We start from the raw sequence: 141,306 nt of genomic DNA on the forward strand, positions 1-141,306 counted from the left end.
TGATCCAAAATTGAATTAATTGAAATGTGATCATTTCTATTCTTTAGACTTAAGTTTGGCAGTTTTACTGTAAATAGGATTCAGCCTGGCATATTAATATTATACGAATCATCAGTCAATACAATTGAGAGCATTTCTTTCCAATATTATTGTTCTATGATATATTGCCTTTTTGGCAGTAAGAATACAAAAGAGAGAAGGAGGGTAAGGGTCAAATTATTACATAAAGTGGTGTGTCTATTCTGTGAACATATCCAATGGATATGTGACAAGAATTAGTGGAGGTTTTCAACTTTTTTTGGGTTGTTCGTTTCCTTTTATTTTCCAATCTAAGATGAAGTTGTATACATGACTCCAATACATATGAACTCCACAAAAGGGACCCATTTCCTTCAAATCAAACATAATCCAAAAGAGACAGCCTCAAAAGTAAAAGAACTTTCATTACTGATGAGAAGAAAAAAGTTAATAGTTTTAAAAGATTAGCTTCTTAAGCAAAGCATTGAAACTCATAGGCTAATTCAGATTTAAACTTTAGACTTTGATGCAACCACCCCTTTTTGTTGAGAAAGAGAGTAAAAAAAGGTAAGAAAGGAAAAAAGATGCCATTTCCCAAATCCAAACGCATCTCCTGAGTGGGTCTCTTGATTTTGATTTTTGTTACCAAGCCAAGACAAAAGTACAACTAAAAGTATATGATCGATTTTATTAAATAACAAATCAATGGCTGCAAGTCAACACCAACCCAAGCATTAAACATTAGAGTAACACAGAATACGAGTCATACTAAAAGTTACGCATTAATGATGTTTCTCCATCGTCACTGCATAAAAATACTTTCAAACAAGACCCGTAATTTGATCTTTGATCTTTTTTTTCTTTTCTTTTCTTTCTAGTTTAAAAAGTCCTTTAGAGTTGGATTCAAGATCAAAGAGGGGGTGGATATTGAGCTTGTAGGGATTAAGATTAATTTCTCATTAGCTACTTCCATGAATGACTGGTGGGAGAAACATCACAATGGTGGTACTGTTGAAGGTTAGACAAGAATTAAATGCAACCCAACTGAAAACAGATGGAAGTGGACCCACTGACGTTGCAGTACTTATGGTTCCTGCTCCAGCCTGCTTCAGAGGCTAGCACTGGACATGGATGATTCCACCATTCAACGGTGTCTGTTTCTGCTTTCAATTTCTTTGATTTCTCCCCCTCCATATGTCTCTCTTCCAGTACTGTACTCAAAACTGGAAAAGTCAGGTCAAATTATGACATGCCATTATACTTGGAAAGGTGGACCCTCAATAGCCCAAGCCAACCCTTTCGTCCATGACTTAGGATCACAAAACTCGGCAGAAGCCCTTGTGACTGACTATAGTAAAATACAAATTAGGGCCATGACCTTCTTTCACTACTTAATTCTATAAAAAGCTACACAAGAAGTAAGCTACAACGGTCTGCAAATGTTGATGCTGCATCAGTTTGGCATGGTTTGTGAGAAGCTGCAGCTCCTTCTTTATACGAAGTTCTCCATGGATTTTTTGAGAGACAAGTTGTATAATACTTCGTTCTTGGAACCCATTATATGAAAGTGATCTGCAAGCTTTTTTTATTTTTGATCTCTTCATACTCCAAAATAATAAAATATTCTTGAGTGGAATAGCAAACAATTACATGATGCACCCTTCTTACCTACTCCCTTGATAACCTTTGGGACTCGGAATTGCAAAGGATGAACCCTAACGAAGGTGGAGCTGATCTACATGGTATCAACTATATGCTAATGTTCCTTTTTTTATGGGCTCTTAACTCCAATTTGAAGAATGGCAAGGCATAGGAAAAGAACCATATTCAAGGGTCTAAGAAAGCAGCAAAACTAACCCTTAAGGGTCACTAGTTTTCCTATGGTAGAGTAATTCAATATGAAGAAATTGCACTATGGAGATTCTAATTGTATATGCTAGAGAAGACATTATCGAATGTGGCCAAAACAGTGGTTTAAAAGGGGTCAGAGCTGTCCTCTAACAAGGATACCATGTACCCCAAGAAAAGAGATAGACATGGATCCCATTTTACCAACAGAAGGGCCTTCTTTTGAACTCTTCTCTTTCTTCCTTTCTGTTCTTCAAACAGTCAATTCTCTAGTCCCAGTTCTCTCATTGATTCAATACAACAGATCATGCCTATGGATTTTGATGTGTTTATATGCATGCATATATCTGCATAGAGAACACTAAGCGAAGAAAACACAAATATGGAGAACTTTAACAGATATCATCTGTGGATTAGAGTGTATCAAAACATAGAATAGAGAAAAATAAATGCTGGAAAGAGATGAGAAAAGAGACAAGATGAGGACATGAACTGCATACCGTGGATTTTTTAAGGCGAGAGATAGGGAGAAAGAGAGGTGCAAAAGGAGATATTGACGCGGCTCAATCAAATCACATGGCTAATATCTCTTCATCTAACCATGTCTTTAAATTGAGGCACGCCAATACCTCCCCCCATATTTGAACACTCTCTCGGTCACTGCAACCTCCTTCTGCTTATCTTCCCACAAAGCTCTGAAATGAATGTGTATGTGTGAGAGAGCGCTTCCCTCATATTTGAACAGTCTCTACAGAGAGAGAGAGAAAGAGAGAGAAGGGGGAGTTGTGGAAGAAGGGGGCGGGGGTTGGGGGGTGGGTGAGCCACCATGCTTCCATAACTAGGAAAGATAGGTCATTTAGTTTGAGAGATGAGCAGATTTCCCTCTCTCAGAGGTTGCTATACAGAAGGCCTTTCAATGAGGTGACCTGCCTTTCCTCCAGGGCCTTTCATGGGGCTTTTACCCTTCACTTCTTTTGCTGCCTTTAGGGAAGCACCGCTAATAAAAATACAACAAATTGCCCTTCATTTTTTTCCTCCTATCTTTCTGTTTGTGCATGTATGTAAACAAGAGAGCCTGTCTGATATTTTAATATGGAAGATACCGTGGTTCTAAATTGGGCAATTATCCCAAAAAGAAAGAAATAAAGAAAGAAAGAAAAGGGTAGGGGCTGGTGGGCTGGGTTCCTATTCTTTGGGAGTTCTTTTTTTTATTTTTAATCTTTTTACATTTCCTTCAGAAAAATTTTGGCGTCATATTATAGGAGAAATGACAAACAGAAAGTGGTTGGTTTTGAAAACAGTTCTTAAAAATAAAATTAAAAAGGACTTGTTTTGTAAACTAAAAATCATGCTACCAAACCCCCTTTTCCCAACAAGTTTCACCAATCACTCCCTTGTCAAGGGTTGCCAGGTCCCCATGAGATTTTAATTCTACTTTAGTAGTTGTGATTAGCAATGAAAAAATATTGATGCACAATGCCAAGGTCCAAGGCTAGCTCATAGCCCAATTGATGGAATCCTAGGCTGAAAATAGGCCACTTGGAGGATCTGCAATCACTGAATCTGAATTGAGAATGATTGATAAACATGAAAGGGATTTTATTGACACAGTGGAAACCTACAAAACTTTAGTATGACTTGGCGCTAAACGAGGCCTAAAGCTATAGGCAAACATATACACATATACACATGAGGTAAATTTCTTTGAGTTAGGTGATAGTAGGTGCAACCCCAAGCTCAAGGTGCACGAAAGATTGCCTTATGAAATATGCTTCTCCACCTGTTGGCTCAATGTGAAACGATGGCGATGGCGATCGATCAGAATCAGGTCAGCACACGTGTTTCACACGTATATGGCTACTGTCAAGCCCACCCATGAATTGTCCAGCATATTCTCTTTGGTGGTCACAGTGGAGAAGTCAAAGTGGATGCAATCATGGGATCTAGCTGATTCTAATGCTTTTTGTCGACTCAAGAACCCTTAAAAGCTTAAAGCCTAAAATAAGTGAAAATTGATTGTTGTCTTAAACAGATGCCTCAAGTGGAACATACTGGTAGAAATGTTATTCATTGTTATCTTATTGGTTTCACAACTCTACACCTGCTTGCCAAGAAATTGACAAAAATGAATTTGGGGCCATGCATTTCAATCTGGTATACAAAAGATGATCCAGAGGCTAAGCTCCATATGTCAGTTCTGATCAACTGATGAAGTTCCTTTTTTGAATTATGCCCTCAGTCCAAAGCTAAACCTGATGAAATTCAGGACAAGTATTCAGAGTGCAGCCTTTATTACCCTGAAAGATCAGAAAAGTGCAATAATCCAGGGAAACTGATGTTTCCTTTGTCTTTTACATGGCATTTGAAGATATATAGAAAATCATTTTCAAGAATTGGAATATTAAAGAAATTGGGTGATTGCATTACTGAAGCTAGTTGCATATGCCATGACGTCCTTCTAGTTTTGTACGCCTGTAAGAAAGGATCGATGGCAGCTGTTTCTGGTAATGGCTCCGTCCACCATGGTGGACTGGTACAGAACCACAGCTTGAATGATTTGATTTTCAAGGGAAACAATTGAACATGCCCTTTAGCATCAAAGTGGTGAGAAAATAAGATTAAACAAACATACAATTAACTATCATTCCGGACCTACAAACCATGACCATTTCTTAGCAATATACAGCACTAAAAACCTTCTACTGTCCACTTCTCAACCAAGCTGGTTTGCCTCTTATGCACCTTTATACTAATAAATTGTATTGTGAAGAAGAACCATATGGGGCAATGATTCAAGAAACCAGGGCCAGCTACGTGCTCAGAGGCAAATTCCATGGAAGTACTTGAACTAATTAATGACTTAATTGAAATTCAAAAACCTTGCTAGCTTGAACTGCCTCTACATATACAAAGTAATGAAGGACATGTTAAGGTTCCAAGATTTTAGGATTTAATGACAGAAAATGGGAATATAAATTTATGACAAAAAAGGTAAAACAAAATACAAGGGGAAAAAAAAAAGAGGAAAAACTTTGTAATCTTACTAAAACTTTTTAAGAATCTCACTTAAAAGAAAATCAATGAGTCTCGTTATTGATATTACAAATTAAATATGTAAAAAAAAAATAAACCTTAATATAATTGACCATCAACACTTCATCTTGTTTTACATCAATCAAGTGTTATTTATAGACTTCAGAAAAATATTATAATTGAATAAAACTATGAAAAAAAAAACCTAACATATGTATTACCTAGTTTGGACTCTTATTCATTTTCTAAAACTATTAATTTAAAAAAAAAAATTAAAGGAAATTAGAAGCTTCCTTTTTAGAATTATAAACTTATTTCATAGAAACTTTTTATTGTAAATTTTTAATAAATAATGTTTTTAGATTATAAGGACTCAAAAATATAAATTTTAGAATAAAAAATTTATTTTATAATACAAAGTTTAGAAATTTTTTCTTTTTTAAGTAGAATTATAAAACTTTCCTTTTTGTGTTTTCGATCCTTTTTCTTAAATACACTTTGAATGGTGACTTATCTCTTTATCAACTCCGACCCCCCTACACTCCCCAACCCATTTGAAAGAAATTGACTTTGATGAGTTGGATGATTCATAAAGTTCGTGAGGGTCAAGATCAAGCTTCTAAAGCTCAGTGGCCATAATCCAAGTATTCTTGAAATGTGGTTTGTCATGTCATCAAAAATTGCTAGTCTCTACCTTCTTGACAACTCAATACAATTTGATCTTAGGATATACTTTCCTAAGTCTATATTTATATATAAAATATTTCCTTACAGTTTGGTTTTATTGGAAAACTAGACTTTGGATAGTATCAAAATCCTTTAGCCAATATTGTGTCTGATGTGTCTATGGCACATTGAAGCCTCTCATCCGACACTTCAAAACTGCATGTGGCAGTAACCAAATGGTATTCCCCAATAACATGCACTTTCAGATCTCGAATATGGAATTTTCATGATATTCATGATGTCATCTTGCAAAAAATATGACTTGGAAACTAAAAACCTTTGCAGACCCGGCTTCAAGAGGATGTTTATTAGAATAAATAAACATCTACTGCTGGCCTGGATGATATGCTCTAAATTAATCATGGCCATTTCTTGGCAATGTGTAGCAGTAACACGTCCTGCTGTTCACCACCTCTCAGACCAGCCTGCCTGCCTCTTTACCTAGGCTTATGCCACACAATAGTTGAAGAAGATAAGTATTTGAAGGGAATGGCTCAATAAACCAGGACTGGGCAATATGTTGGGACGGCAATCTCATAAAAATGATTAAACTAGTAGCTTCATTATCTGAAAAAGAAAAATTTTGCATGGACTGCCTCTATATATATAGGCTCTCAATCTTCCTGTTTTCATATCTCAAAGTCACCTTCCCATATTCCTCTCCTTATTTCAAAGCTCAAAGTAGTCGATCCTTCCCTTATTCTCCTGTTCTTATTCCACTACATTAGTATTCAGATAGTTGGAAATGGAAAAATCACTTTCTACGATCTTGCATGTGCATTTGAACCTAAACCCCTGCAAGATTTCTGCATTGCAGATGTTAACAGCTAGGTACTGCATATTCATTGACATTTTTCTGTTTTCTGCCTGCTGTCCTGGTATTGCAACTGTCAGCAAAACGATAGCTTTCTTAACTTTTATATGTTTATTGGCAGCAAGAGTGAATGGCCTAGTCTACAAGAATCCCATGCTAGCTCAAGCTAATGATTTCTCCTTCAGTGGGCTCCATGTAGCAGGCAGCACATCCAATCCTTCTGGGTCCAGGGTCACCCCTGTCACTGTGGCTCAGCTACCAGGGCTCAACACTCTTGGCATCTCAACGGCCCGCATTGACTACGCACCATGGGGCATCAACCCTCCCCACACACACCCCCGAGCGTCTGAGATCCTGACTGTTCTAGAAGTCTCTCTCATGGTTGGATTCGTTTCTTCAAACCCTGAGAACCGCCTTATCAATAAGGTCCTCCAGAAGGGTGATGTCTTTGTCTTCCCAGTGGGACTCATCCACTTCCAGCGCAATGTGGGATATGGCAATGCTGTTGCACTTGCAGCTTTGAGCAGCCAAAACCCTGGTGCCATTACTATTACTAATGCTGCTTTTGGGTCGAATGCACCTATTGCTAGTAAAGTTCTTGCTAAGGATGTGATGTCCCACGTGAGATAAATGGGAGTTTTTGACTCTATATAAGTATGAACTTCTCTTAATCCTATAAACGCATTTTAAAGCCAGAAGATCCATTTAAGTCTAAAATTAACAATATCTACACGATTGGGAACGAATCGTTACAAATGGTATCATAGTCAATCTCCAACCTCTGTGTGGAGCTTTGTTTGGTCCCATAGGGATGTTCGATTGTTTGACTCCGTAATTCCGTGGGATACAACAAAAATATTGTAAATATGAATTTTTTTTAATCCTGACGTGTTTTAAAGTCGTAAGGGCTCATTTGGATTCAAAGATGACAATATCTATACAATTAAAAACGAATTGTTACAAAAACATTCCAAATTGATAAGGACATAGTCAATCAACTGCAATTAAAGTTATAGAGCAGCAAAAAGTAGCCGATGAAAAAATTGGGAAAGTCAGATAATGATGGTGTGATAATTATCACTGTTCTGTTTTTTATTTTCTTTATCTGATCAATTTAGCTGAAAGGTTCCAATTGTTTGCTTCAAAAAGAATAATCCCATGAGGAAATCATTGTTGGGTTTACTGTCAATTTCATTAAGAAAAATTCATACGTTGGATTCTCCCATAAACAGTGTTAGTATCAAAATGCTTTTTTCTATGTTTCCCTGTTCAACATTTGGCCTTCTGCAGCAGTTTTTCTTTCTTTTTCCTTTTAAGTTTATTAAAAGCTGGCAGATTTAACATTTAATAATCAACTCAAGTACATCACTTGGACTTGGGTTTGTCTCCTCCATATAAACTAAAATGTTCCACCATAATATGCTTAACAAAAATGCAGGACCACTCTACTAGGTTGCCTACAAGAAGGCAACATTTTGCCGTGATGCACGGCCTATATTCAAACAAAGATATGGACTCTGCTATTTACTGAACTTGTATGATGACTTTGGTGAGATTGGAGGGTGTGCATGCAGAGCGGTGGTGAATAAGAGATTTGAACAATCAAGAGTGAGTAGGGAGTGACAAATGACAGTTTATACATTTGTGAATCAAGTGTGAAGTTACCCTCTTATTGTAGGAAAGGCCATATGAGAAATGACTTCTGGGTTTATTTAATAGTGAAATGAGCTTTTTATATTCTTTGTGTAGGGTCCATATCCCATTATATTTATATCCAAAGGACATACTAATATGAACAGATTCGAACAGACCACATTAAATTATAGCTCCATTCTTGGCATGGCCTTCCTAACCCTGCAGCACGGCTTTCTTTTTTTTGGCTCCTCAAGACAATATCTGTCCAGCACATGGCATAAAGAAATGTAGATTAACGACTGAATGATAGTGTCTGCTATTTCTTCCAAATGGCCTCATACATGGGGACTCATTCAGCAAATTGTCATACAAATAGAGGAATTCCTTTTTAATGAAACAGCACAACCAGGGAACTTCATACCTTGCAGATTTAGCATCAAATATTGAATAACAAATATGGAATAACTCGACATGCTACTACTGCTGGCCATGCTTGTTATATATTAAGTAACCAAGACCATTTCTCAGCAACGTATAAATTATAATAACATACTGCCCAGACCCACTTCTTCAGGCAAGCCGGCTTGCCTCTTCTAAATTACAAATAGATAGTATTATGAAGAAGAAGAGGAATGATTCAAAAATCCAGGACCAGCCAACGCGTTTGGACTGCCATCTCATGGAATTTTGCAGACACTGCCTCCGTATATATAGAGCTCTGGAGCAGCTTATTTCATACCTCAGAGTACGCCTTCTCATCTTCCGCTTCTTATTTCATAGCTTGAAGCAATCTTTGCCTTCTTCCTTAATCCCTGTTCTGGTTCCCCTACATTAGTATTCAGTAATTTGAAATGGCAAAACACTTCACCTTATTGAGCTTGTTGGCTCTCACTTGCTGCAATATTGCATTTGCTTTTGAGACTAAACCCCTGCAGGATTTCTGTGTTGCAGATCCTAACAGTTCAGGTAATATTAATATTGCAAATTCATTACCATTTTTTTTTCCGTTTGCTATATATCCTATTACTTCATTGTTTTATCAACACATCATAGGTTAGTTGATCAATTTTTATATGTTTATTGGCAGCAAGAGTGAATGGCTTAGTCTGCAAGAATCCCATGCTAGCTCAGGCCAACGATTTTTCATTCAGTGGTCTCCATGTAGCAGGCAACACATCCAACCCTTTTGGGTCCAGGGTCACCCCTGTCACTGTGGCTCAGCTACCAGGGCTCAACACTCTAGGCATTTCAATGGCACGCATTGACTATGCACCATGGGGTATCAACCCACCACACACACACCCCCGAGCGTCTGAGATTCTGACAGTCCTAGAAGGTCCACTCTTAGTTGGATTTGTTACCTCAAACCCAGAGAACCGCCTTATCACAAAGGTCCTCCAGAAGGGTGATGTGTTTGTGTTCCCAGTAGGACTCATTCACTTCCAGCGTAATGTGGGATATGGAAATGCGGTGGCAATTGCAGCATTGAGCAGCCAAACCCCAGGAGTCATCACCATTGCCAATGCTGTTTTCGGGTCAAATGCACCCATTGCCAGTGAGGTTCTTGCCAAGGCATTCCAGGTTGACAAAAACATTGTGGACCAGCTCCAGTCAAAGTTCTAGAGCAGTAAAACCTTGATGGAAAGAAATTTCAGTGTGTGAGGGATAAAGCACTGCTGTTTTGCTTATGTTTTCATTATGTGATTGGTTTAGTGAATTGTTAGCGTATTCCAATTGTTTGGTACAATAATAACAGTAATTTCGTAAGCAAATCCTTACTGTGTTCTAATAGCAATTTCATTTTGAAATTATTGCAGCAAATCTTCCCTCTCTCTGTGAGGCGGTCTCCTACACAATTCCCCAAATAATGATACTAAATTGATGGATCAAATACTAACGATGTCACGAACCAAATTCCGGAAAACTCAAAATTTGGCTTATGACCCAGGTCAAGGGTTTGATCCTAAGAATTATTCCTATCTACGTTGACAATCAATCAAAACACATTGAAATTTTTTATTTTATTTTTCAATAAAACGTCTAATTCTAATAAATTTATTAAGTTAAGATTTACTGTAACATATTATTTTACTTTTCCAAAACCATCTGTCACACTATCTCCCTATCACAATTATAATAAGACCACCAATAATCTTCTTGTCCAAAAGCTCAAATATTTACTATAATCTTTAAGTCAAAAAGAATATTTCTAAAAATATTTTATAAATTAACAAAATATAATTTAATTTACAAAAATTCATTATACATATCAAAAGGGTAATATACATTTAAAAACAACCATTATTATGGTTCTTTTGCTTTCTGGAATACTTCCTGATCTTCATGTAGTCCATCTGAAACTACACCTACATCTAAAAATTTTAGAAAATAAATGGGTGAGCATTTCCACGTTGCTCAGTAGGGTGTGTTACACCTAAATGGGTTAAAAATTCTAGGTCAATAAAACACAACTATATATCAAAATATAATATTACATTTACTTAATACACACTAAAAGAAACTTCAACCATACAAATTTAAACCAATCAAAATTATCATTTTCTTTATTCAACCATATGTCTAGCATATCAACAATTCTAAATTTACAAAATAAACAAGTCATTTTAGTCTTGAATAATATATTCAAACACACATTAGATAAATAATACAAATATTTCTTCCCAATGCAATCATGATACAAATGCTTACACGCAATCTCACAATGCACTGTCGTTCTCAAGTTTTCACCGAATGATACGCATCTGTACCCAAATACACTCCTCCTTCGGAGTCTTCCCGAGGTAAACTTTTGGGTCTTTCACTCTATGGATCTCTCTCCATTCTTAATTCGCCTCACACGGACCTTTACTTTCCATCACTATTCATTTTTCTCTTTCTTTTGCCATTTCATGCAATTTTTATCATTTCTTCATACAACCATGATACAAATGAATGTCACGAGGTTAATTACCTTCATTTACAAGTATCACATAAATTTCCAACTAGTCCAAATATCATTGGAATTACAATCATACCACAAATTCCAAAATTCCCCAACAATTCCAATAATTCCAATATTCAAATATAATTATTTTCTCCATACTAAAATTACCAAAAGCAACTAATAAATTTTCAATAATTCACATCTCAATTAAACATAATCTATACCAACATTCCATAATTTTCCACAACTCCAATAATTTTCAATAATCAAATATAATTATTATTTTTTCAATAAAATTACCAAAAACAACCAATAAATTTTCAATAAATCACATCTCAATTAAACATAATCTATACCAACATTCCATGATTCTCCACAACTCCAATAATTTCCAATAATCGAATATAATTATTTTTTTCACAATAAAATTACCAAAAGCAACCAATAAATTTTCAATAATTCACATCTCAATTAAACATAATCTATACCAAAATTCCATAATTTTCTAATAACTACAATAATTTCCAATAATAAAATATAATTATTTTTCCACAATAAAATTACCAAAAATATTCCAATAATTCTAAAAAAAAACCCACATATCAATAAATTATAAATTATATCAGAATTTCAAAATTTTCCAACAATTCTAATAATTTTAACATTTTCTAAGCAAAACCAAATCATTTTACACGTTTAGGGTTTCCAAAAATAACATAAATGAAAACTATATGACGATCTACTACAACCCAACAACTCACCCATTCCCATGAAATTTTTTTAAAGTAAATAAAAGCAAAACGAAAACCCAATCACCGTTTGAAGTTTCGTCACGATCGGAGGTCGTTTCACCGTCGGATCGATAGAGACACACCACAGAGAATCACCACTACATCTCTCTCCTACGCATCCCCAGCTTCCTTTCTCTTTTCTTTTTTTTTTTTTCTTTTTTTTTTTTTGGCCTCCCGACACCCCACAATCCCCTTTTATATATATATATATATATAATAAAAAAATTTGAAAATGCCACACACGTCATTTCTTTTAATTAAATTAAAACCATTATTCCTTAATTAACCTTCCGTAATTATGAATTATACTCAACTTATGATTTTCCACCTCACGAAAAATACTACTGTATTCGTAATTTAATTTACTACAAGTCTACTCTTCAAAAATTATAATTTGACTTAATTACCCAAAGCATTTTTACTTTGAAATTCACTTAAAACATAATATAATTAACTATTAATAAAATTCAATTTCATAAAAATATTAAATACATAAAATAATTTTTTGGCAACAAAGAATTTGAAATTTGTAATAACCCTTAACCCATTAATTTTACTAATATTTATCTACTAACAAAAATTTAAGTAATTTTCTAAAACTCAATTTCATAAATTAATTAGTTATTCAATTTATAAAAATCAATTTCTCAACTATAACTTTAATTTAATTTGCATCATTTGTCAAATTATTCAATTGCATCAAAATTTCAAAAGTTAAATTCATAAAATTCACATTTAATTAATTTACCCCTTTTATATATATATATATATATATATATATTCTAAATTCACATGTCATAATTTACTCTTAATTTAATTTCAATTCAACTCCGTTTAATGTTTTGTAATTCTATAAAGTTAACTTCCACTTATAAAACCCAAATTGATTTGTTATAAAATTAAATTCAATTTATTTTTAATTATCCATTATAACAATTTGATATAATATAAATTTTTACCAAGTTTTTCTTACTACGGTTTTTTTTATAATTATCCGATAATAATTAAATTAATTCCCATAACGTACTTAATATTCAAATTTTCAAAACCTAATCTCAATTATTTGATGGCTAATTTTTTCTCAAAATCTAAATTTAATTTCTAAAATTCTCACTCCTTACATCTAACGTGGCAAAATTTTCAAACTATTGACTTTTGACCAACTTTTCCAAAATCTCTCCCAATTAGATACTAACACATGGATCTCCACCACTCTTTTTGACCATTTGACCCATAATTTTATGAAATACTTTATGCTCCTAGAATCTGACGTGTTCGTACGTCATTTGTTGATAAATTCCCAAGCTTGAATGGCCTTGGCGTCTCCATGGCACAAGCAAACATAGCCCCTAGTGGTGTGGTTCCAACGCACACTCACCCTGGCTCTTTAGAGATAATTCTTATAGCCAAGGGCTCTGTCACTGTTGGTTTAATTTCTTCGAACAATACCGTCTACTTGAAAACACTCAAAGATGAAGTTATCATGGTTTTCCCTCGAGGGTTGCTGCATTTCCATGTGAATACTGATCGGACACAGACACTTTTTTGGGTTATCTTCTGTAGCTCGAACCTTGACCTCCAAATCCTCAACAATGCGTTGTTTGGCAACAACTTGCCTTCTGAATTGATAGAGAATACCACTTTTCTTGATGATGATGAAGTGAAGAGACTCAAGGCTCTTCTTGGTGGTTCTGGGTGATTCAGCTTGGCAAGAACTTGTTAATTTCTTGTCACCCTCCCATTAAGTATGTAATCACTTTAATTAGTCTTTCAAGCTATTGATTCTTTGGATCAATGGCATGTGTGGAGTTCTATATTTGGTTTTCCAGTGTGAGATTAATTACCTTGTAGCTTTGCAACATCAAATGTAGACCATAAGTGTTACCTATTTTTCTTCTTTTATATATGCTAGTGGGGTGTCACCGTGTGTAGCACAATGTTAATGTTAATCTTTAAGTCTAAGTATTTGATCATATACTAAGAAAGCTTGAAACACCAAGTGAAAAGATTACTTTTATAAAACTTAGGAAAAGCTACATATAGAATATGTAAGTCAATAACGTTTCATTATATTAATATATAAATTGATTTTTTTATGATAATTTTAGATATATGAAATACCAATATTTTAATGTTTAAAAATTAATTTTAATTATTAGGTAGTGTTTTGTTTGAAAAGCATTTTTTAGTTTTCATTTTTTTTTTTTTCCTTCTAGTGTTTGGTTTGAAAAGTATAATAGACTTTTAGTTATATCTTTTTAATTTTTAATTTTTCTAATTTAATTTAATTTAATTTTTATATTTTATAATTGGATAACTTAAATTTTAAGTAAAAACAAATATTTTCTATAATTTAAATTTATTTTTATAGTTTATAATTGAATAACTTAAATTTTAAGTAAAAAAAATATTTTCTATAATTTAAATTTATTTTTATTTTATTATTAATAATATAACATTTTAGTAACTTGTTGAAAGTAACTGATAAAACTTTCCTTAAAATTTAATATTAATAATACCATTTTTAAAATGTAATTTTCATATATTTGAAAAAGAGCAATAATTGTTTATATATATATAAACTAGAATAGTAATTAAAAAAATCTTATTAAAATATAACAATTTAAAAATTATTTTTAAATCTACAATATTTTCCAAAACTTAATTTCAATTGAATTTTGAATTGTCAAAAGATGATTTTCACATTGATATTATAAAAATTATTGTAGAAAATAGTTTTAATGTGTGATATTTTCAAAAATATTTTTAAATTACTATATATATTTTTTTTTCAAAAAAGCCCATACTATTATACAAGCCTTGCTAATATCATATGATTAATTGAGTTGCAAGGTGATTTTCACTTGCTTGAACCCTGTTCGACAATTAACATGAGTTCCACTCCAAGTCCATTTTTAGGCACATCATGATTTGGTAGAGAAGGTTTAAATCCATGACCTTTGATGGTATTATTCAAAAATCAATTGATGTGTATTTGACATAATATCCACCTCAAAACAATTCTTAAATCATCATTGAAATAAAATTGCATCATCTTTGCACCAAGCATCCATAAGCTTCCTGTATTTACTTTAAAAATAAATAAATAAAAGTTATTCTCTTCCTACTAATTTTTTGTTTAATACAAATTTGAAAATGAAAAAAAAAAAAAGATAAAACAAAATGTATAGACCCCACAATAATTTGAAAAACTCACTTCTATGAATGGCAACTGGGCAAGTTTGGGACGGGTCACCCCTATCCCATTCTCATCCCAAAATATATGGTTATTTCTCATCTCATCCCATCCCAAACTCGGGGCGGGGAGGGGTATGCACTTCCATCCCCATTTTGAAGTTATAATTAAAATCATCCCCAACCCGCCCCGACCTGGGTATGTGTATGCACCTTGTGTTGCCCAAAAAGAAGGGAAAACAATGAGTTACAACCTTACAAACACTCGAACTGAGCACCTTGTGTATGCATGTATTTCTTAACTATTGGGGTTTGGGACTTGACAGCTAGTAAGTTCCACATGAGCAACATGTTGTAATGAGAAAAAGAAATTAGCAAAAAGACCCACCTTGTTGCCACCAAATTACAGATCTGTTGTACGTTTGGACTCTCCAAATTTTCTTATTAAGTTGTAATTACAATAATCCCAATAAAAAGGACAATCCCAAATATCACCAACAAATCTCTCATCTTTTGCCTAGAAATTGATAAAGAAACACCTCAAATCAAACAAAGCAACATTCGAAAAAAATACCTAAAACGATTCCTATAAAGAAAATGGAAACTGATGAGACTTCTAGTAGTTGTGAATATGTGATAAACAAGGATGAATCAAGAGGAGATGGAGAAAATGAGATCAATTATTGAATGGATTTTTGGATGGATTTCTGCATTGAGTGAGAGAAACAACAAGCCTAGCGATAGAGAGAAATGAGAACCCTAAAATGAGAGAGGAAAACCGAAAATGATCAAAGGAAGCAAATATTTATAGGTGGGGGATAAACTTGTAATTTCATATTCGAGTCGAGGCGGGGCATATTATTACTAAACTCGATCCCGCCTCAAACCCGATTCGGGTTTTAAAAAAAAACCCTGAACTTGTCTCATCCCCGATTTCTATGCTCTCATACCCATTCTAATTGGGACAGGTGACCTAAAAAAACCCGCAAAATTGTCATTTCTACTCACTTCTCTCACCCAAAAGCATTAAACTTTTGTATTATTATAACTATTATTTTCTAACATTTTGGGGTGAAATTCACAATGTGGTTATTAATTAGTTGTGCCCCAAGTAATTTTTATTAAAAATAAATAAATAAATAATAAATTAAATATCTTTAATTTTACAGAAATTATATGTTAAAAAATAATAGGAAATTTTTTTTTAACCCATAAGCTATTTAACAAATATATATAAAAAAAATGCAACAAATTAAGAAAATAATGTGTTATTCCTTAACACAATGATTTAACATTTTTTTTCTCTATAATCATAAATTTGAAAATAAAATGGAGATGTGAGTAGCATGTGGGTAACATGCAACATGCGAGTATGCATATGTAAGATACTACATGGGTAGCTTGACACAACAAAAATTCAATGGTAAGGCAATTATGTCAAAAGCCAGGGTTAATTATCCTATCAATATCTTGACATGCATGACTAAATACCAAGACCTCATGTGGTGATACCTTTTACCCATGACTACCTATGGCACGCAACACGGCATGCCATTAGTAAGATAGGTGATGATTGAGGTTGAAGGATCATGTCAAAACTTTATGGTGGCTTGAAGGTGCAACATTTAATAAATAGGGTTGCATGCGAGCATGCACACGCAAGACACCACGTGGGTGGCTTGACACAATAAAGATTTAAAGTTAATGAATTTGAGTTTGAATTTGAAAGCATTTGAATTTGACTAAAATGGTGTTTGTTTTTTTACTGAATTGAAAAAGTTAAAATATTTGGTTTTTTCTATTCAGTTAAAAGTAATTTGTTGACATCATCCAACATAACTAAAATGAACTTGTTATCAATGGGTTCAGTTTAATTATGTTGGATGATGTCTACATGTTACTTTTAGTTTAATAGAAAAAGTCGAATATTTTGACTTTTTCTATTCAGTCAAAAAACAAACACCACCTAAATCTAAACAAATAGGAGTTAGTTTGCTGATAGACACCTTTAAATAGTATGTCTATCAAGTCACTTTCGGCATGAACTCAACATATGTCGTTAGTTTGCTAATGGACGCCTATATTCTTAGTTCTTAGCCTTACCAGAAAGCAGCCAGCCACCAAATTCTTCTAGGAAGGTCTTAGCCTCTCAGCTAGTGGTACTAGCAAACAATCCCTTGTTTTTTTTTTTTTTTTTGATAACCGTGGATGTCCGGGCCAGCTTACGCGCACCTCGACTAATCCCACCGGGTCCTGAAGTTAACGACCGGGTAAACCTCCAGTGGCCCTGAGGGGACTCGAACTGGTGACCATTGGGGAGCAAACCCAAGGCGCAAACAATCCCTTGTGAAGGCTACTTTCATTGACCCCTAACCAACAACAAAAACTCAAAACCCTTATGCCCTTTTCTGGATATGATTTGATCTAACACTACTCCTGGGGAATGATGTGTCGGGGTTTCACGATCACAAGATCTCATCCTTATTCCTACCTTACATTAATCTCAAATAATAATAATAATAATAACAACCGAAAAACATTTGTTTCTTAGTGCTAAAATAGTTCATTTCTTACCTTTATGTGGGGCATTGTTTCGTATTGCGTGATGTTCTTTCTCATCTGTTTTGTTTCATAATTGTTATAATAGTTGAAATATGAGCAAAAATGAACTTTTTCTTTGCCTTTTGGTTGTTGTTAGATATGTTTAGAAGCATTTGAATCAGATTGTTGTCTGTATTTTCATTTTTGGGCATTGGAGAAACTTGTAGTGTTTAACTTTAGGTGAACAATGAATCTGATCAGAGAGCTGCATCATAAGCTCTGAGAATCTAGATCTTGAAAGATATGGTATCTACATTAGAAATTTATTCATTTTCACACATTCTCATAGGACTAATTAAAAACAAAAAAACTCTCAAACCTACTTAGGTATATTCTCTTTAGGAGCAGACAAGAATTACATTGCATCCAAGCAAGATTCAGCCACTGTAAATCAAATCAAAAAATTAGGAATGAGGATGAACGTTTTTCTCTTAAGTTCTCTTACATTTGCCTCCTTAGAAAACTACATCCATTTGTCTTTTCTCTTGCACATTACCTTGCGCTGATGGTTAAACACTGAATTTTCTGTTCTTTTGGTTTTTTTTTCCAGTGGATGAATGCTTCCAAAATCCGTGAATAGAGAAGGGGTTTGGTGAGGCGGGAGCTGCATCTGCCTATAACATGGTAGGACCAACATTAAATCCCTACCTTAGTTGTTAATAAATAAGTTGCTGTCAATTCATTGCACCGTCTTCAATGAAATGACAAAATCACCCTCTTCAGTCTCGATTGATTTGTCTTTCTTGAAAAAAATAGCATCTTTTTAAATATTCATTAAAACAAAATCCCTTTCTTATCCTTTATGGTGTCATTGTACGACAGCTTCAGTATCATAAATATCTTAAATCTATGTTGACACCTTGATTAATGACGTTAACTCTTATCGTCAACATAAGCCAATATTGATGGTAAAATACTATCAACAAAGTCCTTCCTTGTAGAATCAAATTCTATCAACATAATCCAATCTTGTAATAATTTTATAGAGTAATATATAAGTTAGGGTGTTATCTTACATACTCATTTGTTGCTATGTATTATTTTCTTGTTGTAGTTGAAAATTTGTTACACAATGTTATATTATATACATGAGGGGACTTCCTGGTTGTGACACCAACTATATATTGATGGACCAAAGACCAACCAAAGCAATCATACATAGGTTATTATTGCCCAATCCATACTACCATGCATTTGTAGAGACATCTTGAGTTATTCTTAGTGGCACTATAATCTAATATTGTCAAGAGGCAGTTAGAATTAATACCTCAATCAGATGACACATTTGAATCCAACATAGTCATCTTAGGATCATACATGCTGCTTATCATTAGTGTATTCTATGCCAATGTCGATGCATAGGTTGAGTCAAACTAGGAGTTTGAACTTATAGTGTACTCAAAAAGTCGATCTTGGTGCACAAATTAAGCCAGTGTGGAGTCTAGTGTAATAAGAAATTTTGGAGATTATACATATCCACTAATCCCTAATTGATTCTTCATAAAAATGTTTGTTTATAATTATCATCGATTAAAGTGTTTCAAATTAAAAACGTTTAGTGAAATCATCCCGGATTAACCAAGAGAATATGGTAAAACGGATCAATGTGCCCAAACTTGAAGAAAATCATATAGAGAAAAAATCTAACAAAGCACAAAGAAGAAATTCTATCCGTGCTCTACCTAATGATCTCAAAGTTACGATGTTAAAACCATAAAAAATTAAGAATTTTGATGATAATATTCTCAATGAAACTAACCACAACAATACAAGGTGAAACTAGAGAAGTAGAAAGAATATGATGTCATTTGAACCAATGGAGAAATGAAAAATAGAAAGAATTAAAAAAAATATTAAACTTATATTTTAAATTATTATTATTATTATTATTATTTTAAAGAAGATAATTATTTTAATGAAGAATCTTCTAACAAGTAGTGGATGCTCTAAAGGACGGGAACTTAAAAATGGTGATCTTTCCAAGGAGGAAACCGCATGCTCTCTTTTATCCCTGTCTTCATTAGGCTTGTCATCTACTCAATTACTCTTTAATCTCTACAAATAATGTATTATTTTATCCTAAATTACTAACACCACTTGATTCTCAATATACCACTTTGCTATGGGCTCAGCTTAAATTCTACATCTTCAAAGTTCCCCCCTAACCAAGGAATATTAGTCATGACAAGAATCAAACCCACCATTTAGAGTGTTGGATAGGTTTATACTCATGATTTCTTAATTATTATACATATTTATATATTAGACAGATTTTATGGAAGGCAAAGATCCATTTCCATACTTAGATATATTGTGATAATTGAAGGAGTCCAAATAAGATAAATTTTAATTGTTAAAAATAATATTTTTTTAATAAAATATGAATATTTATGATCCAATAAAATCATAAATTATATTTTTCTATAAATATTAAAAATATATTTAGATATTAACATTCATTAATTTATTTTGTTAAAAATAAATAATAATAATTGGAAATTAATAATTTCTAATAATATTTATATAATTTTATAAATTTTATAAAAATATTGATATTAACATCTTATAAAAAAAATTTATTAATTTATTTTTTTTTAAATAAAAAAATAATTATTCAAAATTAATAATTATCAATACTCTTCTATTTTAAATAAATATAAAAGCAAACAAAGTTTAATTTTTTTAAGGTATTAATATGCCAATTTTTTTTATTATATGCATACATTTATTACTTAATTACGAAAATGATATTTTGAATTATTTTATTTAATTTACAATTAATTAATCAATTTTTTAATTTTAAATTATTATTAAAAATTACAAGATTTATTAAAGAATCTAAAACATTAATTACGTCTACTATTTTTTATGGTTATTATATACATTTTTGAGTTTTAAACTATTTATTAAAATCATTAAAATTATTAATAAATTCAATACAAAATCTTACTTTTAAATTTATTTTCTCTAATTAAAAAAAAACAATCATAACAATTCTCTATTTTACTTTATTTTTTAAAAATTATTTCTAAAGATTGAATTTAGGTATAAATTTTTAAAAACAATTTTTTTTTTAAATAATAAGTCAAAATACGCTTTTATTATTTAGTAAAAGAAACTTTTAAGGAATTTTTTTAGACGAAAATAAAAAATTATTTCAAATGATGTATAATACGACACTTTTTTCAAATAAAAATTTTAAAAAATATTTTAAATTATGTATACAGATATCATTGACAATTTATTTATTTATTTTTTATTTCTAATTTTTACTTAACATTGAAATAAAAATAAATTTTCATTCTCAATCTTACATTCCTTTATATATATATAAACGCATTAATTGGAATTACTAAATTAATTAAAATTATTTTTTTAATTTTATGAGAGAGAATAACAATAGAAATTAAAAAAAAAAAAAATAGGGTTAATGGTAGGTTTTAGTGATATGATATAAGGTTTTTGCTTACGTGGCACATTTTTCATCGGTCAGCTATCACAGAATTTTTTGTCCTAGAGCAAATCATTACACCGTTGGCAGAGTGGGCCCTAGAAACTGTGACCCAGATCAATCCAACCACGGTGAGGCTTCGAAGGGAAAACAATTCAGCTTAACGTCTCCATCCGTTACAACTTCCAAATCGCAGAGCTTGTCAAAGAAGTGGAAGAAGTCTTTACAGATACCCCAAAACGTGTTCACCTAACCTGGTATCAGGTGTTTGATCAAAGTACTGAACCAAAACTTCCACTCCTAACACCATTTTTTATTCTGTATTTTTCCACACACGCATTCCCCTTCTTGCTTTGCAAGTTGACACCAACAGTTGTACTGACTGAATTTGGCTTTTGAGAACAGGTCGAAGCACAGCATTTTGTTTTTCATGTTTTTATGGCTTTGAAGTTTAGTTCTGTGTTGGGTGGTGCTGTTTCCCAGTTGGGTTGGGAAGATTTGGGCTCCAAGCCTTCTGGGGTGGTCTGCAATTGGGGTAAGGGCACTGCGGAGACTCCCAGTGTGGTTTTTTCGGGCTTGTCGACTCACCGGGGGATAAAGTCGTTGGATGATGGGAACCCGTCAAATCCGGGAACTGAATTGCAGGGGATTGTTGATAAGGTGGATAACAATGACTCCGGGAGAATACACAGGGATCTGGCATCATTTCCAAGTGGGTTGTCTCATTCCAATTTGGTTAATGTGTTTATTGTTCTTAGTTTTAAATGTTTTGGTTTTTGTCTTGATGAATTACCTTGGACTTGCAATTTAAAACATATAGGGTGAATGGATATGAATTGGTTGATTAGTTGGTAAGTAATTGATGTAATTTAGATGAGAGTTTGTAACTTAGATTTTCCCGGACTTCTGTTTGTAAATATGTTATTCGAGGGTTGAAGGTCTTGATGTACTGCTCCCAATTTTGATAGAATTAGCTCAATTCTTATGGCAAAGGATGAGTCAGACTATTGTATGTGTTATGTTGCAACTGTTCTATAATTATGTACGAATGTTTTTTATTTTTTGTAGTTATGTTTAGCCGTTTAGGGGATCCTTGATATCATTTCTATATGCAAGAAGGGAGGGTTGATTTTTAAGATGGTCCTAGTAGTCTGAAAAGGATCTTGCTTCTACTGGCAATGAATGTAAATAGATTGGGTTGATTTTTCTGTTGGTTAAATGTAATGGAAGTTTTATTTTATTTTAAACCTTCAAAGGAGTCGTCTTCCTCCTTTTACCTTTTTGGACTCATGCAAGAGTTGGATTTTAAACTTATCTTTGCACCTTCCACATTCCCGCATGTTTTGCTTTAGTCAATTCTGCAAAACTTTCAACATGGTACAGTGTCAAATGTCATTTTCAAATTATTCAACATATAAATTTATGCCATTTAATTTTTACAATATTTTCACCAATTGCAGAACCATTATCTGTCACTGATATTTCTGCTGCTCCCAAGGATGGTACAAAGGTGCGCATTTCATATAAGGTATGATGTTTATTTTACGATTGCTAGCTGCAATTTGCAATCCCTAGATGCACACAAAAGTAAGAAATTTACCATGTCTTTAGTTATTTATATTATGGTTAAACCAATGATGCAGGGTGTGCCAGGCGCATATAGTGAGGACGCTGCCCTCAAAGCTTACCCTCATTGTGAAACTGTTCCTTGTGATGAGTTTGAAGATGCATTCAAGGTATCCAGTATGATATCAGTTTAACATTCTGTGGGAGGAAATTTTGTACACTAGGTTTAACATAAATTTTGTGTCTATCTATTTTGTTTTCCATAAGATCTCTCCATTTATTCACCACCATATGTATGTTTGTTTGTGTGTGTGTGTGTGTGTGTGTGTGTGTGTGTGTTCAATAAAATAAATATATAAACAGAATGGAATGATTTCATTCAAATTCGGTGTCCAAATGCCTCATTGAATTAATGACCTGATCCTTTTTACATTTGTTCTGTTGTTTCTGTTTTGCAGGCTGTTGAATTGTGGTTGGCTGAAAAAGCAGTTCTTCCCATTGAGAATTCTTTAGGTGGAAGCATCCATCGTAACTATGATTTACTCCTTCGTCATAGGCTGCACATTGTGGGTGAGGTGCAGTTGGCTGTTAACCTCTGCCTCCTAGCTATACCAGGGGTGGGAATTGATCAGCTAAGACGTGTTCTAAGCCATCCTCAGGTCAGGTTTTTGTTTCCTCCTAGATTTTTGTTTCTAACTTGAGTTTCATTGATTGCATAAAGTAGATAAGAGTCCCTAAGGTCAGTCCTTGAAGCTGTCTTACCAAGGGTGGACAATTTAATATTGTTCACAACAGAAATTCAAAGCAAAAGTAAGAATTATTGAGATTGAAGAGAAAGTAAGGCAAATTCATGTTGCTAAATAGAACACAACATAATGAATATTGATCTCAATTATTAAGAAGATTAATGAAAAATGACTACCAGTTCAAATTACCAAATCATATTTGTGCTTTAGATGTTCCCAATGTCAAGCACTGGATTCTATATAAGGCGATGCTTACAGCTCCAACAACTTGAGTGTAAGCTCCTTTCAACCTGGGGGACCAGAGTAGCGTATTAAAGAGTTTTTGTAGCATTAGTTATCATTGTCCAATCTGGATTAGTTTCCTCTCGCTAGATAATTTCCTATATTTTGCAATAAGAAACTAATCCAAATTTGACAAGGATGTATAATGCCACAAGAACTCTTCACTAGGCTACATCACCTACTTTATGTCACAGAATTCATTAACCATTCTTGGGAGTCAAAAAAATTGGTCTTTTTCCTTGAGGGGGCTATATTTGGGAATCATTCTAATTATATTTATGACCAAATTTAATAGTTCAAAAAATATTGTTTTTAATTTTAAATTAGTATAGAAGCAAAATTGATTCATGAAGTCCAGGAAGTGAATGAGAGAAACAGAGAGAGAGAGAGTGCTTCAGCTTAAAACCTTGGTACACAGGATGGCCTCTCTCTACCTCTTACCTCACATTTTCATGTTCGTAAAGTATGATTACATGTTCTCTAATTTGGCACATAATCAAATATATAGCAGAATGTATTCCATATAAATATCTAGTTCCAAATCCCAATGTTAAATTTTTATGAGTTGAAAAGTCTTCATTTGCAGGCACTCGCCCAGAGTGATATCATCCTGAGTAAGTTAGGTGTTTCCAGAGAAAATGTTGATGATTCAGCTGGTGCTGCTCAGGTGATCTGTGGATGTCTTATTAGCACCTTAATTTTATTTTCTTGTACTATTTGAGGGAATGTTCCTTCTTGACCATGATGACTTGTTGATCAGTATGTAGCCTCACATGGCCTGAGGGATGCTGGTGTTGTTGCAAGTGCTCGAGCAGCAGAAATCTATGGGCTTAACATACTTGCAGAAAGAATCCAGGTAACTCATTGCTTAGCCCTTTTTTAGGTAACTACATTCTTTTTTCTATTTCCCATCCTTAAAAATTTCAACTTAACTCTACACAACGCAGCATTGCACAGGAAGTGTGTTGTTATTGATATTTCCGGGGGTGATTGTGCAAAAGCAGCAGCTGCCTGAGTTGGTGCAAGAGGTGGCTGCTGCAGGGTCATTGGTGGTGGCTAATTACTAGTTCATGTCCTGGTCACAAACCATAGAGTGCTGCTTAGTTATGTATAATTCCTATGCTTTATAGTTGAACACTACTTAATTTGCTTGAACTCATGGTCTGTACAGGATGACTTTGATAACATTACTCGTTTTCTGGTCCTTGCAAGGGATCCTATAATTCCAAGAACCAATAAGCTCTTTAAGGTAGGTTTTGTTCATCCATTTATGCCTCTTTATATGTTGGCTTAAATTCTCTGAAGCTGAAAATTGTTGTCCTACATTTCAGACAAGCATTGTGTTTACTTTGGAAGAAGGCCCTGGAGTATTATTTAAAGCCTTGGCAGTCTTTGCTTTGAGAGACATAAATTTGACAAAGGTTAAGTGAGAGTTTGTTTTCATTAGTTCACTCATTTTGTACAGAAGCCTCCACCATAAAGTTCTAGCTCTGTATGCATGTTCAGATTGAAAGCCGGCCACAGAGGAAGAAACCATTAAGGGTAGTTGATGACTCCAACACTGGAAGTGCCAAGTGAGTATTTTTCTCATTTTCATTGGAATACGTCAAATGACCATAATGAAATACAGACTAGGTACCTTGTATTTCAAATGGATTGTTAAGAGAAAAAAAAAAGGGAATCATAATAAGAATAATCTCATTGCCATTATACTTTGTGAACCCTGTTTTTGATTATCCACTTCTTGGATACCATAGTGGATCTTTCTGTATGAGGTGAAATTACTCATGATGTTTGATTGACTAATTTATGGAGGCAGGTATTTTGACTACCTCTTTTATATTGATTTTGAGGCTTCTATGGCTGAGCCCCGTGCACAGACAGCTTTGGCACATCTTCAGGTTTGTTCTAATTATGCCTCCTAATTTTGCTTTTGACTCATCCCACCAAATTCTTTATAAGCATTTGTCAAAGTTCCAAAAGCTTTGTTTGAAGCTATTGTAATGTTTCCTTCAGGTTTACAAATGAAATGGTGAGTAAATTTAAATCAGACTTAATACAATAAGAATCCAGAAGTACAAAATTATTTTTATTCCTTTGTTCAAGTTCCTCACATATTGTACTCTAAGATCCAGGGTAGGACTTAGGTTGGTTGAACTTATTAATTTGTTTCCATCGGGTAAGAAACAAGTGCATTCTTGCCGATTCTCTATTTAAGGTGAAAACCATGTTTGAAGGTTTTTAACCCTAAACACATTGATCAACACAATTTGTTTGCTACTTTGCATTTTGTATGGGGTGAGATTGAATGGATCTTCTGTGGATAGAATTATACATTTGGATTTATGTTAGCTTGGAACAAGCAAATGTTTTTTTCTTCAAAAGAATTCACTTCTTCAACCTACCTTCTTACAAGGTATTGCATTCAAATTTTTTGCAGGAGTTTGCCACATTTCTCCGTGTACTTGGTTGCTATCCTATGGATTCCTTTCCTTAGCAATCATGATCTTGATGCCAGTCCTCCCATAATAAAACTTATCCTGCTCAACCCCAGTAGGGAATGGAGTTCATCCAGAATTTTGGGATGGCCTGCTGTCCAAAGCTTGTATACATACTATTTTATTTGATGATGCTGGATCTTGGATCCTGCAGGTCACTGTATTTGGTTGTCAAAGACACTTCAAACATGGATTTTGGGACCCATTGGGTTGTACGTTATAAGATAAAAAGATTCTAGCTTGCTTGATACAGTATTGGGCAATTGTTCTAGTACAGACAGGCACAACTGCCCGCACATTAGACTGGATTGCTGTTATTGAGAACTCAAATTCCTCATCAGGGTTATCTACAGATTCCCCATTCATGTGTGGATTGCAGGTCTCAGCCTCTTCTGTTTCCATAAATATAAATTACCCTTCTGTGGCTTTTGAAGCTGATGATGCCTTCTTCAAAGGGTCACATGCCTCTTCAGTGGTCTTTGCCCTATCTCAGGGGGTGTTATGCCATACAAAAATATGATGATTCCTTTGCATTTGTATGTATTCATCTTGTTTCCTAGCTCAAATGTAACTTATGCCATTTCTTTGGGTCCCAGTTTCAGCATCAAATTAGTACCTAAAAGTGGAATCAATCGTATTGTTAATATAATAGTCTCATGTACTTGTACACTCATTCAATAGCTTAAATTTCATCGTACATTTTCAATAATTGATATTACAAGTTCAGTGGGCTCGAATCGAAACCTTAGAATTTTCCAATTTTTTTTTTTATTATTATTATTATCGCCTAGTGAAGTCTAGGTGACCTACTCCAAACATGTGACACAAAGAAACGTTCATGCATTTGATATAGTGGTTGATGACACTAAAGAAAAACTACTCAATTTCTGAAGTACAAAACAACTAGAAAACATAAACTTGATCAAATTCAATGGACATATTTTTCTGTTGAGTGGATGAATCTATTGAGAGAGACCAAAGGATCTGAAATTGAATCTGGTGGACCACATTCTGCATATTATTATTGCTGGCCTTTCACATCTTTGAGGCCCACCAAGTCACTGTCCCAAGCCCCCATCTTGTAATTACTTTTCCTTTTCTTTTTCCTCATAATTTTCCAGTTCTCCCATCTTTTTTTCTTGCAATGCTCCAGTCAGGAATTTTTCTTACCTGTACAAAATCACATGTGTCCATCTCAATGGTATTAGCATTGATATAATTAGGTTATATCCAATCCAATATAGCATGAAATAGAATAAAATAGAGAATATTATATCATATCTCATATTTGATTGATGATGGAATACGATAAATTATCTTATTATTTATCATATTATAGTTCAATCAAATATGGGATATAATAAGAGTGTGATATATTATCCATCATCTTTTTTATAACCCCTTCTACATGAGATGCATTAATCTTATCTTATACTGAGATATGGGATATTAACTTATTTTTTTATCAATATTTTTTATATACTTATTTTACAAAATAAATTTTTTTTATTATAAATTAAATTTCTTCTTAAAAAAAGAAAATTTTTAAAAACATTTCTAAAATAATATTAATATATGATATATAAATTATTTTTATATATTGAATAATATAATATAAAAAAATTTATTTATGAAGTTTAAATATCTTAATCATACATATTATTAAATATAAAATATTTTAATTTTTTAAAATATGCTGGAAAATCAAATTCATGAAATATATATTTTATAGGAAATTATATCCTATTGAAAATTATATCCCATTGAAAATTATATTCATACGATATCTTAATATATGCATTTTATGTTAATCAAATATAACATATTTTTAAATTTTTCTTCCTTAATTGGAGTTCTCTTCGAACAATGTCCACATACGCTATGTATCACACATATGATATATAAAATTATAAGTTAAGGTGTAAGTCTACGACGTATTATAACACAAACATTCCGAATATTTTGTTTTTATTGGGTTATATTTTTTATGTCTTAATAATTTTTTAAATTACAATCATTGTCTTAATATTCTTGGTTATATTTTTTTTATCCCACTCATATTTTTTTACCTTACACGTGCCTAAAATGAGATTGGATATTAAATTGAGTGAATCCAATTAATTGTGACTCTATTTGTTATTCAATGTTGAAAGGCACTAAGATGTGATTGACTACCAAACAAGCCTTATTGGGGGAAACTTTTTGGAGTACACATGAGATGCCATTGGCATAAAAAATAAAAAAAATAAAAAAACAAAAAATGAAAATTCTTCATGAGCATCCAGCCTTTAAAGAGGATAGACAAAGTCGAACAAGGCAACTGATGGCATGATCATGACCCTCCATTTGTCATACTTTTTCTCACTTGACCACAGTGATGATCACGGGCTAGCCCATGAATTTCTCAACGTGGAAGTGTCCGGGTTCAATGAACCTAGAACGGCCACCTTTTTGCAGGTGATGATTTAACGCTGTCCAAGGCTGAGCCAACAGCAAGGAAAATAATGAGAGAGTTTTAGAGAGAGAAAGCTTCAGAATTCTCTCATGGCGTTGGCTGCTTCTTCTTCTTCTTCTGCCATTCTTGGGTCTGTCGGTTCCCATGATCTCAATGGTATTTTTTTTCTTCCTTTTTCTTCTCCTTTCATTACGGTAGTTTTTATGAGCTGGGTTTTTCAGTTATCTGTTGAATCTATTCCTAAGCTATGATGTTTGGTAATCGTGAAAATGTAAAGAGAAAATGTTTTGTTTTTCATTTTTGAAAAAAAAAAAAGAAAAAACCCTATCATGTTACCATTTGCGAACTTCTTTATGTTATTTGAATGTGCGAAACTGCACTATCACTGAAAAAAGTTACGCAGATTAAGACTGTTTGTTTTAAAAAATGTCGTTGATGACATGTTTTTGAAACTGTTGTGGGATCAAAACCCTCAAATATTATTTTTTGTGTTTAAACAAACATGTTAATTGTTTTTACTTTCAAAAACTAAATTTTCTTTTCTTTTCTTTTCTTTTCTTTTTCAGATTTTGTAGAGGATATCCATCAGTGTCGATGGGTTCTAGGAATTTTTCCAAACAGATTTTTTTTTTTTTAAAAAAAAAAAGAAAATTGTAAAAGAATATTCATCAAAGTCCTACGAATCTTTCTATTCATTTCCTTGCTAACCTGTTTTTTCTTCATTCATTTCTTGCACTTTGCTTGTCTTTTTTTTTTCCCCCTTTACAGCTGCAAAAATTAGCTCTTTCCAAAGGTTGAATCAACCTGTGATTCTATCAGCTTCCTCCAATGTCATCCATGGACAATCCTGGATGAAGCCAATTTCCGCAGATCCGAAGAGGAGCCACGCTATGATCCCTTTTGCAGCGACAGTAGCTGCTCCTGGTAATTCTTCAGTGTTATTTTCAATCGATTTTAGGGATTATTATGGGCTTTATATTGGGTGGTTGTTGTTAAATGATAATGTTGTATATGCAGAGGTATTGGGGAAGGGTGAAAGTGAGGTAGTTGAGGATTATGATAAGTTGGCAAAGGACCTAGAAAGTGCCTCCCCTCTTGAAATTATGGACAAGGCCCTTCAAAATTTTGGGAATGATATTGCTATTGCTTTCAGGTATTTTCTTGTGTTTCATTCCATTTTTTGAGTAATTTGTTCACTGCCTTGTAGCCTACATGAATCCCTTCGGGAAATTAGAACTAAGATTAGGTTTGGAGAATTTTGCAGCTGTGATTTTTGATGATCTGAGTGTGGTCTGTGCAGTGGAGCTGAGGATGTGGTTTTGATTGAATATGCGCGGTTAACTGGTCGGCCTTTCAGGGTGTTTAGCCTGGATACTGGAAGGTTGAACCCGGAGACATATGCGTTTTTTGACACCGTGGAGAAGCACTATGGAATTCATATCGAGTATGTGTTTCCAGATTCTGTTGAGGTGCAGGCACTGGTGAGGAACAAGGGATTGTTCTCTTTCTATGAAGATGGTCACCAAGAATGCTGCAGAATACGTAAGGTGAGGCCTCTTAGGAAGGCTCTTAAGGGTCTTCGAGCCTGGATCACTGGGCAGAGGAAAGATCAATCTCCAGGCACCAGAGCTGAAATTCCGGTTGTCCAAGTGGATCCTACATTTGAAGGGATGGATAGTGGGGTTGGCAGCCTAGTGAAGTGGAACCCAGTGGCAAATGTGGACAGCATGGACATTTGGAACTTCCTCAGGGCCATGAATGTGCCTGTTAACAGTTTGCACTCACAAGGATATGTATCAATTGGGTGTGAGCCATGCACTCGACCAGTTTTGCCCGGCCAACACGAGAGGGAAGGAAGGTGGTGGTGGGAGGACTCCAAGGCCAAGGAGTGTGGCCTCCACAAAGGAAATATCAAACAAGAACAGGTGCCTGAACTAAATGGAAATGGCAATGGGGCTGCCCACAAAAATGGAAATGCTGCAGTTACCGACATTTTCAACTCCCAAAATGTAGTTTCCCTTAGTAGAACTGGGATTGGGAACTTAACCAAGTTGGAGAACCGAGCAGATCCATGGCTGGTTGTGCTCTATGCACCTTGGTGCCGTTTTTGCCAGGTAACAATTTCTTTTGAATCAGACACATTTCTAGATGCAGGTGATTGTGCTAATTGCTTACTAACCTGTGAAACATTCTCTTTTCCGTTTTGTAAATTGGATATAGGCCATGGAAGGATCATATGATGAATTGGCGGAAAAGCTGGCGGGTAGTGGGATAAAGGTGGGAAAGTTCAGAGCAGATGGTGAGCAGAAGAAATTTGCACAGCAGGAGCTGCAGCTTGGTAGCTTCCCTACAATACTATTCTTTCCTAAGCATTCTCCCAATCCGATCAAATATCCCTCAGAGAAAAGGGATGTTGATTCGTTGACGGCTTTTGTTAACGCCTTACAATGATGGTGACTATGATGAAATTCGACAGCAAGGAGCATTGTGCTTTCAGGGGGCCATTTTCATCTGAAACCCTGCTTTGCACATGGAGATGCTCCCTGTGAAATCCATGGTCTTGTACATTGTTGGTTCAGGCTGAGAAGAGTTCCCCTACAAACTTCAGTGATCCTGTTTTCAGGTTGTTCATAGCTTTCCTTTTTTCTTAGATCAAGGACACAAGAGAGCGTGACTAATAATGTCATTATTACTTCATATATTAATTTCTGCCTTCTCTTCTTGTTGGCTATTAGAATGGGTCTTTGATTTCTTCTGATAATTTGCTTATGAAGAGAGTAACAATTGATAATGTTTGCTTGCAAATTTCACATTCTGAAAGCTTCCATTTCCCTGGTGTTGAGGGAATAGGCACATAGGACTCTTGGTCAATTTTTGGAAGCTTTAGCAAGAAAATATATGCATGAACAAGCTTCAGAAAGCAAAATTAAATTGGATAGAACCCCTATCTCAACCGTGTTTTTTGGCCCCAATACTGAAAAGAAATCTGTCCAAACTCTCATATAGGTTCTACAGTCTGATGTGGAGTTAAGTTTTTTTTTTTTCGGTTGTTTTTCTTCATCAAATGTGTTTCTGATCTAGGGTTCTAACTCTTTGAATCAGAAAGATGTTTTAGAACTTGAGTCTTTTTAGAAGTCAAATGGAAATCCCCTTTTGGGAAAAACATTTCATTATACAACCCTCCTTCTCAGAGTTGAGACGTAGTTATACAAAACTACAAAACCTTACAGCAAAGGGAGAGTGAGTCATAAGAAGAAACTGTGGAAGTCCGTATATGAGGCTTCCACTTGTGTCCAAGCTTCAACACAAGCTGGTTGAGCTCAAGAATGATGTTACTTTTGTAGGTAGGAAGCTAGGTCTCTTTTTAAGAAAAAAAAAAGTGAGAAATTTCTCTTTATAATCAGAACGCCCCCGGCCCACCATCATTGTGTTGGGCTTTAGTTTATGTGGGTATCAAGTCATCATTGTGTTGGGCTTTAGTTTATGTGGGTATCAAGTATTTGTTGGGTGGTGAGCTTATGGGCCTATCAGCTTGGTGTAACGGGCATTTTGGTCCTCTTGAACAAAAAAAAACATTGAGGTTTGAGGTAAAAAATTTAATATGAAAATGGACCTTAAAATGAAAAGGTTTAGCTTTCTCAAGTGACATCGGAGCTAACAAATTAGTGTCATATGTTAAACTAGTTTGAAGAATATTGTCAATAGTGATGCATATGTAGAGATATTGAAAGGATTTGGCTCGGTGGATTCTAAGAGAACAAGTTGGTTGAATTGATTTGATCAATTTATGCTTCAATAGGATGAAGCTAAGCATTTAATGCTAAAAAAAATTAAACCAAATTTAACTTATTAAGATTAGTTTCATTCAATTGAAACAGATTAGTTATGTGATATCTCACATCAAATAAGAGATAAAGTTTATGACCCTATATATGTAGAGACTCCTTTTAATCAAGTAGACGCGTCTTAAAGTCGTGAGGACCCCTTTAAGTTTAAAGTGGACAATATTTATATGTTTGGATATGGGTCATTACAAATGGTATCACAATTCCGTGAGACACAACGAGAATATTATGTTTGTATGGAAGGGTGTTATGATATCCTACATTGAACAGGGGGGAAGTTTTTGGTGTTATATATATATAAATTCTTCTTAACCTTGTAAATGTGTTTTAAAATCATAAGAGTCCCTTTGGGTCCAAAATGAATATATGTAGACGGTCTGGTGTGAGTCGTTACAAGTTAAGCCTAAACCAATTTGGGCATTAAGTCCAATTAGCTTTTAAAGGTTGATTGACACTCATATTGTGAAACCAATATTTGATTAATATCGGTTTTAATAATAATAAAATAAGGTTTAAAAGTAATGATTTATCATCATTATGTTTAAATAAGAAGACTTCTACGCTATCATAATTCATTCTCATAATATGAATAACAACACATTTGTAATTGTAGAATAAAGTTTAGTTATTTTTAAAATATAAATATAAAATATTTTTCGGTACTAAATAATTATCTTAACAAGGCTCTAATATTTTCACATAAAATATTTGGAGTCTAATAAATGATCTTAATCCCATAATTTGATATATTTTTTATTTTAATCATATTGGTCGTTATCTTAATCAAAATTTAATTTCACACAACTGCCATCACGCCATGATTTTGGGTACAAGATTTTGACTATCAAACCATAATCATCGTAAAAACTAAGATGTGTTGGTCACTCGGGAGTCGGTCTCATGTTTCTTGCATCATTAGCCAAAACAAAAAAGAAAAACAAAACAAAAATCAGGAAATTAACTGCTTTTGTTGTCAACTTAACATAAGAGAAAACGCGTCATTTCCAAATTGCCAGTTGTAACGCGCTCTACACATTTCCCTTTTGCTTTTTTTGGGGTTGGGTGGCGAATCTATGGACAGCAAAAGTACCAAAATATCTTTGAGACTCCGACTACTTCAAAGACTTTATATCACTACTTGGATCTACCACTGCCTCCCCCAAAGACTCTGACTACTTGGATCTAGGAAATTTTCATCATAATTGAACTGCAGATGAGGGTTTTTTTTTTTTTTTTTTGGGGGGGGCGTGGGTAAGTGGAAATTCATTTAATCAAACACCCATAATTAATGCATTTGGCTACCCTACCTAACTTCTTCACTGGCTTCTATGATGCATGTAATGTACCATATCTCCATGCAAGGCCCATAATGTAATTGTGGAAAATGTAGTTTTTTTTTTTTTTTCAGGTGTAGGTGCTTTGAACCACAACCAGAACCAAAACCAAAACCAGGGTTTTATGTTAAAGTTTGCTTTCTATTTGTAAATGTTTTTGTACCAAATGAGATGCCCCACTTCCCATATTTTTTGTGGATGCGTACTAATCATTTCGATAGTGTTTTTTAAATGTAATTTTAAAGAAAAATTCGATATTTGATAAAATTTAGAAAACGTTTTAAAAAAATTATAATATTATTTGATAGAGTATTCTTTCAAAAAACATGACTTGTCTATAAAATATTTTAAATAAAAACAATATAAAAACATAATCCTATAACGTGTTTGACAACAAATTTATGAAAGATTCTTAATTTTTTAATGCTTGAATGAGAAAATTTTTCAAATGTTAAAAAAGTTATAAATGCTTTTAGAAATTACTATTTAGTTTTCTATCATTTTCATTAAATTCTACTTATGAAGTTCAAATTTTAAGTCATCTCTAAGTATCCCAATGATGTCGGTGTTTATCATATAACTTAAAATTCAATTTTTTTAAAACAAGGGCACATGCCAAAGATGTATCAATTGGTGAAACATATGGGCAAGGTGTCTTCTCATAAAATAATAGCCAATTGTGATTTTTCTAATAATATTTTGAACCAGAGTCTTCTCCTAATAAATGCACATGACCCTTGTTATCATAATTTCTGGATTCAAATTTTAAGTCAGGGGATAGAGGACAACTCGTAACCTTGGTAAAAATGTCAGTAGATTACGGCTTCATGAGACTCCTTGTATGATTCTTAAAAATCATAAAGTGGGATTTTGATTTTGAATATGGAAAGAAAATCAGAAAGAAAATCTGGAAAGAAAAAAAAAATGAAAACTGTAATTTAGTGAAGATCGACAGCACACCTTCCAGTGTAACAGTGCCAGGAGTACAGCTCATGAGCTTAGATTCTTGCTTTACATAAAGGACTCTCTCTCTCTCTCTCTCTCTCTCGCTCTCAGCCCTTGAAACTTCGATCTATCTTCTTCTGATTATCCTCACCGACAAAGCCTCTGTACAAGAAGTCTACAACATGATATAATAAAGAAGGAAAGCTCCAAAGCAAAGAACAAAGAACAAAGAAGAAAAAAGGCGATAGTGTAGAGATACACTTTTGAGTTGTGCCATTCCTTCCTTTCAATCCAACCCCCCCCATTTTCCCACTGAGAAATCAATCCCATTTTCCATCTGGGATTTTGAAGAGAGACATGGGAGATTACAGGGCTGTGAGTTGGGTGTTGCTAGTGTTCGTCTCAGTGACTTGCATTAGTGGGGAGGACCCTTACAGGTTCTTCACATGGAATGTCACCTACGGTGATATCTACCCTCTTGGAGTGAAGCAACAGGTGCTTCTGTGTTACTCTTCTTCTCTGTTTTCTGCTCTTTGGTTTCTCTGTTTTCTTGCTTTTTTGTATTTTCTCTACAAAAATAAACTCATGGGTTTCAAATTTCTTTTCCAGGGGATACTGATAAATGGGCAGTTTCCAGGGCCACCAATCGAATCTGTGACTAATGATAACTTGATTGTCAGTGTTTACAATAGCTTGGATGAGCCTTTCCTCCTCTCATGGTCAGTGCCCTTTTCCTTTCCCATTTTCCTATATTTTCTTGGTGATTATTTTTTCGTTTCTTCTTCAATTTTTCCGTTAATTCTTGACTGAAAGTATTGAATTTTCATTGCTTCCTGGGAACCCATTCCAGTGATGCAATCCCCGGTAGATATGGTGGATGAGAAAGAAAATGGACATTAAATATAGTTGCCTTCAAAACGACACCGTTTTATTGCCCATTGGTTTTCTTGGTTGGTATGTGCTTTAATGGTATCCTCTTTGTTTCCATCATAGATTTCATTGGGAGATGTGCTGTGCAATGCAATTCTAGCCCCTAAGCTTGAAAGTTGAAACCCATGTTCCCCAGGCATGGCCAGATTTATTCTTCTGGGCTGTGGCCCAGGAGGCCAGGATGACTACTAGTCTAGCCCAGACGCAACCCACCCTCATCACATTTTGAATGAACTATCCATGTCCCACATCGGCCAACATTATAGTCAACTTCACATAATTATAGGATTTAATGCAAGTAGATCACTCACCTTCATCAGATCAGGTGTTTTTAATGACGCTGTGTTTGTCATCTACTCCTAGGAGTAGGATTTAATGATACAATAATGTGAATTCTGGGCAGGAATGGTGTGCAGCAGAGGAGGAACTCATGGCAGGATGGAGTTTATGGCACCAACTGTCCGATTCCACCGGGGCAGAACTTCACCTATGTTCTGCAAGTGAAGGATCAAATTGGTAGCTACTTCTACTTTCCTTCTCTTGCCTTCCACAAGGCTGCTGGAGGGTATGGGGGCATTAAAATCTCAAGCCGTCCTTTAATTCCAGTACCTTTTCCTCCTCCTGCTGGCGATTACACTATACTAGCTGGGGACTGGTACAAGAAAAATCACACTGTAAGGAGCCTGTACCTGTACATTGGTCTTGCTAGATATTGAAAATATCAGAAACCAAGTCATTAGACTGATAAATTTCCCTTGGATGTTTAACAGGATTTGAAAGCGATTTTGGATGGTGGAAGTGATCTTCCTTTCCCTGATGGACTCCTTATCAATGGTCGGGGATCAAATGGATACACATTTACTGTTGATCAAGGTAACTGATTTTTATCAGTTGGAACCTTTGCATATATATGGGTTTGGTGTTTGTATAATTCATTGTGTTTGCCACTTGTTGTTTTGTTGGGCAGGTAAAACTTACAGGTTCCGGATATCTAATGTGGGGATTGCAACTTCCCTCAATTTTAGAATACAGGGCCACAAGATGCTGCTGGTGGAGGTGGAGGGGACTCATGCACTGCAGAACACATATTCTTCCCTTGACATTCACCTTGGCCAGTCATACTCTGTATTGGTTACAGCTGACCAACCGGCACAGGATTATTACATTGTGGTCTCCACACGTTTCACCTCCCAAGTGCTCACCACAACCTCCACTCTTCATTACAGTAACTCAGCAGGAAGAGTGTCTGGTCCTCCTCCTGGCGGTCCGACTATTCAGACTGATTGGTCTCTTAACCAGGCCCGATCTATCAGGTAATTCCTGTTAATTTTCTTATCTATAATGAAACTGATTAATATGACCATCGTTTTTGTATTTGTATGTTGACAATTAGTCTCTGCATTCGCATATATTTGCTTCTATTTGAATAACATGTGGAAAAAGAACCAGGCCAAGTATTTATGTCCGATGTTTTCTCCAAGGTTTTTCTCAATTATTCTTTTGTTGTCATGTATCAAATCAGACGGAATCTAACAGCAAGTGGGCCGAGACCTAATCCTCAAGGATCTTACCATTATGGATTGATCAACACTACCCATACAATCAGACTTGCAAACTCTGCTCCAGTTATCAATGGAAAGCAGAGGTATGCAGTTAACAGTGTGTCCTTCATCCCAGCAGATACACCACTTAAGCTTGCCGACTACTTCAAGATCTCAGGGGTCTTCAACCTTGGAAGCATCCCAGATAACCCCACTGGTGGTGGTGGTTACCTCCAGACTTCTGTCATGGCTGCTGATTTCCGAGGCTTTGCTGAAGTTGTGTTTGAGAATCCTGAAGACACCTTGCAGTCATGGCACATTGATGGCCATAATTTCTTTGTTGTGGGGTAAGTTACCAAGTTTCTCTAACTTGCAATTATCATTTTCCTTCTCCATGGAAATGAACACCATTCCAAAGAGCCATAATTACAAAGAGAAGATTATGTTACCACCAAGTTAACGAAAATCAGCCATGAACCTTGCAAATTAATATCCTTACTGCAAAGAAAATAACCACCTCGTCCTGATTTCTGAGACTCTGAACATTGTGTATTGTGGCAGGATGGATGGAGGGCAGTGGACACCTTCCAGTAGACTAAGTTACAATTTGAGAGACACAATTTCTCGTTGTACTGTTCAGGTAAACCAACATGTTGCCCTTTGAGTTTCTTTAACCGATCTCTAATGTTTACGCAACCTACTTTAGCATTAGAAATCATTTATCAAATTGTACCATCAAGTGTGACGTAAATGGGATTGGTTTGGTTATGGGGACTCCTAAATTTTTTTTTTTTTGGCTGTGTTTGATCTGTATGTAGGTGTATCCCAAGTCATGGACTGCCCTTTACATGCCTTTGGACAATGTGGGTATGTGGAACGTAAGATCAGAGAACTGGGCTCGCCAATACTTGGGTCAGCAATTCTATCTTCGTGTCTATTCTCCTGCAAACTCATGGAGAGATGAATATCCAATCCCTAAGAACGCTCTTCTCTGTGGACGAGCATCAGGCCGCAAGACCCGGCCTCTATAATTGAGAATGATTTGCACCACTGTCACGAGGGGGTGACAGGGGAGAAATACTTCACTGCAGAGGATGTTTGCCATGGCTTGACTCGAGCCATTTTTTGAGTTTTTTTTTTCCCTCCAAATAGTAATTTCAGATGGTTTGTTGTGCTGTCCAAATTGAACTCAACACATCCGATTTGTAATGGAACTCAATATCCTTAGTTCATTGTTTGAGATTTTTTTACTAATCTTGTTGTCAGCTTGTTTATTAATATACTTTTTGCCTCTTTTTCCGTCCATTTCCATTGCTCAAAGCTTAAGGTACACTCAAATGCCTTGCAGAAGAGCTTAAACCTTCTGCTCTATTCACTGTCCCCAAATGAATTTTAAAGAGACAAGCAGACAGCCAATCTCCAAACCCAAGTCATACACAACAACCCATGTTTTAAAAACCAAACTGGACCAGCCAGTTTGACCTATCCAACAGTCGACCGGACCCTGGTTCGGTTTGGTTTTTTCGCCAGAGGACATGTTGAACCAGGCGTCCGGCGGCTGAACCACTGAATCAGTGAACCGGTCAACGGATTCTTCCTTTTGGGCAAAACAGCGAGCCCATGCCTTTGGGCCACTAGATGGGCTCCCACTTCTCCCACATGGGCCTTGCGCTTCACAGCATATGTTGTTCACCCGGATCAGTTTTCGATGTGGGATGAGTAATTTAAGATAAATACCCAACCATGTAAAATGAGGGATCAGCCATGTAAAATAATTGTATTGTTTCATGGAGAGTTATTGTGAATATTAAATATTTAAATGAAATTAAATTTTGTCAACAATTAAATAACATACAATTTAAATAATTGTGTTAGTGTTCCTAAATGTAGGATTAAGCATAAAAATCTCAATACAGATATGTAAAAAAAAAAAAAAAATCCCAAAATCAAACAAATTAAAGATAATCCCCCACAAACAAAATATCTATTTTAGAAATATTTTGGTATTGGACTTTAAGAAAATTTTAATTATTGTACTAATAAATTTGTTGAAATTTTTTTAAATAAGATAAATATACAATTTTTTTAAAATAAAATCATTTTATCATAATTATTTTATATATATTAGGATTTATTTAAATTTAATTGTATAAACATTAAATAAATTTTGAAAAAATGAACAAATATTTTATTAAATCTATTTAGTATCCATACATACATAATTTTTTTTATTCAATCTATATATATATATATATATATATTACACACAAAATTAGTTTCTTAGGGGTAAACTTGCCTTTTATTTATTTTTTAATTTTTTAAAATTCTTAAATAAAGAAAAATAAATTATTATTTTTATAATTTGATGTCATGCAACTTTACAATGCTACCATTTAGACTCCAACTATTATTTTTACTATTATAATTTTGAAAAGAACAATTTAAGAGGAAAAGACAAGTAATAAATATAAAAAACTTAGAATTAAATTAAAGGAGAAAAATATATTAACATAAAAAAGAAAAAACAAGAAAAAAAAGGCATTTCTATCTTTATTATACAAATAAAAGAAAAAATAAATTAATAAACCTTCTTCTACCATTCAACATACTAATACTATGCTAATGCTATACATATAAGAAGAATAGATGAGCTTTTTTAGGATTTCTTATTCAAATTTTGAATGAAAAATATAAAATAAATAGATAATAATTATTAATATTTATTAAAATAAATAATTCATTTTTATTAATTTTCTTTTTAGGTTTTGTTAGTGGAAAATATAAAATAAATGGACATGACTGGTAATATTTATTAAGGTAAATAAGTATTTCACTTTTATTAAAAAAGTGTTTTAGACTTTTTTTTTTTTAATTTTTGAATTAAAAATATAAAATAAATAGATAATGATTGATAATATTTATCAAGGTAAATAAGTATTATAAAAAAGCTAATTTGAATTGATATAATAATAGAATATTAGTTAAAATAAATATATAAAGAATTTATTAAATTGATTATTTAGAGGACACCAATGCATATAAGTCCTAAGATAAAAAAGGTCCCTAGATTTATTATTTAATTTAATAATTTAAAAAATAAAAATATTTATTTTTATTTTTTAATATATATTAAAAAAATTTATAATTACTTTTAATTTTAATAAAATATAAATTATATATTTATTATATTATCAATTCAATTCAACCATTATCCAATCATTAAATCATTAACAGCTAATTTTCTTGCTTCAATGATTGATCAACAGCAATGACAATCATAAAAATCCTCTTTCTTTTTCCAATTAATAAGTGGGGTTCTCCAGGACCATGCTTTTCCTTTTGAGAAAACAACCCAAGATAGAGATAGATAATCAAGGAAGCGTCGGTAACTAGGGTTGACTCGTCTTATAAGTTATCAACTTATCTGTCATCAAAGTCGTCTTTGACTTCTATTTTCTCATTTAGGAGACCCAACGGTTCCAACACAACCATTAATGGCAGTGGAATATAGTAGGTTCGGAATGGGCCAATTGGCTAATGAGATGTAAGGGGAGATTTTGAGTTCCATAATCAAGCAAAGTGGGCTAAGAACAATCCCTTGGCAACAAAGAGTCATGTCTCTGAGATGGTTTTGTGTGATTTTTTTCTTCAGCATTGTCTTCCATATGGGTGCAACTGCACATGCGGATGGCAAATTGCATAAAACTAGATTTGGAGGTGATGGTTGCCGTTTTGGAGGTCGACGAGGTTGTGGTGGCGGCGGAGGGTTTGGTGGTGGTGGTGGAGGAGGAGCTGGTGGTGGTTCAAGTCAGGGTGGGGTATTTGGAGCTGGGGTGGTGTTGGTGGTGGTGCTGGTGGAGGTGGTGTTGGAGGTGGGTCTAGTCATGGAGGAGGTTTCAGAGCGGGAGGTGGTGTTGTAGGGACCACCCCTAAGCGTACACGTGGTAGACCATCCTGACCTCACAAGGCACTCATCTGATGGACACGTGACACATCCTACCCTCTGTCTGGACGTTCAGTCCGGACTCGATAGTTATCATCCCAAATAGGATCCCTGACCATATTTCACAGAGCAATCAGTACTCATTTCGCCAAAAACATACTTAACAGAACATTCCCAGGTCTTTTCAGATGACCTGCTACGCCTTGCCCTGTGTTGCCTGCAAAGTGAAAAGATAAGTGGGATGACAAGTCATTCCCCCAACAATCTTTGTCAGCCGCTTGTACGATAATGATTGCTCTGCCACTCTTTAAACACTATCATGACCGCGAAAGTCAAAGAGTCTCCCTATCTTCAAAGTGACAGGGCTCTAGACATTATAAAAGGCCCCCGACGACCCAGTCAAAAGGGAGGTAAGCATTCCTCAGAAACGCCTAAGAATACCAATATGCTGGACCGCCAAACTAACAAAAGCTTCTGAGGGTGTGTTTGGACCACTTGTCCGGACATCTTTTGCAGGAGAATGGAAGGAATCATCGTTCTCAGTTGAGGGGGCGAGAACTTCAAGGAGTTACAATGTCTCTAAGTCTTCCCCGCATCAACAGGTGTAGGTGGTGAAGTAGGAGGCGTCGGTTGAGGGGGTGGTGGTGGTAGCGAAGGAGGTGGTGGCACAGGTGGGGGGTTTGTCCAAGGGGCTGGATTTGGCGTAGGAGGAGGCGTGGGAAGTGGAGTTGGGGGAGGAGGATTTGGAGGAGGAGGAGGTGGTACTGGTGGAGGATCAGGTCATGGTGGAGGTTTTGGTGCTGGCAGAGGTGTAGGAGGTGGTGCTGGTCAAGGTGGTGGAGCTGGAATTGGCGGTGGTGGAGGATTTGGAATAGGCATTGGCATCGGCATTGGAGTAGGAGCTGGAGCTGGCCATGGCTCTGGTAGCGGCTCCGGCAACAGCAGTGGGGGACGGTGAAAGAGAGTGGTCTTCTGAGTTCCCAAAATCACTGTACCAAACTAAAAATAAATTGTTTTGTGGTATTTCTTAGTGGCTTAAAATGTGAAACAAATTCTGTATCACAAGTTTTTATTGCTATAAAGGTTCCTTCACCCATATTCCTCCATTTGTTTCCATTCTTCTTGGTACAGTCCGTATGGATATTAATTTGCATCCATTGATGTTGTATCCAAAAATGAAAATATCGAGGTAATCACGAATATATTAGTATTTCGATTTTACGGATATATCGGAGATATATCGATAGATATTTTAGAAAAAAATATTGGTAAGCCTAAAATTGATCAAAATTCATAAAAATATAAGAAAAACCTCATAAAAATGTAATTAGAAGTATAATAATATTTTAAAGTTGTTTTATTAAATAATTTGATATATGTATAATATTATTTATCATATTTGATAATAATATCCTATGCATCGATAAAAATATGAATTTTATAAGTGTACATTTATTATTAAATTACATTAAATATTATTTCATAATAATATTATAATATTTGATTATAATATGTCTAATTTTAAAATACATATTATTATTAAAATTATGATCTATTTAATTCAATAAATTGTGATATATGTACAAAATTTTAATATTTAATTAATTATTAATTCTATTAAAAATATTATGAAAAAAATTATCATGATAATTTTTATATTTTTGGTAATCAATTAAAAGAAATTTTTGCATTTAATTATAAAATAATTATAATTAATTTGCTCTTTAAAATATTTTCTTTATATAATGACTTTAAATATATATATGTTTAGTGCATAATATTTAATAAATGCCAAACTTGCCCTAATGGTAAGTAAACTGAACCCCAATTCCCTCAACAGCAAAAGGATATTTTTTGAGGCACCGTAACGCATTTGACTGTCATTGACCCATGTTGATCATATAATATATAGGGAAAAATCGTCGATATATCGCGAGATATCACCGATTTTTTGGGATTTCTCTCGAAATTTCTTAATATTTTCTTCCATGGTTGTATATGCCCAAATTAAACACAATTATCATGGGGTTGACTTCATAATCAATTTCCAGCGTAACATTGTAAAAAGTCAAATACCATTGTCTAGAAGGATTGTTTAGACCTGGAGGAGATTTATTTAATTTATAAACTTTATCATGCAAACCTTTTCCGTGAGACCCTTTTGGTTGCTTCACATCTATATCTTGCTTTTGAATAGATATCACATCACAACGAGAAAGGTTTTTTTTTTTGGGTATTCATGCTGCCTAATCTTAGTGAGATGAGTTTAAAATCTATTTTTAAGCCTAGTGCAAAGTTAAGTATTATATTTTCTCGATCTCATTATATATAAAATTAATTTTATTTAATTTTTTATTCTCCTATTTTTAACAAACAAAATAATGAAAAAGTTATTTTTAAACATAATAAGTCACAAAAATATAATATATTTTTATAAAATATATTTATTCTTAATATAAGTAATTTTATTTTTATTTTTTAAAAATAAACAAGATAAAACAAGACAAGAAAGAGAAATTCTCATACTACAATAATTTTTTTTTTTTGAGTGAGGATGTGAATTAATTTATTTAAATGGGACAGGTCGAGATGGGGATATCTCTCCCAAATCCACCTTCTTGTGATCCCTGAACTACCTCTTGTTATCTTTATGTGGTTGGAATGCTTATAATGCCTTCTTTCCTCCTCATCAAGTGCAAACGCAATAAGAAAAGTTATCCATGGATAAATCTTTAACCAAACAATTTATGGAAGTAACAGCTGAATCCCATGATGATGGAAGACTATTAAGTATGGCGTAAACTTGCATTTTGTTAGAAATGAGACTGTTCGAAGAATAAACAGATCTTTGGCAATAAGAAGCAGGTGACTTACAAGATCCACCACTTGACCTGTATCTTTTCCCATTGGTAAACCACTAAACCTTTCAAGCAAAAGTTGATATATACCATCAGCTTTCTTCCCCATTTTTATTTTTTTTAAGACAAACTGTGTTTAAAACACTTTCCAGACCAACAAAGTTTTCAGCTTGGTTTCTCCTCGATAAATTGGAAGAATTAAGCTTGAAGGTTTTAAAAGGGATATAAAATCTTAAAACTAGTAAGAAGTCTGAAAACTGAAAAGACAAAAAGACAATTCTTTTCCTCGATAAATTGGAAGAATTAGTCTTTTTCCTTATTTTGTTTTTTCTTCTTTTCATATATTTACTTTCTTTAATCATTATTTTTCTAATATTTATATTAATATGCCCTGCATATGTGATCACATGTAATGCAAAATGTGAGCACATCCCTGTGTATATATATGGTAGGATAGAAGGAATCCTTTGGTAGTTTTTGCCATAAAACTCACTTTGAACCTGCGTTTTGACTCAATAAGGTCTGACTGTTCAATTAGGGATGAGAGAAATATGTGATGGGTTTCGTCGGTAGGGTTGACCAACTTCACAATCTAAATAGCAGAGTCTTGTTTGACTTTCATTTTCTCATTTAATTTTCCCTCCATATCCCCAACGGTTCCATAAAAAATCAACAGTCGCTTATTAATGGCAACAAGTGGAGAAATGTATGGTTGGCCAGTGGGCGAAGCTTATATAAGGAGAGTGGTTTGAGTGCAAATAGCAAGCAAAGTGGCTGAAAACCTTGCATTGGCAACAAAGAGCCATGGGTGTTTCTCCAAAATGGCTTTGCGTGATTCTTTTCTTGAGTGTTGTCTTCCATATGAGTGCAATTGCACTTGGAGATGACAAGGTTGATAAAACTAGATTTAGGGATGATGGCTGCCGATTTGGAGGCCGACGAGGCTGTGGTGGTGGTCGTGGTGGTGGAGGAGGGGGAGGGTTTGGTGGTGGTTCAGGAAAAGGCGGGGGATTTGGAGCTGGGGGTGGTGTTGGTGGAGGTGGTGGCTTTGGTGGTGGGGGAGGAGGTGGTGTTGGGGGCGGGTCAGGTCATGGTGGGGGTTTCGGAGCTGGTGGAGGCGTAGGAGGTGGTGCAGGAGGAGGTGTGGGTGGTGGTGGAGGCGGGGGAGGAGGAGGTGGAGGTGGAGGTGGAGGTGGAGGTGGTGGTGTTGGCGGTGGTTCAGGTCATGGTGGAGGTTTCGGAGCTGGTGGAGGAGTAGGAGGTGGTGCAGGAGGAGGTGTAGGCGGTGGTGGTGGAGGTGGAGGTGTAGGAGGAGGTGGAGGTGGAGGTGGTGGTGCTGGGGGTGGTTCAGGTCATGGTGGAGGTTTTGGAGCTGGAGGTGGTGTTGGTGTTGGTGGTGGCGCTGGAGGTGCTGGTGGAGGCGGTGGCGGAGGTGGTGGTGGTGGTGGTGGTGGTGCAGGCGGAGGATCAGGCCATGGTGGTGGCTTTGGTGCAGGAGGCGGTGTAGGAAGTGGTGCTGGTGGAGGTGTTGGAGGGGGAGGAGGTTTTGGAGGAGGCAGCGGCGGTGGTGTAGGTGGAGGATCAGGCCATGGTGGTGGATTCGGCGCTGGTGGAGGTGCTGGTGGTGGAGCCGGTGGAGGTGTAGGGGGTGGTCATGGAGTTGGAGGCGGCGGAGGAATTGGAATTGGAATTGGAATTGGGGTTGGAGTGGGAACTGGAGCTGGAGCTGGAGCTGGCCGTGGCTCTGGAAGTGGCTCCGGCAGTGGTGGTGGTGGTGGGGGAAAGTGAAAACGGCTTTGGCATCCAAAACCAGCATATAGCATAATGGAATGAGTCATATTTTAAGTTTTGAAATGATCCTCTGTATTGCAATTAAGTTGTTTGTGTAACAATATCCCTTCCTGTGTTTTCCTAATAAAAAACCTTTCTTCCCCCTATTTCCATTCTTTCCTTCATCTTTCTCTTTACTTTCTTTTGGATTATTACCATTCATTCACCCTTTCATTGAAGCACCCAACATTATCCACTGTTTCCAAATCATACTCAAAAAATTAACAACTCAATTAGCACCAAGTAATTCAACGCCCTTGGTATAATACATTATGTTTGGTTCTTGGAAAGTACAAAGGAAATAAAAATATGCTAAGAAAAATGAATTTTTTATGTTTGGTTGTCTTATAAAATATTCTATAAAAAAATTTAATATAATTAAAATTAGTTAGAAACTTATGCATTTTAAAATTATTTAATATTTATATTGATGAGTTAAAATAAATAAAATGAGTTTGAAGTAGCAAATAAAAATAATATATCATTTTTATCTCTATTTTTTATTTTCTTTCACTTTTTCTTCTCTATTTTCTTTCCTTTACATTTTCCCGCCATTTGGTTTTCTAAAACAACTAAGGAAAGCAACAACTCCTTGATTAAAATTTCTTGGAAAACCGATATGATGGTCTAAAGTAAAGCAATGTATAAATTCAAATTTCATAACAGGGAGCTTAATATTGTTGAAGCAAAAATGAAACAAAGGCCTCTTTCCATGCAAAAGCCAATATGCAAGCCTGATGAGTCTGTTAATTATGTTTAATTAGGGGATAGCGCAAGTGGGCCTAATCCAGATGGTTAGCTTAGTTGAGATGGAGTTTTCCATACTTTTTTCCTTTAAGAAAGCATGGGAATTTCTTTATATTTTTTGTTTTGGAGCCAAACAGATGTTAATGCTCAAGAAAAGGGTGGGGTATGTGAGAAGTAAATGGAGAGAGCTTATCCCTAACACCAAGAAGAAATGTAAGGTCTCATTTGGATTCACTTCCATTTTTTTTCTTTTTTGATTTCTTATATATAAAATACAGACTAACTTCCATAAAAATTACTTCAAAAAAGTTTAAATTTTTTTAAAAATCATTATTTCTTAATGCAAGCTTCTAGTTTTGTATTTTACATTAAGTGTATCCAAAAAGACTGGCTTTTGCATATCTGCTAGCTTTAGAGGGGCACAACACATCCTGGGTTTTGAGGAAGACCAGCTAGTCTTAAGTCTTTCAATGAAAGAGTAGGCTGAACCCCATGGAATGGTAATAACTGTCAACTTACTGCCATCTACAATCAAAGCTTGCAGCAACTACAATCAAAGCTTGCAGAAACTACAATCAAAGGTTACTAGCATATATATATATATATATAGATATGCTAGATAATTTGAGTTTGGGAGCTCAAATGATGTGAAATTTAGGATATCTCTCTTCATTACAAATCCTAAAAGCCATTAGAGTTAGTTAACTTGTAAGCAGTCAAACCCAAAAATGGTTGTGAAGACTCACATTCCTTACCATTTAGGAAAGTAAGATGAGAGAAAGAAGGGAGGAAGCGTCGGTCAGCTTGACATACCACCTTACATTATATGTACCACCCAACTCGTCTTTGACTTCAATTATCTCATTTAATGTTTCTCTCCGTAGCCCCAACTGTTCCAAAGCGCGTCAAAATGAACATGCACTAATTAATGGCAGTGCAGTGGAGGAGTGGAGAGTTGGGCAGAGGGTAAAGCTTATAAAAGGAGAGTTTTTGAGTGTAGGGATCAAGCTAACGGAGCTGAGAACCTTCCCTTGGCAATAGAGTCATGGGTGTGTCTCCAAAATGGCTCTCTGTGGTTCTTTTCTTGAGCATTGTCTTCCATGTGATCGTAGTTACGCTTGGAGATGGTAAGGTTGACAAAACTAGATTTGGAGATGATGGTTGTCGATTTGGAGGACCTCACTGTGGTGGTGGCCGCTTTGGTGGTGGGCGTTTTGGTGGTCGTCGTGGTGGTGGATTTGGGCATGGTGGAGGTCTAGGAGGAGGGGGAGGGCTGGGGGGTGGTGGTGGATTGGGGCATGGTGGAGGTTTAGGAGGAGGAGCTGGAGGAGGAGGAGGATTTGGTGGAGGTGGAGGTGGAGGTCTTGGTGGTGGTTCAGGTCAAGGTGGGGGATTTGGAGCTGGGGGTGGTGTTGGTGGTGGTGGTGCTGCTGGAGGAGGTGTTGGTGGAGGTGGCGGCTTTGGTGGGGGTGGTGGAGGTGGTGTTGGAGGCGGGGCAGGCCATGGTGGAGGGTTTGGAGCTGGTGGAGGGACAGGTGGGGGTGCTGCTGGAGGAGGTGTTGGTGGAGGTGGTGGCTTTGGTGGGGGTGGTGGAGGTGGTGTTGGAGGCGGGTCAGGTCATGGTGGAGGTTTTGGAGCTGGTGGAGGCATAGGTGGTGGCGCAGGAGGTGTTGGTGCTGGAGGTGGAGGCGGAGGAGGAGGTGGCGGAGGCGGAGGTGGTGGGGTTGAGGGTGGTTCAGGTCATGGTGGAGGTTTTGGAGCTGGAGGTGGTGTAGGTGGTGGAGCTGGAGGTATCGGTGGAGGAGGAGGTGGTGGTGGAGGAGGTGGGGGAGGAGGCGGTGGTGCCGCTGGAGGATCCGGCCAAGGTGGAGGATTCGGAGCTGGCGGTGGCGTAGGAAGCGGAGCTGGTGGAGGTGTTGGAGGGGGAGGAGGATTTGGAGGTGGAGGTGGTGGTGGTGTAGGTGGAGGATCAGGCCATGGTGGCGGTTTCGGCGCTGGTGGAGGTGTAGGAGGTGGTGCGGGTGGAGCTGGTACAGGTCTAGGTGGTGGAGCTGGTGCAGGTCATGGAGCTGGCGGTGGAGTAGGAATTGGAATTGGCATTGGCATAGGCATTGGAGTAGGAGCTGGAGCAGGTGCAGGACAAGGATCTGGTACTGGCTCCGGCAGTGGTGGTGGCGGAGGACGGTGAAAATATCTGTGTCCACAAAAGTCTTTCCCACATCGGAACTTTGTTTAAGTCATAATATCCAGTAAAAAGAGGGTATTCTTCTTACTTCTTGAGTAATTCAAAACAAGTTTGCATGGCAGGTTGTTATTGTTTCATTACTGCAATTTCTGTTTCTCTTATAAAAGGAATTCATTCACCACAAAAGACCCATCTTTTTTTTCTAGTTCTCCCTTACTCTTTCCTGAAACACTTCATTCATTAACCATTTCAATGGAGAATAGTAGTATATATCCACCGGTATTTTTCAAGCCCTAAAGGGGTACCTAAGGGGGAGTTTCCATGCAGCATAGCACATGAAAGTTGGAAGACCACATCTCATACTTGAGATGAGACTATGCTATGGAAAATGACTTGAAAATGAATTCATTTAAGCCAGTATGTGGTCCTCTGAACTGGTCATTTCACCCATGGCAAAAAAGATGGTTCCTAAATGACCCACCAGACTGACCCTTGATGTACTCTTTGATCTAATTTCTCCCATTTATTGTCTCCCAAAAGACGAGACTTTTGGCATGGGACTTGATAAATTAAAACTCCATCTACTCATGCACAACTTGTTTTGAGGGGCATTTATCATGCTCCATCTAACCACCCACAACTTCTTGATATTTTAGATCTCACTCCTATCTGCACAACTGTTAGGGCTATTGTCAGAAACCTTAAAAAGGGATGATGCAATGCATCAAAACATTCAAACATATCCGCACATTTACAATGGGAATGGGCTAAGAAGAGGCCATACATACTCCAGAAGTTTTTTCTTGACAAAAATCACCATTCTGGACCAGTTTTGCGCTGTCTATGCCAAAACTTTTGCCGCTGACTTCTTACCCAAACCTAACAATGTAGTATAGTCCAAAAACGATCATCATAGATCAATATTACAGAACTCCTTAATAAAAAAGAATATGAAATTGGAGCATTTTCATATTAATTTTTTGTAGAATCCATGAGACAATAAAACAAATTATGTCAGTGGAAAACCACTCTTGCCAGAAAGGGGAAAGAAAAGTAACTCTTTATCTCTTTGTTTAACATAAAGACAAGTTTCTAGAGTAATCAAGTGTATTCCCTACAAAGTGAGTAATCCAACCATGGTTCACCAGAAATCCATACAAGAACAAGAACCATCCCTGAAATGATGAAAACGACATCTATCTCTTACAATTATTTCCCTGTTATAGATCTTTGAAATTAGCTTGGTAGCAGAGTGGCAATCTGCACAAACCCGAAGATTTTTTGTGATCCTAATGGTTGTCCCTGGATCAGTCTTGATTAACCCAAATGCAATGGCCAACTTTTCACTGTGGTGACAGAGTGCGGTTTCCTTCTCCTCCTCATCCATATCCAGCAATACTTGACCAGTATCAGGCTTGTAGCCTGCAGCCTTTAGTTCTTGGCTCATTTCACCCAACTTGGCATAAATCATTTCAAGTTGTGGATGGGAGCTATCACCAGCAACAAATTCATGAATGGTGTCCCCTAAATCAATGAAGCTACAGCCAGGTGTTTTACTAACCTGTCGTTCTCTCATCATTCTCCTCAGCTCTGCTACACGGTCCCATCTTCCACAAGCAGCATATATATTTGAGAGCAGAACATACCTCCCACCATGGTTTGGATCCAGCTCAAGCAATCGTTTTCCCACTTGCTCACCTAATTCTGTATCCCCATGGATTCTACAAGCATTGAGAAGGGCTCCCCAGATTGCAGAATTGGGCTTAAAAGGCATGCTTTTTATCACAGTTTGAGCTTGATCCAACATTCCTGCTCGGCCATACAGATCAACCATGCAACAATGGTGATGGGCATTAGGTTTTAAGCCATAAATACTTGTCATAGAATGAAAAAAGCTACATCCTTCATCAACCAATTTTGAATGGCTACAAGCATTCAAAATGCCAATGAAAGTTACTTCATTGGGTTTTACACCCTGCATTTCCATTTGAGAGAATAGATTCAGTGCATCCTTGCCTTGACCATTAATAGCAAGTCCATTGATCATCGCGCTCCAGGCCAATACATTCTTCTCTTTCATCTTATGGAAAACCTCCAATGCTCTTTCCACACTTCCACACTTCGAATACATGTCTATCAAAGCTGTACCTAATCGAACAGTTAATCTGACATTCTTTCTTTCCATATACCTTTCAATCCACTGCCCTTGTTCCATTGCTCCCAAATGAGCACAGGCAGACAAAGCATTCACCAGAACACTTTCATTGGGCTCTATCTTCTCCCCCATCATATCCTGGAAAAGGCCCAACCCCTCCTTGAAACGACTCTCTTGCACATATCCATTAATCATCACACTCCAAGAAACAACATCTCTGTCAGGCATAGCCTCAAACATTCTACGAGCAGACTTGAAAACACCACACTTCAAATACCCACCTATCATTATATTCCACGAAGCACCATCACATTCAGGAGTTCTATCAAACACAAGTCCTGCAGACTCGATCAAACCACAAGAGGCATACATCTGAACCAAAAAATTTGAAACAGACACCTCACTAGACCACCCTAATTTGAACACATGAGAGTGAATTGCCTCACCCAACCGAAGAGACGGGATCTCAGAACACGCCTTGAGAAGAAGAGGAAATGTATGAACATCAGGAAAAACAACGGAAGACTCAGTCATTTCCGAATAGAAGACAACAGCATCAATGGGGTTGGGGCTAAACGCGTATGCCCGAATGAGAGTGTTAGCTATAAAGATATCAGGTTTTCGGATTCGGTAAAAGAGAAAACGGGCATATGGGATTGAGCCATGGGGAGATAGAGCCGCAAAGGAGAGGATTCGAGACGCGACGAAGTTGTCGGAAAATATACCGGTGGTGATGGTTTGGGCGTGGATTTGGGTGAGGTCTTTGAGGGTTTTGCAAGACGAAAGGTGGCGAAGAATGGGGTATTTGCAGAGAAGCTGAGGCGTTGGAATCCAAGGTGGGTTTTGGTTTTGGAGGTTTGATTGAGAGGGGAGAGAGAGAGGTGAGACTGTGAATCGTGCTGTAGACATGGCTATTTGGGATGACAGTTGAAACTGAAATTTGAATTTTAGAGGGAGGGATAAATAGAGACAATACAACGACGTCGTTTGGATTTCTGCTTTGCACATGCCTTTCATCCAATGTACCCATACGACGTCGTTTCCGCCTTTTCTGCATTTGCACACAAATACACAATCCTCCAACTCCAACGACGTTGTTTAATCATCCGTTTCTTAACCAAATTTCACCATTAAAAACGACGTCGTTTACATTAAGCAATATTGTAGGCAGACTGATCCTTCCAGTGCTCTTTTCCTATAAAGCGGTATCATAGGTCACCCACCATGCTATTAATTTTATTTTTAATATTAAATTATAAATTTAATTAAAATAATATAAAAATTATCCAAAAAAATTAAATTATCCCTTTATTCTCAGGATGACCCACAAATCAACGTGTGTACATACACCTTTATCATTACCGCCGCAAACTTTGACCATTGCTCTTACAATTCTTCTCTCCATAAATACGACGTATTAATTATTCAATATTTCATTTAATGATTTTATTGTTTTTGTATAAATTTTAAAATTTGAAAATAATTTCCTAAAATAATTATTAAATATTATATTTAATAAGATGCCAGGTAAGCAAGTAACAGTAATTAAAAAAAATATGTGGAGAATTATGAATTCCCTTACAATCGGACGGTGAGGAACAAATTAAGATGAGAAGTATGAATAACAGCCGTTCATGGCAGAAGGTGGGACGTGGAAACGCAAATAAACTGATTCCACTACCTTCCGCTGGAAGACACACACTTTTCCCGCCGCCCACTCTTTGCGACAAACAAATACAACGCTACTCTCGTCACTTACTCTCTCTCAACCCCCAAATCCCATCCGAATATCCGTACGATCGGAACCCTAGCTTTGATCAAAGATCAATGGAGCTTCGCTCTCGAAGAATTCTCTCTGGAGCCTCTTTCGAAGGTCAATTTCCAAAGCTTTTCCTTTCCAATTTCTTTTGGTTTCTCGAGGTTTTGTTTGGTTACTGGGAAAATGTAGGAATTATTTATTTTTTATTTTTTTATTTTTTATTTTTTTTTGTGGATGGGGCCCGGTGGGACGGGGAGCGGGTTTGATTCGAGTTGTGTGGATTATGTGATTCATGTGTATCTTTTTTTATTTTATTTTATTTTATTTTTTAATTTGTTTTATTTTTTCATTCGTTTAATGGGGAATCAAACGGGGCGGTTGTTATTTTTTCCTTGCTAATTTGTATCCATTTTGTACGCTGTGAAAACAGGAAATGGTGTCCAGCTTAGCGAAGGCTCTGATGAAGAGTACCGTGTCTCGGATTCTGATTGTAATGGCATCATCTGTGCAGGTATTTATTTTTCTCTGAAATTCTTTGTATTCTTTTTTTTTTTTGGGTTGAAATTGAAATGTTGTGGATAAATTAACCGGGATGCCATTTGTTTAAATTGAAAATATTTTTAAGGAAAATTACTTACGTGGAAGAAATTTATTTCCTTGAGGAGATCAGTGTGTCCTCGTTGAGGTAATGCTTCAAGAAAAATGATTTTCAAAATTTTTTTGGTTGAAACATTTGGAGTTAATGGAAGTGAAGGTTGTAGTTGACCTAAGGAATGAATTGTGATAATGATATGCAGTGGATTGCTTAAATGTAGGTGAAGGCTCTTCAAGTACAATAGAAGAGAGTAAAGAGAGAGTGGTATTTGACTTAAATATTGAGGCTAATGATATGGACAGAGGTAGTGAAGGTGATGAAAGTGGTGATTTTGATTCTAGTGGGCTTGTAAAGAGGAGGAAAGTGGGGAAAAGGAAGAAAAGGGGACGGCAGAGATGCAAGAGGGAGGAAATGAGAGGGGAAGAAAAAGAGAAGGAATTAGGCAATGTGCAAGATTCAGAGGTTCAAGAGGATGAAGGAGTTTTGGAGATTGACTTTCTTGGGCTTCAACTTGGTAGGGTTGGCCATCTTGGATCAAAGAAAAATGATAAGAAGAGGAAAAAAAGTGGTGATTTGAAACCAACACTGATGTGGGAAATTTGGGAAGAGGAGCACGACAAATGGATTGACATGAACTTAACAGAAGATGTAGATTTGGATCATCAAAATGAACTAGTGTCTGAAACTGCTGATGCACCATCAGATTTGATCATGCCTTTGCTTAGGTACCAAAAAGAATGGCTGGCCTGGGCTTTGAAGCAGGAAGAGTCGACAACTAGAGGGGGAATCCTTGCAGATGAAATGGGAATGGGGAAGACTATTCAAGCTATTGCACTTGTGCTTTCCAAACGGGAAATCTCCCAGAAAATTTGTGAACCAAAAGTAGTTTTGCGTGCACCTGGTTCTTCCATGGATTTGCCCAAAATTAAAGGTACCCTAGTAATCTGTCCTGTGGTTGCTGTGCTTCAGTGGGTAAATGAGATTGGCCGGTTCACCGTGAAAGGCAGCACCAAGGTGCTGGTTTACCATGGGGCCAATAGAGGGAAGAGTATTGGCCAGTTTTCAGAATATGATTTTGTTATAACCACATACTCCATTGTTGAAGCTGAGTATAGGAAAAATGTAATGCCACCAAAACAGAAGTGTGTGTTTTGTAGGAAGTTATTTTATCCACACAAGATGTCCATTCACTTGAGATATTTCTGCGGGCCAGATGCCATTAAGACAGATAAACAGTCTAAACAAAAGAAAAAGGAGCCAAAACTTGAACTAAAAATATCGGATTCTGTAGAAGACAATGGCGGTGAATGTGAGGGTGAAAAAAGGAAGAAAGATCAGCCAAAGCCTAGGAAGAATTACAAGCCAAAAAAACATATGGGATTTGGTCCTTCCATTGAGAATTCAGCAGTTGATGAACAAAGCACGTCCACAAGGAAATCAATTTTGCACTCTGTGAAATGGGACCGCATTATTTTGGATGAGGTAAGTTCCCATCAAATCTTTTGACTATATTGTGAAAAATTTGATGCTTTTTTCATTTGAGGTTGCTGCAACTTGATACATGCATGGCCATTCAATATTCTGTGTGTGTGTGTGTTTCCTCTCCCTCATTCTCTCACTCTCCCTCATACACACACAGTCGGACAGCTTAGGCACATGCCCATACAGACTGCTAAGGCTGTCAAACATGGATCAGTTTGGATATTCCCATTATTTGTTTAAGATAAACATATATACTTACACAGAGACAACTTAGCCACATGCCCATACATACTGCTGAAACTTTCAAACATGGATTAGTTTTGGATTTTCCCTTGGTTTATTGAAATAAATTCTAAACCTGTATTTTTCCTGGGAACATGAGGAAAATGTTCACAAGAATTCTGCTCTAGAAAATAAAATATAACACTATGATTATTTTCATGATTTAGGTGCCCATTGTAAAAAATTAATCATAATCATATGTAACTTTGAAAAGCATGCTAAGATTCCTTTAATATCATAGTGAAATGGATGGATCCATTTTTAATGAGTTTATGGAATGATTTATCTTTCTTTAAAATTGTTGGTAGTTCAATGCAATGAAATATCTTTTTTTCTTTTTTAGAAAATCTATATAAAGCATTGGAAACCTTTGGATTTTGGTTCACAATCAGAGTGAATATTGCAGTGATCCATCAGGGAAGGAGGCCCCCCTTTTTTTTTTTCCCTCAAAAAGGGATTCTCTGGATGCCTTAACTTAGTGTTATTGAAACTTAACTACTAGGCAAGCTTATAGCTGCTACCTTGGTTTTCCAGGTCCTCTTCTAGACTGTTTAGCATTACATGGTATATGCAGACACCTAGTATGGAATACTAATTACCAAATTGGAGGTTGCTACAAAACTTGCCAAAATTGTTTGCTATTTTCTGTGTGTAAAATTGAACTGGTTCTAAGATGGAAATGAGAACTTATCTCCATCAATTTGCTCTGCATCGTGAGTTAGATTAGGGTTAATTATATGTTTGTCCATGGGCTACTTTTTCCGAATGATGGTCATCTTTTATGTTGTTAACATTTTTATGAGTGATGTTCACTTTTACTCCGACATTTTCTACTGCCAAAACTATGGATGAAACCTTTTTTTGCCTCTGTAAGTTGTCTTTAAGTGATGGTTTCATAAGCAATATTGTAATAAGTTATCATGCTCTTTGGAACTCATTTGATTATATTCATTTTCAAACAGCTATCATAATTTTTTTTCCCAATTGTAGGCACATTTTATAAAAGATAGACGCTCTAATACTGCAAAAGCTGTTCTTGCTTTAGAGTCTGAATACAAGTGGGCTTTAAGTGGCACTCCCCTTCAAAATCGTGTTGGAGAACTTTACTCATTAGTAAGTAGTACATTGAACTAGATGATCTTGCAACTTTTACTTGTCAGGCTAACATATTTGCAATTCCATATTCACAGATCCGGTTCCTGCGAATAATCCCATACTCGTATTACTTGTGTAAGGATTGTGATTGCCGAACACTTGATTATAGGTATAGTTCAAGTCTGTTTATGATCTGTGTCCCCTATCTAAGTTCCATGGACAGCTCTTCAGCCTGCTATATATTTGCTTGAAATTTGAGTTAAGCTATGAATTTGATGCAAATTACGTAGTGTGCCTCATATCCAATTCCTAAATCAAAGAGAGGTTAATGTAGCCATGGGTTATGGCTTGAGATTTTTACTTGCTATTTCAATAGTTCAAATCTTCTTAACCATTTGGGATTTGAAATTGATACAAACGCACATATGTGAACTAGTCTCTTCTATTATTTTATGTGTTCATATTCTTGCAACAAGGTAATTTTAATGGACTGGATACAATTCAATGTTTATCCTGTTCTACCGCACAGAAGAGGTGCCCTGTAATTTTTGAGGAACTCTTCATTCATTCATTTATTATTTTACATTGTTGTATGACTAAACTTTTGATTCTCCTGTTAATATCTCAAATATTGACTAAGTTTGCTTTTCTGAGCATCTTCTCGGCTTGGTTAAAGCTTATTATTTGGGTAGTTGCTACAATGACAGGAATGGTGTTTTCCATCATTAATTAAGATGATTAACATGTGTGATATTCTCCAGTTTACCTTAAACTACAGTCACTCCTAGTCTTGCACCTGAACCTGACAATTATTACAAGCTTATTGATGTAGAATGAAGGCACTGGTTAACAATCATATAATAATAAAAATTATATGCCACATAAGGGTTTACAATCTGTTGCTTGGAAAATTACATCTATATGATTTAAGCTCATATACTTGACTCTTAGTTTCTTCCTTTCACAAAATTGTTGGTTTTTTATCACCAATCTTCGTACACTGTAAAAAGAATAATGGTTTTTTGATCTATTTCATGATTTATTTGTCCATCATGCAAAATGCAGATTTATGTTCTTGTCACCATCTTCTTCATGATAAGCATTGTTGTTGTTTCTATTATCATCTTTTTTTTTTTTTCCAGTCCTGCAACTTTATGTTGTGAATCTTGGATGTTTTATATCTTATTAATATTGTTTATTTGTTGTTCCTTTTTTGCTTCAATTATAGTTCCTCAACAGAATGCCCTAACTGTGAGCATAAATCTGTGCGGCATTTTTGCTGGTGGAATAAAGTGAGTTACAATTCTTTACTATTGGTTTGTCATTGTTTTGTGTCTTATGTTGTGTTGAAACAATATTAATGCTGTAAATTTTTTTAACGATCAATCTATAAGTATGTGGCTACACCGATCCAAGCAATGGGGAATATAGGTGAAGGACAAAGAGCCATGATATTGCTGAAACACAAGATTTTGAAAAGCATACTTCTAAGACGTACTAAAAAGGGAAGGGCTGCAGATCTTGCACTGCCTCCTAGAATTGTGAGTTCTCTTGTTATACAGCTAAAACTTTGTATCCAGTTCTTAACTTTCTGATAAGTTTTAATATCTTTTTCAAGGTTTCATTGAGGCGGGACACTCTGGATATCAAGGAAGAAGATTATTACCAATCATTATACAATGAAAGTCAGGCACAGTTTAATACGTATGTCACCTTATATCTTCAGTTATTTGTTTTAAATTTGGTCCATGGAGGTGCCTTCTCAAATGCTTAACCTCCCAAGATGTTTATTTGTGTAATATTTGATTCACCAAAATTATGTATTAGTTCAAGTGTCTTATGCGAGGACCATGGTTGTATATAATATACTTTTTCATTTGCAGATATGTTGAAGCAGGAACATTGATGAATAATTATGCTCATATATTTGACCTCCTCACACGACTGCGACAGGTTAGGGCTATTCTAACTTAAAACATTGAAACATGGATCTTGTGTGCTGGTGCACTTGTGAAAATGTTGTTTCCTGTAAAAACAGTTGGGATAGTTGCTAGTTGCCATTCTACGTGAGGTATAAGAAAGTAAAGAGTATGGAAGATCCCCTATATGGATAATACACATTCTAGTTGACCGAGCCTAATTCTAATTGTCTTTTTCAATACTAAAACTCTAGTCCTTGTTTCAATCTTTAAAAGTCCTTCATGAGAGAACTGGATATCTAATAACTTGGTTCTTTCCTGTTCTCCTTTTACTTAGGAGAAAAGAAAGAACCATCCTTCAAGTTCAAGACTTTTTGATACATACATATATGGAATGAAATTGGCTTCCTAATTGGGTTCTTGGATTGAAATAGGCTTCCTAATTGGGTTTTTATTTCCTGAGGCTTTTCAAGGTTGACTTATAATTAAGGACATGGGAAATTCTCACCATGCTTTGGGGTATTGATTTTATGCTGCATGCTAATTCATGCATTTGATGGGATAAAAGGTTGCATGCTGCAGACAAAAGGAAAAAAGGAAAGCTTACTTTTAGTGGTATGTGAGTCCTGTATATGAATTATGTCTGATAATATCTCTTCTGGCTCCACAGGCAGTTGATCATCCTTATCTTGTAGTATATTCAAGAACTTCTACTCTAAGGGCAGGAAACATTGTTGATACTGAGAATGGTGAACAAGTATGTGGAATTTGTAATGACCCACTAGAGGATCCTGTGGTAAGCTATTCTTTTGGTTGTATTATTTTGTTGCATACTACTTTTGTTTGTTTATCTGTGTGCACGTGCAATTTTTTTCTTTAAATTTATTTATTTATTTATTTTGGGTCTTCTGTAGGAAAGTTGCGATCCATTTTCTGTATATATGATTAAAGAAGGCACTCTTTGAAACTACCAAACCTTTTGTTCCTCTTAATTGAATATATCACTATCAGTCTTTCTTGTATTAATTTGTGGATAACTGAGTAATTTGAACAGTTAGCGAGTGACAGTTGATGTATAATGTACAACAATGCAAAAATTGATATTTCATGATGTCTGCCTGGTTTCTTGGTTTACCATGTTATCTGCTCATCTCTAATTAGCCTTTCAAAGAAATTATATTTTAAAATGTGAATGGAAACCTATATTATGTTGATACTTTATCAAAGAAAATATCATTCTGAAAGTTCAAGTGTGTGAAGTGTCCACACAAAGTATACAAATGTTTTGATTATGGGTATATGCCTGCCACTAAAGACTAATATCAATGTAAGTTTGCTAATGGTAAGGGAGTAGCATTTTTCTAGTTAGTTATTGAATCCAGATGCTTTATTTTTCTTTCTTTCCTTCCTTGCTTTATCTGTGGTTTTTTATAAACAATGTAGTGTAATGCTTTGGTGTCATTAATTTTTAAATGAAGTACCAGTGCTGGACACTTTTTATTAGAAGAGGTAAACTGTACACTTGACAGATCTATGAGTGCATCTCTTGCTTTAGATTTGGGGATTAGATGGATCAGACACTTGTATGAAAACTAAGTTCTTTAGCATATTTGAAGCCATGGCAACTTTCATAACATTGTGTCCTTGGGAATTTGGAGAGTATTGTTGCTCTCTGTCTCAATCTTTTGGAATTTGGATTTTTTGCTCTAGCAGTATTGTTGGTACAATATCCTTCAGTTTTTAACTGAAGCTTCTATGTTTATAGTTACCTCTCATTTCTAAAGAATATGCACATGTAAGGTTGCCATTAAACCTGCTCGAGGTTATTAGCTATTTAGCTAGTTGATGACCAATAAACCCATATTATCTTGTCTTTTAGAAGTTAAAATGAAGGACACTATTTTTACACTCTTCAGAGTTACATGATCATTTCATAATCACCGTAAGAACCTTGATTCTCTACCTTCAATGCTCACCCCCTTCCTCCAATATTTTTACTAATAATTGTTTTTGGTTGAATGTTGTACCTGTGTTGGGGGTGATTTACCACTAGTTTTCTGTAAAGTTATCTAAAGATAATGTTTCTTAGTCCTAGATTCATTTTCCTACTAAATATTTCTCTTATGGTTTCAGGTTACATCTTGTGCCCATGTCTTTTGTAAGGCATGTTTGAATGACTTCTCCACTACCTTGGGACAAGTTTCATGCCCTTCATGTTCAAAACCACTAACAGTTGATTTGACTACGAGTATGGATCCTGGAGATCGAGACATGAAAACAACCATAAAGGGTTTTAAACCATCAAGTATTTTGAATAGAATCCGGCTTGACGATTTTCAGACGAGCACAAAAATAGATGCTTTGGTATGTGATTGTGAAATGTTTCATTTTCTTTTCATTCTTCCTTCAGATTGAAACATTGTTAAAAAAATAAAAAATAAATGAGGCTCCTATATGATTGGAATCTCTAATAGAATCACTTTGTCAACTGTTTCTTGATATGAGCATGCTAACTAGTTATAACTTAGAGGTATGGTGTATGACTATGTGTGAGCATGCTAATTAGTTATGACTTCTATTCAGAGATATGTTGTATGACTAAAAACCAAACTTTTTGTGCACCATAATCCTAAGTTATTGTTAAAGGAAAAGGTTTTTCGGAGACAAAAATCCAGGGTGAAATGGATTAAAGAGGGAGATTCTAATTCTAAGTTCTTTCATAGAGTGGCAAATGGAAGGTGAGATCGGAAATTCATTAAGTTCTTGGTGATTGAGGAGCGGTAAATCTTAGCAACGTTGAAGGAGATTTTGAATTTTTTTGGAAAGCTCCTCCAAACCCATAGGTGACTCTTGGAGGATGGGAGGTTTAGAGTGATGTCCTATAGATGGGGAGAGTGCTGCATGGTTTGACTGCCCCTTTATTGAAGAGGAGGTGCGCCTTGCTATTTTCCAATTGAATAAGGAGAAGGCTCCTGACCCTGATGGTTTAACTATTGTAATGTATCAATAGTGTTGGGATGTGATCAAAGAGGATCTTATGAGAGTGTTTTTAGAGTTCCATAGTAATGGGGTAATAAATCAAAGTACCAATGCCATTTTCATTGCTTTTGTGCTAAAAAAGAGTCAAACACTCAAAATCTCAGATTTTAGACCTATTAGCTTGGTAACAAGTTTATATAAGACTATAGCTAAGGTCTTATTAGAGCGATTACGTAGAGTTCTCCATGAAACAGTATTTTTATCTAAAGAAGCCTTTGTTGAAGGGAGACAAATTTTCGATGTAGTGTTAAAAGTCAATGAAGTAGTGGATGAGAAGAGGAAGTTGGGGGAAGAAGGGGTGGTTTTCAAAATTGATTTCAATAAGGTTTATGATCATGTGGCTTGGGGTTTTTTGGATCATGTTCTCGAAAGGAAAGGCTTTAGTGCAAGGTGGAGATCATGGATAAGTTGCTACCTTTCTTTAACAAATTTTGCAATCCTAGTTAATGGAAATGCAGAAGGATGGGTTAAGGCCACTAAAGGCTTGAGACAAGGAGACCCTCTTTCTCATTTTCTCTTTACCATTGTAGCGGATGTCCTAAGTAGGATGGTGACTAGAGCGGAGGAAAGTGGTTTAATGGAGGGTTCCATTGTCGGTAGGGATAGGACTACAATGTCCTTGTTACAATTCGCAGATGACACCATTTTCTTTCCAAAAGTCTCATCGGAGTTTTTGCAAAACCTTAAGTTAATCCTGTTGGTTTTTAGCTAGTTATTAGGGTTGAAAATAAATTTAGAGAAGAGCACTCTTTCTAGTATTAATGTTAACCAGGAGTCGTTAGCCAAATTGGCCACGATGCTTGATTGTAGAGTCTTAGAGTGACCTTTATCTTATTTGGATCTGCCTTTAGGACGAAATCCAAAGATAGTAGGATTTTGAGATTCAGTGATTGATAGAATCTCAAGGAGGTTGGATGGATTGGAAAAAAGCTTTTTCTTGTTTTTGAGTAGGAAGATAACCTTAATTCAGTTATGCTTGACTCACATTCCTAGTTATTTTCTTTTTCTTTAAGATCCTAGCATCAATAACCGTAGAGATAGAGAAATTGCAAAGGGGCTTCTTTGGTTTGGAGTTGGGGATGACAAAAGAGATCATCTTATTAGTTAGGAAGTGGTGTGTAGGTTAAAAGAGATAGGAGGTTTGGGGTTAAGGAAGACTTCCTTGAGAAATAGTGCACTCTTAGGGAAGTGGCTTTGAAGGTTTCCTATAGAAAGTAGTGTTCTTTGGCACGAGGTTATTGCGAGCATTTATTTATTTATTTATTTTGATAGGAAACGACAAAGGGATAAATTGATAAAAAAAAAAAGTACAAGAGAAGGATGAAGAATCCTCCCACCAAAGAAAAACTAAACTACAAGGAAACAAATACTAGAAAATACAAAGTAAAAACAAGCAAACTCTCTGGGTTAGACCAACCCATGGGAATTACACACCACTACCCGATCTAGTTGTAACACATTAAGGGGAGTCCCCTTAAAAATCTTGGAACAAAAAGCCCAAAGAGAAGCAAGGAAATGAATAGAATCCCAAAGATTATCTGAATTCCTTGCTTTATCCTTAAAATCCTTGCATTTCTTTCCTGCCACACAACCCAAATTAAAGCAATGCTCGTAGCTTGCCACAAAACAATACCTTTCTTAGAAAAACCAAAACCGTTGAAATTGATGGACAACATGTTGGAGATGCTCCTTGAGGGAACCCAATCCGTCTTAGTTAACTAAAATAATCTGCATCACAACCCCATCGTCAAAGAGCAATGTAGAAAAAGATGATCTACTGATTCTTCATGCTTCATGCACAGTTTACAAATATCAGGACTAAGAGCTTTGTAGGGTCTTCTCAACTGTAGTAAGTCATTAGTATTTATCTTTTTATGTGCCACTAACCAGACAAAGGACTTGACTTTGAAAAAGACTTAAGAATTCCAAACGAACTTAGTAGGGAAAATTGGAGGAAAACCAGAAAATTGGGATAAGGCAAGAAAAAAAGATTTGACTATAAAGAGTCTTGAAGAAGATAAAGACTAGGATCTTGTATTTGAAACCAAAAGTGATAAATGCAGACGATTAAGTGACCGCACGAGGCCTTCTAAATCTTCTATCTCAGAATTGGAAAGGTTACGAAGAAAATTAAAGTTCCAAGAGAAGGGACAAGTAGAACCGAGAATTGAAGAAATAGGAATATTTTTATCCGTGACTACTCTAAATAGTCTTGGATATTGGACTCCCAAAGGTTAGTCCCCCCACCACAAGTCTTCCCAGAACCGAATTCTTTCCCCATCTCTTACCACAAATTGAGTAAACTTGGAAAACTCTTGGGAGACTTGTGCAATAGCCTTCCAAGGACAACGGTGTGACCATCTAACTATATTGTTGGTATCCCAACCATTGGAATGTGATCCATAAATGTTTAAAATAACCTGATGCCACAGAGTTGAACGCTCCCTAGGGCACTTCCACAACCATTTCCCTAAGAGAGCGAAATTCCTTATAGAAATCCTCCCAAATCCCAATCCCCCTTTTGCCTTCGGATTACATATTGTATCCCTGTTAACAAGATGATCTCTTTTGCCTTCCTCAACCCCTGATCATAAAAAATCTCTTTGCAATCTCTCAATTTTTGCTGTTACTGAGGCGGGTATCTTAAACAAGGAGAGAAAGTAGCAAGGCATGTGGGTAAGGCAAGATTGGATGAAAGTTATCCTACTTCCAAAAGATAAATAAGCCTTTTGCCACCCATCTAATCTTCTCGAGATCCTCTCAATTACTGGGTCCCAAAAGCCACAAGCCTTGGGATTCCCTCCTAGAGGAAGACCTAGGTAGAGTATAGGCCAACCAGAAGACCTTGCAATCAAGCAGCTCAACCAACCTAGAAAGATGATTCTGTTCAAGATTAATGCCATAAATATTACTTTTGTCAAGGTTAACCTTCAGCCCAAAAATACGCCCAAACACTAGCAATAAACTCTTGAGGGTCTGCAGATCCTCCTCACGAGTGCTAGAAAAGAAAATGGTATCATCTGCAAATTGCAAATGGGACACCCTTGTTTTGTTCCTATCCACCCTGAAACCCTCCAACGAATTTCTTTCCTCTGCTCTCAATAACATCCTGCTTAGTACATCTACGACTTAAGTGAACAAAAAAATGGATAAAGGGTCTTCTTGTCTTAAACGTCTAGATGCCTTGACCCACCCTTTAACATTTCCATTCACTAAGACTGCAAAAGATACCATGGACAAACAACATCTTATCCATTTCCTCCATCTAGGACTAAACCCCTTCTTCTCCAACACATGATCCAAAAAATCCCAACTCACATGGTCGTAAGCCTTTTCAAAGTAAATTTTGAAGACAACTCCTTGCTCCCTTGATCGTCTTTTCTCATCCACTATCTCATTGGCTATGAGAATTGCATCCAATATTTGTCTCCCTTGAACAAAAACGCCTTGAGTAGAATGGATAGTTTCGTGTAGTACCCCTCTTAGACACCCTGATAGCACTTTGACTATTATCTTGTAAAAACTAGTGATCAAGCTAATAGGTCTAAAGTTTGAGATTTTCTTTGACATGTTTTTTTTGGGCAATAGAACTATGAAGGAGGCATTAGTGCTTTGATTGATAATCCCGCTTCTGTGAAACTCTGCAAACACTCTCACTAAATCCTCCTTGATCACATCCCAACAATCTTGAAATACTGCTATGGTAAAGCCATCAGGCCCTGGTGCATTATCCCTATCCAACTGAAAAATGGCCTTAGAAATCTCTTCTTCAGTAAAAAGGGAGTCCAATCTAGACGCACTCTCTCCAGATATAGGGGACCAATCTAAGCCTTCAACTCTCTAAGACTCTCCAGAAGGGCCCGAGTATAGCTTTTCAAAGTACATTAAAATCTCCTCTTTGATGCTCTCTGAATTATTCAACATTAGACCTCTTTCATTCTCCAACACCTTGATATATTTCTTATTTCGCCTGTCATTAGCCACTTTATGAAAAAACTTTGAGTTACAATCCCCTTCCTTAACCCATTTCACCCTAGCTTTTTGTCTCCAATGAATTTCTTCCCTCAAAATCAATTCCTCTAGCTCCCCTTTTCTTAAAGCTCTCTGAACTAAAAGTTCAGAGGTGAGACCCCTTTCTTGCTCAATGGTATCAAAGTTAGCTAATTCGAACAGGATACTTTTTTTCCTTTCGTTTAGCTCTCCAAAAGAAGCCTTATTCCACTCTTTCAATTTGGCCTTAACAAATTGTAATTTCCTCATGAACTTGTGACCTTCTCACCCATTTCCTTGAAAATCTCTCCACCAACTTCTAAAGCACTCCTTAAAACTAGGATGTTGCAACCACATATTCTCAAACCTAAAAGGTGTTGGACCCCACTTGAACGAATTGGTTTCCACAACTATCGGCTAATGATCCGATGTCCATCTAAGGAGAACTTCTTGAAGGCTTTGAGGAAATAATTGTTCCCACTCATTTGAGTAAAGAAATCGATCCAATCTCTTGCACACGGGAGATTCTTGCATGTTTGACCAAGTGGTTGTTGAAGAAATCGCTTTTTAGATTCTCTTATCCTCTGCCCTTCTCGCCCTTAGGAATAACCAGAAAAGTAGATTTTCTATTGGTAGCAAACTCCGAGATCCTTATGAACCTTTCGTGGTTGTTGAAGCCAACTTCCATCAAATGGACACAAAATTTTCCCTTGTACTTTCTGTTGAACCCCAAGTGACTCTTCATTTCGATGACTTTTGTCAAATGTTCGATCATCCACCCAACTTCATCTTTTTCAAAACCTAAGACAAAAACAGAGCCTCTACTGTGCTCTGTAATTGAGCACCAATTACCTCCGTGCTCGCCTTCCAACCTAACCAATAAGGTTTTCCTCTCCATAGAGACCTTCAACGTCCTTGCCATATTCTCTCAATTAAAAGTGCCTTATTGCGAGCATTTATACGACACATCCTAATGGATGGGATGCCAACATTATGGTTAGATGGTCACACAGGTGTTCATGGAAGGCTATTGCACAAGTCTTTCAAGATTTTGCCCTACAGACTCGCTATGTGGTGGGGAATGGGGAGAGAATCCAGTTATGGGAAGATTTATGATGGGGAAGTCAACCTCTATGTTCCCAATTTCTAGAACTCTATAGAGTTATTTTAGTGAAAAACCTTACCATATCAGTCGTCCTTGGTAATTCCTACTTGCCTTTTTGGAATTTTAACTTTTGTCGTAATCTCAATGATATTGAAATTGATTCTCTTGAAAGACCCATGTCATCACTCACCTTGATGCGGTTGTCTCCCACAACTACAGATTCAAGGGCATGGTTGTTGTCTTCCTTTGGCTTATTTTCAATAAAATCTTTCTTTTTGGTTTTGTCCAAGTCCCCAATTCCAATTCCTTTCTTTTCAGCGAATTTCATTTGGAAATCAAAAGCCCCTTCAAAGGTCAAGGCCTTTGCTTGGTTGGTGGTACACAAGAAGGTAAATACCAATGACTTGCTATAGGTGAGAAGACCCTACAAATCACTTAGTCCGCATTAGTGCATTTTATGCTAAGGAAGTGGAGAAATGGTCAACCATTTTTTTCTACATTGTCCGTTAGCCTTGGGGCTTTGGCATAAGCTCTCCAGTTTAGCCTATATGGATTGGGTGCCGCCCAGGAGTATTAGAGACATGGTGATTATCTCTTTTAGAAGATTAGGGAATTCATTGAGAGGCAAAGACTCTTTGGCAAATCACTTGCTTCACTATTCTTTGGATTGTGTAGTAAGAGAGAAATATTAGGATTTTTTAGGAAGGATGGAGAAAGGAAGAGATGTTGTGGGACCTATTGCATTTCTATTCTTTGCTTTAGGCCTCTTGCTGTCGCTTTTAAGGGAGTTCCGCTTAATGTTATTCAACTAAGTTGATTTTCCGTTTGTAATTCATAGGGGTGGATAACATTGTGAGGAGTTGTTCTCAATTTTCTGTTATTTTGTGTTTGTTCTCATTGTATAGTGGAGCATACTCTATTTTGATCAGGTATTGTGTGTTTGTGAGAAGGGCCCCTCATCCTTCTCTCTTTCTTATACCAATAAATTTTTATCATTGTTTTCTAATAAAAAAATTAATCCTATCATTAAGTTTGTTCTACTGATAAATGTGACCCCACCACAATTGCTTCATGATTATTTCCAAGTTTGATTATAAGTGGTTTGGTGCATGTGAATGTGAGGTATAGGATGAGTGAAGGACAGAATATAGATATGGTAACTATAAAGATGTGATAGTGGTACTTATTCTTTTTATGAAATGGCATGGTAACCATTTAGGGGGAATTCTTCTCATTTTGAAGTAGTCAATTTTGTTATTTTTCCCCCCTTTGAAATGTGCTAATGATTAAGCTTGAGGTTTGTTTAGTTAATAATTTTTTAAATAAATAACGAAAATGGTTATCTAAAATTCACGGCATTTTTACTATTTTATCTACATCTAAACCACAAGTATCTCAACTTTCAAAGATTTTCACTCTTAAGAGTAAACAACCCTTGAGGATTGTTTCAGTGAAAGAGCAGGTCCTCAACTATGTTGAGCCATCATTGGACCCTGATAATGATCCCTGTGTCTGATCATTTGGCAATTTTGTTTTCTGCATTGTCCATGTGATGGGTTTTAAGGGTCCAAAACATGGGGAAAAACTATAGTGGCTGTTTGAAAAAGTGATGATTTGGATGCGTCAGGAAGATCTGTGATTAATTTTCTATTGAATTTCTTCCAAAATTTATGGTATTTAAATATTTTGTATGCAATTATCTTATCTGTTTTGCTTACTGCTGGGTGAATTTTAAATGGCTGTAGAGGGAAGAAATCAGATTCATGGTTGAAAGGGATGGTTCTGCAAAAGGAATTGTTTTCAGCCAGTTCACATCATTCTTGGATTTGATAAACTACTCCCTCCAGAAGGTAAATTCCAAACTGCATTTTGGTTTTCTGTTTGTACATAAAAAACGAAGGTAGATTAGAAGAAAGAAAACACAATCCTAACTTGATCAATATTTGCAGTCTGGCATAACTTGTGTTCAATTAGTTGGAAGCATGTCCATGGCTGCAAGAGATGCTGCCATTTCTAGATTTACTAATGAACCAGATTGCAAGATTTTCCTGATGAGCTTAAAGGCTGGAGGGGTTGCTCTCAATCTTACAGTTGCTTCACACGTGAGCTCTTGACCTCATTGTTTACTTGGACAAAATGAACCATTATTGCCCTCTGGTTATCTAGTATCATTTTTGTTGTGTTATAATTCTGCAATTTAGGCTTTACATTTCATGCAAATGCTAAAGTTTGTGACAAGCGAATCTGTACTCTTAGTCCCCTGAATTCAATTGAATTTTCCGAGGTGTTCTTATTGAAGTGGAAGTCATTTCCTGACAGAAACACAGGTTTTGAGTCGGTTGTCTCATTAGACAAGCATAGTTTTAGTCTACTTGACAGCCTGTAAACATTTTCTTGCAACTTCTTGGCAATTTTCTTTGGGCAATTTTTTTTAAGTGTATTTCATAGCTATTGAGAAACATGGTGTATTCTTTGGGTACTTGTGAAAAATCATCTCTTCCCCTTGATAAGGATACTGGTTTAATCAGCTCCCTCTTAAAGCAGCTTCATTCGTCCTTAAATTTAACTCTTCTTAGTGATTGGTTTAAACCTGTTGTGACAAACTACTTTTTTCGTGAATTAATAGCTACTTCTGGTTAATGGTCTAACGTGTCAAACTTGTCTAGGTTTTCTTGATGGATCCTTGGTGGAACCCAGCAGTGGAGCGGCAAGCACAAGATAGAATCCACCGGATAGGACAGTATAAACCAATCAGGTTTGCTCTTTGCTTATGACCACATTTTTTAACTTCCCATAATCAGTAAGCTACGTAAGTCCATGCTTTTTAGAGGACTGATTTTTTTTTCTTTGTGCAATTTTAGAATTGTGAGATTTGTAATTGAGAAAACAATTGAGGAAAGGATTCTGAAACTACAAGAGAAGAAGGAACTAGTGTTTGAGGGGTAATTGCTTGTGTTATTTATGGTTGAAAAGTGCGTCCCCACCTATCCAGAAAAACTAGTATTGACCCTTTTTGTCTTTTCTTTTGCAGGACTGTGGGGGGCTCTTCGGAGGCTTTGGGTAAATTAACAGAGGCAGACTTGAAATTCCTATTCATCACCTAGGTGCTTAAGGTTCAAACTAACAGAGGGAGGCGGAGGCACAGGATCATTCAGAGTATGAGGCAAAAGGGCCTATGCTTGTGGCAGTGGGACTATCCATGGGTTGCTTCCTCATTTTAATTTTTGTGTATATATTTTGAATTATGCCAATCTTACAAACTTGGAAGTTGGCCAAAAAAAAAACCCATCCATTTTTGATACTTGATATTTGATATATCTAACCGTGCTTCCCGGTGATAAAAATGTAGAGTTGGTTAAAGCCAAAACGAGATGAAATGTATTTGACCGCTTGAGATGGTTTTGGTGGAAGGCCAAGGCCTGTTCAAGCAGGAATATAGCGACTTTATGTGTTTATTTTTATTTTTTAATCATCTCCTTGATATTTACATCAATGAATCCAAGTCAAGCCCACATTCATTTTCATTTTTTCTACATACAAGACGTCTCTTGCTTTTAGTATTTTGCATGTTACGAACTTCAGTGAAGAGGGATGCGCGTGCGTGTCCAATATGATAACAAGGAGGCTGACCATTTTATAAAAGATGGGGACTAATAATGCTTCTTTAGATTAGGGAATTAGAAATTGATAATCTGAGATGGATAATTGAGAAACGGCATCCCAGGTATTATTATGTGTTGGGGTCCCATTGGTAAAGTCGACCAACTGGAGAGTGCGTGGGAAGGGCACACGGAGCAGATCTAACTACCTTTCCCCAACCCAACCCTCTCTGACATTGATTCCTTACCCCAAATCCCACCCCAATTAATACACGCGGAGCCCGCCATCTCCGACCGAGTAAAACTCCAAATTCACCGCCCCCGCTACCTCAATAGCCATTTCCATCTGCTGCTGCTCTAGGGTTTACCCATCATCAACAAAAACATGATCCAGCTCCTCTTCACCGTCATCTTTGCCGAAATGGCTCTTATCATGACCCTCCTCTTCAAAACCCCCCTCCGAAAGCTGGTCGTCATGGCCTTGGATCGGGTCAAGCGTGGGAGAGGTCCCATCATGGCCCAGACTGTTGCTACTACTGTTTTTGTGGTGCTTATGTCCAGCGTTTACAGTATGATGAAGATCCAGAACCGTTCTGTCGAACCCGGTTTGATTAATCCCACCGATCAGGTTCTTATGGCCAGGCATCTGCTCGAAGCCTCTCTCATGGGTATTTCCGATCGCTTGATTGCTTTTTTTACTTCGTTTGGTTGCCGAGAAAATTGAAGAAAAGAAAAAAGAAAACAAAACACTCTTGAGTTTTGTGATTTTTGTTTTGCAGAAATGAGAAACTGACCTAAATTAAGTCAAAATGCTTGCATTTGGCTTTGAAATTTTGTTTTCTTATCTTTTTAATGTTTTAATTTTCTCTATTTTCTCAGAACCAAGTGTCCTCCAATTGTTGATTTTTTTTTTTTTTTTTTTGTGGTGAATTTGGTTTTTAACTCATCAGCTCTCATCATCATAAATATATTCCAATCAAAACTAGCATGTGTTGTCGTAATTGCAAATACCAAGAGTTAGGGCTCTAATGGTATAGTGAGATTGATGAGAAAGGTAGAAAACAATAATTTTTGGCTTAAAAGATGATTATAAAGTTGCTCTAGGAATGGGAAATGAATGCAAAGATGATTTCCCTAGTCTCAAAAACCCAAATACCAACATTCTCACTGAATTTCCCAAACCCAAAAGAACTTCATGTCTGATCACACATAAAAATTCAACCCCTGTTGATAGAAAATGAGGAGAAGAAACAGAGAACAAAGAAAAATCCAGCCAATCTCATGCCATTGCGATACTGGGAATTGTTGCTATGTTTACATGGTAGACCTGTGGTTTATAATCCCATTAGTGTCTTGTCTCATAAGCAAAAATTGTTCGCAAAAATTATGATTTAGAGAAGGGGATTTATTTCCCATCTGCCAAAACCTGTTACATTTGTATTTCTCAATATGAGAGAGATAATTGTTTGTAGTTTTATTGAATGTTTACCGGTACTTTACAGTTCATTTTATTCTTGGAAAATTTTTGCTCTTCAAAACTTGAGGTTCTTCAATTCAATGACTCATCAGAGATTTTTTTACTTTGATGCTGTTAAATGTTCTCCAGGAATGATATGATCTACAAACACCAGTTCTTACTATTCACTTCACAGTGTGGACTTTTTTCCCCAGATCAAGTTCAAGGTCTAGAACCTGGTTTGATCATCATTGAATGTGAATAATGTCTATTTTTAAATATATAATTTCTTGCCCATCAAAAAATTTTATGCGAATAATCTGTATTGAGATATTTGTCAAACACTTTGAGCCTTGGATAAAGATATTAAGATTCACCATTTTAATTCACATTTGATATGCCATCCAATTTGTTTGATAACCATTCTCTTTTCCTGATTTTGATTTCAAGAGTAGTTATTTACTTGCAGGGTTCTTGCTGTTCCTCGCACTGATGATAGATAGACTTCACCATTACATTCGAGAGCTTCGTTTACTCAGGAAGGCCATGGAGGCTGAAAAGAAGCAAAACCGAGGTTTTGAGGATGGGAAAAATGGCCGTGCAGAAGAGGCCAAAGCTATGGGGGAAGAGATGAGTTCATTAAGGACACAAATTAAGAAGCTGGAATCTGAATGCGAGACAAAAGCCAAAGAGGCAGAGGCAGCAGAAGCCAATACAGTCGCTCTAAAAAAGCAATCTGAAGGTTTCCTTCTGGAATATGACCGACTGCTGGAGGAGAATCAAAACCTTAAGAGCCAGTTGGAGTCAATTGACCAAGGTCTACAATCTTGAGAGCAAGAAGAGTACACAAGTGAGACCTCTTGATAATCAAGTTTCCCATCCTTTCATATATTTGAGGTATTTAAGATTTAAGAGGGTTATAAGTAGGCGTATATCCCCAACAATGCAAGTGGTTTATGAGTAGGCTGGGATTTTGTGTGAAGGAGGCTGTTCAGTATTAATATTGGTGAATTTTGGCTACTTCTTGAATTTATCTTCCCTGTAAGCCAATTCTGAATGTGTTCTTTCTGTGTCATTGTGTGGCTTCCAGGGAAGAGTGCTACCCAGTTGATTATTAGTTCCTAATTTTTAAAAACGAAAAATAGGGAGTATAATATTGTATCCATTTGCAATATTTTGTTTATTTATTTCACGTAACCACCTTTTTGACTTGGTCTGTCTGAGAGTTCGAAGTTGCATGGTGCCGACATGGTATTTAAATGGTGCAGGTAAGGGGTCGGGGCTTAATATCCACCACGTAGGGTAGGTGTTGTAAGATGGAGGGTGACCCATATCATCTAGGCTTCGTTTGCATGAAGGTCACATTGAAATTAAACAAAACATCTGGGGCCTTTTGGACTATGAGGAGAACTTATTACAAGACTAGCCCGAGGCATCCAACCACCCAACTTACTTGAAAGTCATAAAAATTATGGGTTTGGACAACCTTTTTATAACTGTAGCAGAAAAGTTAAGCATGAATATATAATTTATATATTATATAAAATTTAAATTAATTATAAGAAATTAAGAATATAAATATAATTTAAACTTTTAATATTATTTTATTTTTTATGTTTGATATCATTAAATTAAATAATGATTAGTTTAAATATAAAATATTAATATCTTTAATCTTATTTAATAATATATATAATATTTAAGTATAAAGATATATTTGATACATTATTTAATTTATATTATTTTAATACTTATCTTTTATAAAATAAATAGAAATTTAAATATGTATGTATATCTAAGAGTTTAAATTAATGAAACTTTAAAAAAAAACAAAATTACATTATATATGTTTTTGTAAAAGTTTTTCATGGCTTACAAATGATAGCTATCTCCTTTGTTTATTGCCGCACCATAGGTTTCAAGCCAACTGCAAAGCCTTAGGCCCATCAGCATCTCCAATTGGGCTGCGGAGAGTTGGGCCTGCAGATGATGGTAACTTTGGGCAAAAATGTGAATAGCACCAAACTGCCCTGATTTGATCTGGTTCACGAGAGTCCAACCGAATTGGACCAGTCGATTCAGTCTGATTTTTAAAACATTAGATTTGGACCGTTGGATTGAACACTAAGTCATTCTACTTATGAAGTTTCGCTCACCCCTCTAGTCTATTTTTTGAACTTTTATTATTTCTATTTATAAATTATGTTATTTTAAAAAACAATTTTTGAATGTAAAATTGTTTTTTGAAAGGACTATATTTTTGTAAGTATTTTATTAAATATTGTTTTTCAAACAAAAATAAAAATTCCTAGGATTTGGACGACTTTCAATTTTCATTAGGCCTTGGACACGAACGTGTTGCCTCTCTTGATATTTGCATTTAAAATGGAGGCACAGGGGCTCGAGATCTAAGATGGTCGGTGGGTGTGGTGTCTCTAGTGACCAGGAAAGAGATGAAATTGAATTAAACTGTGACAAAAATTAAAAAAATGGTTTATCGTCACGAATATGAATAACTTTTGTGAATCAACCTATATAGTAATAATTTGATCAAAGTTGGCCCATTTAATAATTTTATTTATTAATCTAATTATAATTTTAAATTATTTTAATTCACATCTGTCTTATTTTACATAAAAAATTAATTGATTAAAAGGAATGAAATAATTATCATATTTATAATTTTAACATCTTTCATGTTTTTTCTTGAAGAGTAGTCCATTTTTAACATAAATATTTTTTACTATTTCAAATATTTATATGAAAGTTTTAAAAGAAATGATTATTTTTACAAGAAAAGAATTAGGACATTTTAGTCGAAATGTGATTAAAAAATGATGGAGGGTTAGATTTCCAAAATTGGATTTTTAATGGTCCTTTCAATCAAATAACCTTTAAAATAAATAGGTGAATTGAGTCATAATCATATTTGTTTGAGATATTAATCATATAAATTTATACAAAACCTAATTCAACATGATTATTAAATAGGAGGATTTGACTTCCTTACGCCTTATGGGTTTGTTGGTCCATTGACTTGCATACATGTTAGACTCTTTGGTCCGTGTTTTAAGATGAACCAAATGAGGGGTTTGCAAGTCGACGCCTAGAGCGCGCAGGTGCTTAGAGACACGCTGCGACAGAGCATGTTGCATCCTACGATTGAGGTGATGACATCTCCATGGGCATGACGATAGCCCGAGCTTAGGCTGTCGCCCTGAACTACGTCGGTCCACACCTTGAGTTGATCAGCAGATCGATGATAACGTGTTACATATTAAATAATTAAGTAATCTTTAAGTTAATGTTTTCTGACATCATTATTCATATTGGGTTTGAGTTGATCTATATAATAGAATGATTAGATTTTGACACGACCTACCAATATGAATTACCATCCCTATTAAATACCTTCCAACAATAATATTTATTATTTATATTATTATATAAGACTATTTTTTTTTATTTAATTTCACTGATCTTTTAGTTATTTGGAAGATGGATTTTCATAATTTCATTTAACCATGATTCTAGTTAAAGTCAAAATGCCTATTTCATAATTGATTTTTTATTTTTTTCAATAAAAATACAAACGAAAAAAGAAAATTTTCCATCTCTGTTGTTTTCTTTCCCAAACCCGAATCCTAACTTTCACCTTCTTTCCCATGCTTATGCCATTTTATTTTATGTCTTCATTATCCATCTCCATTACTTCAAGTTAGAGTGAAGTTGTAGGCTTGTAGCTACGAATAAGGCTTTTTGAAGTTATTATCCAAAAGGTATCCGTATTTTTCCCCCGTCAAGAACCAATCCCATTTCCGGAGTGAAGCTAAGAGTCATGGATAGTTCAACAACCATTATAAATAGAGTCCAGTGGTCTAGCACCTTGTGCACAGCCTCTTCATACAAAATCTTACTAAGCCTTGGTCTCTGAGTTCAAACCATCCACCCATGACACCAACCTCACTCACAACCGCAATGCCCCTCCTCTTGCTTCTAGCCATACCAATATGCCTAGAAGCAAAACCCCACAAACTCAAACAAACCAATATGGTTTTCTACATGCAAGACTGGGAATGGTGGCTGGCAACACCAAAAGGCGATGGTACATTCTTGAATTCGGCACCATCTTTGCCACTGACGATGCATTAACGGAATCCATTGATCGCAATTCAACACAAGTGGGGCGCGCCCATGGCATCTATGTGAACTCAGCGCTGGGCGGCTCTGACTTGCACCTCTTGATGTCTCTGGTGTTCACCAACAAGGAGTACAATGGCAGCACCCTTCAGATCCAGGGTGCTGATAGGTTTCTCCACAAGTACAGAGAGGTTTCTGTGGTGTCTGGAACTGGGAAGTTCCGGTTTGCCAGGGGCTATGCCACCTTGGAGACTGTTTACTTGGATATTCCGGGTTCCAACGCCATCATTCGATGGAATGTTACCTTTCTTCATTATTAATTGAATCGTTTTGAGTCGGTATGTTTGATGCCTGTGTCATTGTTGGTTCTACTTTTGTGCCCCTTTCTTTTTTAGAGAGAAATGCTGTGTATTTGGTGAGGCTTGATTGTTGGAATATCGAGTCTATCTGAAACCGATCCAAGCTTGTAGCACTTTAGGCCAGGTCCAATATGATTGATGTCATCATTTCCTCCATACCGTGCTTCCAGTTGCACGACCTTGTCTTATTTTCACTGGGTTTTCTATTACAGAATGACCCTGTTTCAATTCTTTCACCAAAACCCATTTTCTCTGTTTCTGTTTCTTGCATGCTTTATGAAAAATTTGGGCCTTTTTTAACTTCTACAGCTAGTTTCAAAAAAAGTTCTTAAAAAATGGTTTACAAAACTATTGATAAATTTACGACACTTTTTTACCGCGTTAATAGGTGGCTCTTGAAGAGATGACATCTTCTATATTTTTCATATCAATGTTACATGTTAAAAAAAATTGAATATACCTTCCATGATTCCATAAAATTGAATTCATACTCAATATGTTTCTTCATGAGACATTTTTTCACAATTTTTTTTATTAGTCATATATGTTATAAAAATCGAATTTATACTAAAGGTGTCCCTTCAAGAGACACATTTCCACAATACCATAAAACCAAATTTATACTAAAGGTATTTTGTTCAAGAAATTGAATTTGCACAATTTTCATATCAATTATAAAATTGAATTTATACTAAATATGTCTTTTGAAGAAATATCTTTCACAATTTTTATATTAACCACTCATCGAAAAAATTGAATTTATATTAAAAGTGTCTATACTGAGTATAAAAAATAGAGTGACAAGTGAACCTTTCGAACGATTAATTTATATATTCTAATTGAAAAATTATTTTTGACTCAAACAAAATTCTAAAATCAAATTTAAGAAGTCTACAACACCATGGAATAATTATAAATTTTTTTAAAGAGTTTCTAAATGGTAAGATTCCAATCTATAAGTTCAAAGGTGCAGTGGACTATCAAATCAATCATTCGAAATGTTCACTTGTCATTGTGTTTTTTATACTCAGTATTGTTTTGAAAAATTAAATTATTAAAATACCTCTTTAATTTATTTAGAAATTTTTATCTTAATCCATATTTCTTAAATTTGATTTTTTTTGTTACATAAAATATTAAGATATGATTTTTGAAATGAGAGATATGATTTTTTATTCTTTCACCCACTGCATAGGTATTTTTCTGGTGCTGAGAGAAGTTTATTTAATTTTATATATGTTATATATGTGATATTGCCTTGTGATTATTTTTCATAAAAATAGACATATAAATGAGTTATGTGATTATTTTTTTTAGGATTTTAGGACATCTCTAAGTTAATTAAATAAATTAATTCTTGCATGCTATGAAAAATTATTCTATTCTGGATAGATTGTGCTTTTTATGAAATCTGGTACTAATTGAAGCATAACTAATTAAGTTGGCCTTTAGGTTGTAATCTAGATACATAGGAGAGGTTACCCAATTTGTTTTCATGATAAAATTCAACCTCTAGATATTTTTCCTAGATTTATTTTTTAGAGTCTCTTGTTCTTATCACTTGTTGATTTTTCTGTGAAGTAACTTATTTTGGCTTAATTTAATATTAATTGGGATATGATTAATTAATTTGACCTTTTGGATATTAATATCGACATTTTAAAAATGTTACCTAGTTTTTATTTTGATGAGATAACCTTTCTAGATATTTATTTGAAATTTATTTTGTGAAAACCGTTATTTTGCCTTGTTAGTGATAATTTATATGTTTTTGACAATTTGATTACTTTTGAATATACTTGTAAACCACTTTGACCATTGATTCACATTGTAGATGAAATATGCATATTAGTTGGACTTTTCTCTAAATTAAAATAATTCATTCGGTATTTTATGTCGATTGATTCTTATAGATGAATATGTGTTAATAAATTTTGAATTTGAAGACATGACTAGTGCACCTTATTCTCTTGAGTTTATTTCTTATCATCTTTTGTTTTCCTTATTTGAGACATGTTATACATATACAGGTTTAGCCCTTGATTCTTTCTTTTTAGTTTATTATCATTGTATGTGAATTAACCTCATCTCAATGAAAGCACTATTATATGCTATCAAGGTACACTTTCTTATTTCCTTATCACTATTAATTGGCATGTTTTATTCTCATGATTAATTTTGTCTTGCTTTGTTTGACTTCCATATCGATTTATCCTTGCCTCTTGATTTTGGGTGAAATACATATTGTGTATATTATGAAATTGTTACTTGCGAACTAACTCTTTTGTTTTATGGAAGCGCTTAGCACACTTATAAGGTACGCTCCTCTCCTTGATTATTGAGAATGTTTGGTTTGTTTGAGTGACTCTTGATGATATCCTCATTTATGCTTTGATATATGTATATTTTTTTGATTTATGATATCCATAGATTAATCAATTAATTGTTATAGTTACATTGACTTAATTAGTGGAGACCTTTATTTAGGGCTTAGAGGAGTGCTACCTTTTTGTACTTTCTTAATAGGTAACCTAATCCTCGGACTTAAACTTAGGTTTTCAAATACACATTTTCCAAATCAGAAATCATTTTCAAGGTTTTATTTCTTATTTTGTTTTCCCTTTAAAAAAAATAAGTGGTGACTCCAAATTTTTTTCTACATATCAAATTTTCACAAATAAAAAGCGAATTTCACCATCAAATGAGAATGCATATGAAAAATGTGGATCCACACAAGACTAAATATGCAAATAGTAAGAGTGGTCAATCCTAAAGATGGAATTCTTCACTTGGTAATATTGATGTTAAAAATCTTGGTTATACACTTAACTTCGATATGAAGTGGTAGAATCACTTAAAGTGGTCTTACTTGCATGGTTTAAGGGCTAAACCTAAAAGTTATGTTAATCTTGCCTTAGGAAACTTTCCAAGTTTAAGGCAAAAAGATTAATTTATAGAGGGTCTCCACCTAGTAATAAAATCATGACCTACCTATAATAGGCTCTTATGATACTAGCTAGGATACCTTTTCAATGAGCTCGGCCTAAAGGCCAAGCAAGCCAATGAATAATGTATGGTCCATGTGCTTCTGCTATTCTTTTTTTTTTTCATTGACCTTTTATAATGTACTTAAAAAATGCAACAAAGTGGGTATCTAAAAATATAATTCAATATGGAAAAAAAAATGAGTTTTTAAGAGTCATGCATGTTAAGTTAGCATATATATGATCTTGTCTATGCGCAAAAAGATTAAACATTACTAATATAATTCATATTAATTGTATGACTTAATAGTAACCAATTAGTTATACTAATAAGACAATTTGACAACTTCGGGTTAAGTGGACTTGTTGCCGGCTGTGCTTTAGGTACGGAACATTTTCCCAACATATTAGGCTGGGTGGATTGTTTGTTTGATCACTTGAATGAAACGTTTTGCATGTATTGGTGGAAAGGCCATGTGACCATGTGACCTTGCCTGGGACCCCAGTAACAACTATATTGGTGGCATTAATTGGTACCTCCCACGCACATAACTTTGGAAGTATAGCACTATGCTAGATTGTTGAGGCTGGAGGTTAATTTTCTCTAGCCGGGCACACGACCATGCATGGCTAGAACAAGTGCTATTAAGCATAGTTTGGCTAGCATCGTGACTGAGTTTGGTGGTGCCATGGAACAACTTATATCTGTAATATGTATCTATATAGAATTTTTTTTGTTGAAGATGCGACACACACACATATAAAATAGAAATGTTATGGATAGGGGTGACATTTATGACACGACATGATAACATAACTAAAAAACGACACAAATTTTAGCCAATTCTGGTCAAGTATTATAACCCTGTTTATGTTATAATCATATATAACTATGTAAGTTGTACAACTCTCTGTATATTTCATTGGTTGTATGCTGTCAAAATATGAAAAGAAATACAATTTTTCTCCGGATGGTATTAGAGCCAAATTAAGCTCCTTAGTGTTTCTAGTTTTTTCAACCTTCATCACTGATTTTGTAGCCTTCATTGCTAGTTTTTTCAAAAACTTGGAAAAATTTGGTTTTATGGCAGAACTTCTGCTCTATTTTCTTATTGTGGCATGCATTGCTGCAATCCTTCCTTAACTCTTATTTAATTTCTTCCACTTCTACCCAAAAACATGTATAAGGTTTCAGAATCTACCAATCAACAAGTCTCTAATCCAACATTAACAAATGATGTCATCAACGTTGCAGTAGAAGAGCTGCAGAATATTCAACTAGGTTTACTTCTCAACGATAAAAGGGGGAAAACTGAGTCATCTTCTTGGGATGGGACCGAAACCAAATGATTCAAAGTTTGTTGTGTGGGATGAAGAAGACACTATGGTGATGTCCTGGTTATGGTATTCGATGATGTTAGAAGTCAGAGATACCTGCATGTTTTTGACAACAACAAAAGAAATTTGGGAGTCTTGCATGCTGATCTATTTTAGAGTCTAAGATGTTTCACAAATCTATGAGATTAAGACAAAGATCTCATCTACCAAACAAGGTAATCGCTTGATCACTAAATATGCTCAAATTTTACAAAACTTATGGCAAAAGTTGGACCATCATTAGTGTATTAAGATGAATGCAACGATGATGCAATCTTTTTTTAAATATTTTTATGGAAAAAAAGAGAGGACTTACATCTTTCTTGCTAGATTGAACATTGAGTTTGATCCCGTTCAAGTGCAAGTCTTAGGAAAGGAAGAAGTTTCTTAATTCAATGAAACAATTGACATAATTCGTGAAGAAAAAGGATGAAGAGGGGTTATGATGGAGCCTCAATCGATAGATGGTTCAGCCTTGGTTACAAAAGATGCAAATCCCAGAGTTATAAAATAAAACCAGTAGCAATCAAATGCTTATTCCAGTGGAGTGGAAAGAAGCTATGAAGGTTGAGATGGATGCACTTGAGAAAAAAAAACATGAGACTTAGTAGAATTGTCTCAAGGAAAGCAGTTAGTGGGATATAAATGGGCCTTCACTGTGAAACATAAAGTAGATGGATCACTTGAACATTATAAGGCTAGATTAGTGGTTAAGGGATATGCTCAAACTTTGGGATAGATTATCTTAAAACATTTGCTCCTGTTGCAAAAATGAATATGATAAGAATCCTATTATCTTTAACAACTAATCATGGATGTAGTTTGTAATAGTTTGACATAAAGAATGTCTTTTTACATGGTGATCTTGATGAAGAAATCTATATGAAGGTTCCTCCAAGGTTTGAGTTAGAGAAGAATAAGGTGTGCAGGTTGAAAAAGACACTTTATGACTTAAAATAGTCTCTTAGGACTTGGTTTGACAAGTTTGCTAGAGTAATTAAAGCTTTGGATTACAAACAAAATCAGAGTGATCACACATTGTTTGTTAAACATTCCACTTCAGAGGGGAGTTGTAACTTTATTTGTTTATATGGACGATATAGTGGTAACATGAGATGAATTTCAAGGAATAGAGGTATTGAAAAGGTGTTTATTGCAAAAATTTGAGATTAAAGAACTATTAAGGTTAAAATACTTCCTTGGAATTGAAGTGACTCACTTTTGACATGGGATCTTTATATCCCAATAGAAGTATGTGTTGGATTTATTAATTGAAATAAGGAGATTAGGGTGTAAACCAGTAGAGACATTCATTGAACAAAATCATAAGCTTTGTGAGGCCCAAGAAGATGTGATTGTAGGTAGAGAATTCTATCAGAAATTAGTTAGCAAACTAATCTATCTTTCTCATATTATTAAAAACATAGCCTTTGCTGTAGAAATGGTGAGTTAATTTATGCATAACCTAAAAGAAGTACATCTTCGAGTAGCACATAGAATTATACAATACTTAAAAGGTACTCTAGGAAATGGAGTGTTGTTTAAAAGAGGCAATGAATTGACATTAGAAGCATACACAGATTCAAATTATGTTGGATCGGATGATGACAAAAGATTGACTTTAGGTTATTGTACATTCCTCGAAAGTAACCTTGTAATGTGGAGCAGCAAAAAGTAGAATGTAGTTGCAAGGTCAAATGCAAAAGTTGATTTTAGAGTTATGACATTAGGAGTTTGTGAGCTTCTATGGTCGAAAATACTTTTGGAAGATTTGAAGATTGTATGGAAAAGACCTATGAAGCTATATTGTGATAACAAGTCAATAATTGATATTGTATACAACCCTATGCAACATGATTGTACCAAGCATGTGGAAGTAGATAGACATTTTATAAAAGAGAAGTTGGATAGTGGATTAATTTATACTCCACTTGTGTCAACTGAGAGTCATATTGTGGATGTGCTAATTAAAGGATTGAATGGTATTACATTTCAGTTTGTTATTGACAAGTTGAGAATGGATAATATATATTTACCAGCTTGAGAAGTGTTGTAGATTATCATAGGTGTTGAATATTATGAATTAATATACCCTCAAGTAGTAGTTTTATCTATCAATTGGATTAACTATTAGAATTTGACCAATTACCAAACTCTTTCTCCTTTGATTCCATTATTTGTCTTGTTGACTTCAAACAAATATTAAGAAAATTCCTTACGTAGAAACTTCTTAGCTTACTCATCTACTAGATTCATTCTAACCTATTTTGTAAATAGACTTAGAAGGGAAATCACTATCTAATATACAATGTAAATTATCTAGTTTTTAAAAAGTCATAAGTTATTTCCCTTCAAGATGAAGTTGTATTATCTCTACATGTGGATGAATTTCATTTAAGGCAAAATTACAGATTCTCCACATTGCCACAGGTAGAGAAGTCCATTGTTTAGTTTGGAATTTATGACTTGCATCAATAACATCTATATATATAATTTATAACATTTGCAGAACATATCACTACATTATTTAATATGACAATCAAACTTTGCATGTAAGTATGAATTGTATTGCACAACCTGTCAATTATCTAAATTACATGGTCTAAGTGTTATTGTTTAGTCTATATTTTGGATGAGTAGTTTTAGCACAAAAATTTTTGGGTAGTAATTTCTAATTTTCTACAAGTTCTATATATCTTTCATCATACATCCATTATTCAAACTTAACTCGACATGAATCATGAAGCATATATTTTGTTACTACTAAATACAAGTGTAAATTTTTAATCTTATCTAGAATTTCAAATTAAATTATCAACAAAGGAGTACACAAACTTTTCTTTTTCTTGAAATCTTGCATGTGGTAATATCGAATTATATGTCCATGTACCTAAATTGCAATTTATAACAATAATACTCTTGATAAGAAACAATATTGTTTTTTTTTCTTCCTTCTTAACATTGCAAAGAAAACAAACAAATCTAGTACAAGAATCATAAAACTATACAACAAATGAAGTACTTAATCATAAATTATACACTAATTGAACCTTGTGTTTCATTATCAAGCAATTCTATAGTGAACCTCATTTGGTGTTGATCAATTAGAAATTGAACTTCATAGTAAGATGCTCTATTCATTTTATGCACTCTTTGAATTCCTTGAGGACAACCAATATTAGTATAAGGATATAATAAAGGGTTTTACTATTATCATAACAATCATAATAGTATTCTACTCTATGACTAAAACCATAATGATTGTAAACAATATTTTCTCAATTTGTATTTTCTTTTAAATTATCTTCAAGTCATATTATTGCCACATGTGAAGTAGAAGGTGCATTAAAATTTCTTTGATTTAATTCAATATTTGGTCTTGTACAGTTTTGATAACTTTTAAGATTATATACGTACATGCATACACACATATATATAATCATAGAGTAGAGGAAAAAGTAACTTTCTATTCCATATTTTATTGGGAATCCAAATATAAATATATATAGGCAATCTATTTAGGAAGATAATTATGATAAAATAAAATATTCACTATAAGAAAAAAGGTTTGTTTGACTATCATGGTAAGTGTTATATGTCATTGTAGCATTCTGATTCTAATGTCATCTATCCCAATGTCAAGGTAGGGATATAAGAAATCTTGACATATGAACACTATAATGTAGGCATACAATTCACTGCTCATCATATGTCATAGTCTCTCTAACATATGTTAAAATTGAATGGAACATATCTCAAGGTTGATCTAACATATGTCAAGGTTATGAACCACATAGGTCTTGGCTGGAACCATATATGTTCAGGATAAGCACAACATATGTCATGGTTGCTCCCACATATGTCAAGGTAGGGGATAGGCACAACTCTCAAGGTTCTCTTTGAAAAATTTTAAAATTATTTTTTAATATAAAAAATTGAACCATCAATTGATATTGTTTAAGTATGATAATAACAATCAAATTATCCTTATTTTCTCTATAATCAAAACATGTTTAATATACATTGGACTATTAATTAAAGCACAAATCAATAAACTTGTTTAAAGTTGTCCCTAATTTCTCTATATAGAAGAAACTCATATAATATACAACTAAATTAAAAGCACACCATAAGATAGTAGACATAGACTTAAATTAAAGTTGCTCATGTATCCATAACCAAATCTCTTGCATCCATATTTAAGCATTACTTTATAGGAAGACCCTAAATTGCCAACACCCAAACATCGAATCTGTGGCAAAAAAATATAGAGCATATAAACAAATTAAAAAGAAAAATGTATAATGAGGAGCAATCAAATATCCAACTTTATGAAGAATTTTAATAGCAAGTTAGCCACTACACCTTTGTTAGACAATAATAGATTATTTCTTAGTAATATGGGTAAATAAACCAATTCTCAAACATTAAAATATTGATATAGCAAAAACACATGGAGCTAAACCAAGAAGTAAAACCTAAAACAAAAATCATTTCAATCTAACCTAATGAAGTTAACGTCTCAACCCAACCTCAACCAAAATATTTAACTATTTAAATCATTATTATGATTTTTTGAAAGCAAAAGCTTAAACCAATTCAAAAGCACCATCTAATTCAACAACATATGTATAATATTATGAATTTTATGCAATGGAACATTATAGCAATTATAGTGGGCTTCCCGGTAAGAACACTCCCACTTGAGTAGGACAGAAACCATGAAAGAACAACTCTACATTCTCTCTCTTTCTCTCTCTCCATCCTATACTAATAAAATAGGAACCACTAAAAACTAGGTAATTGGTTAAAACTAAGTACAAAAAATAGTAGGTGAAGGAAAAAGTTAGATTATTATTACTCTTTGGTTATCGATGATCAAAGCCTATATGGATTGAAATTGGTTCGAAAATTTTAGAAGTTGGATATGTTACTTTTGGTGTACTAGCTTGTTTCTTTTCAATTTTTCTGCCATTTTATTCTTCTGTTTGAAGGAAAATGTTTTATTTATGATATCTCACATGAATTTCTGAATTGCAATAAAAATTATAAAGAAGAACAATGGACTTCAATAAAACAGATGCTAATGAGAAGAACTTGTTGATCACACCCCAAGGGCTGCTAGGATGAGAATGTCAAAATCTTTAAAGAATTTATCACTGTCAAATTACAGAAACAAACAGAATCCAAGGCAACAAAATCCATCATGGTGATTTCAATATAAGAGATTGCCAAAGATTCAATGTATGGTAGTTGAATCAGCAAAAAATTTCGTCTACAGGAAATTAAATCTACATTTATGATATAAACCTGTACCTTTCAACCCATCATAAGAGTGCTATATACTCACAGTAGGTTTTCCAGTCACCACAGAAAATTTTCGAGTACTCATCTAGTATCCATGCCATGGTCTGTACTATTCTTAAAATTAACTAAAAAATAAAATGACAAAATTACCATTTCTTTTTCATTTCATACTTTTCTGGCTTCTTTGGTCTCCCAAAATTGCAAATATTTCACAATATTCCTTTTACAATACCATTAGAAAATATGATTTAATTTTCTAAAAGATCTAAAATTGTAAGATGGACTTAAAAGTTAAAACTAAACACTTGATATTACATATCAATTTTCAAAAAAGCAGATGATAAAACTTATCATATGAAAATTTTGAGTTGGTCTCTTATCCGTGAGTACCAGACTAAGTTGGAATATATATATATTCTGACACTTTTTTTTATTTCTATATTCTAATCATTAAAGTGCATATAAGACTCACTGCTAAAAGAGAATAGGAAGCATCCAACATTAAGCATTAAGGTCCACTCCCCAAAGTGGCCGTTACTAGACCATTGGGATGATGCTCAACTCCACAGCTACCTTTTCACCTGGGCCGCCTTAACCAACTCAGCCTCCTTTTAAATCACATTACCATATGACTTTATCATTAAACCCACAATCTAAACCTGTGGGGGCCCAATTTGCAGCATATTTTGATATATACGATTAATATGATAGAAGAGGAGGGCCATAAGGGTAGTCGAAGAGATCTTGATGGCTTTTGATCCTTTAAACCATCACAACATTTTCCCTAAAACGTCCAAGGTCTCCACCAAACTATACAAGTCAAAGACAGCTAACAAATTATACATACATGCATGCTCCATTTGGTTGCTGAGAAAGACCAAGAAAAAAATGAGAATACAACCAGCTATATTTTACCACGCTCTACATAAAGGTTACATGAAAAATAAATAAATATGATATCAAATTGAATGAGGATGGAAAAAATAAATGAACAAATTCAGCAAGAACTAAAACAAATCCAAATCTATGTAAATGCAAACTATACCTAACTTCATCTAAAACTGCTAATTTGAGGTTTTCCTTAATTAGTTTTCTATATAAAAAGAAATTATCCATGAACCATACCAACCAATCAAAGGAAATGGGTTGCAAGAGATCAATTTCTTGCACTTAGGCTAGGCATCAAAAGAGTTTGGTTCATCATTATTGTTGGAAAGTATCTCAAATTTGTAATAAGTATAGATTCCTTTTGTATATATAATGAATATTGTATAGAATATTTCTTAAGTTGATTTTTTAATGTAATATTAGATTTTCTAATTGAATAAGGAAAGTTGTTATGAATATCTCTATAAATATTCTAGGTCATGAGAGGAAAAGTTATGAGATAGAGATGTGCTTGTAAAGACCATGCAAAACGGATAGAAATGTGAGGAAGAATAGGAGATACTTGGTGGAGTAAGGGAGCTCGTGGTTTAGGGTGTTCATACAAGGAGTGGGGAAATATGAGATGTTTCAAAACCCAATTGTTGTATTTGATTCTATCATCTATAATATATTCTCTATAATATAGTGGAATGATTTTCACTAATTCGTGGAATGTTGACTGAACCACATTAAAATCTTATGTACCTTTGTGTGGATTATTTTATTTTTGTGTTCTAGATATAACATTGTTTGCATTGAAGTTTCTATCGCTAATGCAATAATTATTGTAGTTAGATAAGCTCTAGCAAATGCAATCTTTTGATTATTTAATCCCCACAATTGAAGGAACCTCCAATAACTTATCTTTTTGCATTTGGAGCTATGAATTTGGGGATAATGAACCCTTTTTTATAAGGGCAAAGCTATTCTAAACAACCCCACCAAAGCCACATAATGTGGGAAGCAAAGTATCTCTAAAAACTAGAGTAATAACTTACAAAGGAACACATTTGCATGTCATGGAATTCAAATGGCAACCAAATAATCTCAAATGCTTACAACTTGGCAAGTCCATTTGAAATTCAGTACAGAAAAACCTAACAACTAAATCATTTTATCCATCACACAATCCACACTTTTTCCTCGATAAATCATAAGAAACCCGTATGAGTCCAAAGCAAACTAGAACATTTCCAGCAATTAAATAATTTAATATGTGGAAAATTTGAGGTTTCGGATCTCAAATTTGATAGGCAATACCAAAATCAACATAATCTTGATTCAATAATATTCTACATGGGCAAAAGAGGAAAAATATATTATTAGAATATAAATAACAAGAACAAATAAAAAAAATGAAATATTACCATTTTCGCACCTTTAGCTAATCAATTAAAAGAGGCAAAGACCCATTCAAAGCCACAAAAGTGCCAAGGGAAGGAGAACCCATTTGATCTAAAACCTAACCAAATCCCGACCACTAATTATGTAATTGTTTCAAGGATAGTGCTATCACCTATCAAAATTACCTCTTTAATCTTTAAGTTACATATCCCACTTATTATCATGATTGATTCAAAAGTCTACATAGTTGGTTCATCTATTCCTTGTTAAGTGAGATTTGAGTGATTCAAAAGCACAACTCTTTGTTCTAAATTTTATGGAGAATGCAAGTCCTAAATATATATAGGCAATCTATTTAGGAAGATAATTGGGAAAATAAAAATAAAACATTAATCCTAAGAATTAGGAACCTATGAAACAAAAAGCCAAAAACTATGTTGTTATATGTCTTTATTTTTTTTTATAAAAAAAGGCACAGATGAATACTCTAATAAAACAACTAGATAAATAGCTAGAGTTTATCCAAAGTCATCTGGCATTCCTACTTGCCAACAATATATATGTAGTTGACCTTAAGCTCAAAATGTATATATTCCTTTATTTATTTGACGTAAATTCTTATCATATTTAACACCAAAGATGTAAAGGCAAATGAGTGTTAATTGTAAGTGTATACATATTTTTGAAACTCTATGCTTCTTGGGGAGTTGAAGTAAATAATTCATGAAACTGATGATTGGTGAAGTGGCAATTAGGAGAGTAATTTTTTTAAATACGTTTTCCTTTCTAAAAGCCAACCACCTTTTCCTTTTTTTTTTTTTCAAATACATGTGGATGGGAAACCAGAGCGGCTCTCTCCACCATTATAAATAGACCCAATGCAGTACTAGGACTTCTGCACAGCCTTTCCATACACTCCCAGTAGGCCTTAGTCTCTGAGCTCGAACCACCCACCCATGGCGCCAACCTCACTAACAGCCTCTGCCACAATCTCCTTCCTCCTGCTTCTAGCCATATCAATATGCCTAGAAGCGAAACCACTCAAACTCAAACAAACCCAGGTAGTTTTCTACATGCACGACTGGGAAACAGGGGCAAACGTCACCGCCATCCCGATTGCTGGCCTCCCCAAGAAGCCATGGGCGGTTGGTACATTCGCTACCATCATTGCTATTGATGATGCGTTAACTGAAACAATTGATCGCAATTCAGCACAAATAGGGCGCGCCCAGGGCATCTATGTGAACTCAGCTCTGGACGGCTCTGACTTACACTTCTTGATGTCAGTGGTGTTCACCAACAAGCAGTACAACGGTAGCAGCCTTGAGATTCAAGGTGCTAATAGGTTTTTCAATAAGTATAGAGAGGTTTCGGTGGTGTCTGGAACTGGGATGTTCCGGTTAGCCCGGGGTTATGCCATCTTGGAGACTGTTTACTTAGACCTTCCAGTTTCCAACGCCATCATTCGTTGGAATGTTACGGTTCTTCATTATTGAATTATATGGAGTCAGGCATCTTGATATGTGTCTTTGTTTGTTGTGAGAGACGACGGTAAATAAACTTGAGCATGATTGAATAAAGATAGTATTCTATGTTTGAGCCTTCATGAATGTACTCTTTTGAATTATTGTGACATCAAGAGACATAGAGACATAGAGACATTTGCCTTTCTTTAGTACTTGTTTAACTGGAATCTCGATCTTTCGAACAAGTAACTTATTTAACTTCTTCGTTCCGTAAGGCATTCTTTAGTTTTTAAAAATGATATCTAGAAACGTTTTTGTTCTCAGATTGAAAGTGTGAACCATAGTGATTGAAGAAGTGTTTTTAATCTTTTTAAAACTTATAAATTCTTTTCTTTCAAGTATTAGAAAGGTTAAAAAACGCTTATTAGAATTACTATTAAACACACTCTGGATGCGTACATCCTCCCTTCCTCCCTCTCATGTTCGCACTTTGCAATGCGTCCTTCCCTTTTCACAGGTTTTTCTATCACAAAGAGACACCTTGCAGTTCTCTTTTGCCAGATTTGCCTTCATAAAGAACGGTGAAGTTGCACTGTCAGACCAACTGGTTGGACTTTGTATGCATTAGAGCTACTAGCAAGAGACCCAATTATTTGAGCCTATATTTTGAAGTAATGCTATTTATTCTTAAATCTAATATTGGTTTGAGTTAGTCGAATATTTTTGAAATATTTTTTGAGAGATGATTAGTCAAGTTTGAGTTGAATATTATTTGAATCCTGTTCTGTCTAACCTAACTTAGGTACTTATATAATTAGTAGATTCCATTGGCATGCTTGCAAAGTCACTTGTCACTTGGCCTTTCATGTGTGCATCAATGTAATTACAAGCATTAACAAGAGTGAAATAAATAAGAAAAAAAAAGTAGAAAACAAAGAGTTTTGTTCAAGTGATTCAAGAAAGAAGAATTTCGACCATAAATTGTGCAATTCTTGGGTATAAGCTCAAGTTTCCATTGGGTTAATCCATTCCATCCTACTGTATTGGAAATTCATTCCTTATTTAAGCTAGCATTGCTTGCAAATCCACTCACCCATCCATAGAGTCAAAAAGACACTAACAAGTTTACATTTCGTCTTGCTAGTAAGTTACAACATTGATATGGTTATTAACTTAAATGTTAGCTTGATTAATATTACTTAGACTATATTTAGTTCCCGAAAAAACATTAAGGAAAAGAAAAAATATTTCAAAAAATGATTTTTTTTCTTATTTGATTTACTATAGAAAATATGAAAGAAAATTCAATATAAAAAATTAATTAATTAGTTAAGAACTTATATATTTTCAAATTATTTAATCCTCATATAAAAAATTTAAATAAAATGAATTTAAATAAATATATAAAAATAATTTATTAACTTTAAATCTATTTTTTATTTTTATTTTTTCTTTAATTGCTATTTTTTTCCTTTACATTTTCCCTTCCAATTTTTCAACAACCAAAAATTAATTTTGGTTCATCTCATCGGGTCCTAAGTTCCTAACATATTAGAAAATCATTCCATATTTAAGCTGCCACTAGGCACATGAAAGCCTACACAGGCATTTATGGACATAAAGCATCAACAACTATTCATATTGTCCGCATTACCAACTATTCATATGGTCTTATTATTATATTACTTATTATGAACAAATTTATATGAATGACTATTATAATAAATGTTGACTTGTGTACATTATTCCTCCACTACTTAATAATATCCATTAGCCATCAGTTTAACCTTTTGCTTTTTGAATTGATAATTAACCTAATGCTGCCCCATGCAGTTAAACTATTATGTTAAACTTTCTTATTTTCAGTCAAATTTTCAAATATTCTTCTTTGTTGTATTTGTGAAGGAGTTCATAAAACCAGGAAGAAAAGAAGAAAGTGAAATATTGCTTTCAACAAAATTTCTTTGATCCGATTGAAACGCATGTATCAAGGGATATTATAAGCAAAAACCATGCAAAACTGTCACATGGGTTTTCTAATTCAAGTAGTCACTCAGTTTGTCTTGTAGCCTGGAAACTTTTATTCAATGTTGATGGCTTTGACCAGTAATCATTTTTAATTCAATTTCATATCTTTTTACACAACCCAATGAAAAATTGATCTCTCCTGGCCTACATTTTTTTGTCCAGGCCTCCATTGTCTATACTAGCCAATGAGTACAGATCATGAAGCCATGAGAGCCAGACTGTAAGTTGTTGTCCAAGGCCTATAGAAAAAGTAGGAGTGGCGGTGAGGCTGCTGCAAACGAATATGCTATGTTGTTGGCCAAGGCATTGAGAAAAATCAAGCAAGAATCTTGTTTTCATGTGCCAACCAACAGTTTCCTTTTCTTTTTCTCTTTATCTCTAATGGGATTTAAAAAATGTGACGGAAGAGGCGAGGACTGTTATCGGAAGTGACAAGGAGTGTTATGCCAACGGAAACTGATCAATTTAGTACATAAAAATAAAATAATTTACACATAATAGTTACGAGGTTTTAATTTAGTTCGACCAATGATACCTTCGTACCTACATTCATGGATAAAGGCGATCGTTAATTTTATCATACCATAAAAAATATTATAAAAGACAAAAATCAAATACAATTGTTGGGTTTTAAAACTTCTCGTGTTTTTCTACTTCTGATATCTACATTCTTAAGTACAAGTCCCTTCACTTCAGTTGGTGTCTTTTATTCTTTCTCACATCTACTATGTACGGACTTTATGTCTCAATCTCTATTTTTGACGTTTTTATCTCATATCATAGAATATTTATTAAAATATTCATAATAACTTTCATGTAATATTATTATGACATATCATTATAGAAAATGTTCTATATAATATCTTATATATATATATATATATATATATATATATATATATATACTAGTTAGGAAATTTGATGCAAACCCTTCCAACAATCTATATCTTGGATTTAATTCCATTAAGTCATTCATCTCTTTATGAGACAAGATTTTTAGAAAATGTATTTGAACCAAATCCTTATTCCACACTATGATTTCATTGTGTGCTACACTTTTTGTATCACATTCCAATGAGAGAATATTTAACTTCACTTTTAACTAAAATTCCTTTTAAACTATTTAAAGTGTCAATAGTAAAGATGAGTATACAAGGTATGTACTAAGGGCTTTTATATACCCTCCAAGACATTCAACCTTGCACTTTCGAAGAGTTGACTACACAGATACTTGATATAAAAATAAATGCAAATGAAAACATGTCTATTGAAGAAATTGAAGATGATACTATTGAGGGCAAAAACATCTACCAATAAAGATGAAGAGAGTATGACATCAAATTTCACTACAAATGTTCAAATGTAGATACTTTATTATGCTCCAAAAGCATAAAAAGTTTCCTATTCGAGTAGACATGAATGGATAAAAGTTACTCATAAGTAAGAGTCTAATTCATTCGAATAAGACATCATTGTCAATGTTTACTCATAAGTAAGAGTCTAATTCATTCGAATAAGACATCATTGTCAATGTTAAATAACAGACAAGGTAAAGCCCATGGATACACTTCAACCTTCTAATATGACAAAAGGTTGAAAAGTAATGATACTCCTCATCATGAGTATAAACTGCATATTGCTCTTAGCCTATAAAAGCTTAAATTGTAATGTGTATATATATCAAGCTTATGCCAAAAAAAAAAAAAAAAAAAAAGGACTTTATTAGCCAACTTCTTAAACCGAATGAACAAGTTCTTTACATTAAAGAAGTCAAAATTCAAATATTATAAATTAAAATCTCCAACTTTCTTTTGCATAAAACATTCTAAAAAAAAAATATATGTGACTCAAAAGCCAAATCCAAAAATGTAGTTTTAAATTTAGGATTAAATTTTAAATATTATTCAATAAGCCCTTGGAAGAATATCAAGCATGATCAAAAATAAAAATAAAACCACAACATTCATCCACTTTCAAAGTCGAAGAAGGCAAAGTCAAAATTCATTTTCTTTCTTCAAAGAACTCGAGGAAGTTCTTTATTAGTTCATCTAAGACTAAGCCATCATTAACTCTCGATTAAACTCTATTTCAAGAACACGTGTTTATCTCCATTGGATCAAAATCAAGTCTAAGCTCGATACATTCTTTAACAATCTTATAAAAAAATATTAAATATAACACAAAAGTATCATTTATCCACCTTTAAAGTAAAAGAAGACAAAGTCAGGTTCTTCAGAACACTTGAGGAAATTCTTTATAAGTTTATTTAAGACCAAATCATCATTGACTCTTAATTAAACTTTATTCCTAGAATATGTGTTTGCCATCCTTGGATCAAAATCAAGTCTAAGATTGACACATTCTTCAAAAAGTCTATGAAGAATATCAAACACAATATAAAAATGTCATTCATAGTACTTAAGTCGTACTAAGTGTCGAATATACAACAATGTTGTGCGTCAAGATTATAACTCATTCACATGGGTGTTAAATATGGTTCTAATTTTAATTGAGTGATAAAATTTGAACACCGTAGTGTATCTAATTCAAACCAATTCATATGAGTTAAGATTTTAACACTTACGTTATGTTAAATGTTGAAAATACAACACCACCCCATGTCAAGGTTATGACTTGTATGCATGGATGTTGAATATGGTTTCAATTCCAAATAAAGACTTTAACACTTAAGCTATAATAAGTGTTAAAAATACAACACTTTGCATCATGGTGATGACTTGCCTACATGAGTGTTAAATATGGTTTCAATTTTAACTAAGTGTTTAATGTTAAATACCTTTGTACATCTAAGTCAAGTCAATTTGCATGAGTGAAAACTTTAGTACGTAAGCTTCATTAAGTGTCAAAAGTACAAAATCACCCCACGTCAAGGTTATGACTTATCTTCATGAGTGTTAAATATGATTCCAATTTTAATTAAGTGTTTGAAGGTGGACACCACTACGCATCTATGTCAAACCATTTGCATAAGTGAAGACTTTAACACCAAAGTGTTGAAAATACTACATTGCTCTATGTCAAGGCTTTAATTTCATAAAGGTTAAACTTTAAATATTCATCTCTTTTTTTTATATATATTTAAGTGAGTTAAAATTTTTTCTTAAAGTGCAAAGATAATTTTTTTTGAAGAATTTTGGCCTTGATTTTAAAAATAAATAAAAATTGAAAGCAAATTCATCTATGCAAGTAATGCAAGATTAACATGTGTTTGGGAATGGTAAGTTTTTTTCTTCCTTGAAAAAAAAAAATAGAAAAAAAATAGAGGGAGAAAAAAAAAGTTAAAAAAAGGGAAAGCTAATTTGAAAGTCTTAAAAAAAGAAAAAGAAAAAGAGGATCTTCTCTCAAGCCACAAGTGTGTGTGGTACAAAGCGCTATGCAAAGCACTACATAAGAAAATAAAAAATAAAAATCATGGTGCTTCTCACTGTTACTTCAGGCTCGCATTCCTGTATGCATCATACGCGCACCACAATGGCCCGCCATGGAGGTACGTGATCAAGCATGGAGATGCAATCCGTCAAGGATGAATAACTTCTCGTTGAGAGTTCGTCTCTTAAATTATTATCTTCTTTATATTAAAAAAACAAGGACAAATTGGAATGAAAGATATCTATGAAGGAAAGAAACTGGATGTTGAAATAAGAAACTTTTTTGTTAACGCAACGTATTCTTTTGATATTAAGTGAAAGAAAATGAAGAAAATAAAATAGTGTCCACGAAAAGCAGGAGTAAGATATTTTGAAATAAGAAAATTTCCTATTAAAATGTTTCTTTATAAAAAAAAAATTAAAGAAGATTGAAGACTTGAAAAACTAATTTTTAGACTCACATGTGCACATGACAAAGCATGTACATAATACATCATAAAATAGGGATATTTGTAAACATAAAAATTTTAGTAAATTAAATTACCACTAAATTGGTCTTCAAAATTATGACTCATTAACTCAACAAAATTTAGGCTTAACAAGTAATGGTTCATATACATTGGACACATGACATGCAATTCAAAAGGTGATATTTGAAAGCTTACAAAATTAAGTCTTTCAAAAAACGATTCACTTATTGATAAATTTTCTAAATAAAGGAAACAAATCTTTCAATTAAAGTCAAAAGAAAATTAATAATAAATATTATCTTGTTAGCAAATCTCCTTAGTGAAGGAGACAAGTTGTTAAAATCAAATAACCAAATTCTTTGAATTAAGCAATCAAATCTTAAGGATTCTAAATTTAATTCTCTAATTTTACTTATAAATAATGATGATTTTCTTTAATGGAGAGGATTGGAAAAACAACTTCACATGGGAAAAGAGGTTTCATAAAGAGAAAAATAATATTTCACAAAAAATCCCTTCATTTTGAAGAAATTACAGAAGTACTAACACGTATTCTTCATCATTCAACAAATTCATTTGAGATCAAATCACTCTAGGCCCTCGATTGATCTTCAACTCTAATAAAACACTTTCATTGTTATCTTTAGGATTGTGATCAAAGTGATTGAATCAAAGGAAAAATATTCTTTGTAAAGAATATTATTACAAAGATTGTACCCTGCAATTATTTTAATACCAATTTTTTATTTGCATATTTTTCTTATAATTTTGCTTCTTTTACTAGACTTCAAGAATTTAAGCGTACACAAATTTAACAATTAAGAATGAAAATGAAAAATTAAACTATATGAGCAATCAAATATAAAGAGAGATGGGATAGAGAAATTGTAAACATAAGACTTTATAATGATTTGGCAAAACATGGGCTATGTTCACTCTCTTCAAGCTCTAATCAATACGAGGGTTTTCACTATTCCAAGGTTTTTAATCCTAGCTTCCTAACTTTACAATTGAATTATGTTCCAAGGGACTCTTACAATAATAAGACTTTTAAAGACAAAGTCTTTAAACCATCTCCAATGGATTATGGTTCCAATGGACCCTCTCAAGACATGCCCACTCTTAAGCTTTTCCAAGTGATCTCACGCTTGGCAATACCTCACAAATATTACAATTGATGAGAAAAAGATCCAACAAATTTACACTCAAATGAATACAAAGATAAAACTAGAATTGAGGTACATTAAGATGAATACAAGCTTTTAAGCAAGGTGTGCACTCAAACATACTCCCTTTAAGGCTCAAATAATATTTAATAATGATTTTAAACTATTTCTCCTAATATATAATAAGCATATAACCTTTAAATATGATTTGGAAGTCTAAACTAATTATTAGGTATATACTCTTAGAGTTGACCCATTGACTATTTAGTCGAAATTGACTAATAGCCATTGGGGAATAAATGCATTAGTAGGTGACCATTATGCCCCAAAAGCTTGTACGATTGAGCAATTGGTTAGAGAAGTCCTCAACCGGTCAAGTTTTCCACCTCAACTAACTAAAATAACCTTTTGCCAAATTGTTTTATAAAATCTCTCTTAAAACGATCAACCACTTTGGTTAACCACTAGTCACACATACAAAAAAGTATGAGAAACTAATGCACAAGTTACTTTTAAAGGTTTGAAGTGGTTCTAATTAGGAATTTGAGACATCTCCAAGCAGTTTTAGGACCCAATAGTTATAGATATTTATGTCCTCTATAATATTTTTATTAAATAGTTGAATATTCTCTTTCATCTATGAAAGTATGTATAATTAGTCAAACCACATTCAAAAGTCTATATTTATATGTGTATGATTTTATTTTATGTTTTTTCATTAATGTGATTGCATCAGAAGTTTGGCATGCATAACACTATTTATATTGGTTGATGGAGCATACTAGTGGTTTGATGGTTTTTACAAGGGCAAGATGTATGCACACCTTCTAGAGAATGGTTCAAGAAAACATCACTAGTATAACTGCAATTGGACCATACAGCCAGGGGGTTGTTTCTCTTCTAGGAATTTTAATTCACCATTCCTTCTACAAGGTAGTGTCAGAATAAAAGTCTTAATATTCCCATCGATCATACATGAGACTACTATGAAAATCAACTCATTATCATACTATATTTCCTGTAAATCTTTTGCATAGTTCAGAAATTAATGAAATTAAATGGTAAAGCCTCACGAGATAAATTTAGCTAGATATTATTCATTTTTTTTAAGATTTGTGCTCTGGTTCCAATATGTATTTTATTGTCGAATATTATGACCATAAATAAAAGCCAAATTCGACTGTCACATAATTTTCTAATGCAGTACAAAGCATGCAATTACAAATGGAGCCAGCAGGTCATTGTGCCGAGGCCGCTGGCAAAAGGATATGTCATTCCATAAGTTGATGTGTAGGACAAGGAGAATTCAATTACCAAGACAGTCAGTAGGTTGTTGTCTCAAGGCCTCTGGAAAAAAAAAATGTTATTCCATATGTTGATGGGTAGGGTAAGAAAAAATCAACAGCCTTAGACTAGAAGGGGTAAGAAAATATTAGGCAATGTTTGATAAATATTACCAAAAACAGTTTTTCAGTTTTGAAAATAAAAAGAAAATTTGAAAAGATGTTAGGTTACAATTGTTTGCAAAATAAATTCTTGATAATTGTTATGAAAATATTGTGTTTGCCGAAAATATATTTTAATTATTGGGTTGATTTTATTGACTTTTCCCGAGCTTTTAGCTAAGTTCACTTGATTGACATTTGTTTAAAATTTTATCAAATATCTCTCCTATATTTTAATTATTTGTTATTTTTATTCATCTTACCTCTCACTCAAAATAGAGGTGTTACACAAAATTTCGAACCAATAAAGAATAAATGTGCTTATCCAAAATCTCATGGAAAGTAAGTGAAATTAACCTTTCAATTATTTTAAATTGCTTTCACTTATTTTTTGGAAATTATTTTAAAAAATAAGTATATAAATATAAAGAATGATTGAAAATAAATATTATAAATAAAATTTATTTTTAAAAAATATTTCAAAATATTTCAAAATAGGTTGAAAATATTTCAAGTTGAAATCTAAAAGCAAGTTGCTAAAAAGTTAAAAAAAAAAAAACAAAAAACAAAAAAAAAAAAAAAAAAAAAAAAAAAAACAAACAAACAAACAACACCTAAGTATCATCTTTCTTCATATGTTTTTTTTTTTTTTTTTTGGGAATGTGTAACACCTGTATTGATTTATGCATGATTCGATCAAAAGAGTAGATGGAAAAAGCTCAAATACACCACAATAATTTTATTCGATCGCACAACCATCTCTTTACCTAAATTTATCAATGGAGATCCCTCAACAGAAAATGACACATCCAAACATACAACCTCCAAACCATTCAAAAAGAAAGAACCGTAACATTCCACCGAAGGATGGCGTTGGCATTCGGCATATCCAAGTAAACAGTCTCCAAGGTGGCATAGCCCCTGGCAAACCGGAACTTCCCAGTTCCGGACACCACAGAAACCTCTCTGTACTTCTGGAATTGCCTATCAGCACCTTGAATCTCAAGGGTGCTGCCATTGTACTCTTTGTTGGTGAATACCAGGGACATCAACAAGTGCAAGTCAGTGCCGTCCAGCGCTGTGTTCACAAAGATGCCCTGGGCACGCCCTACTTGTGCTGACTTCCGATCAGAGGATTCAGTTAATGCATCATCTATGGCAAAGATGGTACCAAATGCAAGAGTGGCCCATGGCTTCTTTGGGATGCCAGCCACCGGGATGGAGGTGATATTTGCTCCGGATTCCCATTCTTGCATGTAGAAAACTATATTGGTTTGTTTGAGTTTGAAGGGTTTTGCTTCTAAGCATATTGGTATGGCTAGAAGCAGTAGAGGGAGAATTATGATTTTGAGTGAGGTTGGTGCCATAAGCGGACGGTTTGAACTCAGTTTTGCATGTGAAGGCTCTGCACAAGAGCTACTGCATTAGATTCTATTTATAGTGGTCAGAGATATTCCAAACTCTTGGTATGATTGGTCTTACTTAGAAGGGGAAAAGTATAGATACCTAATGAAAATAGTGCTAAATTACATTTATAATCAGTGACATGGATTTTTTATTTTTTTATTTTTGGGAAAAGTGTATTTTAAATTTTAATACATATTTTTGAAAAAAAAATATTAATGACCAAAATATAATTCAAGATTGATACAGTTTTACATCAAATGCAATATGTATATCATTACAAAGTAATACTTGGATAAGTAGGATATCTTTAATTAAAGTATACAAAATTCTGATTATTTTGAGTCGAATATATTAAGTATGGCTTCATTTACAAATTTACGTTTTATTTTTAATTTTAGTTATTTCCCTTTTTCAAAAGTATGCTTCGAAACACATTTTTTCATGTATTTTTTCTTTTTCTTCCACCGAGCCCATATTCGAGCCATCTTAAGATATGTTTGTATCAATCTATTTATTAATAGGTCCCGGCTACTCTTTTTTCATGGCTAACAAAAATATAATATTAATTAAGTTGTGTTACATGTGTAACTTATATCTCTCATTATTTTGTACTTAAGTCTTGCTATTTTAAACCTCAAATGTAATCTTATAATTTTATACCTTGATGTTATTAGTTTGTATATCAAACTATTTATTTATATGTTGGCCTCGTTTTATGTCTTTGTCTCATTTCTTTGTCTTAATCTCATATATTTATATTATCATCATGCAATGATCCAAATATATTACTGTTGGATAAGCACCTATTCTACACCTTAGCCTTATTAACTACTCGAGAATTATTATTTATTTGCACAAATAAGAATAGTCCGTGAAATTAAGAAACAAAATTATCATAGATATAAAAAGGAAATAACGAATTAATTTAATTATATTCAAAAGTTCAAATTATTAATAGTGTATTTGATAGTGTTTTTACTTGATATTTTCTTTAAAAATGTTTTTAAATTAATGACTTATTAAGTGTTTAAAAAAAAATTATAAGTAATATTTTAATATTATAAGTGATTTTTCAGATTTTTAAAAATATTTTCTAAAATTTATTAAATACCTAGCTTTTTTCATAAACACTTTTTAAAACTAAAAGAGCTTATCAGAATTGGTTCTAAGTAATGGAATTGATTTTAAATAAAGTTTTGAATATAGTTTAATTTGTGATTATGAAAACTCATTATCATAATTTTTTTCTGAATATAAACATTATTGTTCTCTGATCTGTGCTCAAATTGGAATGCGTGCGTTTATGAAAGAATATTATGAGAATATGTAAAAGCCAAATGGAATAGTTCACATGTAAGCCTGGAGATTCTATTCAATGTCGACCAGTAAGCACTTCTATATATCTCGATCTTATATCCTTGTCCTTAACCGATCGAATAAAAAGGTCTCAGTAGAGACACCACACCTACCCACCATCTTCTGTCCTGGCCTCTTGTCTTAAGTGCTGTTTCTTTGTTGGTGAAAGAAAGCCAACAAGTGGTTGTCCCAAGGCAACTAATTAATGAAATATGTAATTCCATGGATATTAATGCGCATGGCAAAGAGAAGATCGACATACTCATTCTGATATTTCTTGCAAGAAAATACCAAGTTCTTCCATATGTTTCATATGCTGGTAAACCTTCTCCCTTTATTTATTTATTTATGCTCCCATTATTTTTGAAAAGTTTGAGGAAAATGTAAGAATATATACAGGGACAAGGGTCAATGAAAAAAAATGATTATTAATTATAGAAAATAAAAAGACTCTTAAAATGAAGAGATATACTATCAAAATTTAGTGTTATAGAAGATAAAGATATTTCAAGTATATAATGGTTGCGAGAAAGAGTCGAATTGTGAAGAACAAAAGTTATAAAAAGTTATTCGATATTATATTATGAACCTTCTTGTGAAATATTTAAAGCCCTCACCATCCATTTGTTTGTCAAATCGTAGTATTAAGGTTTCAATAATGTTGCCTCAATTTAAAATAGGTCTCACCATTAAGTTCTTTAGATATCCTCAAAGGGCTCCTAAACTCTAATTTCCAAGCATCAATATATGGCTTTTTAATTAAAAATTGAGAAGTCTAACTTACAAGCCAAATAAATCATTAATTACCTAAGATTAGAGGATCGTCTCATGAGCAAAAGGTAGGTCCTAAAGACCTCCTTCTCTTCAACCTAAATTTCTACTTAAAAGAAATGAAAATTAAATAAAAAATAATGAATAAACATATAGCATAAGGAAATCATCATTAAAACCTAGGATTCAACTCCAATATTGTATTAAACTAAAGCTTAAAAGTAAGTGCATCTAATATAATCAAAGAAAAGAAGTTTGAGAGATTACAAAATAACAGAAAGGAGAAAAACATTATAAAGATTGAAGTTATAATAATAAGTCTTTATTAGGATATAACCTTTAAAAGTAAAACATGATATAATAAAATTAGATTTGATTTTTCACTATTTTATTAATTAATTACATGAAGATTTATTTTAACATTTAGAACCACATCAATTTATATTGTACATGACTTAGGTATATTAGAAGTTATATAGAAAATTCAAATTATGGTTATATCTTTTTATATGAAAGGGTGCGATGGCTCTATGAGCAACGCTCCTCGACCATCTGAGCCCACAGGCCCTAATTTTCCTGTTTTAATTGTTCGACTTGCTAAAGTAGTGATTGCATTAAACGCTCATTTTCTTCTTGCTTTCTTTTCATTTAGGCTTGCCAAGCTTGGAATTGGTCGGCCACAGTGGTTGATTGGGATGTATTAGATGTATTGGTCATCGTGCTTATATGCTTTTAGTTTGATCTTCCCACAAACGGCGCCAATGTTGTTGCACAATCCGAGCAGGTAGTCTCGTCTAACTGCCACAAGCTAGATGAAAGAGACGACCAATAGTTCCATCTAAGTTTCTCAAGATGTAGACAACTATAATCCCTACACAAAGGTTGTCTAGATGGTTTGTTCAGACACGACCCTCCAATGCTAAAGTCAATAAGTGGCTTAAGCAAGTCAAAGTCTTTTGTAGAAAGAAAGCTCTCTTACAATTTGTAAACTCCGCATGGTTATTTATACATTTTGCAGTGTAACATTTTTCCAAGTGTCTTAATAGCACCTTAATTGCACTTGATTGTGCGATCTGATGGCATTTATTATCAATGCATAACGACTGTCTCGTCATGATGAGTCGTTGAGAATGGAATGTTTCCCATAACAGCCGTAGTTAATATGGAATGTGCCAGGCACACAATCTGATCATTAATGGGTGTGTAAATGCATGATAGATGGTCAAGCCTTAGCCATATTGTATCCATGTAGGATTTATCTGTCTAACCTACTTTGAGACGGATCAGTCACCTGACCTAAGGGCCATAAGGTCACCTGGTCGAGCGCAGATTCCCAGACGGTTCCTTTATCCAAACAGTCGTGAAAGAGTGGTGGACTTCAGGACAACCTTTCATAGAGGGTCCCATAGGGGGTTCTCGGTGAATTGCTTTATAGATTTCTCGAGTACATCGAAGGGTTTCTCGTTTCGATTTATTTGGCTCTCTCTTTCTCAATTTGGTTATATTAGTCTGATCTAACCATACTTTTCCTTTCATAGGTAAAGAGAAACGTGGATGTCTCGCTAAGTGTGTGGAGAAGGCATTATTTGACCAAGTTTGTTAGCTATTGAATATAAAGGTCGTATAATGTCATGTTGATGAGCCTTTGACCATGGACAACATTTGGGACATCGAATGTGCAAAGAGATTTGTTTGGAAGTGTTGCCATAGAATGCCTTGTATCCCTCAATTAATCTTGAAGAGCACTTTGTGATCATTTACATCGAAAGCTACAACGGGCTTGGGCAAAGGCATTTAAAGAAAGGAGTAAGTTAATTTTCTAGCAAATTTAGAAGTTGAAAAAGGGAATAGTCCTCCAGAACTGAGCTAACAAGTCGCTCACAAAGCTCAACTAGAGAAAGTGTTTGCATCCTTAACAACTTAACAGTTTTCCAATCAAGCTTCCCATCTTCGTCTTTAAAATGAATCTCACATTTGCCCCAAAGACATGTAGGCAACATACATAACAACTAGTTGGCTATTCAACTTCCTTAAGGATCCAAAAAGGAGAAGGGCTCTTCTAAGTCTGAAGGTACCTTCCCCTGCTAATTAGATCCAAAGCAAATGGCCATCCCAATGGTATCGAATTCTCCCACTCGACCTCAAGAGGCCTACCAAGAGCTTCAATGAGGGTCTTAAAGAGTCTTGCCTGACACTTTGACCATGTCATAACTCTACCATCTCTAGAAGGCACTAACTGCTCTCAATTGTGTATGTCAAACTGTGGTTCCCCAAGTACAAATAATTAGTTATAGTTTTAAAATCTCGATGAGTTGGATAGAGGAAATGGAGAAGTTTAGATGATGAATGAAAATTTTTTAGGTAAACTATTTCATTCAATTGCTTGAAAAAAAAAAAGACCTTGATGAATTTTGTTAAAAATAAGAGAAAACTAAGTGAATTTAAATTAAAATTTAGATTAATAATATTTGCAAAATTGTTGTAGATATGGGGTTCCTTGAACTTCCTTCTTTCCATGAAACGAACCTCAATTAAGCAAACATAATTGTGACTACTTATGGGTGTTCTCAATGGGAGAATTTTCAAAATAGGCATATTTTAATTAAATCCAATGTTTCAAACTTGTTAGTTGAACCTTCTTGTGAAATATTTAAAGCCCTCACCATCCATTTGTTTGTCAAATTGTAGTATTAAGGTCTCAATAATGTTGCCTCAAGTTAAAATAGTTCTCACCATTAAGTTCTTTAGATATCCTCAAAGGGCCCATAAACTCTAATTTCCAAGCATCAACATATGGCTTTCTAATAAAAAATTGAGAGGTCTAACTTACAAGCCAAATAAATCATTAATTACCTAAGATTAGAGGATCATTTCATGAGCAAAAGGTAGGTTCTAAAGACCTCCTTCTCTGTAGCCTAAATTACTACTTAAAAGACATGAAAATTGAATAAAAATATAGTATAAGGAAATCATCATTAAAACCTAGGATTCAACTTCAATATTGTATTAAATTAAAGCTTAAAAGTAAGTGCATCTAATATAATCAAAGTAAAGAAGTTTGAGAGATTACAAAATAACGAGAAGGAGATAAACACTATAAAGATTGAAGTTATAATAATAAGTCCTTGTTAGGATATAGCCTTTAAAAATAAAACATGATATAATAAAGTTAAATTTGATTTTCCACTATTTTATTCATTAATTGCATGAAGATTTATTTTAGCTTTTAGAACCGCATCATTCATATTGTACATGAGTTACATGTATTAGAAGTTATATAGAGAATCCAAATTATAGTTATATCCTTTTATTTGAAAACCATAAAGAAAAAAAAAAGATAAATACTCTATTAATAAAATAATCGAATAATTACTTAAGAGTTTATGGAAAGTGATCTGAAAAATATATATATATATATTTGAAATAAATTCTTATCATATTTAAGACCAAAGATGTAAAGGCAAATGAGTTATTATAAGTGTTTACATATTTTTGAGACTATTGCTTCTTGGGAACTTGAAGTTAATAATTCATGAAATTAATGATTGGTGAAGGGCAATTGGGAGAGTGATCTTTTTTAAAAAAAAAACACGTTTTCCTTTCTAAAAGCCAAACACCTGGATGTATACAAAGCTAGAGTTGGCTCTCTCCACCATTATAAATAGACCCGATGCATAGGACTTCTGCACAGCGTTTACATACACTCCCAGTAGGCCTTGGTCTTTGAGCTAGAACCACCCACCCATGGCGCCAACCTCACTAACAACCTCTGTCGCAATCTTCTTCCTCCTGCTTCTAGCCATACCAATATGTCTAGAAGCGAAACCACTCAAACTCAAACAAACCCAGGTAGTTTTCTACATGCACGACTGGGAAACAGGGGCAAACGTCACCGCCATCCCGATTGCTGGCCTCCCCAAGAAGCCATGGGCGGTTGGTACATTCGCTACCATCATTGCTATTGATGATGCGTTAACTGAAACAATTGATCGCAATTCAGCACAAATAGGGCGCGCCCAGGGCATCTATGTGAACTCAGCTCTGGACGGCTCTGACTTACACTTCTTGATGTCAGTGGTGTTCACCAACAAGCAGTACAACGGTAGCAGCCTTGAGATTCAAGGTGCTAATAGGTTTTTCAATAAGTATAGAGAGGTTTCGGTGGTGTCTGGAACTGGGATGTTCCGGTTAGCCCGGGGTTATGCCATCTTGGAGACTGTTTACTTAGACCTACCAGTTTCCAACGCCATCATTCGTTGGAATGTTACGGTTCTTCATTATTGAATTATATGGAGTCAGGCATCTTGATATGTGCCTTTGTTTGTTGTGAGGACAACGGTAAATAAACTTGAGCGTGATTGAATAAAGATAGTATTCTCTGTTTGAGCATTGTCACATCATCACATCAAGAGCCATAGAGACATTTACCATTACTTAGTGCTTGTGTAACTTACTCAACTTCTTTGATCCCAGAGGTGTTCTTTAGTTTTCATGAATAATATCTAGAAATGTTTTTGTTCACATATTAAAAAATGCATGTGATAGTGATTTTAAAAAGTATGTTTAATCTTTTTAATACTTACAAATTTTTTCTTTCAAGTATTAAAAAAACTAAAAATATTTTCTAAAATCACTATCAAATGTACTCTAAATGCATCCTCTCCCTCCCTCCCACCCGTGTTGGCACTTTGCACTGCATCCTTTCTTTTTCACGGGTTTTTCTTTAACAAAACGACACCGTTCAGTTCTCTTTTGCCAGATTTGCCTTCATAAAGAACAGTGAAGTTGCACTGCCATACCAATACTGATGACAGAACAGCTGGTTGGTCTTCGTCTTCATTAGACCTACTAGCTGGAGACCCAATAATTTGAGCCAGTACTTTAAAGTAATGCTATTAATTCTTAAATATAAGATTAGTCTGAGTTAGTTGAAAAATTTTTAAATATGTTTTGAGGGATGATTAGTCAAGTGTTAGTTGAATTTGAATCGATCCTATCCTGTCTAACCTAACTTAGGCACTAATATAATTAAGGCACTAAGATGAATTTGAGTTAGTTGAAATTTTTTTAAATATTTTTGCTGATTAGTCAAGTTTGCTACTAATATAATTAGGTGCTAAGATTAATTAATTTGAATTAGTTGTAAATTTTGAAAATATGATTTTAGGGCTGATTAGTCAAGTATGAGTTGAATTTGGATCCATCCTATCCTGTCTAATCTAGTTTAGGTACTAATATAATTATTAGTTTTCCATTGACAGACTTGCAAAGTCACTTGGTCTTTCATGCATGCATCAATGCAATTACAAGCATTAACAAGTGTGAAATAATTGAAAAAATACAAGGGAAAAACACAGAATTTTTTTCTAGTGATTCAATATAGAAGAATTTCGACCACAAATTGTGCAATTCTTGGGTATAAGGTCAAGTTTTCACTGGTTTGATCCATTCAGTCCTATTGAAATTCATTCCTTATTTAAACTAGCATTGCCTACAAGTCCACTTACCCATCCATAGAGACAAAAAAAAGACGTTTAAAAAGTTTACATTTTGTCTTGTAAGTTACAAAATTGATATGGCTATTACTTGAATGTTAGCTTGATGTTCATTAATGTTCCATTATTTAGACTGGTTTTCAAAAAATAAAAATAAAAATAAAAAAGATAAAAATAAATACTTAAAAAAATTATTTTCTCATATTTGACTTACTATAAAAATATGAGAAAAAAAATTAATTAAGAATTTATATATTTTTTAATTATTTAATTTTTATATAAAAAATAAGAGTTAAGTAAAATGAGTTTGAAAAAATATATAAAAATAATTTATTAATTTTAAAGATATTTTTTTATTTCTTTTTACTTGTTTTTTCTTTTTATTTTTCTTCTCTATTTTTTTCTATTAAATTTCTCCCCACAATTTTTCAACAACCAAAAATTGATTTTGTTTCATTCCATCGATTCTAATATATTACTAAATCATTCTACATTCATGCTCCCACTGCGCACATGCAAGCCTACCCAAACATCTATGGACCGACATAAAGCATCAACTAGGACGTAGGATTTAAAGTTTGGGGGCTATCCATAAGTGCATGTGATTATTGGGGGCCACATATTATTATTATTATTATTTTAATATTACCTATAAATAAATTAAAAAAAATCCAAGTTGTGGGGGAGTGGCCCCTGTTGCCCCCTTCTTTGTCCACCTCTGTCAACAACAATTCATATGATGTTACTATTAGAACATAATTTAATCTTTTTCTTTTTAAATTGATTACCTAATGCTTCCCCATGCACTTAAACTATTAGGTTAAAATTTCTTATTTCCACAATCAAATTTTTAAATATTCTTGTTTGTTGTATTTGTAAAAACATTCTTTAAACAAAGTAATTAAATTAGGAAAAAAATGAAATATTTCTTTTAACAAATGTCATTTGTTTATTTATGCAGAGGATCAAATATAGTATTTGTGAAGGAGCCCATTAAAGAAGCTAATTAAACCAGAAAATTAGAAATATATGAACACATACTGGCTGATGAGTTTAAAATATGTTGAAAATAAATCATTCCAAGTTTTAAATTTTTAGGTTATGTTTGGTTGCACGAAAATTTGAGGAAAAATGAAAGGAAATGAAAAAAAAAGAAAAAGAAAATAAAAAATAGATCTAAAATCAATTTATTTCAAACTCGTTTACTTATTTTAACTTATAGATATAAAGATTAAATAGTTTGAAAATGAATAAGTTTTCTACTAATTTGATTTTTTTTGATATTTTTTATATGACCATCAAATATAAGAAAATTATTTTTCTTAATACTTTCCAACAACCAAACATAATCTTAATAACGACGAAAACAATAATGTGTCTACCCTCATTTATGAGTTGGTTACATATTCCACCCTCATCCCATATTTAAATAAGATATCATATTAAGTTATTAATTTAATTCAAAAATAAATTTTAAAAAATGTTTTGAAGTTGGAATTCATAATGTTATGTGAATCAATGCTATTAGCTATTATGTTAAATCATTAATTTAAATTAAAAATGTGTCTCTCTTGTATGAATAAAGAACAGCACCAGGGTGAGTCTTAATAAAGAGTAGGAAAATTATTAAAAATAATATTTGAGAATTATTAAATAAAATAGAGCCTTAAAGTTTGGTTTGAATGCCTTAGTTTGTAGATGCTATTGCCTTGAAAGTTATAAATTGATATGATAAAAATTTATTTACGTACGAATTTGATTTCGAATTAAACACGAAGTACCACAAAATAAATATTGCCAAAATATGCCCTTGCATTTCACATGGTTTCTAGCTGATTAATAAAGTAGGCTCTCCTCCACATTTCTGTTTAGAAAAGTCATGGTTGCATTGTTTTGTATAGATATAAAAATAGTTTTGTGCTCCCACGCATTCCGTAACAGTCCGCATATGAATAATTGTCTCCTTTGACGAACAACTCTTTATGGTTTCATGATAATTCTCCCCACCCAAAAAATTCTATATATATGGAAACAAGTTCTTTCAATTCTCCACCACACTTAACCCCAAATGTGACTTTAATGAACTTTTAATAAACAGAAATATGAATGTTTGGAAGTCTATTTCCAACGAAGTTGGGTTGAAACTCAAAAAGTTAGAAATTTTTCAAAGAAAGATAAAGACCTAACTAGATAAAGATAGGGAAAACTTAGAAATATATTTTTCATAAACTAAGCAAGCCTTACTTTGTCGACAATTGACAAGGGTAAAAATTTTTTAGTATCATCGGTGGTGGATTGCTACAAGTGGAGGTGAATTGGTTTTTGGTTGCCCTTTATTTTTTATTTTATTTTATTTTTATTTTTTTTGAGAAATTGAAGAACCAAAGGATGCAATGAAAAGGGAAATAGGGTACTATTTCAAAACTATGATGCTTAAATTATGTGGTGTCCACTTGGAACCATTTGCAAGAATTTGCTATATGTTTATAAATACTTTTGGATGTGTACTTTTTTTTTAAAACAACATTTTAATAAAAAATTCATGATTCAAAAGGGGTTTCATACGAAAATAGAGAGAAGCTAAATTTCTTAAGGACTGGACAATTCGTTCAGGAGAGGATTAGAAATCTTAGGCTATGTAAAACATTATATTTCATATTTTTTTTCCTTGTGAATTTTGTGATTCCGATTGATTTGTGGTTTTTTATCTTTTGAAAGATTTTTCGTGTCATATTATTATGTCTTTATCTCTCCTTTCTCTCCTATTCTCTTCTAGATTTTATTTTGGTTCATTTTATAGCTTGAATTTCAAAGCTATGGATGCACTTTTATTTCATATGATGGGAGATTGTTACTATACTTTCTTTGTAGCTTGCATATATTAAATTGTTTGGTCGAATTTTATTACATTATTTTGTATGTGGTTCGTTTCTTCATTGAAAAAATTAAGAAAGAGAAAAAATAGGAGAAAATTATATGTATGAGTTACTCTTTGAAAATTCGGTAGGAGACCTATTTAGCCCTCTTGGTGCTAATCCATGAGTGAGATTCACTCACACAATCGTACCAAAAGTTTGGCTCCCTCAACCAATATCAGTAGAATCCAATTCAGTAACTCTTATGCACAGCCTTGACATACAAAACCCCCATTATGCCTTTGCCTCAAACCGTCGATCCACTCATGGCACCGATCTCACTCACTATCATAATCCTCCTACTGCTTCCAGCCATACCAATATGTCTAGAAGCAAAACCCCTCAAACTCAAGCAAATCAATATATATAGGAATCCGGAGCCAATATCTCCTCCATCCCGGTGGCTGGTATCTGCAACAAGCCGTGAAGCCAACACGTAGTTCACTGCAATATGGTGCAAGAACTCAGCCTTCATCATTTCAAAATGAAACGATTACCTTAGCACATAGATGAGAGAAAGTGAGGCTAATGTGAACAAGGCCAATGACCACAGAAGAACAAAGGCAATGGAGGGTAAGATGTGAAGATGCTATGAATTGCATGTGCGTCGTGGCTAGGCTCTTCAAGTGTCTTCTATTAGCTTTTTTTTCTTATAATATGTGGCCATATATAATTATATTTATATGAATATTACTTAAGGGTATCAATTGATGGGTAGGTGAATCAATTGATTGGGCATCCAAGAATCTTATGTATGGAAGACTCAAATTACAAATTGGGAGTTAGAAATTAACTCATATGAATGTGGTGTTACAATTTTTGTAACCCCATCATTATGAAATTTATTTGTACATTATGTTTATGAGTAATTGAGGAAAATGGAAAAATATAACCTATGCAATTATATAAATGCATTCAAGTTCATAACCCATCATTACCCATTAATTTGTATATAATGGGTGTAAATAATGAGTATAACTCTTATATAGTCTTTGATGGGAAGACTAAGAGATGTACAACTTATAATAAATTAAGGTCCCAAACCACACTCTCATTCTTATGTCCTTTTCTTTCTTGTTGTTTATTTTTAACAACATACACCACACAAGTGACACATCCACTATATGAGAGTAGTGAGTTGAAGACCTTGACAATACAATTCACAAGGTGATTCAATCTCACTTCATGAATCAAGATAAGAATATGATCATTATTTTAGCACTTATAAATTATTTTTGTTTTATGTATCCAAAATTGTTTTCAAAAATAATTATTTCTGCATAAAGTTTATGAAAGTTTGGTTAACATCTTCCACAATCAGGCTTGGCTGTCGTGTGAGAGATCAATCCTGAAGTACTGTGGAACCCAGTAAAATTAGGTGAAAGCAATCTCTCAACAGTACCCTGGAGGCCTTGTTGAGATGGGGTTGCAACAATGGATACATCAACTACAAGCTCAATCTGGGGTTGGGATGGTAAGCTCAATCCTTTGTTGTTCTCCATTGGAATTGCAACTTACAACTTGGGATCTCCATTGGCTAGCAGCCAGCTATATATAGGAGAGCAGTGGAGTGTTGATGAGAGGAATGTGGCTACGTATAAATGTGGAGGGCTCAACTCGTGAAGAATGTCTATAGAGGGGAAGTTGAGTGTAGAATGAGAAGATAAAAAAGTGAGGTTTGAATTTGGAATAAGAGTAGAGTTGTGAGTTGATGTATGGAGCAGGGCATGTGTTTCAAGACAAGTTGGCTGACCGAGCTAGCCTTTCTGGACTTGGGCTGTCTTGGCTCATGCGTTGTGTTTAAGTCCTTTACAGCTAGGTTCATGCTAGGAGGGACCCATAAAGCTGAGGCCTCCCAGCCTCCTTTTATTCGGTACCACATCAACAAAACAACCGCGTAGTTGCAGAACATACATGTTAGCTCGCAGCTTCCCAAAATTTGTCATTTGTCCCTCGAAAGTTTTCATATTTTCCCTTTTGATTTTTGGGTTTGGTGATGACATATACAACCTTCCACCCAAACGCACCGACCCACTTTTTCCTTGAATATATGCTTGAAAGAAATGCAAGAAACAAAAAATTGAGGTTAGTTGAGTTGGATTACAACTTGAAAATTAGGTTAGAATCTGTGGACTCCACCTGCACCCTATCACCTCTCATTTTTAACTAGAGTCCGTAGATGCATTAATTAAGCTAAAACTCAAGTGGCTATACCTGAAAAATATATTCTAGTCAATGATATGCTGATGATTGTCCTTATCAGAAATCCATCTATGATATATTGCGTTGGTTATCTAATGGCTTCCCACTTGATAATGTTCTTGTGATATCAACAATACATTTATGGTTTCATATTCTAATCAATTCAAGTGCATGCAGAATTTTTTCTTTTTCTTTTTTTCTTTTTTACTAATTTGTAGCCCTATTGGAGGACTTGAAAAAATGATTATCTTCCCAGAAAGGACGAAATATCTGGAGACATGAATATTGGTTCACATTGGAAGAACTTTATAGAAAGGACTATTAATTACTGAAACTTTTTCCGTATTTGGTTTTGGTTTTTAATGGGTGATCTAGGGTTTAGTCAAAGTTCATCAATTAACTTTCCGGTCTTCAATCAAAATTCAATTAGCCATTTTTTTGAATTATTATTGTTATTATTGTTATTTGTGATGTCTAGACTTACGGGTGGTTGAATTGGAAACTGAAAGGGATTGATGTCTTTGAAGAAGAACCCAAATTCCCAGCTATGTTAGAAGTTTGGTGCCTGTTTCTAGACTATAATTACGAGAATATCATGCTAAACGTTACTAGCTCTGAAGTTTAAGCCATTAGAAAATTGATTGTTCACTATCACTTATTTCATTTCCAGTTTTTGGTCTTCTTTTGTGACAGATTTGGTTTCTAGGCCAAAACCCAGTTCAAGTGACCTATGTGGAAATTGAATATTTAGTGTTATATACGGTGATGTCTCACATCAGATAAAGGAGAAAGTTTCTAATATTATAAAAGTATGAGTTTTTTTTAATCTTATAGACGCCTTTTAAAATTGTGAGAACCCTATTGGATCTAAAATGGATAATATTTATATGATTGAAAGTAAGCCATTACAAATAATATCAGGGTTGATTCCTCATCCCGATATGGGGATTTGTTTGACCCCACATGGGGTGTGTCAGAAGTTATAGAACCAGCTCCAATTCAACGATAATCACAAGAAAGGAGTCATGCCTTTCAAAAAGAAAAGGTGCAGGCACATGCTGGTGGGGCTGTGGATCCTGTAAATGGGTTCGAAGGCATTTCCACTCACACTTCACTTCAGTTATGGCGTGGTAAGAGTTGCACTGCTACAACTTGTGATTGTGAAGCGGGCTTTAATTCACTAATGCTCTCCACATTGGCCAATACCTTATCCTTTCTTTGCTGCCACGCACTATTGGAATGGACATATGCATGGCTCTTTGGTTTGCCCTGGAACCTATTATCCACACACTCAAATGGATTCTGAATTTCTTTCCCCATGAAAACCTACTCCAAGATGAGCAAACCATAACCATTTGGATTTACAATATTTTTGGTTTTGTGGGTCGGAGACTGGTGAGATTGGCAAGAGAGAGAAAGGTGAGAAAGAAAAGAGACTTACAACTAAGAAAAAACACACTCAAACTGAACTGCTTTTTCAACACATTTTGGCTTTATACATACCTCAAAGCATAGAAGAACATCTCCATTCAATTAAGATATGATCTAAGAGATTGCATGCGTTTCTTTTGAAAAGATTTTCAAACATTATTTTAATCGCCCACAGTTTGATGTACACTTTTATCAGAAAAATGATAAATTCTTTGAATTCATTCTAGTGCCCAATGATTTTACCTCAAACTGGGGATGCGAGTTTTGAAGATTGAAAGTGAGAATTATCAAACCCAAATTGAGTTTGGCATAGAATATTGATGCCTCCACTTAGAACTTATAATTTTGTGGTTCCAAGCTGGCAAGCTGGTTCAGTGGATAATCCAAAAATGGACTGAAAGCAGCACTGCTTTTGATGGATAAGCTAGAAATTAATACCTTCAGGGTACATGATCCAATAGAATCAATAAATTTAATAAAAAAGAAGGCCATTTAGCCCTACATTTTCATGACGGCCCCTAAGGTGCCTTTTGAATTGAATATTAGTTGCTCCTCTTTGGTGCATTTGAGCACCCATTTCATTGGAGGACGCATTGTTATTTTGAATCACCGCGTGCATGAGCTATAGAGAAAAAGGGCCATAAAATGTAAAGATTTGGTGAAAAAGAGAGATAGAGATGGGATGAATGTTAAGGAAAATGATGAAAGAGATATACCGAATGGAAATAATTAAACTAATGTATAGAATCAAGCGTATATCTTCGTCATGTTTTGAAATAAGCTGGATATCCATATCCATTCACACTCTATCTTAAGAGGGCATGCGCATTAAAAGAAATAATCAAAGAGATGCACAAAATAAAAATAATCATAATCAAGGACATGTATAGTTCTATCGGATATGAATCCATTCCATAATTCAAGAGGTATCAAATGTTAGTAATATTTTATGATATAATATTTGATTGCCCTTAATATTTGAAAATAAAATTTATTTCCTTTAATTTTAGCATATTTATTATTATTTTTTTATAGCTGAGATGTGGTAATCTAAATATAGATTTTGGAAATCAGATATGAGAAGATGTTAAAGTATACGAGACACTAATTAATTAACACTTTGATTTTATAATTTTTTAAAGTATATACTAATTTATTCTTTATTGACATATTTTCCATAAATTTAAGATTTTAAAGTAGATGAGAGTTTAATTAAAAATATTTTCTAAAATAAATTGTTTTAATAAATATTTTAACAATCATTGAAAAAGAACGTGTTATTTGTGAAGAGATCCAATATATCCTTTGTTTCATCAAACCAACAAGTAAATACTTTGAAATGGATGAATTCACAATCCACATGTCCGTAACAACTCTTGCCCCCTGCCCTGGCATGTCTCCACTCTTTTTCATATTGGATTTATCATCTCCTCTCACTCACTATCCGAACGATGGTTCAAGTCTAGCTAGTTTCCAAAACAAAAGCCAAAAATTCAACCAATTCGCATACTGCGGTCCATTTTATTACCTAGTCTCCATAGTGTACATTACAATTTATAGGTAGCAGATCTGCATTCTAATAATTAAGCAGTGCGAATAGTGACATTACACTTTATGACTGAGTAACCAATTGGCGTGTCAACAAAACCAGTCTCAAATATAGCATAGCCCCTTGCAAAACGAAGCGGCCCGGTCCCGGACACCACGGACACTTCTCTATATTTCTGAAACGGTGGGCTGCTACCTTGAATCTCCAGTGTGCTGCCACTGAATTGTCCATTAGTGAACACAATTGATATCAAAACATGGGTGGTTGAGCCATCCAGCGCGGAGGTGATGTACATGCCTCGCCCACGTCCAACCGGGGCTGAGTTGGGATCAGGGGCTTCAGTTATAGGGTCATCAGTAACAAAAACTGTTCCGAATGAAGTGAAGCTCCAGATCTTGCCGGGGACGCTGAGTACAGCGCCATTTCTAGAACAAGCGCAGCGAATAAGAATGGTGTAGCTGACATTGTGGTTAAGTGTGGTGGAGAATTGAAAGAACTTGTTTCCATATATATAGAATTTTTTGGGTGGGGAGAATTATCATGAAACCATAAAGAGTTGTTCGTCAAAGGAGACAATTATTCATATATGGATTGTTATGGAATGCGTGGGAGCGCAGAACTATTTTTATATTTATACAAAACAACGCAACCATGACTTTTCTAAACAGAAATGTGGAGGAGAGCCTACTTTATTAATCAGCTAGAAACCATGTGAAATGCAAGGGCATATTTTGGCAATATTTATTTTGTGGTACTTCGTGTTTAATTCGAAATCAAATTCGTACGTAAATAAATTTTTGTCATATCAATTTATAACTTTCAAGGCAATAGCATCTACAAACTAAGGCATTCAAACCAAACTTTAAGGCTCTATTTTATTTAACAATTCTCAAATATTATTTTTAATAATTTTCCTACTCTTTATTAAGACTCACCCTCGTGCTGTTCTTTATTCATACAAGAGAGATACATTTTTAATTTGAATTAATGATTTAACATAATAGCTAATAGCATTGATTCACATAACATTATGAATTCCAACTTCAAAACATTTTTTTAAAATTATTTTTGAATTAAATTAATAACTTAACATGATATCTTATTTAAATATGGGATGAGGGTGGAATATATAACCAACTCATAAATGAGGGTAGACACATTATTGTTCTCGTCGTTATTAAGATTATGTTTGGTTGTTGGAAAGTATTAAAAAAAAAAAATTCTTATATTTGATTGTCATATAAAAAATATCAAAGAAAATCAAATTAGTAGAAAACTTATGTATTTTTAAACTATTTAATCTTTATATATATAACTTAAAATAAGTAAACGAGTTTGAAGTAAATTATTTTAGATCTATTTTTTATTTTCTTTTACTTTTTCTTTCATTTCCTTTCATTTTTCCTCAAATTTTCAATATGTGAAGATCAACAACATTTCTAGATATTATTCATGAAAACTAAAGAACACCACTGGGAACAAAGAAGTTAAATAAGTTACACAAGCACTAAGGAATGCTCAAACAGAGATTACTATCTTTATTCAATCATGCTCAAGTTTATTTACCGTTGTCTCTCACAACAAACAAAGACACATATCAAGATGCCTGACTCCATATAATTCAATAATGAAGAACCGTAACATTCCAACGAATGATGGCGTTGGAAACTGGTAGGTCTAAGTAAACAGTCTCCAAGATGGCATAACCCCGGGCTAACCGGAACATCCCAGTTCCAGACACCACCGAAACCTCTCTATACTTATTGAAAAACCTATCAGCACCTTGAATCTCAAGGCTGCTACCGTTGTACTGCTTGTTGGTGAACACCACTGACATCAAGAAGTGTAGGTCAGAGCCGTCCAGAGCTGAGTTTACATAGATGCCCTGGGCGCGCCCTATTTGTGCTGAATTGCGATCAATTGTTTCAGTTAACGCATCATCAATAGGAATGATGGTAGCGAATGTACCAACCGCCCATGGCTTCTTGGGGAGGCCAGCAATCGGAATGGCGGTGACGTTTGCCCCTGTTTCCCAGTCGTGCATGTAGAAAACTACCTGGGTTTGTTTGAGTTTGAGTGGTTTCGCTTCTAGGCATATTGGTATGGCTAGAAGCAGGAGGAAGAAGATTGTGGCAGAGGTTGTTAGTGAGGTTGGTACCATGGGTGGGTGGTTCTAGCTCAAAGACTAAGGCCTACTGGGAGTGTATGTAAAGGCTGTGCAGAAGTCCTACTGCATTGGGTCTATTTATAATGGTGGAGAGAGCCAACTCTGGCTTTGTATACATGGTGTTTGGCTTTTAGAAAGGAAAACGTATATTTTTTTTTTTTTTTAAAAGATCACTCTCCCAATTGCCACTTCACCAATCATTAATTTCATGAATTATTAACTTCAAGTTCCCAAGAAGCAATAGAGTCTCAAAAATATGTAAACACTTATAATAACCCATTTGCCTTTACATCTTTGGTCTTAAATATGATAAGAATTTATTTCAAATAAATAAAGGTATATATATATATATGTATATATATATATATATATATATATATATATATATATATATATATATATATATATATATATATATATATATATATATATATTTACATAACTTTGGGCATACTCTAAGTAATTATTCGATTATTTTATTAATAGAGTATTTATCTTTTTTTTTTTCTTTATGGTTTTCAAATAAAAAGATAAAACTATAATTTGGATTTTCTATATAACTTCTACTACATCTAACTCATGTACAATTATAAATGATGCGACTCTAAATGCTAAAATAAATCTTCATGTAATTAATGAATAAAATAGTGAAAACTCAAATCTAACTTTATTATATCATGTTTTACTTTTAAAGGTTATATCCTAACAATGACTTATTATTATAACTTCAATCTTTATAATGTTTTTCTTATTCTCGTTATTTTGTAATCTCTCAAACTTCTTTCCTTTGATCATATTAGACGCACTTACTTTTAAGCTTTAATTTAATACAATATTGAAGTTGAACCCTAGGTTTTAATGATGATTTCCTTGTACCATATTTTTATTTAATTTTCATGTCTTTTAAGTAGTAATTTAGGGCTAAAGAGAAGGAGGTCATTAGAACCTACCTTTTTCTCATGAAATGATCCTCTAATCTTAGGTAATTAATGATTTATTTGGCTTGTAAGTTAGACCTCTCAATTTTTTATTAGAAAGCCATATGTTGATGCTTGGAAATTAGAGTTTATAGACCCTTTGAGGATATGTAAAGAACTTAATGGTGAGAACTATTTTAACTTGAGGCAACATTATTCAGACCTTAATACTACAATTTGGCAAACAAATGGATGGTGAGGGCTTTAAATATTTCACAAGAAGGTTCAACTAACAAGTTTGAAACATTGAATTTAATTAAAATATGCCTATTTTGAAAATTCTCCCATTGAGAACACCTATAAGTAGTCACAATTGTGTTTACTTAATTGAGGTTCTTTTCATGGAAAGAAGGGAGTTCAATGAACCCCATATCTACAACAATTTTTCAAATATTATTAATCTAAATTCCAATTTAAATTCACTTAGTTTTCTCTTATTTTTAACAAAATTCATCAATTTTTTTTTCAAGCAATTGAATGAAATAGTTTACCTAAAAAATTTTCATTCATCGTCTAAACTTCTCCATTTCCTCTATCCGACTCATCAAGATTTTAAAACTATAACTAATTCTTTATACTTGGGGAACCACAATTTGACATACATAATTGAGAGCGGTTGGTGTCTTCTAGAGATGGTGGAGTTATGACATGGTCAAAGTGTCAGGCAAGACTCTTTAAGACCCTCATTGAAGCTCTTGGTAGGCCTCTTGAGGTCGAGTGAGAGAATTTGATGCCATTGGGATGACCATTTGCTTTGGATCTAATTAGCTGGGAAAAGTACCTTGAGACCTAGAAGAGCCCTTCTCCCATTTGGATCCTTAAGGAAGTTGAATAGCCAACTAGTTGTTATGTCTCTTGCCTACATGTCTTTGGGACAAATGTCAGATTCATTTTAGAGACGGAGATGGGGAGCTCGATTGGAAAACTGTTAAGCTGTTAAGGATGTAAACACTTTTTCTAGTTGAGCTTTGTGAGTGGCTTGTTAGCTCAGTTATGGAGGAGTGTTCCCTTTTGTAGCTTCTAAATTTGCTAGAAAATTAACTTACTCCTTTCTTTAAATGCCTTTGCCCAAGCCCATTGTATTTTTAGATGTCAATGAGCACAAAGTGCTTTTCAAGATTAATTGAGGGATACAAAGCATTCTATGGCAACACTTCCAAACAAATCTCTTTGCACATTGGATGTCCCAAATGTTGTCTATGGTCAAAAGCTCATCAACGTGACATTGTACGACCTCTATATTCAATAGCTAACAAACTTGGTCGAATAATGCCTTCTCCACACACTTAGCGAGACATCCACCTTTCTCTTTACCTATGAAAGGAAAAGTATGGTTAAATCAAACTAATATCAACAAATTAAGAAAAAGATAGCCAAATAAATCAAAATGAGAAACCCTTCGATGTACTCGAGAAATCTAGAGAGCAGTTCACCGAGAACCCCCTATGGGACCCTCTATGAAAGGTTGTCCTGAAGTCCACCACCCTTTCATGATCGTTTGGCTAGAGGAGTTGTTTGGGAAACCTCCCTTAACCGAATGGCCTTATGACCCTTAAGTCGGGTGATTGATATGTCTCAAAGTAGGTCAAATGAATAAATCCTACACAGATACAATATGGCTAAGGCTTTACCATCTATTATACATTTACACACCCATTACGATCAAATTGTACGCATGGCACATTCCATATTAACTACGGTTGTTATGGGAAATATTCCATTCTCAGTGACTCATCATGGCGAGACAACCGTTATGCATCGACAATCAATGCCACTAGATCGCACAATCAAGCGTAATTAAGGTGCTATAAAGACACTTGAAAAGATGTTACACTGCAAAAGGTATAAATAACCATGCAGGCTCTATAAATTATAAGGAAGCTTTCTTTCTACAAAAGACTTTGACTTGCTTAAGCCATTTATTGACTTTAGCATTGGAAGGTCATGTCTGAACAAACCATCTAGATAGCCTTTGTGTAGGGATTATAGTCGTCTGCATCTTGAGAAACTTAGACGGAACTATTGGTCGTCTCTTTCATCTAACTTGTGGTAGCTAGACGAGACTACTTGCTCGGATTGTGCAACAACATTGGCGTCGTTTGTGGGAAGATCAAACTAAAAGCATATAAGCACGTTGGCCAATACATCCTAGTCAGCCATTGTGGTCGACCAATTCTAGGCTTGGCAAGCCTGAATGGAAAGAAAACAAGAAGAAAATGAGTGTCAAATTCAATCACTACTTCAACAAGTCGAATAACTGAAACGGTAAAATTAGGAGTTGTAGGCTCAGATGGTTGAGGAGCGTTGCTCACAGAGCCATCGCACTCCTTCTCAATCGGCCAACCCCGATCAAAGTCGCAGTCAAATGGGATGCTCATCCCGACGGCATGTAGTGTCGTCTCACTAAATGCATAAAGAAAACTTTTCCTTTAGTCGCTTTCCTACTTGGCCTGAACAGGTTTATGCCTCAACTGACTAGTCCCACCTTGACATGGCCGTTAGCTCTAGTAGAGGAAAGCAGAAAATGGGACAACGACAAGGCTCCCGCCTGTCAAACTACATGAGGGCCAGCTTGGGGCCCCAAGACTAATGGGCCTAGGCATTCCCCCACATATCCGATGCCTTGAAGGCTTGGTTGGGCTAACCAAAACAGGAGGCATCACCAAGCTTCTAGCCTTCGCAGTTGGAGCTGCGAGTTGTGTCCAAGCCCATAGGAAATGCACCATTAGGTTCCATCAGCCGACGACTAGATGATATGCTCTCCACGCTGTTTGACCCTCATATCATAAGTTATGAGCCTCCCAAAGGGTTCCTAGTGCCCAAGTTCACTATGTGTGATGGTATAAGAGACCCATTTGATCATCTGTTGCACTACTGGAAGTTGATGACATTGGACATTGGGAATGATGTGTTGCTCTACAAGGTCTTTCTTGCTAGCCTCAATGGTTCGGCCTTGTCGTGGTTTCATCGCCTCCCTTAGAACTTCATCAATTATTTTCGTGATGTTTATGAGGCATTTGTTGGCCACTACTTATGTTCTACACGCCAAAAATAGAATATAAGCATCTTATAGAATATTAAGATGTAAGAGAACAAATCGTTGAGGGACTTCATGAAGCGATTTAGACAGGCAGTACTTTAGGTGAAGTCATACAGCATAGATACCATTCTTCAGATCTTCAAGAGGAGTATAAACCCCAACACTTCGTTCTTTGAGTCTCTCACAAAAGAGCTGCCCGCCTTGATGGATGATTTGTTCAAACGAGCAAATAAGTATGGTATGCTTGAGGATAATGTTTGAGCAACTTCTGGTCACTAACCATCCATAAAAAAATAGCAAGTTGGAAGCTTAATGCCCCCAAACAACTAATCCAAACAGAGAAGACGGAAGCAAGACCGACGACAACAACATCCATTAGGCTTATCCCGCTAACTTTCTTTCATGAGCAACTCATTTTGTTTATTCAAGAGCTGCCCAAGTTCAGATGGCCAAAACCAATCAAGACTAATCCGGCCAGGCGAGACTAGAAACAACGATAGTCTTACCATAAAGAGCATGGACATACCATGAAGCAGTGCAATAACCTACACTACCTAGTAGAAGAGCCCATTAAAGTGTGACACTTAAAGTAATACGTCCGTATCCCAAACAAACGAGACAAAAAATGAGCAACTGAACAGGCCCTTCTGTTTCCCATAGTACCTAGAACAGTCATCAACTATATACATAGAAGGCCCGTAGATGACAAGTACCACTCCTGAAGACATAGGCGAAGTCTAGTTCATGCAACCTTTGTTAGAGAGAGTGCATACCATTCAGTGCACGTTCACTAATGATAGTGTCCAACCGATAGATGAGCCCATTACCCTCCCTCCCATTGGCTCCAATCGGGTAATCCTTCTACACGGGGATGCCCTAGTCCTAACACTTGGAGTCAACGGCTTTGACGTGCACAAAATTCTAATTGATCTAGGAAGCTCCACCGACCTCTTGCAAATGTCAACCTATAGGCAAATGGGGTACTTCCCGTCTGCTTTGGAAAATATTGTCCGCATTTTGACCAATTTCAATGGAGCATCAACAGTCTCCTTGGGCAATGTCATCCTTCTTGTCCAAGTTAGCCCGATCACCTTAAATGTTCGATTCTCAGTAGTAGAGGACTTATCACCATACAACACTACTATGGGACATGTATGATTGCACAAATGAAAGTCATCTCATCCACATATTATCAAATGGTGAGTTATCTCACTAAAGCTAGGCAAGTGGACTTGCTTGGCAGCCAATTAGCTACCCGACAATGCTATTGGGTAACTATAATCAGCTGGAGATGAACCTAAATCATCAAGTGCAAAGAGTCAATAGAAATTACAACAATAGACATAGAGAGATCCATCGACTTTTGATCCTTTACTACCTTTAACCTTATCAGACGAGGAAGGTCATATGACAAATGTTAGCTATTTGCTAATGACGAAGGAACGTAGCAACATAGAAGCCTTACTTCGCCAAAATGTGGATATCTTTGCCTGGAGCCATTTAGATATGCTAGGTATTGACCTGTCTGTGGCTGCTCATAAATTGAATATTCTCCCCAACATGCGTTTGGTGAGACAGAAAGTCCGAAGCTTCCACCCAGATCGACATAAAGTAATATAGATGAAAATTGATAAGCTACTGGTCGTTGGCTTTATTAGAGAAGTTGTCTATCCATATTGGTTGGCCAACGTCGTGGTGGTATCAAAGAAATGAGGAACTTGGCGAGTGTGTGTAGACTATATGAACTTAAACGACACTTGCCTGAATGATAGCTTCTCTTTGCCCCAAATTGATCAGATTGTTGATTCTACGTCTGGGAATAGAATGTTTTCCTTCCTAGACACTTTTTATGGTTACCACCAAATACCCATGTTCCATCTTGACCAAGAAAAATTGACCTTTATCACACCTCATGGACTGTACTGCTATAATGTCATGTCGTTTAGGCTAAAAAAAACAGGTGTAACCTATCAGAGGCTGATGAAAAAAATCTTCAAACCTTTGATAGGACGAACAATGGAGGTATACATTGACAACATAGTCGTCAAAAGTAAAACCTGCATGGAACACATGCAACACTTGGAAGAAGTATTCACCCTAATGTGGAAGTATTATATGAAATTCAAACCACTTAAGAGTGCGTTTGGTGTTAGCGTGGGCAAGTTTCTTGGCTTTTTGGTGACTCAACAAGGAATCGAAATAAACCCAGATGAAGTGAAGGTTGTGCTTGAGACACCTGTTTTGTCCACTAAAAAGGAAATGAAACAACTAAAAGGTTGTTTTGCAGCCTTGGGTCTATTTATAGCCCAATTCACTGATAAGCTTCATTCGTTCTTCACTACTCTACATGGAGCCCAAAAGTTTATCACTGAGTAACCAATTGGTGTGTCAACAAAAACAGTCTCAAATATAGCATAGCCCCTTGCAAAACGAAGCCGCCCAGTCTCGGACACCACGAACACTTCTTTATATTTCTGAAAATGTGGGCTGCTACCTTGAATCTCCAGTGTGCTGCCACTGAATTGTCCATTAGTGAACACAATTGATATCAAAACATGAGTGGTTGAGCCATCCAACGCGGAGGTGATGTACATGTCTTACCCACGTCCAACAGGGGTTGAGTTGGGATCAGAGGCTTCAGTTATAGGGTCATCAGTAACAAAAACTATTCTAAATGAAGTGAAGCTCCAGATCTTGTCGAGGACGCTGAGCACAACACCATGGCTAGAACAAGCGCAACTAATATATCTTACTCATTTGTTGGATAGGATACTAGTTTTTGGGTTTAATTTATTTGATTAATTTGGAAATGAGCTTTGTTTAGTTTTGCTTTTAATTTTGTTTAAGGAAAAGTGATCGGATTTGAATCTCATCTAGGTTTGTTTTGGAAATTTTGTTTCTTTTCTCTCTAGATTGTTCATTTTTCATCTAGGTATTTCTAAATTATATATATATAAAGAGAGAAAGAGAGAGGGGGGAAGGGGGAGAGAGAGAGAGAGCTCACATTTCTTAATTACATCATAGTCTTATGAAGATGGAATGAAACCATTGACCTTACATTAATTGGATTTATAGGATTACTTCTTGACAATAGTCTATGAGTAGTTTTTGTTAAATTATCAAAAGAATTCTTTGTACAAGTTGTTTGAAGATTTCCTTAACAGTATCTCATAGCAACAATAGCAATAGTGGTCAAATAATTTAGTGATGTTTGCAGATGCTTATATTTTGATTAAGTAGTAAAAGAAATGTGTGGATCCTGTATTTTCACACGATGTGTTCCCACTCGATGGCAAAACTCGCTATTTTTTATTTGTTCGGTGAAAATATGATTTTTACAAAAAAAAAAAAAACTTGGAGTCATCACTTATTTTTGTTTTTTTTTTTAAAGGGAAAACAAAATAAGAAATAAAACATTAAGTGTGATTCCTTATTTGGAAAAGACGATCTGTGAAAAACCAAACCTGAGTTCGAAAATCAAGTTACTTATTGGGAAGGTACGGTAAAGACTGTAACACCCCTCTAAGCCCCTAAAAATGGGTGTCACTAAATAAGGTGAAGCAAATGTGGCAATTGATAAGAAAATTAATGGATACTAGTAAGATGATCAAATAATAGAACAAATCATGCATCAGAATGAGCAAAGTGGGAGTAAGATTGTACCTTAGCAGCAAATAATAGTGCGTTATCGTGGAAACAATGTTAGCTCAAGTATAAAATTATTGCATGCATGTCAAAGATCAAGACAAAAATCAAACAATATTCATTAGGCATAATAATTAACAATCAAAAGAGGAATCTCATATGTAAGGGACCAAAGCCCAATTGATCTTGCATGAATTAGTCTCGCAAATTCCATTATTTTGAAATTATGAAAAATTCATTTTTGCTTATTTAAAATCAAGATAAACATAAAATTATTTGAAAATTGAAGAAAATTTGTACAAGTGCATGCAAAAATGAGAATGGTAGTAGACTTATTAAAATCAAGATTTTTTGTTACCTAAAACCTTAATAAATGATGAAAAGTGGTAGAATTAAAAAATATTTGAAAATTGGAGTAAAATTAAAATTATTTGAAAGGAAACTAGGGTTTTGAAAATTATTTTAAAATTAAAATTTTGAAAATTAAATTTGAAGATTGGAATTTTGAAAGATTATTTAAAAATGGGAGTTCTGAAAATTAAATTTAAAAATTGGTATTTTAAAAATTAAATTTGAAAGAAATTGGAGTTTTGAAAATTATTTGAAAATTGAAAAATTAAATTTAAGAATTAGAATTTTGGAAATTAAATTTGAAAGAAATTGGAATTTTTTAAGTTATTTGAGAATTAGAGTTTTGAAAATTAAATTTAAGAATTAGAGTTTTGGAAATTAAATTTGAAAGAAATTGGAATTTTGAAAATTAAACTTAAGAATCGGAATTTTGAAAATTAAATTTATAAGTGGAAATTTTGAGAATTGGAATCTTGGAGAATTAGAATCTTGAAAAATTATTTGAAAATGGAAATTTTGAAAATTGGATTTAAGAATTAGAGTTTCGGAAAATTATTTGAAAATGAAAATTTGAAAATTAAATTTAAGAATTGGAATTTTGAAAAATTATTTGAAAACAGAAGTTTTGAAATTTAAATTTTAAAATTAGAATTTCAGAAAATTATTTGAGAATGAAGTTTTTAAAAGATCAAATTTTTAAAAAAAATATCAATTTAAAAAAAAATATCAATTTTTTTAACATAGAAAAAAAAAATGAATTAGGAAGGTGACATGTGGCCTGGGGAGTCGCAGTTGGAAGGTGGCCAGCCATTTCAACGTATATTTTACAAGCAATATCAAATTTAATTAAGCTTGCGGGATCCTCATCCCGAATTTCATTTCTCCACGTGTTCATCCTTATTCTCAACTCTGTTTGTTATCTCAAATACAACTGCAGCAAACCCATTTTCCATCAACCCACTTGTCATCCCACACAATTTCTTGATCTTCAACATCAACCAAACCTTTCCCATTCTTAGCAACCTGCTGCTTAACATACCCCACATCCCTGGACCTCTCAACATGGAAAGTAAACTCTTCTCCATATGCAGTCCTAACATTGATGATTTGCAAATCAGAGAGCTTGAGAACCAAATGAAAAACATTCCCATCTGAAACCCCATAGTCTCGGACAAGAGAATTGCTTCTTGCCATCTCTGTCCCCACAAACCAATTTTTGTTTCTTCACAACAAACCCTCTACAATTTTGGACCCTAAGTTTCACAGCCTCAATTAAAACAGACCCCATTACACGCATTGGAATCATTGAACCAAAAAACGCTAGATAAATCAAAATTGATTCGCTTAAAAACAATCTGGGTTGGGTATGAAAATGATTGTGAGATGGGGCAAGTACAAGAGCCGCAGATGACATTGTTTTCACAACAAAATGAAAGAATTTGAAGCTTTAAACCAATATTAAAACCTTAAACCCAAGAAATTCATCAATGGGTGTTGACCCATGATTATACTGAAACGAAATTCCAATTAGTGCACACCCATTGTTTTGAAACTAAAAATTTAAAAATAAATAAATAAACGAATAAATAAATAAACCAAGTAACGTTCAAGCCAAGAGATTCATGTATGAACCAACTGCTCGTAAACAAACCATAGAAATTAATTAATAAGCATAAAACCCATGAAGAAATTATTCTAAAAATTAAAAACAATAGGATTATTGAAGTCAGGGCTTCAGAATCAAATGAAAAAAATAATAATAAAGAAGAAAATAGGGTCCTTACCAAAGAGGAAGAACCAAAGAAAATGGTGGGGCGGATCAGAGCTTAAATTGAGAGGCAAAAATAGAAAAAAGTCGGATGAATTGGTGAGGAGTTGAGGTGGCTGAGGAATCAGCTATTTTAGGAGAGTTGAGAATTTGGAAAGGAGAATGGAGAAAGACGTGTGTTGGGGTGGGTGGAAAGGAATAAGTGAATCTTCTTCTTCACTTCTCTCATGGCGGACAAGTCCCTTATCCATGTCAAGTTGAAGCTGCCCTTTCAGCTTTGACTCAAGAACATCGTCAACCAAAAGAAACAAAAAAAAGTATTGTTGAACCCATCAACTTTGCCCACTGAGCATCTGCGACACTCCATTGATCCCACTCAGCAGCCTAAATAATATAAAATATAGCATGTGAAAGAATAGCCAAGAAGGAAAAGATAAGCATGCACCATGATAGCAGATACCGCATCTGAAAATGAAAACCTGGAAAAAAAAACTTCAAACACAGAGTACCAGCTTTCTTTCTTTCTCCTCCAGCTTCTGCCAGCTCCATTTTGCTCTGTCTTTCCTTTCAAAAAAAAAAAAAACCCTCGTTCTATCTTCCCGAGCCCGGTTTTCTTCTCTTTGCAAGCTTCTACTGGCTCCACTGTTTACCGTTCAGCAAGTCTCTATTCCAATCACCACCATGATAATGGTCACATTCCTCATCACACGTCTCATGCATGCAACTTCATGGAAGTTGGGGCACTTCAAATGAATATCTTCAGCTCCTCTATGGGGTGATATGAAATACCTTTTTGTGCTATTGATAAAAGCAATAACAATAAACACAGGAATTGGTTTGCAAAGAAAAGGGGTGTACAAAATGATAAACATATACTCTTGTATTTGTAAATTGACTTGATAATACAACATATATACAAATTTTTAAGTCTAAAATAGTTCTTTTGTTTTTTTTCAATTTTTAGTCTCTTTTGTCAAAGGCAATTTGTTGATTTGAGCATTTAAGAGTAAATGCAGAAGTTTATGTTCAAAGTGAGCATTAATCATAATATTGAGAGATGATTCTTCTCACCAACCATATAAGTTTATATACTTAATGATTATATTGTCCACTTTTTATTTTGAAATCAAACTCACCAAAATAGTGTCCAAATAAAGTGGTCACAACTTGTTACCTAACTTACAAGTTGTAATCCAACTTTAACTAACTAAAATTTTTATTTTTCTTGCCTTTCGTACATCTTAGTGGAAAAATTGAAAAGCAGCCGAAAGGCTTTTCCATTCAAAATCAATGACGAGGAGAACACGACAAAATGCCGTAACACACACTAGCCTGATCTCTGGGGCCCTTGTGTGACACATTTTTTTATGCAAGATGAAAGGCATGCCTCTTAATTTTAATAATAGACCACGATTATCCGGATGACATAGACGTAAGCTCCATTTGCCTTCATTTTTGCCTGCTTACACCTCCGTACCTAACAAATTGCGTCACCAAAAGTAGAGCTTCACGCCCCCATGCTGCACTCACATACCCAGAGCAAAAAAATAGCATTCTAATTCAAATGGTTTTTGTGGGTACCAAATGGGCAATGTAATTTTCACTACAAATAATTTTTCTTGTATTCAAACAGAAACACTTTGAAAAGAAAATTTTAAGCCAGGACAACCCAAGTCCAAAAAGGCTAGCACGCTCAGCCGCCTTGCCTTGATACAGATGCACGCAATGCTCAGACATCAACTCAGAACGCTACTCTTTTTCGAAATTCAAACCTCACTTTTTTTTCTTTTTTTATATTTATTTAATCCTCTCATTCCACACCTCAACTTCCCTACATTAAGCATTCTCCACGAGTTGAGCCATCCACTTTAATTTAAATGTATGTAGCCACATTCCTCAAATCAACCCATCACTGCTCTCCTATATAGACTTGACTGCAAGCTGATTGAGATCCCAAATTGTAAGTTGCAGTTCCAATGGCGAACAACAAAGGATTGAGCTCACCATCCCAACCCCAGATTGAGCTTGTGGTTGATGTATCCATTGTTGCAACCCCATCTGATCAACAAGGCCTTCAGGGCATTGTTGAGCGATTGATTTCACCTATTTTGACTAGGTTCCATGCTGGGTACTTCAGGATCAGTCTCTCACTCTGCAGCCAGGCCTTATTGTGGAAGACCCTTGGAGAGCCTAGCGACGACGCTCATGCGATTCGTCACATTCTTCACACCCTGCCGTCCACTGCCTTTGTTCTTTTGTGGTCATTGGCTTTGTTCATATTGGCCTCACTTTCTCTCATCTATATTCTAAGGTGCTTGTTTCATTTTGAATTGGTGAAGGCTGAGTTCTTGAACGATGTTGGAGTAAACTACTTGTTTGCTCCATGGATTTCATGGCTTCTCCTGCTTCAATCCTCCCCTTTCATTGCTCCAAGGACTGTGTATTATACTGTACTTTGGGGCGTATTCATTGTCCCGATAGTGGTGCTCGATGTCAAGATATATGGCCAATGGTTCACCAAGGGAAAGCGGTTTTTGGCGACGGTGGCGAATCCAGCTAGCCAGCTATCAGTGATTGGGAACCTGGTTGGTGCATGGGCTGCATCTCAAATGGGATGGAAAGAGAGTGCAGTTTTCTTATTCTCATTAGGCATGACACATTATCTAGTCCTCTTTGTCACACTTTATCAGCGATTATCAGGGAGTAGCTCACTTCCCGTAATACTTCGGCCAGTTCTCTTCCTCTTCTTTGCAGCTCCAAGCATGGCAAGCCTAGCATGGGACTCCATCATCGGAACTTTTGATAATTCATCAAAGATGCTCTTCTTCTTATCGCTCTTCCTCTTCATGTCCCTGGTAAGAGTTGGAATCACACTAGCTTTCTCTTTAGGAGATTAAAAAAATAGGAAAAGAACATTCATGGAAAGAGACTGGATGTGACGTAGTGTAGAAGAAGTATTCAACTCGGGCTCTTTGCACTACTGCGGGCGATCAAGTCGCTTTCTTGAAACACTTATGCACTAGTGCGAGGCAACCACGACCTTGATAACAATCAACAACATGGGATCAAAAAATCCAATTTTCAAGTCTTTATCTAATAGACCAGCCACAGTACCACACACTTTTTCTGAAATGAATCCAATGAAAATTGATATATATGCATCTAATCTTCTCTAAAATGTTTGGTGCGTGTGAAAACAGGTTTCTAGGCCAGGCCTATTCAAGAAATCGATCAGGAAGTTCGACGTGGCATGGTGGGCTTACTCTTTTCCTCTCACAGTCCTAGCGCTGGCTGCAACAGAGTATGCACAAGAGGTGAATGGTGGTGTCGCTCATGCCCTAATGCTGGTGTTGTCCATACTCTCAGTTCTGGTGTCTCTCCTCCTAATGGTCTTCACTGCACTCAATACTAATATGCTTGTTACTGGAAAAGATGATCCTGCTCTAAATGATCCCAACGATGGTTGCACAACTTTGCCATGAAAATCACTTCTCATCTCCATTGCAAGCTAAGAAGGAATCAACAGCAACAACATGAAGGAAGTCTCAATCAATGACCCAATGTAAATTTTAACATCTTTTTTTCTTTTCTTTTTTTTTCAAATTTGTGTGTCATTAGTTTTTAATTGTCATATAGCAGTGTTTGTCAATCTAAAAACTCGTACAATCTTGGACTTCTACTATGGATTTACAACCAAAAGCATCACATAGAATTTAAAACCCTAACTTCAAAAATCAGGAGAGAGAGAGAGGATAGTGGTCAACTACCATATTGTACAAATAATGAAGGAATTTAAGTTTGACTGCAAAGTTGGCTCGAAGAACAAGCCTGCCCGGGTTGAATTGGGCCCAAACCCACTAAGATTGAACTTATGCTGCCCCCAAGCCCAGTAAACACTTTGTCATTAAGCCCTGACTGAAGCCCAAAGTGGAGTCTGACATAGTCTATGACACCACCAAGTGATAATATAAATATAAAGTGGAAAGAAGTGGCTCAATCAATTTGAGAAAATCAAAAAGGTCAACCAAAATATCATGGTACCTCATGTTGAAACCAAGTCAATGATTCAAAAGATGATGATACTTTTGCTTGAAACAAAGTGAAGGGTTTCAAATAATGGCTTCTACTGTTTGTAATTATTGTGAACATCATGCCATACAAGCACTTTGAAATTGAAATGTGAAAACGAATGATTTTCAAACTGGGCACATCCTCATCTTAATAGCTTTCTTTCAAGGAATCCCACTATTCAAACAGTGATTTTCTACTTAGCCTTCCTCTACTCTTGAAAATTTATTTGTAATGTGGACTTCTTTTATGAGTTTAGGCTCCAATTACTATGGGAATGAAGGCATTTTGTGGATTGATTAATTCTCAGTAACCAAAATTGCATTCCAAATTTGAAATGGAGGGATTTGCCTACATTTTTGTGAGATGGAGGTGAATCCAAATTTACCCTTGCCAAGCTAACAAGGAAAATAGAGAGGAGGGTGTTGGAATTCAAATGGGAAATGATCATTTTGGGACACTTTTTTTGGGGGTTGTGGATTTCAACAAATTTTGCTTATCTATCTACTACACCCGAAAGGGACGAAAACAGGGGAGAGGCTGTGGAATTTGAGTAAGCCTAATGGAATTATGGAGGGGGGTTGACCCCCCAAATTCTATATTCACACAAGATAAAGTCATCCAAACATGAAGAACCGGGTTGACCTTCCAAACCGTTGTTCACACACAGAATTTTCCATCCATGGATTGGAGGAAAGTTCACCCACTCACCCAACAAATCAGAAAACAGAGGAGGAGAAAAAAAAAACAGAGGAGAACAGAGGAAGGAAAAGGAACAGAGATGAATTTAGGATGCTAAGAAGTTTGAGATTGAAGTTGAAGTAATTAACAAGTGTTCTTTGTCTATCTCAAAATTGAAGTTGCTCACTACAACACTATCTTTCATACATGTCCTACAACTAAATTTGCTATCTAAGAAATCCTCCATCTCCTCTCCATCACCATGGCTTTCTACCTTTTCCACATCATGACTACTCGAAACTGCCTCCGACCTGGAAACTGGACTCGCTTCATCTTCCATGTAATCAGCGGGTACGTTGCTTTCCTCATTGGTACTGCCTCTGATTGTGACCCAATTATCATCCCTTGTCCAGTTTTCTACCCTTGAAAACGTCCATAGTTTCCGGATCCTTTCTGCTGGAGAATTTGAAAAACTTGCCTGCTTCAAGTAGCCTTGTGCTTCTGATTCCTCCAATGAGCTCCAAAAGTTTTGGTCTAGAATACTTGTTGGAGAATCTGAATAGGATTCTTGAACTTGCTTTGCCTGAGGATTCAATTCTCCCACAAATGGATGCTTGAGAAGCTGACTTGCTGTCCACCTCTCTTTTGGATCTCTCCGTAAGCACTTGCTTAGAAAATCCTTTGCTTGGTCGGAGAGAAAACTTGGAATCCATGGCAGCTCTTCAGAGAATCCGATTCGATAAAGAGCTGCAACTGCGTTTGCCACATTAGGCCATGGAGCGCCCCCAGTGGCCATTTCAATTATTGTACATCCAAGAGCCCATACATCAGAAGGGTATCCCTGATCTTCGCCGCGCGCTACCTCCGGTGCCATGAAGAACGGTGTTCCGGCAATCGGCACCTTCCTGTCATCCTTGCCGTTAGTCCACTTGGCACACCCAAAATCAGCAATTTTTGCACCATCTTCTCCAATTAGCACGTTCTGGCCTTTAATATCACAATGCACTAAGCCTCGTGAGTGAATGTAATCCAATCCCTGTACAATTTGTCGCGCATAAATCCCAATCATCGATTCATGAAGCTGACCTCCACCCCTCCGAATTGCATCACCAAGAGTGCCACCGGGCATGTACTCAATGAAAAGATTGTACATAAGCTTCTTGTTCTCCCTGGTAATGTCACACCCCTTGTAGCCAACTATATAAGGAGACCTCAAAGAAGATAGGATTCTCTCCTCCCTCTGCAGTGACTCCGACCGAGATAGCTCCACCGACTTGACAGCAAACACGTCGCCAGACCGGAGAGAATTGGCGAGGGAGACTGTGGCAGAGGAGCCAGAGCCTAAGGTGTGGCCTCTGGTCCAGTCCATTTGGTAGAGCCGAAATGAATTTTGCTTTGTTGGTATGCTTAGTTGGTCATTCCCTTCATATATAAGGGTTGAAGCAAGTGGGTCACTATTAAAGGTTAGTTTTATTGGTAGGGTGGGTCTACACACTCTGCCAAGAATTTGAGGTTCCTTTTACGAAGAATCAGTAGTGTCGACGTGTCAAAAATTTGGTGGGGGTTGACAGGTTTGCCCGTCGGCGGCAACCACCTGGGCATACCACACGCGGGCACGTGTAGAAAATTCAAGTATGAGGAGGGTGTAGAAGCAAGGAAAAGAGGAGTGATTTGGTGGAAAGGACAGAGTTTGGAAATGGTAGATTGAATGGATAATCGAAACTTGGATTCTTTGTAATGTATGAGTATGACTTTGAAAATTTAATTAAATTTTGGAGGGGTATGCATGGTGGGGTGGTGGGTTGAACCACCTAAAGGGGTTGAATTTGAGTATCCATTTTTGTCACGGTGGAAGGTTGAAATTGGGTATATATCATTGTATCTTGTCAAAATTGAAGTCTTTGGATAGGGCGAAAAGTACAAGTCTGTTGTGGGAAATGGGTACTTGTCAAAGGTCAAATCTTAGGAACATTAGTTACTTTTGCATTCAAAATTTAGATGGGTTCATCGAATTCGCCCAAAAAATCCCATGAGTTTCAAAGAATTTTCTATGCTTTCTATATCATAAAATGCATTTTAGTGATGCCCATACTCATCTTCCTCCCTAACCCATGAAGGGTTCTAGATGGGTTCATCCAATTCAAAGCCTCTAGACCCTTTGATTTGTCCAAACTTTTTGCTCAATCTTTCAAGCTACTCAACCAAGGGAAACCCAATGAAGCCAAGAAAGTAAAGAGACAAGCCCACAATCCTATTAGAACATATTTTTGTTCAATTTTCCCTTTTGGTCTTTCTTATTATTACATTCAAAAATGTAAATGACAATAATTTTGACTCTCAACCACCGTAAGCCTAGAACAAGCTTTACCATATTGGATACACTAATCCTAACCCACCTCATAATCTATTTGAAAAAGGGGTTGGTTTAGGGTTTAAGTTAAGGATAAGAATCAAACCAAAAAGTACATAAGAGTGTCAAAAACCCCCCCAAAAAAAAAAACAAAAACAAAGAATATTTGGAGGCATCCACACTAATCAAACCTGTGGAGTTTAGTTGTAAAGTAAAAAGCCCAACTACCCCTCTTAACCCCACTTTCCACTCTAACCCCTCTGCATGCTTCCCTCAAGTTAGTTCAGTTTGTTGCACCAACGTGCAACGTCCACCGTCGGATGGGTTTAATTTGATGTGACGTGATGCGTGGCTTTTAAGCTATACCACCCAATCATTAACACCCTTTCCCCACACGCAAGTCACGTGCATTATTGCTCTCCATTTTGGCTTATTGGGCTTTGCGTACTAATGGGAAGAAGGTCGGGCATATGATCATCCGTACATCATGGTACGCGTGTGGGGTGAAGCACTTTTCATGGGTGTTTAGTGGTGGAGTGTAGGGAGCTTTTGGTGGGGTGAGGAGCACCTGATTGAGTTATTATGATGAGTTGTTCCATGTTTGGTTGCTTTGACGCTCCGTTAGGATGGGGGCAGTGATTGGTTGAGGTGGAGTCCATGGTTAGCAGGGTGAGGTGTGAGTGGTTGGTTGGGAATTAGATGGAGTCATAGGCAATCTAGCTGAGTTGTTAAACAAATTGTGTCAATCAACTAGAGGTGGTTATATAACTAAATGAAAAGGAGTGTTCATCAGAAGGTGAAAGGCTTTGATTGTGTACTTCAGTTGGACCAGGGCCCATTGGCATTGGGTATGAGCCCAAGCTTATCACCATCCAAGATGACAACTTCTAGCCCAATTTCACATCACCAAGTTGGCAACCCTCCCAAGAAAGGCAAATCCTAATTTTATCACCAACCATGTCTTATCATTTTCATAATCCAATGTCCAAAAATGATTTCTTATGGTTATTTGGTCCTTCAACGATTAATTTGGTCCAAATTTTTTTCTATAAATTCCTCTTTTTTTTTTTCATTCATAATTCACTTCAAATTCTCTTTACTTTCATATTGCTCCCAAAATTTTGTAATTTTGGAAATTTTTTTAAATTTGTGAATTAACTATAAATCAAATCTTAACAATTACTCAGAGGCGTGCTCTAATTACAATCCTTATTATACAAACTTTATGTCATGGTACCTATATTTTCTCTAACAAGATAGGACTCCTTCATCTTCAAGTTTCACAATACCACATTAGTCTTTATTATGATATTTAAAAAAAATTGTTACAATATGATTTGTATAAAGTCAACACACTTAATTAAACTAAATATTTGCTCCAAAATAGTACTATATTTTGAAAATTCATATTTCTTATGAGCTCACATGCTATTATTATAATTATCATAAATATATAAACAACTTTAATATGTGTAATATTGTTTCTTTTATTATTTTTTAAAATTTTTTCTAATATTTTTATGAGTTAATTTATTTTCATCTCATCAATATTTGTTTGTTCTAATTTTTGTCCAACATGTTTGGATAAACTTTTGAATAGAAAAAAAAAATCCTTGTTTAAGTCTAATATAATAATTTTATTAATAAAGGTCATGGCTAAAAAGCTAGAGTTTATAGTGTTATTTACCATGAGATATTTCTTTGATTAATGTGAATAGTTGCCTATTATTAATGAAACTTCCCTATTGATAGAGTTGCTCATGATTTTGACATGCAACTTTAGTTATGCAGTAAATGAAAAAAAAAATTTACTTAATGAAGGCTTAATCATGATTTTAAAAGGTAAAAAACCGACTTAAGATATACAATCATGCTACAACTTAGGTGCAAGGCTTAGCCAAGGTATAACTATGGACCTTAGCAAAGTCAGAGACGAAAATGTCGCAATATATCAACGATATATCGTGAATTAGAAGGTTTCGACATGATAAATCATGGTGATATATAAGAGAAGAGAAATTTCAATAAATATCACAAAAAAATCGTTAATATATCAGCGATATATCGGTTAGAGGCAATAAATCACCGATTTTTTTACGATATTTCTGCAAAAAAAATAAAAATAAATAAAATGTCTTCTCTCTGCCCTAGACTGCCTACCTCAGTCACCTGCCCCTTTGCCCTGGCTCCCCCTTCCTCAGCCAATCTCCTGCCCGGACTCCATTCCCCACTTTGCCCATATATAAGACCTCCTACAGCCTATATCCACTAGGGCAATTATGCCCTTTGTTAATTTGAACCAAATGTATGTGTGTATATATAATTATCATTATATATTTCTTTTCATAATATTTTTAATAGCATTAATAGATTAATTAAATATTAAAAAATTATGCATACATTATTGATTAATTTATATCAATTAATATAATTAAATTAAATGAATCATAAATTTAATATTAAATATATTTTAAAATTAGATTTATTATAATATTATTATGAAATAATATTTGATATAATTTAATAATAAACGTACACTTATGAAATACATATTTTTTATTGATGCATATAATATTATTATCAAATATAATAAATCATATTATACATATATTAAATTTTTTAATAAAATAACTTGAAAATGTTTGTTATACTTTTAATTATATTTTCATGAGGTTTTTTTTTTTTTTTTTACATTTCCATAAATTTTAATCAATTTTAGATTTATTCATATTTTTTTAAAATATCCGTTGATATATCTATGATATATTCGATATATTTATAAAATTGAAGTATCGATATATTCGTGATTACCAATATTTTCATCCTTGAGCGAAATAACATAATACGATAAATTTTAACATAACAATCATTTGCTTCAAAACACATATCAAAGATCATACAAAATTTTAATCTAATCAATAAAAATAATGAAAAAAAAAAGGTTTCAAGTTTATAAACTATCCAAGTATCATTATATAATTATCATAAATAAATATAGATCTCATTAATGAGCTAGTATGATAAAGATAAATAAAATAAGTGAGATGTAAAAAATAAACATTAAATGATAAAAGAAAATTACAAATGTTAAGGTATGAAAAAAAATACATCAAAGTAAAGGAATCGGAGGTCCATATATGCCCTTTTAATTCCTTCTTTCTCTCTTCAATAGACACGAGTTTGGAGATTGAAAGCCCTAACATGGGCCCTTTTTCTTTTTATTTTAAAGAGCAAAACCACACTTTGGGTGCTACACTTTGAAAAAGAAAACTTGGTGAAAATGAAATTGTTTGGACAGAAAAGAAAAGAAAAGAAAAAAGAAAAAATGAGGATAAAAACAATATCGATTTAATCATGTTTTGAGAGGAAAAAGAAATGTGCTTGTGGAAAGCCTCGTGCGTAGGTGAGAGGCAAATACCTCATGCTCATAAATTGCACCTCATTAAAGGTGTTACACCTTACCCAAGCAATGTGTCGAGGGAATTGCATAAAGTTCACCTTTGAACATTATGACTTTAATAATACAACTTTTCACACTAAGATATATTATTATTTACATCTGTATTAAGTCCCTTGAGAAAATTCCCAACAAAACCCGAAATTAATTGTGATTAATTAAAGAGATGTCATGTTGATGGGATCATGAGAGAAGGTGGCATCATTAAGGCTTTCCATGATGCAAGGGGGTTGATTTGATAGTCTCCCCCACATTGAGTGCCCATCTCAGGAAACGTAGCAGTAAGCAGTAAGAAGGAATAAGCATCTTCAATATGCATGCACCTCGCACTTTTCAACTACAACTCCACTTTAACATAATACTTTTATAAACTTCATTTCAACTTTCACAACTGGAATCCATTGAATCAAACTTACCCCCTATGGTTTTAAACACGCATAAAATAATGCAGATAAGAGTCAGGTTAGAGAACAATTCAACAATGGGGTAAGAGCCAGGCAAACCCAATGGCGGGTAAAACATGAGAATGACCTAGAAAGCATTATAATATCAGGGTGGTTGAAGGGCCAAGCAGACAACCTGGCTAGCTAGGCTGGGCCTGGCTGGCTTTCCCGGTCAGGGCCTAACTCGGTCCTTTGCTTTCTATGAATTAGCTGTTGGAATTGCAATTCCAACATGAGTAGGTTAAGCCCATGTCAAATTGCTGGCACCCACCCACCACTTCCTATTGCCTTAATGCATTTGCATGTTTTTAATGTTAGACCACGTGAAAAAAGTTTAATGAACGGTGATGTGATGCATGCCTTAAAATTATATATGGTTAAATTTATGTAGTGTGAATGGAACTTTTTTTAGAAGTCTAGCTAGGCTGCTTATTCTAATCCCATGTTAAATTATTAACTTAACTTAAAAATTTAAGTGCTTAGTGATAGTAAACTAATATATCAAACTTATATGAGAGAAAATAACTTGTTTTGAAAAAGAAGAGGGGGGGTTGTGTTTCAGATAATTGAAGTAATATGGCAAATGGGTCATGCGTCTGAATTGAAGTTGTGTCCCCCTTTATTTATGGTAGTCACATTTCAGTAGTAGACCAAGACAATTATAATGGCCCAAGCACCTTCAAGTTGCACGTACGGGCCAATTTCAAAGTCAGTTGCACGTTAGAAAAACGCTTAACAGTAAAAGCAATCAATTTTGATAGACTGCCCATGAATAATGGACCCCCACCTACCGTCCCATATGCCTTAAAATGGAAAACCGAGTAAGAAGAGAGGAGAGAATACCACCCAAATCTCTCGACTCTCTTGCGTGTCAAACAAGTCCCATCTTTTTTAACTACTTTGGAGACGGTTTTCTTGACTGCAAGATACCACGAGTAAACTCCAAAAGGAAGAATGATTCCAATGTGCTCTTCCTATATGTCATTGCTTTGTTCTTTTCTTTATGTATTTGGCTTGTTCTTTAGATGAATACAAAAGCAACATTGACAAAATTCGCAAAGCATAAGATGGAAAAATTCAACACTCTTTCCTCTGATTTCCACATCCATACAAAGAAACAATATCTATTCACTTTATTTTCTCTTTTTTCTTTTTTCATTTTCTCATGTATTGACAAACAACTAGGATCACATTATTCTGATAACAAAAAAATTGTACTATCCCATTTCCCAACCCAAAAAAAAACAAAAATTGAGGGAGAATGAATTACTTGATGATGATGATGATGATCAGTTCCCTGGAAATTTTGAATTGCAGAGTTTGTTGCTGCCATTACTATTGCTGTTGCTAGTAGTAATGTTGCCACTGTTGCTGGTGGTGGGGACTGTGGTGTTGGCGTTATTGTTAGTACTACTGTTTGGTTGAGGTTGAGCACCACCAATAATGGAGGTGATGGCAGCCGCTAGTGCTGCAGTGAAGTTGGGGTCAGCTGTAATGGCAGCAGTTGCTGCACTCACCGTTTCAGCCAGAGAGTTCTGCTGTGACTGTTGCTGTGATGATGGTTGGTGGTGGGTCGGTAATTGAGCTGCTTCCATGTCTTGAGACATTTGCAGGCCAGAGAACTTTGACTGATTGTAAAGGGCTTGATTGAAGATTTGAGGCAGCAGTGAAGAGGGTGTTGCAGCGGCCGGCCCGGCGAGGTTCTGAGTTGGGTTGGGGGAGGGGACATAGAATTGGCTTGGTGGCCTTTGGAATTGTAAGGGGTTGGGGTTTTGAGTAAGGTCTAATGTAACAGTAGGGAATGGGGCTGAAGCTGATATAGTAGCCATGCTAGAGGAGCAAGGAAGGACGGTCCTGGCGAGGAAATTGGAGTTCATTAGCCCATCAGCACTGGGCATTGACCCGGACAGTAGCATTCGCGCTGCAGACGAAGTGGTCGACGCCATTGCCATGGCAGCAGGCGGCAGTGGGTGGTTGTGATTACCTTCATATGTGGTGATGAGAATACTCCGATCCTCCGCGCATCTTTGCACCTATTCCAGTATCACAATTCAAATTAGCCCTAAACCATCTTCACCAAAAATTCAAGTTATGATAAAAATTTAATAACAGGGAAAGTGATCCATACTTGTTTGCGGACCGGACAACCTGCAGCCATGGTGCATCGATAATAAGCTCGAGGGCATGGATTTCCCTTTGCCATCTTCTGCCCATACTTCCTCCATTGGCATCCATCAGTGATCTGAAACCAACAAATGAATTCCCGATTAAGTTGATTGATGAACAATTAATTTCTACAATTTTTTAGCATTTGATGTTCTCAATTCGATCTAGTGACCTACCATAGGTGCTTCAGATCGTGCTCGAACTGAGACACGGGCTTTCCTCATGGTTGCTTCGGTTTGATCAACATTTTTGGAGGGATTCAACCTGGGAACCTTGTTAGCTCCCCATTGGGATCCTTGATCTGGGCTTTCTTCTCTTCCAATTCCACTGCTGTATTCCTTCTTCTCATTCTTCCTCAGCTCCAACTCCTTCGAACCCACTTCTCCGTTGTTTATGGGTGATCCGGATCGGTCACCGCTCCTTCCTTCTGATGAAGACAGCGAAGGCTCTTCGACTTCAGCTTTAGCAGCAAGGCCAAGATCAATAAACTGTCTAGGCACCACAACTCCTCCGTTATTATTACCACTATGCTTCTGATCATGTTCTTCATTGTTCTCCGCCTTCTGATCTTGCATCAGTGCCACCATATGCACCTGGAGTGCGTTGTAGTTGTTAGTAACCTGGTTCAGCATGCTCCTCAATCGCTCATTCTCTGCGTGCATCCGCTCGATCTCAGCTTGAAGAACCACCAGCTGAAACCATCAGCAGTCAACAAATTAGCAAATAAAAATCCAAAAAAAGCACAACACAATTCCATAATCTTTCATTCTCTCACCTCATTCTTAACTCGCTTGTCATCCACGTTCGGGGGCGACATCCCATCATCCACCATGGACTGATCGCTGCTGGTATTAGCAGTAAGAAGGTGCAAGCCAGTCTACAAAAACCCAATCCAAAAAACAAATCAATAAAAAAAAACCCACAAAACATGATTGAATTATCATACCAAAAGAAAAAAAAAGGGGGTACTCACGTTTACATTGAAATAATAGGGAGAGTTCTTGTTATCTGTAGTGGGTGGCTTGGAGTCGCGGTTTTTATCAGCAAAAAAGTCCATCTCATCGACAATTCTGGGCTTTTCGTCGTCGGGAACCGGAGAATCTGGGTGAGCACAGTTGAGGTTGACTGGGAATTGAATAGTGGTAGTGGACTGGTTTTTAGTGGCATCCATGGCCGCAAACCTCTTGCTGTGATCCTCCGGAAATGAATTTATAACTATTGGTTTGTGAAGGAAGAAGATTGGATCTGACCCAAAGGAGAGTCCACTGCCTTTGGCCATAAATGAAGAGAGAAATCTAGAGAGAGAAAGTAGAGAGGAGAGATATTGTGAATCTTTTAACGGTGCGACAGACCCGGCAATAAAAAGGGGTGGAGAAATGGAGAAGAAGACTGAATTGTATGGAACTGGACAGCAGGTGGCTTGAGAGA

General features: G+C 34.9%; 20 protein-coding genes, 1 long non-coding RNA gene and 1 other non-coding gene across 24 annotated transcripts; 15 read left to right on the forward strand and 7 right to left on the reverse strand.

Moving 5' to 3' along the window:
* Nucleotides 1-1,150: 1,150 nt before the first annotated feature.
* On the reverse strand, nt 1,151-2,927 carry LOC132254804 (uncharacterized). The gene is made up of 2 exons (XR_009467174.1): nt 2,367-2,927; nt 1,151-2,227 (listed from the first exon to the last, which is right to left on the reverse strand). It is a non-coding gene; the product is annotated as an uncharacterized LOC132254804 (long non-coding RNA).
* On the reverse strand, nt 2,406-2,504 carry MIR171B (microRNA MIR171b). Its single transcript, NR_127783.1, has one exon. It is a non-coding gene; the product is annotated as a microRNA MIR171b (primary transcript).
* Nucleotides 2,928-3,667: 740 nt separating the features above from the next.
* Nucleotides 3,668-7,069, forward strand: LOC100243194 (putative germin-like protein 2-1). Its single transcript, XM_059741289.1, has 4 exons — nt 3,668-3,694; nt 4,106-4,399; nt 6,361-6,454; nt 6,558-7,069. The coding sequence occupies exons 1-4, from the start codon at nt 3,668-3,670 to the stop codon at nt 7,067-7,069; spliced, it is 927 nt and encodes a 308-aa protein (XP_059597272.1).
* Nucleotides 7,070-8,804: 1,735 nt separating this feature from the next.
* On the forward strand, nt 8,805-9,778 carry LOC100243126 (putative germin-like protein 2-1). Its single transcript, XM_002269311.4, has 2 exons — nt 8,805-9,040; nt 9,162-9,778. Exons 1-2 carry the CDS (start codon nt 8,926-8,928, stop codon nt 9,695-9,697), a joined length of 651 nt encoding a protein of 216 aa, XP_002269347.1. The 5' UTR covers nt 8,805-8,925; the 3' UTR covers nt 9,698-9,778.
* A 3,358-nt stretch (nt 9,779-13,136) lies between these two features.
* LOC100265507 (germin-like protein) lies at nt 13,137-13,508 on the forward strand. Its single transcript, XM_002269071.2, has one exon. It carries the CDS (start codon nt 13,137-13,139, stop codon nt 13,506-13,508), a length of 372 nt encoding a protein of 123 aa, XP_002269107.2.
* Nucleotides 13,509-21,100: 7,592 nt separating this feature from the next.
* On the forward strand, nt 21,101-26,396 carry LOC100265426 (arogenate dehydratase/prephenate dehydratase 1, chloroplastic). 2 transcript variants are annotated; one of them, XM_002269427.4, is made up of 12 exons: nt 21,101-21,333; nt 21,462-21,768; nt 22,517-22,584; nt 22,700-22,792; nt 23,081-23,281; nt 24,237-24,317; nt 24,411-24,506; nt 24,822-24,899; nt 24,982-25,071; nt 25,157-25,224; nt 25,470-25,551; nt 26,091-26,396. In XM_002269427.4, exons 2-12 carry the CDS (start codon nt 21,495-21,497, stop codon nt 26,145-26,147), a joined length of 1,188 nt encoding a protein of 395 aa, XP_002269463.1. In that variant the 5' UTR covers nt 21,101-21,333; nt 21,462-21,494; the 3' UTR covers nt 26,148-26,396. The 2 variants fall into 2 exon arrangements, with proteins under 2 accessions (XP_002269463.1, XP_010657207.1); XM_010658905.3 differs by having other exon boundaries at nt 21,192-21,768.
* Nucleotides 26,397-28,475: 2,079 nt separating this feature from the next.
* LOC100233045 (5'-adenylylsulfate reductase 3, chloroplastic) lies at nt 28,476-31,334 on the forward strand. Its single transcript, XM_002269703.5, has 5 exons — nt 28,476-28,759; nt 29,372-29,527; nt 29,621-29,756; nt 29,904-30,717; nt 30,824-31,334. The coding sequence occupies exons 1-5, from the start codon at nt 28,693-28,695 to the stop codon at nt 31,052-31,054; spliced, it is 1,404 nt and encodes a 467-aa protein (XP_002269739.2). The 5' UTR covers nt 28,476-28,692; the 3' UTR covers nt 31,055-31,334.
* A 3,466-nt stretch (nt 31,335-34,800) lies between these two features.
* On the forward strand, nt 34,801-38,503 carry LOC100260211 (L-ascorbate oxidase homolog). The gene is made up of 8 exons (XM_002269578.5): nt 34,801-35,222; nt 35,337-35,446; nt 36,061-36,331; nt 36,428-36,530; nt 36,625-36,970; nt 37,180-37,545; nt 37,760-37,838; nt 38,017-38,503. The coding sequence occupies exons 1-8, from the start codon at nt 35,085-35,087 to the stop codon at nt 38,227-38,229; spliced, it is 1,626 nt and encodes a 541-aa protein (XP_002269614.1). The 5' UTR covers nt 34,801-35,084; the 3' UTR covers nt 38,230-38,503.
* Nucleotides 38,504-40,692: 2,189 nt separating this feature from the next.
* On the forward strand, nt 40,693-42,099 carry LOC104880891 (glycine-rich cell wall structural protein 1-like). The gene is made up of 4 exons (XM_010659044.1): nt 40,693-40,742; nt 40,851-41,106; nt 41,658-41,745; nt 41,813-42,099. The coding sequence occupies exons 1-4, from the start codon at nt 40,693-40,695 to the stop codon at nt 42,097-42,099; spliced, it is 681 nt and encodes a 226-aa protein (XP_010657346.1).
* Nucleotides 42,100-44,803: 2,704 nt separating this feature from the next.
* On the forward strand, nt 44,804-45,787 carry LOC104880892 (glycine-rich cell wall structural protein 1). Its single transcript, XM_059741290.1, has 2 exons — nt 44,804-45,296; nt 45,351-45,787. Exons 1-2 carry the CDS (start codon nt 44,804-44,806, stop codon nt 45,785-45,787), a joined length of 930 nt encoding a protein of 309 aa, XP_059597273.1.
* Nucleotides 45,788-47,621: 1,834 nt separating this feature from the next.
* LOC109123467 (glycine-rich cell wall structural protein 1) lies at nt 47,622-48,764 on the forward strand. The gene has a single exon (XM_059741291.1). It carries the CDS (start codon nt 47,622-47,624, stop codon nt 48,762-48,764), a length of 1,143 nt encoding a protein of 380 aa, XP_059597274.1.
* A 938-nt stretch (nt 48,765-49,702) lies between these two features.
* Nucleotides 49,703-51,951, reverse strand: LOC100244731 (pentatricopeptide repeat-containing protein At5g66520). The gene has a single exon (XM_019223293.2). It carries the CDS (start codon nt 51,931-51,933, stop codon nt 49,903-49,905), a length of 2,031 nt encoding a protein of 676 aa, XP_019078838.2. The 5' UTR covers nt 51,934-51,951; the 3' UTR covers nt 49,703-49,902.
* A 570-nt stretch (nt 51,952-52,521) lies between these two features.
* On the forward strand, nt 52,522-69,675 carry LOC100267049 (DNA repair protein RAD16). Of its 2 annotated transcripts, XM_010658908.3 has the most exons (16): nt 52,522-52,789; nt 53,106-53,186; nt 53,491-54,752; nt 56,025-56,147; nt 56,225-56,298; nt 57,358-57,421; nt 57,524-57,670; nt 57,748-57,833; nt 58,013-58,082; nt 58,719-58,844; nt 60,182-60,412; nt 67,928-68,032; nt 68,132-68,284; nt 68,849-68,937; nt 69,044-69,124; nt 69,214-69,675. In XM_010658908.3, exons 1-16 carry the CDS (start codon nt 52,525-52,527, stop codon nt 69,284-69,286), a joined length of 3,030 nt encoding a protein of 1,009 aa, XP_010657210.2. In that variant the 5' UTR covers nt 52,522-52,524; the 3' UTR covers nt 69,287-69,675. The 2 variants fall into 2 exon arrangements, with proteins under 2 accessions (XP_010657210.2, XP_059597267.1); XM_059741284.1 differs by lacking the exon at nt 69,044-69,124.
* Nucleotides 69,676-69,749: 74 nt separating this feature from the next.
* On the forward strand, nt 69,750-72,411 carry LOC100249972 (uncharacterized). The gene is made up of 2 exons (XM_002270265.3): nt 69,750-70,449; nt 71,707-72,411. The coding sequence occupies exons 1-2, from the start codon at nt 70,167-70,169 to the stop codon at nt 72,066-72,068; spliced, it is 645 nt and encodes a 214-aa protein (XP_002270301.1). The 5' UTR covers nt 69,750-70,166; the 3' UTR covers nt 72,069-72,411.
* A 2,902-nt stretch (nt 72,412-75,313) lies between these two features.
* On the forward strand, nt 75,314-75,697 carry LOC100261861 (dirigent protein 4). Its single transcript, XM_002269312.1, has one exon. The coding sequence runs from the start codon at nt 75,314-75,316 to the stop codon at nt 75,695-75,697; it is 384 nt and encodes a 127-aa protein (XP_002269348.1).
* Nucleotides 75,698-88,576: 12,879 nt separating this feature from the next.
* Nucleotides 88,577-89,276, forward strand: LOC100244838 (dirigent protein 22). Its single transcript, XM_002270451.4, has one exon. It carries the CDS (start codon nt 88,632-88,634, stop codon nt 89,169-89,171), a length of 540 nt encoding a protein of 179 aa, XP_002270487.1. The 5' UTR covers nt 88,577-88,631; the 3' UTR covers nt 89,172-89,276.
* Nucleotides 89,277-98,366: 9,090 nt separating this feature from the next.
* Nucleotides 98,367-99,040, reverse strand: LOC100256765 (dirigent protein 23). The gene has a single exon (XM_002269361.3). It carries the CDS (start codon nt 99,004-99,006, stop codon nt 98,473-98,475), a length of 534 nt encoding a protein of 177 aa, XP_002269397.1. The 5' UTR covers nt 99,007-99,040; the 3' UTR covers nt 98,367-98,472.
* A 5,826-nt stretch (nt 99,041-104,866) lies between these two features.
* On the forward strand, nt 104,867-105,568 carry LOC100267146 (dirigent protein 22). The gene has a single exon (XM_002270552.5). The coding sequence runs from the start codon at nt 104,918-104,920 to the stop codon at nt 105,455-105,457; it is 540 nt and encodes a 179-aa protein (XP_002270588.1). The 5' UTR covers nt 104,867-104,917; the 3' UTR covers nt 105,458-105,568.
* Nucleotides 105,569-114,799: 9,231 nt separating this feature from the next.
* LOC100261975 (dirigent protein 2-like) lies at nt 114,800-116,809 on the reverse strand. The gene is made up of 2 exons (XM_002270627.3): nt 116,484-116,809; nt 114,800-115,190 (listed from the first exon to the last, which is right to left on the reverse strand). The coding sequence occupies exons 1-2, from the start codon at nt 116,807-116,809 to the stop codon at nt 114,800-114,802; spliced, it is 717 nt and encodes a 238-aa protein (XP_002270663.2).
* Nucleotides 116,810-128,575: 11,766 nt separating this feature from the next.
* LOC100253353 (S-type anion channel SLAH1) lies at nt 128,576-130,345 on the forward strand. Its single transcript, XM_002269579.4, has 2 exons — nt 128,576-129,568; nt 129,914-130,345. The coding sequence occupies exons 1-2, from the start codon at nt 128,690-128,692 to the stop codon at nt 130,193-130,195; spliced, it is 1,161 nt and encodes a 386-aa protein (XP_002269615.1). The 5' UTR covers nt 128,576-128,689; the 3' UTR covers nt 130,196-130,345.
* A 1,222-nt stretch (nt 130,346-131,567) lies between these two features.
* Nucleotides 131,568-132,984, reverse strand: LOC100248217 (mitogen-activated protein kinase kinase kinase 18). The gene has a single exon (XM_002269624.4). It carries the CDS (start codon nt 132,829-132,831, stop codon nt 131,569-131,571), a length of 1,263 nt encoding a protein of 420 aa, XP_002269660.1. The 5' UTR covers nt 132,832-132,984; the 3' UTR covers nt 131,568.
* A 5,836-nt stretch (nt 132,985-138,820) lies between these two features.
* On the reverse strand, nt 138,821-141,288 carry LOC100243099 (probable WRKY transcription factor 31). Its single transcript, XM_002269660.5, has 5 exons — nt 140,852-141,288; nt 140,654-140,755; nt 140,055-140,570; nt 139,841-139,954; nt 138,821-139,745 (listed from the first exon to the last, which is right to left on the reverse strand). Exons 1-5 carry the CDS (start codon nt 141,155-141,157, stop codon nt 139,002-139,004), a joined length of 1,782 nt encoding a protein of 593 aa, XP_002269696.2. The 5' UTR covers nt 141,158-141,288; the 3' UTR covers nt 138,821-139,001.
* Nucleotides 141,289-141,306: the final 18 nt, after the last annotated feature.

The sequence above is a fragment of the Vitis vinifera genome, chromosome 12 (assembly GCF_030704535.1).
Source record: "Vitis vinifera cultivar Pinot Noir 40024 chromosome 12, ASM3070453v1".
Classification (NCBI taxonomy): domain Eukaryota; kingdom Viridiplantae; phylum Streptophyta; class Magnoliopsida; order Vitales; family Vitaceae; genus Vitis; species Vitis vinifera.

Excerpts from the sequence above, each read along its gene's own strand:
- LOC100243194 (XM_059741289.1), top strand. The coding sequence starts at position 3,668 with ATGGCGATGGCGATCGATCAGAATCAG. Across the intron at positions 4,400-6,360 it reads CCGTCCACCATGGTGGACTG|ATAGTTGGAAATGGAAAAAT; the intron begins GTACAGAACCAC and ends ATTAGTATTCAG. Across the intron at positions 6,455-6,557 it reads CATTGCAGATGTTAACAGCT|CAGCAAGAGTGAATGGCCTA; the intron begins AGGTACTGCATA and ends TATGTTTATTGG.
- LOC100243126 (XM_002269311.4), top strand. The coding sequence starts at position 8,926 with ATGGCAAAACACTTCACCTTATTGAGCTTGTTGGCTCTCACTTGCTGC. Across the intron at positions 9,041-9,161 it reads TGCAGATCCTAACAGTTCAG|CAAGAGTGAATGGCTTAGTC; the intron begins GTAATATTAATA and ends GTTTATTGGCAG.
- LOC100265507 (XM_002269071.2), top strand. The coding sequence starts at position 13,137 with ATGGCACAAGCAAACATAGCCCCTAGTGGTGTGGTTCCAACGCACACT.
- LOC100265426 (XM_002269427.4), top strand. The coding sequence starts at position 21,495 with ATGGCTTTGAAGTTTAGTTCTGTGTTGGGTGGTGCTGTTTCCCAGTTG. Across the intron at positions 24,318-24,410 it reads ATTCAGCTGGTGCTGCTCAG|TATGTAGCCTCACATGGCCT; the intron begins GTGATCTGTGGA and ends CTTGTTGATCAG. Across the intron at positions 25,072-25,156 it reads GAGACATAAATTTGACAAAG|ATTGAAAGCCGGCCACAGAG; the intron begins GTTAAGTGAGAG and ends ATGCATGTTCAG.
- LOC100233045 (XM_002269703.5), top strand. The coding sequence starts at position 28,693 with ATGGCGTTGGCTGCTTCTTCTTCTTCTTCTGCCATTCTTGGGTCTGTC. Across the intron at positions 29,757-29,903 it reads GATATTGCTATTGCTTTCAG|TGGAGCTGAGGATGTGGTTT; the intron begins GTATTTTCTTGT and ends TGGTCTGTGCAG. Across the intron at positions 30,718-30,823 it reads CTTGGTGCCGTTTTTGCCAG|GCCATGGAAGGATCATATGA; the intron begins GTAACAATTTCT and ends AATTGGATATAG.
- LOC100260211 (XM_002269578.5), top strand. The coding sequence starts at position 35,085 with ATGGGAGATTACAGGGCTGTGAGTTGGGTGTTGCTAGTGTTCGTCTCA. Across the intron at positions 36,332-36,427 it reads GGTACAAGAAAAATCACACT|GATTTGAAAGCGATTTTGGA; the intron begins GTAAGGAGCCTG and ends GATGTTTAACAG. Across the intron at positions 37,839-38,016 it reads TTTCTCGTTGTACTGTTCAG|GTGTATCCCAAGTCATGGAC; the intron begins GTAAACCAACAT and ends ATCTGTATGTAG.
- LOC104880891 (XM_010659044.1), top strand. The coding sequence starts at position 40,693 with ATGGCAGTGGAATATAGTAGGTTCGGAATGGGCCAATTGGCTAATGAG. Across the intron at positions 40,743-40,850 it reads GGCCAATTGGCTAATGAGAT|CATTGTCTTCCATATGGGTG; the intron begins GTAAGGGGAGAT and ends TTTTTTCTTCAG. Across the intron at positions 41,746-41,812 it reads TCTTCCCCGCATCAACAGGT|GTGGGGGGTTTGTCCAAGGG; the intron begins GTAGGTGGTGAA and ends GTGGTGGCACAG.
- LOC104880892 (XM_059741290.1), top strand. The coding sequence starts at position 44,804 with ATGGGTGTTTCTCCAAAATGGCTTTGCGTGATTCTTTTCTTGAGTGTT. Across the intron at positions 45,297-45,350 it reads TGTAGGCGGTGGTGGTGGAG|GTCATGGTGGAGGTTTTGGA; the intron begins GTGGAGGTGTAG and ends GGGGTGGTTCAG.
- LOC109123467 (XM_059741291.1), top strand. The coding sequence starts at position 47,622 with ATGGGTGTGTCTCCAAAATGGCTCTCTGTGGTTCTTTTCTTGAGCATT.
- LOC100244731 (XM_019223293.2), bottom strand. The coding sequence starts at position 51,933 with ATGAAAGGCATGTGCAAAGCAGAAATCCAAACGACGTCGTTGTATTGT.
- LOC100267049 (XM_010658908.3), top strand. The coding sequence starts at position 52,525 with ATGAGAAGTATGAATAACAGCCGTTCATGGCAGAAGGTGGGACGTGGA. Across the intron at positions 56,299-57,357 it reads TGCCGAACACTTGATTATAG|TTCCTCAACAGAATGCCCTA; the intron begins GTATAGTTCAAG and ends CTTCAATTATAG. Across the intron at positions 68,938-69,043 it reads GGACAGTATAAACCAATCAG|AATTGTGAGATTTGTAATTG; the intron begins GTTTGCTCTTTG and ends GTGCAATTTTAG.
- LOC100249972 (XM_002270265.3), top strand. The coding sequence starts at position 70,167 with ATGATCCAGCTCCTCTTCACCGTCATCTTTGCCGAAATGGCTCTTATC. Across the intron at positions 70,450-71,706 it reads GCTCGAAGCCTCTCTCATGG|GGTTCTTGCTGTTCCTCGCA; the intron begins GTATTTCCGATC and ends ATTTACTTGCAG.
- LOC100261861 (XM_002269312.1), top strand. The coding sequence starts at position 75,314 with ATGGTGGCTGGCAACACCAAAAGGCGATGGTACATTCTTGAATTCGGC.
- LOC100244838 (XM_002270451.4), top strand. The coding sequence starts at position 88,632 with ATGGCGCCAACCTCACTAACAGCCTCTGCCACAATCTCCTTCCTCCTG.
- LOC100256765 (XM_002269361.3), bottom strand. The coding sequence starts at position 99,006 with ATGGCACCAACCTCACTCAAAATCATAATTCTCCCTCTACTGCTTCTA.
- LOC100267146 (XM_002270552.5), top strand. The coding sequence starts at position 104,918 with ATGGCGCCAACCTCACTAACAACCTCTGTCGCAATCTTCTTCCTCCTG.
- LOC100261975 (XM_002270627.3), bottom strand. The coding sequence starts at position 116,809 with ATGCACGACTGGGAAACAGGGGCAAACGTCACCGCCATTCCGATTGCT. Across the intron at positions 115,191-116,483 it reads TCTGGAACTGGGATGTTCCG|AAATGGCGCTGTACTCAGCG; the intron begins GTTAGCCCGGGG and ends CGCTTGTTCTAG.
- LOC100253353 (XM_002269579.4), top strand. The coding sequence starts at position 128,690 with ATGGCGAACAACAAAGGATTGAGCTCACCATCCCAACCCCAGATTGAG. Across the intron at positions 129,569-129,913 it reads TCTTCCTCTTCATGTCCCTG|GTTTCTAGGCCAGGCCTATT; the intron begins GTAAGAGTTGGA and ends GTGTGAAAACAG.
- LOC100248217 (XM_002269624.4), bottom strand. The coding sequence starts at position 132,831 with ATGGACTGGACCAGAGGCCACACCTTAGGCTCTGGCTCCTCTGCCACA.
- LOC100243099 (XM_002269660.5), bottom strand. The coding sequence starts at position 141,157 with ATGGCCAAAGGCAGTGGACTCTCCTTTGGGTCAGATCCAATCTTCTTC. Across the intron at positions 140,571-140,653 it reads ACAAGCGAGTTAAGAATGAG|CTGGTGGTTCTTCAAGCTGA; the intron begins GTGAGAGAATGA and ends TGATGGTTTCAG. Across the intron at positions 139,746-139,840 it reads GTTGTCCGGTCCGCAAACAA|GTGCAAAGATGCGCGGAGGA; the intron begins GTATGGATCACT and ends ATACTGGAATAG.